At 43.3% G+C, this 144,179-nt stretch overlaps 1 protein-coding gene across 1 annotated transcript; it reads left to right on the top strand.

Annotated features, from left to right (window-relative positions):
• Window positions 1-26,144: 26,144 nt before the first annotated feature.
• On the top strand, window positions 26,145-142,124 carry fat4 (FAT atypical cadherin 4; the record flags this gene model as incomplete). Its single annotated transcript, XM_034093057.1, is given in 40 exon segments — window positions 26,145-26,378; window positions 26,380-26,517; window positions 26,520-26,651; window positions 26,654-26,725; window positions 26,727-26,798; window positions 26,800-26,943; window positions 26,945-27,320; window positions 27,323-27,586; window positions 27,589-28,043; window positions 28,046-28,291; window positions 28,294-29,121; window positions 29,123-29,605; window positions 29,607-29,777; window positions 29,779-29,884; window positions 29,887-29,931; window positions 29,934-30,037; window positions 30,039-30,128; window positions 30,130-30,198; window positions 30,200-30,297; window positions 30,299-30,404; window positions 30,406-30,505; window positions 30,508-30,599; window positions 30,601-30,750; window positions 30,752-31,222; window positions 82,060-82,191; window positions 90,355-90,616; window positions 91,243-91,593; window positions 94,239-95,161; window positions 96,754-96,928; window positions 111,301-111,481; window positions 113,805-114,055; window positions 115,237-119,586; window positions 121,603-121,707; window positions 122,100-122,407; window positions 126,288-126,373; window positions 127,301-127,480; window positions 127,921-128,045; window positions 130,411-130,628; window positions 137,184-137,445; window positions 139,093-142,124. Coding segments are annotated over 40 exon segments (14,862 nt in total), but the record flags the coding sequence as incomplete, so codon positions are not given.
• Window positions 142,125-144,179: the final 2,055 nt, after the last annotated feature.

Here is a 144,179-nt window from a genome sequence, read left to right as displayed (position 1 = left end):
GGGGAATGCAGCAGAACCTGTAATAACACCATTATGAGACTTTCAAATACCTTGGCTCTGAGAAAGACACGTGTTAGGGAAATATATGTAAATTACGCCTGAAAAACTATGCTAATGTCCTCTATTTGTTTCATATTTCTTAAATAAAACACATAAAAGTCTATATAACCTTCATTTCAAGATGAAAAAAGAGGTATTAAACATGCTTTTTACTACAGTTTGTGCATTTCCATGGCTCTGAGACAGTCACAGATCATTGGCTGGGTTGACAACACAAACCCAAGTCCATCATAACAACTGTGATAAATGTCCTGATCTTGTGTACAGAGAAAACAGCGTCAGCTTTGTGACACGCAGCAGGCATCGGGGCAGATGATAAACATCGCATTTCCCTCCGACTGGTTTTCCTTTGTCGAAACTCCAATCTCCACGGCAGCTGAGTGGAACCACAGCGCATTATCCAGTTGGAGGAAAGTGGGGATATGGTTTGAGCTTGGGCAGTTGGGCAAATGTATTCCACTTCCTTGCACATATACTGCCATATTTATGCTGAAGTGAGGCACGCGTAGGACCTGAAATATGATCATGGAAAAGCTGTCAAAAGCACAATATCGCAACCAGTTCTCATTTTTCACTCTGATGGAAATTAAGATACACTTCTTTATGTTCAAGCGTTGGCAAATGTGCATTCAAGACAGTAATTTGTGCTCGGGGAAACACAATAGCTTACCGTGGTTATCCCCGCTTCATGGAACTGCTGACAAAAGAATTGTGGGGAGAATCAGAAGCTGGCTTGTGTTAGGAAACGACAGATGAAATATGAGATAAACACCCCTCAGCCTCCGATCACAAAGATACTGTATGAGCAATGCGTGTGATGGAGGAGATAGCCTGGCTTTGTGTTTGCACAGCGATACCTAATACTGCTTTATAGAGCATCTATCTGCAGGAATGCAGCTGCGATAAAAATGGATTTATGGCCCGTTATGTATGCTGGGGCACTGTAAGGCACCCATTGTTGAAACGTAATTTACTTCCATTGTTAAATCATGTAACGCAAGGACAGCCTTTCACATATTGTCCCACATTTGTGGACAAATGGTCTAAATTGATCATAATCACCATAAAGAGGGTATTATGGGAGCTATTCTGAGGATTGGTTTCTCTGCTAAAGTGGACACATCATGCTCATTTTCAGGTTCATATAGTATTTAGCTCCTCTACTGGGACATGTCTCCATGCTTTAATGTTCAAAATGCGCTGTACCTCTTTTCACCCTCTGTCTGAAACCAGAGCTATAATGTAAGGCAAGGCAAGGCAAGTTTATTTATATAGCACTTTTCAACGCAAGGCAATTCAAAGTGATTTACAAAAAATGAAAGACATTAAGAAAATGGCATTTAAAAAGTCATTAAAAAGAAAAGCTAATAAAATAAACATTAAAAGAAAAAATACATGGATAAAAGTTACAGTGCAGTTTAAGATGTGAATAGTTAAATTAAAAGCAGCGGCAAAAAGAAAAGTCTTCAGCCTGGATTTAAAAGTAGTCAGAGTTGCAGCGGACCTGCAGGTTTCTGGGAGTTTGTTCCAGATGTTTGGAGCATAATAACTGAACGCTGCTTCTCCATGTTTAGTTCTGACTCTGGGGACAGAAAGCTGACCAGTCCCTGAAGACCTGAGAGATCTGGATGGTTCATCATTTAGCAGGAGGTCAGAAATGTATTTTGGGCCTAAACCATTCAGTGCTTTATAAACCAGCAGCAGTATTTTGAAATCTATTCTTTGACACACAGGAAGCCAGTGTAAATACTTCAGAACAGGAGTGATGTGATCCACTTTCTTAGTGTTAGTGAGGACTCGAGCAGCGGCGTTCTGAATCGGCTGCAGCTTCCTAATAGATTTTGTAGTGAGACCTGTGAAGACACCATTGCAGTAGTCGAGTCTACTGAAGATAAAAGCATGGACACGTTTTTCCAAATCCTGCTCTGACATTAGTCTTTTAATCCTAGATATGTTCTTTAGGTGATAGTAGGCTGATTTAGTAACTGTTTTAATGTGACTGTTGAAACTCAGGTCAGAGTCCATGACTACACCTAGATTTCTGGCTTTATCTGTTGTTTTGAACATTGCAGACTGAAGCTCAGCGCTAACTTTTAAATGTTCTGTAATGTACAATGTTGGAACGCTAGCTAATAGAAGTGTGAGGGTTTCATAGTGATGTCACTATGTTACAGAAACAACAAATGAGTCCAATAGAGGCGTTTCAGGGAGAGAAACTCCCTCTCGAGGGAAAACAACCGACAACCTATCTCACACACTACAGGAAATGGAAATGTTAAAAAGCATAATAGGGCCTCTTTAAATGAATAAAGCAGGGCCTTTTTATCGCTTCAAAAACTTTTAAACATGATGAAATGCAACAGTTGTGATGTCACAAAGGAAAAAGGAATCGCATTGAAGGGAAGTTATTTGAAAACCAAAAGACTTTTGGCAAACCTTAAATGTAAAAAAACTCTTGAAGACATAAAGTGCAGAGCTCCTCAAGATTTCCACATGTTCTTTAGCATTCTGAGTTGAATGAAAGAAGACGTCTGTTTGAGTCGTTTAGGTGAGATCAGACAAGATTGTTCAGCTGCATAAAAACTCATGCGGCTCGGTTTGAGTCGAAATAGTTCCTGGCAGATATAGAGATTAACTTTGCAGGCATTAAAATTCCATGTAAAGCGTGTCTGGGGGTTTGTCACTATGCCGACAAACACGACTAAAACAGCAGAAGAGAAGGAGTAGGCGGCAAGAGAGGGGGAGGCTCACAAAGCGGCCTTTTTATTACCCAGAACCACACTGTCTCCCAGGGAGCGCATATTTAATTACAGACGTGACAAGGAAGACATGAGGGAGTTCAAATGCAACGAATCTGTCAACCCTCGCCCCGATGGAAATCACACACTCACCACACAGCATGCTGGACAGATTAGCTCGAGGTCGGAAATTACAGAACATCTCCCGACCTCAGTGGAACTCTCTGCAGGAGTTTGCCAACTTTTGAACCAGCTTCCTGCAGCCTAATGAATCTCCTGTTTGCCTTTCTCCCTGGCTCAATAGACCTTTCTGTCCTGGGGTTGTTTCTAGCTTATCATACAGGGCAGGGACGTTTCCTTTCATGGTGAATGTGACGATATACATTTTACCCTATTTTTCTAGCAATAGCTAAAGGCGTAAGTCTCAATGTTCCTTTTATGCATATTGAAAAGCGTATCCCAAGGCTCCTCAGAGTGCATTTGATCCCGGTGCAACTCGAGAAAATGCCTACGATGTTAAACTTTGCTTCGTGGTGTGCCTCAGGGATCCATCTGCGCACTGCTTCTTTTCACCCACCATTCATGATATGTGATCGCTGAATCAAGAGACACAAATCAAGGGATCCCCCTCTCCCTGGTGGGAGGCGCTCGCCCACAGTCAGCACATTTTAACACAGCTTTTTCTTTGTCGAATTCTTCATGGATGACATAACACTTTCAAAGCTATATTTTCCGCCTTGACAAACATGAATCTATGGCCCCGGGTCATTCTGTGGGAGGCTATTTAAAGAGGCGGCTCGATGTACAGTAAGAGATTTACACACTTCTCCTCCCGACAGCTACAGGCTTTTATCTGCGTATGATACACACTCTCACATGTCCTCAGAGGATCACATACTGATTTACAGGGCTGCACCGCTTCACATCTGAGTAATAGATAAGTGCTCCGTTATTCTCTGCTGCATAAAGCGTTCACAATAATGCATGCTTAGTCAATATGTTTATTTCAAACAAAGGATCAAATAACTAGTTGTAATGTGATTGGGGGGTTTGTTGTGTCAAACCTCTAGAGAATGATCAGCTGTGCATGCCAACCCAGTCTCACGGCATTTCGTGTTCACCAACACGATTTCCCCCTTTTTTCGTGTTGCACAGCACGATTTTAAAAGCAATGTATTTCTACTGGTAACGTGTTTCGTGCCTGCAGGCTGCAGCACGTCTTTTTCTCCGGTCGGGTCGTGGAAGACCGAAAGCTGTGTGGTTCATAAAAACATGTTCTTACTCAATATCAAGCCACAATTATTGCTTTTATTTTAAATCGTATAATTTCGGACTTTTGTTGCCGTCTGTGAGGAGAAGAAATGAGGCTCAGACAATAAATGGGGCTCAGAGCCTCAGAATACGAAATCTGTATTTTTAAAATATTTTTCCTTCTAATTTGTTATTCTTTTCAAAATAACACACTGTTATTTACTCACCAATAACACACAATTATCCTTGCTTTTATTTATTGGTTTAATTCCATAATCTCGGGCTTTTTTGGCGTCCGTCAGGAACTGAATTTCAAAATAAAATAACCGGAAACAGACGTAGGCCTGTAAGGGACATTTCGAGCATCATTGCGATTGTCAACAGTTCTGAGTTTAGGATGGCCGAAGACACTACACTACCCATAATCCCCAACTATCGTTTAGGACTACAGTCCCCGTGATTAATCTTCAAACTTTGGGATTGGATGTTGGAGTGGCAGGGCGCCAAGGTTACGCCGAGCGTCAAACAGCTGTTTGAAATGGAACGAAACCACGCCAGACTATCCAAAACTGGAATTGAACGCCCCCCCCAGAACTACACATGCTGGCTATTGTGTTTCGCAAAATGTTCTATGGGACGTCTCTACTAAACGTTTTCGTTTTTCCCATAATTAGAAGTTGCCAGTATTAAATTGGTTTAATTCCATAATCTCTGGCTTTTTTGGCGTCCGTCAGGAACTGAATTTCAAAATAAATATAACCGGAAACAGACGTAGGCATTTTGAGCGATTACCAAAGATCCTCAGCAATGGTGTAAGCTCGTTTATTGTATGTTTAGCCGCAATGCATGCTGGGATTTAGTATTTATATGATATGAAATCCGGAAAACATTTTAAAAGAATAAAATAATACTTATTCCGAGTGTTCTTGCTTTCTCTTTGAAAGTCATCACATAACGGAATTGTAATACACGGTTCGGGGGCATTACATATTACAGATCTGCCGTAGTTCTTTATTTAGAGAGCCCTGATGAGAAGACCTTTGGAAAAACTGGAAGAAATGCCGCCGAAACTGAATACTTGACGTGGATCATAAATATATCAACAATTAAACAACATCTTCAATTTCTCTTCACACAATACGTCTCCTTGCAGTATCAACACTAATTCGGCTGACTTTTACATTTGATCTAATTCACAGATAGGTTATATTACACCATAACGGTGCACAGCTGAGAGAAAAGGACTGTAGTTTTCAAAGATATTACTGATTTTCTTTGAATATAAGAATGTAAATACTGAGTCTGAAATAGTATAGCAATATGCTGTAAAATTATGTGAAAACATGAATAAAACTACACATCTTCAGATGTTGTGTACATACATAAGTGTCCTACACTAATACTACAAGTTATTATGGCTGTGTGTACCTTGTGTGCACCGCCTAGTGGTTAAAGCACGTTATTGCTTGGGTTGGTTCCCTCCTACATTTGCACATATATGTGTCAAAGAGAAAGTCTATATGGCTTGCACTCCCAAGATTTTATTCAGATGCTGGTTCCTACAGTGAGACACAACTGGGCAAAACAGCTTTTAGATATGCTGCCCCCCACAGCTTGGAACAATGTACAGAAGGAGCTGAAACTCTCAGATGTAGTCACTATGGGGGAATTCAGGTCCATCTTAAAGGACAGAGAACACGATACCATTGGTAGATGAGAGTGCTCGTATATCCTAAGATCGTTTAAAATGTTGCCAGTTTTGAATGATTTTAATAGTTTGTTTTACTTCGCATATTGACTGGCTAATGTGCCATTTTATTTGTGTTTTACAGCTGAATTTGTCTGCCTGTCATGTCTGTGTTTTATCTGTTGTAACTTTGTACATGCTGCCCTTCTTGGCCAGGTCGCTCTTGGAAAAGAGATTTTAATCTCAATGAGTCTTTTACCTGGTTAAATAAAGGATATTGAATTATTGTTTTTATGTGTTATATTTGATTAAAAAAATATTAAGAGTACGTACTTTCATAGGGGGAAAGTAGAAGGTTTGTGATAGAAATATAGAATATAAAAAATCAAGAAGATACTGTAAGTGATCTATACAATAAAACAGTTTAGTGCAGGATGTACAAAGATATTAATAGGAGGAGGTGCAAAACAGACAAACTAATGAACCTTTATTTAAACATTAAATAATAATTTAGATTAAGGTCTTCTTTTAAATAAGAAAAAAACTTTGGGGGTATCTATCTACAGATAAATATTAAGCCTGACAAAGTACTTAACGTCTAATATATTGCTTTCCTGCAATGTTAACTATGTTGAAGCACTTATTTTAACTGATATTATAGACATTAATTATACTCTTATGTATGTAGATAGAATAAGAAATGTGCAGAATATGACAGTTTAATGGTGGAGGTACACACATATTGATAGATGTCTTGTAATGCACTGTTGAGGAACCTGTGACCCAAGTTTTTCATTCATTGCATAACTACACCGTAGTTGTGTGTATGATATGTCAATAAACCTTTGAAAATCTTGAAAGGGATGTGCAAAATAGCCATAATATACAGTCTTTAATTAACTATTAGTAGAGAATAACGAGTAATGAATATACTTTATTACTTGTTTCCATTCATGTCAATTGCAGATACATGTTTAGTCTTCTCAAGCTCCAACTATCAAATATCTCTCCTGATTGTTGGCACTTGACAATCACCTTACCTGAATTTTACTCAGGTGTAACTAAAGTCTGATTTAAGGGTTGTTTATATTTCACATCATTAATCAGAATCTGCAAAGTAACTCAAATAAATGCAGTGGAGTAAAAATACCAGGTTAACCTCTGAATTGTAGTGGAGTAGAATTACAAAGTAACAATGAGCTGTCATGTGGGTATGTATTAATGCTGCGCATTATGGACACAAGCGATTTTCACTCATTTATTAATTATATGTTTTACATTTGATAACACCAATGTGTTTAATACTGGCAACTTCTAATTGTGGGAAAAACGAAAACGTTCAGTCGAGACGTCCCATAGAACATTTTGCGAAACACAATAGCCAGCATGCAGTCCTGGGGGGGGGCGTTCGATTCCAGTTTTGGATAGTCTGGCGTGGTTTCGTTCCATTTCAAACAGCTGTTTGACGCTCGGCGTAACCTTGGCGCACTGCCACTCCAACATCCAATCCCAAAGTTTGAAGATTAATCACGGGGACTGTAGTCCTAAACGATAGCTGGGGATTATGGGTTTAGGATTCGGCCATCCTAAACTCAGAACTGTTGACAATCACAATGATGCTCGAAATGACGTCTGTTTCCGGTTATTTTTATTTTGAAATTCAGTTCCTGACGGACGCCAAAAAAGCCCGAGATTATGGAATTAAACCAATAAATAAAAGCAAGGATAATTGTGTGTTATTGGTGAGTAAATAACAGTGTGTTATTTTGAAAAGAATAACAAATTAGAAGGAAAAAAAGATTTTAAAAATACAGATTTCAGTATCCTGAGGCTCTGAGCCCCATTTATTTTCCTCACAGACGGCAACAAAAGTCCGAGATTATACGATTTAAAATAAAAGCAATAATTGTGGCTTGATATTGAGTAAGAACATGTTTTTATGAACCACACAGCTTCCGGTCTTCCACGACCCGACCGGAGAAAAAGACGTGCTGCAGCCTGCAGGCACGAAACACATTACCAGTAGAAATACATTGCTTTTAAAATCGTGCTGTGCAACACGAAAAAAAGGGGAAAATCGTGTTGGTGAACACGAAATGCCGTGAGACTGGGTTGGCACTGCAGCTCCCCTCTGCTCCACATGTTAGCCTCTTGCTAACACGGTTGCGTATAACATTTTGTAAATTGAATTGTGTCATTGTTGAGTTTACAGCTTGTTTCTACTGCCTCCAAGTGGATATAAATGGAATCTTTCAATACAGTAAAAGTAGAAATATAGGCTAATGCTATAGCATTTGGGCCAACCATCCATATGGGTGCCCCAATATTTTTTTTATATAGCCAAAAACAACATAATGATGTAGCCTATGAATGAGGGCCTATTTCCTGGTACTTGCAGCATCACTCCTTCTAGCTCTTAGTGTTATCAATCAATCAATGTTTATTTATATAGCCCAATATCACAAATGTTACATTTGTCTCAGTGGACTTCACAGTTTGTACAGAATATCAGTATGACAATAGGACACCCTCTGTCCTCAGACCCTCTGTCCTTAGACCCTCACATCGTACAAGGAAACACTTCCGGAGAAAACCCACAGTTTAAAGGGAACATGGGAGTAACCTCAGGGAGAGCAACAGAGGAGGGATCCCTCTCCCAGGACGGACAGACGTGCAATAGATGCCGTGTGTAAATTGAAAAGATAATACATTTGCAACATAACAACAACTTTAGATTACATAACACAACACTGCTTGTGTTAGACTTACCCGCGAGTAACTAAATGAAACTAACCATGAAAGTGATAGGATTAACATACCCTCAAATATGCACTTTGTATATTCAATATTTGAATCCCATATGCATATGCATCAGGCCAACTGCAGCACCTGCAAGCATTGTTGTTTTATGTAATCTAAAGTTGTTTTCTTCTTTTGTGTTTTTCTTGTCTTGACATAAAAATATGCAGCTTCTGTTGTGGTGTATGAACACAATGATTGGCGATAAAACCTCACGTAGGGCAATACATTGCAATACACAACAAGGTAAAAAAAAGAAAGTTAAATAAAAGAAAAAGTTTCCACGACTGTGTTTAAAACTCTACCGAGTAATATTCATAAATAAACAATTAGCTGTTGTATTGTATCAGTAGTGTATTCTTTTTGGCATAATGTGCTCTTAATTTGGGCCTCTCATGTTATTCTCTTTAATCTAATGCCACTTGAAAATCAATTGTTGGTACTTCAAGTAAGAATTTAAAAATGTATGAAGATGGTTGATGTACTTTACTTGCATAATGGCGCACTTCAGTGTTATAATGTTACACTTGAGAATAATTAGTGATGCATTCGTGTGTTGTCATAATCTTAATGTTGTCTCTGTGCAGCTGGTTTTAATTATCTGATACACTGTGGGATATTTCAATGCTCTTCATAACAACACATCTTATTGTAGATTCCTATTGGAGTTTCTGCAAATTGAAAATTAGAGAGTGTTAGTTCATATAAAAGTAGGGAAAGGTTGCTAAACCTATAAAACTATAATCCCAATAAGCCTTCCTAATGATGCCATATCAAGTCCAGTATTAACATCTAATGCAGAAATTGCTTTAAATCCTTCTAGGGAAGATTGTTTCATCAGTAAAGCACATCTGAAAGTGAAGGCCAAGTCCTGGAGGAAACGAGAAATCGAGTACATTAGGCGCTTTCACACCAAGTACTTTGCCGTACTTCTTTAGTTCTGATGAACTAAAGAGCAGATCGCAGTCCCTGGGGGAGGATTAGTCAAATGAGCCGCTGACGTCACTTATTCTTCTTCTGCTTTGGGTTTACTGGCAGGCCGCAAACAACTTCACGGCGTATACTGCCGCCCGAAGTCCCCGGCCGGAAGTCCCCGGAGTTGGGGACTCGATTTACTCGGAAGGCTTCAGTAGAAGCTGCCGGGACTCCCAGCAGCTTCTACTGAAGCCTTCCTAGTAAATCGCCAGAACGCCGACACCTCCTCATCTCCACCGCTCCCATGTTTTCTTTTGTGTTGTCATAAGTTAGTCTCTCTGCGTTTCTGCGCTGGGCTAATGCTAATGCTAATAATGCTAATGCGAGGAAAATGAAATGGCGGCTTCACAAAACTTTTTGGGAGTTTTAAGGGGCGCGGTTTGCAATCCGCCCAGCCAATCAGACATAGGAACCTTTTTCTCCCATGAAAGGGGGTGAAAAGGATGAACTAAATTCTAGTTCCAGATTTTTTTGGTGTGAACGCAAATTTTCGGAACTATATCGGAACTATAATGAGAAAAGTACTCCGTTGTGAAAGCACCTATTGATTCTTTACTCCACACGAGGCGGAGCAATAGTCCCTGGGATAGTTAAAAAATGATTTAATCTGAAAGGGCAATCAGGCCAAGTGATTACCTGCGCAAAGGATTCCAGTTCTTAACTCAAGATGCCATATCAGTCTGACACAAAGCCAGTGTGCTGTTCACATCTCCCATTAGCCTGCCATTAAACCAGCATCATAAACCCTCCTAAGTACCCTTTCCTGCAACTGGTATGTGATTTAGAAAATGGTGCCCCTGCTGATATGGTACATAATGCCTTCATTTCAGTTTTTGCCAAGTCATTACCTTTATTTGTGACGAGGGAGCTCGTTTGTGAAATGAGGTAGACTACATCTTTAACGGCTTAGAAAAAAGTACTGAAACAACCTCACAGTGAGAAAGGGTAGCTCTATCGTGTTTCACCATATAATACTTTAGTATCGGGAATTCCTTATTGAGAATAAATGGTAAATAACTGCATTTACGTTCCAGTTTCTGTGGTTTCAAACAACACAAGTCAGTATTCAAGTCAGCCGTACAAGCACCTCAGAGAATACTAACATTCACAGAGAAGAAATGTGGGGTTTCATTTAGGCTGGGGATCAAACCACCAACTTCCTGATTGGTGGACAACTGCTCTACCTAAAGCCACAGACAATAAGTAAATATAAACATGTTTATGATGTAAAATATAATGAAGGAGAGTGTTTTACATATTCTTAATGTATATATTATCACAGAGAAAAGAGAAGTTGTTCAAACTGAAATAGGTTTAGTTTGCCTAATTGAGTGTTAGTTTCTTATCGCCATGAAAGTTAGTATAACTTTTAATTAACTCTTAATTCCTCTACAATGACTAAAGCTGTGTTCAACCTAAACGTTAAGCACATGGGCTGAGGCAACTGCATATTTCAACCATCTGTGGTGCAAATATCAGTTAACCATGCAGGTTAATGAACCAACACCTCCTGGTAGGTCATTGCTCTGGAAGCCAATCAGTGTTGGGTTCACCGGAGGTCAACGGAGATTCAAGATGGAGGACAAACACATATCACCAGTTCACCACCTGCAGCAGCAGTTATACATCTCTGAGAAGGTTTCTCAATTCTTTAATTTCCCCTCCTCGACTCCTCGAATCCTCGGTCCTCCGGTAGTGACCCAGAAATGGATCTAATTTCTCTAAATGCACTTCGACGACCGAGGATCGAGCGTCGAGGAGGCGCTCTAACCGAGGATACACTGATGGTTCCTCCGGATATATTTTCGGCAACAGAGATGTTTAAAAGAGTCGTGACGCACGGCCGGACTTATCTCAGCCAATGAGAGCTCTGCATGCGTCCCCTGGATATTATTTTAGTTACTGCTTTCATCACGACGCAATGTTTACAGTGAGAACAGCTGTGAGGTCCGTGCAGAAAGCAGAGCAGTGTGTATAATATATATCACTCAGTATAACAGGCCTACATTACTCTCTGTATTTGTATACTTTAGTTTAGTAGATATCAAACAAAGAGTCGATGTTTAAAATGACCGCTCAGAGAGGAGAGGATTTCTCATTTCTCTAACCGCCTGCTGCTTCCTCTCCTCTCTCCTCGGTTCCCCTCCTCGACTCCTCCGCTCGCATCTCCTGTGGGAGGGACTAAGTCACGAGGATAGGAGTCGAGGAGGGGAATTAGAGAAATGAGAAACCTTCTCAGTGTAAGGAGAAGACTTGGAGGAACATATGTGGAAAATGTAGTTCTTGGTAAGCTGAAAAGAAAAAAGATATAATTTGAAACCTGTTATATTTGTCTAAATGCAGTGAGCTGGCTTTAAAAGTTGGCAATATCTTACTTTAACAAAGCTTCTCTTGCTAAAAGTGCGGTTCAGGCTTTTGAGTTCTGTTTCTGTTTTATCTGTATTTATCTCTGCATGTGGTTTTGTTTACCCGGTGTTGTACAACGACATTATAACCTTTTTTTTCATTATAGAAGCCCACCTGCCAGCTCATCAGAAGTTAGTAGTTTCTGTGTTTCCTTGTGTCAGCCCTCAGAGACAATCGTCTGCAATGCTTCTGTCATTTTCAAAGTTATTTAAAAGTACACCTCGAGTTAAAACATAGATAATAATTTGTGTATACACCTCTGAAACTAATAATCTGAAACTCTAATATTGTGTATGAAGGGCATAAAGGGCTGCTGATTTGATGTGTATCCTTTTTAAATGTATCCTCTGCATCCTGAGAAGGAACTCTCCGACCTCGGGATGTGTTTCGAAAGGGTATCGCTGCAACTTGTCCCTGTCCTTCTCACTCCTCCGCAGCCACAGTGTGGAGTTTCTTATTAGTTTCAAAGGACTCAAAGAGCACAGACTTCTTCATTTTCTTATCTTGAATCAACTGCATGAGCAAAGCAATTTTCAGTGTGTTGCTGCCCTGCTGAATATCCCCATCTGTATCCTTCGCAGGTCAGATTGTTATTGAAATGACTTCAGATACTTTCGTCTTTTCTTTGTGCTAGCTGCATCAGAGGATGAGCATCTCTTGGAGCATTTCCTTATAATGGTAGTGGAGTGAGAATTAATAATAAAGCTGCAAGAAAACTGATTCAACTGACATCACAAAGAGATGTAGATTCCCTTCAATGAAGACTGAAGACTTTTCTTTTTGTCGCTGCTTTTAATTGAACTATTCATATCTTAAACTGCACTGTAACTTTTATCCATGTATTTTTCCTTTTAATGTTTATTTTATTAGCTTTTCTTTTTAATGCTTAATGTCTTTCATTTTTTGTAAAGCACTTTGAATTGCCTTGTGTTGAAAAGTGCTATATAAATAAACTTGCCTTGTCTTCAATGAATCATGCAGATACTATCCATTGAAAACCTTGTTTAGATGTTATTTTTAATTGGTTTGTGTTCAAAACAACACATCGTTTAGGTTTTGATTGGTGTTTCATAATGATTATCATCTTCACATTTCCATCCATCACTCAATGTTTATTTATCTAGCCCAATATCACAAATGTTACATTTGTCAGAAGTAAGGAACATATTCTCCTGCCATCTTCAGTTTTAAATATGTATCTTTTTGAAGCAGTCCAATGGAAATATAAGGCTGTATGCCAATGCCAGATTGTGTCTCATTAGTCAAGGCACAGCAGTGACCATTTAAGCATTGAAAATGTGAAAATAAACAAAATGCATAATTTGCTAATTAGTTATGATAATTATTTATATGGCATATGCCATTTGATTGGGACTCAGTTACAGAAAAAAAAAATGTCTGTGTCTGTAGCGCAGTGGTTCTCAAACTTTTTCTGTCAGGCTTTGGAGTCAGGCTCAGTGGCGGCGCCAGAGATTTATTTTGGGGGTGCTGTGCGGTAGTGTTATGCTGTGTTCGTTATTCTCGCGTCCAGGTAAGAAGCTTAAAAAGGAGACTAAATGGAGTCTCTGAGAAGGTTCAAAATTGGTACTTTAATTAATAAAAAGCGCGGTAATGTTACAAGCAGGAGAGAAAGGCTGCAGCTTCCTCTCCCAGGTGCTGGCCGTGCAGAAGAGAGCTTACAAGCATTCGTCCTTCCCGCTTGCTGGCTGTTTGCTCCTCCTCTCTGGGAGCTGTAGTGACGTAGGGGACTTCCCCCCTCGTTCGTGTCCGATATCGCGTTAAACAGAGGATTTCGACATTTGACATTCATTGCTTACTTCCACATGCCTTTTCTCCTCCTTATCTCTTTCATAACTTTATATGTAATACATGTTAACGGCGTCAATAGCCACTTTAATGATACTAATGGACGGTAGTCCCGGATGTCGTCATGAAGGATTTTCAGAATGAAAGCTTGGTATTGAGAACTTCCGGGTTTTTCCAGAATAAAATAGCATTTAAACTGACGGTATGTTTAAGGTACATTATGCCATAAAACATTGATTTTAATTTCTAACAGTAGCTTGACGTTTCATAGAGGTTGCTCAAACATTTAGGGTTTCCCATTAAGGTACCGGGCGCTGCAGTGGAATTCTCTACTGCAACACTCCCCACGCACACGCACACACACAGTGTACCCGCGACTGTTACAATGAAGGCTCGATATCAGCTCACGGCATATAGGTGTATGCTGGGGTAAAGTGCTATTTTTATAGGTGGTGTGTGGACCTCACATAGGGGGGTCCGGGGGCAAGCTCCCCCGGGAAGATTTTAAATATTGAAGTTAAAAGCATCAATCTGGTGCACTTTGAGAGCAACATGAAGAGATCTATGGATACATCTCTCAACACCCATTTGAAACAGAACTGTAAACAGATTTGCTTTTTCTTTATTGATATTTTAAAAATCACTCCCCTTTTAAACTTATTCATTTTTACTTCATCTAGTATTTCATTCTTGTTTTTAATTTATTCTCTTATTTTTTTATAACTATAATGATCATATAAACGTGTGCCTCGGAAATAAATGTTTACATTAATGGTGACCCAAACGTTTGAGACCCACTGAGATAACACTGAGAGAGTCCTTTAGCTCACTGAGTCTCTCAGTCTGACTGGAGAGGACTCTCCTCCACCTTGTTGTTGAAAAAACTCCTTATATCCGTTAGCGTAGCTCGCTAGCATCAGAAGCTAACAACAACGATCTCCGGTGTTTGTTTTTTTCTCTCTCTCTCTCTCTCTCTCTCTCTCTCTCTCTCTCTCTCTCTGTCTCTCTGTCTCTCTCTCTCTCTCTCTCTCACAAAATGGCTCGTTCCACACACACACAGAGCCGAGCTTTAATGAAACACAGAGACCCAGACGTAATAGTACTGTATCTATCATATTATTTTCGAATCAATAATATTTCAAAATATGATTTTTTTTTATAACCATTTTTCCTACTGGTCTCTCGCCCCCCGCCCCCCACTTTGAGAACCACTGCTGTAGCGTCACTGTTTTGGCGTCACTGTTTTGGAAAGGTTTGTGAGATGAAGAGGCAGCTAGTCATTCCTCTCTGTGCTCATACACATATTTGGCCTCTTCCTCCTGCTTTCTAACGGAATGATTCTGCTTTAAACAGGACAGATTCCCAAGGAATAAACAATATGGGGAAAAAATAATGAAAAAAAGCTTTCTGCTTTTCAATGTTGGTGTGGAGTTCTGACCAGATTTAATGATACAACAGTGACACCTGGGGGTAAGGCAGGATACTGTACCAGCTTAGACATTTACTTTTATTTACAAATATACTTACCAAACACATTTCAACAACATAGCAATTCAAAATGCTATGCTAAAAATGTAATAGCATTAAGAGTGCAATAATGCATTTAAAAGCATTGATTAACAAGCCAAGAGAACACACAACAATCTAAAATTGAACAAGACAACTATAAAATGCAAGAATAAAAGTCAATGCTGTGTAAAATGAGAATATCACTTTAATTCCTGCATTTTACAGTTCTCTTTATTCTGTTTTAGTCTGTTTTGTTTATGAATGTTTTTAAATACAGGAGAAAGAAACGTGCCCCCATCCATAAAAAAAGTGTTTTGCTTTGCCTGTTTAATTTGTTCACGCATGTGTTTTGCCGTCTTTGTGCAGATGGATGCAGGTGCAGAGTTTGTCAGGACAGGAGAAGCTGTTTTCACATCCATCTGTGGAAGTGGTTGAGTCCCTGTTTAATTTAAATATGAGTTTAAGTAAGTGAGTACAAGCAGGACTTTGTAACTACTTTGACGACCATAATGAGATTAACTTAAAGGTCCCATGTCATGGCCATTTCTACTGATCATAATTCCATTGTTGAGGTCGACTACAATACATTTATATTGTGCAATTTTCCAAACTCACATTGGTTTCCCATACAGCAGCATCTCTGTATAGTAGGCCTATGTGTATTCCCTCTGTGTCCTAAACGGCTTGTTGGATATCCTGCCCCCCCCCCCCCCCTGTGAGCCAGCGGAGCGCAGCGGTACGCGCACGCACGCACAAACACACACACACACACACACACACACACCAAAACACACACACACCAAAACACACACACACACACACACCCCAAAACACACACACACCCCAAAACACACACACACCCCAAAACACACACACACACACACACACACACACACACAAACTCGCGCCTCGCCAAGTCCCGCTCTCGGCTGAGAAATCGCGGAGCTGTCGCTGAGAAAAGATTGAATCTGTGTGTGAGCAGAGATATTTTTAAACGTAACGGGCCGCGGACGTAACGTAACGAACGTCACTCTACCCAAATACGGTCACTATACACCCAAAGAAGTAAACAATGCAAAAGAGAAATGTCCAACGAGGCGTCTGGGACAGCATCAGACGGTATTCTGTTTTGAGTTCTCGCTCCAGGGTGCACTTTTGGGTTTGTGACCTTGCCGACGTTTCCTGCAGAAAAAGCTTCATACACACAAGGGGACGGGTAATAACTAGAAAAGCATGACATGGGACCTTTAAAGTAGGATGACACGGTGTCCTCTTAAATTACAAATATCAGCATATTTATATATTTTAGATGTTTTTGTTTTGTGGGAGTAATTATAATCATTCTTTTTGCTGACTCAAATTAGCATTCACAGAGTGTGGTAAAACAGGGCTCTTCCAGGCACCATCATAAAGTTGCTGATGAAAACAATTCATTAAATTAATTAGGCTTTCTCTCACCCCAAAACACAGCTTTCACTCTCCGTTCCTATTTCTTATTAATACATATTGAGTGGCAGATGTTAATTAATAAAAGAAGCCCTCAAACCCACCATAATTATCCATTATTTGGTTTTCACCCTTCACCTAAAGAATATGGACACAGTTTGAAAACTCACTAACTTGAATAATTTGTTTAAAATATTAAAGTTACGTTTATTTCAAAACTCGCTGCAGGGATTCGCTCTCATTCTCATGGGGTATTATTGGAAGTGGAACCAAGAATCTTTGATGAATTGATAAATGATCCTTACTTTTTTTCAATTTAGGGCCAACACTTTTGTTTCTAAAAGCTATAATGGCAAACAATTCCCTGCTCATCAAGCTACACACAGGTTCCACTAGCATTACAGGCTCAGTGTGTAGGATTTAGCATTGGGGTTGCAGATTACAGTCGACTAAATACCCCTGTTCACCCCTCCCTTTACGAGAACGAGCGCCTCACAAAACGTTGGTAACGCAAAGGAATCTCTATCATAACCCTACATTGTGAGCAACAGCATTCAGGCGGCTGGTGTTAATGCAGATGTACTAGTAGTGTGTAAGAGAACTAAAGTACAGTGGCCTTCAGATTAAGCAACAAAGCTTTGGGTTTTTTTTGTCCCTTCTGAGCTACCGTAGAAACATAGCCGTCTCTGATGTGGAGGGCTCAAGTCTTTATTTCAGGTGTTATGAATTCAATATTCCATTTGGACGAAGGGTGGACACTTATCCTGATTAATTCATCTTAAAAACCAAGATAAGCTTTGTTGCTTTTCTCCCTCTCTGGTTTAAGAAAGATTGCTTTAAAGACAGAGAAATGTGTCCTGGAGTTGTTCCGAGAACCTTTTAGTCATGAGAAGAGCAATAAAACACGTTGGACAGTGTTGAAGTCAGGACTCTGTCATGTTTGTCCACACCAACAGACTGAGGTGTCCACAGACATGTAGCTTTATGATATTTATATCCACCACAACTGTCACACAGTGCATAGTTACCAGACATTGGATCATACAGTACTGGCAGCTTCTGAAGTGAAAAGGCTCCGAAGTGCCAGGATGGGTTAAGCACTCCATCTTGTTTTCATCACCCTTTCCTCTCCTGACTCACTCCAGTGAGAAAACACCGTATGTTTCACCAAAAAGATTTGTATTCTGTAATTCTACATTTCATCATGGCCGCAGTATCTGGCTCTCCACCGCAGAAAAAGCGAATGACTGTTTGGTTTGTTAGCCAAATGGCGGCGCGAGCGATATCTCATGCAACGCCCATGTAAAGTACCCAGCAGTGAGATTACTGATTGATATTTATTTCCCCGCGCCGAGATTTGCTCAGCGTGAGCAGACGAAGGAGATGGAAACTGGGAGCAGGCGAGCACGCGAGGGAACAGCAGGCCCTCACATTAGACTCAACAAGAGGACGCTGGGAAAACTCTGCTGCCGAACCAGGACGACAATTTAAAACCCATGTTAAACAAATACAGACATGCAATAGATTCACGGTCGGCATTCGAGCGCGGTCGTTCACAAACTGGTTATTAGAAGCGAGGGCCGTGTTGTTTCGCTGGCTCTCACTTCCCCGAGGCATACAATAACCTTTTTGTAGCTCACTTTTTAAAAGCCCAACTCAACTCCTGTTGCCTGAGACTGAAACTCGCTTGTAAAAAAAAAAAAGGACCAATTTACCCTCCTCTTCAACATCGTTCCTGCACCACCCCTGACAAATGAGAAAGGACCCTTGTATCTACGCTCAAGTGCCACACTAATCAAATCCGATTATTATCGCTCCATATTTAATTAACTCAAGTTGGTACCTGATCTTCTCTGCTGCAGTTCATTAAGGTCAGGTTTATTTCCTGTGCACATCACAGGAAATAAACCTGGCTGCTTTGGATTACTGCAGCCCTTCATCTCCTCGTTGACTCCGGCATCTGATCTTTTACGGCCGAGCTTTGACTTTACAATATGTTGATAGGTTTTACGAGTAGGCACTGCGTTCTTGCACTGGGTTGTGAGGAAACAGACTTTGATGGTCTGATCTTATTGAGGGGATTTCACATTTCTATCTGACATCTGCCTGCCTGCCTGGCCCTCGCTCGGTTATCATTTAAAGCTTCAGCGCAGTGACTTCCAGGCAAAACTACTCAGTTGATGCACGATGGACACTTTTTCATATCAATCCAAACACATCATATATTTGATAAAGTCGTGGTAAAAATAACTCGCAACTTGCTTTCACTTTAGTTACTCGTTCTCTTTTGCAGTTTTGATAATGATATCTCTATAAGGAGAGCATTTCAAAGTACATGTACGGTAGTTAGAAACAAATACACCATTGGACTCCTTTGTTAACTTCAGGAACATAGTGACATCACTATGTAAAACTCACGCTTCAATTGGCTAGCAATCCAACACATTGTAAGTGATTGGGTTAAGGGGCAGGACATCTCTAAGCGGTTGACCAATCACAACAGAGTCGGCCAGCTAACCAATCGGAGCAGACTGAGCTCTGGTTTCAGACAGAGGGTGAAAAGAGGTGCTGCAGCACAGGCAGTATGAGATAAATAAAGAGCTTATTGAACATTAAAGCATGGAGACATGTCCCAGTAGAGACACTACATCAGCAGGAGAGGACTCTTTAAAGTAGAGACACTACATACAGGCCCGCCTTAACCTGCCTTCAGGCCCTGGGGCTGAATGGTTTTGTAGGCCCCCTATTTAAACAACAAATCAAAGTCATGTATAGCCTCGGCAGGCTCTGTGATCGCACTTCTCCACTCTGTTCTATGCGCGCCTGGTCCTCTCCTCCAGATGAGTGACGTATCAGGCCTCCCTCATGTATCTGTCCGGTTGCCGTTGGCTCCCCTCCACGTAGCAAGTCCTCGTCGTCCTCTCCATCTCCTCCCCTCCCTCCCTCCCTCCTGTCTGTTTTTCCTCTCCCGCTACTCCATCGCTATCAGAACCAGACGGCCTACTTGGCAGCCGGCACCGCTGTCGCTCGGTACAGAACTCATCTGTCCTTCCTCCTCATCCCGGCCTACAGCTTTAAAATAACCTGTAAGCTTCGACATGTTTTGTAATAGCTGCTTGTCTCGAAACTCCTTTTCCCTCAACAATTTCCTTTCCCGAGCGCCACTCTCACACTTTTTCTCCTAAACAACCTTCATCTGTCACTCAATCACTCACAATTTGAATAAGTCACATGTGACACATATTCTCTGATTGGCTGTTTCGGAGTCATCTCTGGAATCCATCGATCTGATTGATTAGCGGAGAAAATTATCAAAATACTACGGAGGGAAGATATTCTCGTTTGGATTACTGGTCTGGGGGAAGCTCATGAGTGTGTGTGTGTGTGTGTGTGTGTGTGTGTGTGTGTGTGTGTGTGTGTGTGTGTGTGTGTGTGTGTGTGTGTGGTGTGTGTGTGTGTGTGTGTGTGTGTGTGTGTGTGTGTGTGTGTGTGTGTGTGTGTGTGTGTTTGTGTTTTTGTATTTTTGCGTTTGTGTGTATTGTGTTTGTTTCCCGGGGAAACCACTCACGAGAAACACCGGCTGTTGTTATGCCTGCTGTGACGTCAAGTTACTCCGTTCTCCGCTTGTAATTACGCCGAAGCTTCAAAGCTTTATTTATCATCTGAATTTGCCGAAACACGTTTAATATTCTGAAAGCCAAGACTTTCTTTATTTGAAACCAGATAAAAACAAACTGTAACGGACCCTGCCGTGTTATCTATGATGACTATACTCTTACATTCATAATTTCAGCCGGAGGGAGGGGGAGTGAGAGTCATCTTCCCTTTACAAGCTTCAAAAATGTATTTATCGTGTCATTTTTTTTTTTTAAATGTATTGGCTAGGCCCCTGATCTCCGTAGGCCCCTGGGCTTCAGCCCAGGTCAGCCCGTGCATTAAGGCGGCCCTGACTACATACTGATATACACCTGAACATCAGCAGGAGAGGACTCTTTAAAGTAGAGACACTACATGATATACACCTGCACATCAGCAGGAGAGGACTCTTTAAAGTAGAGACACTACATACTGATATACACCTGAACTTCAGCAGGAGAGGACTCTTTAAAGTAGGGACACTACATACTGATATACACCTGAACAACAGCAGGAGAGGACTCTTTAAAGTAGAGACACTACATACTGATATACACCTGCACATCAGCAGGAGAGGACTCTTTAAAGTAGAGACACTACATACTGATATACACCTGAACATCAGCAGGAGAGGACTCTTGAAAGTAGAGACACTACATACTGATATACAGTACACCTGAACATCAGCAGGAGAGGACTCTTTAAAGTAGAGACACTACATACTGATATTCACCTGAACATCAGCAGGAGAGGACTCTTTAAAGTAGAGACACTACATACTGATATACAGCTGAACATCAGCAGGAGAGGACTCTTTAAAGTAGAGACACTACATACTGATATACAGCTGAACATCAGCAGGAGAGGACTCTTTAAAGCAGAGACACTACATACTGATATACACCTGAACTTCAGCAGGAGAGGACTCTTTAAAGTAGGGACACTACATACTGATATACACCTGAACAACAGCAGGAGAGGACTCTTTAAAGTAGAGACACTACATACTGATATACACCTGCACATCAGCAGGAGAGGACTCTTTAAAGTAGAGACACTACATACTGATATACACCTGAACATCAGCAGGAGAGGACTCTTGAAAGTAGAGACACTACATACTGATATACAGTACACCTGAACATCAGCAGGAGAGGACTCTTTAAAGTAGAGACACTACATACTGATATTCACCTGAACATCAGCAGGATAGGACTCTTTAAAGTAGAGACAACTACATACTGATATACAGCTGAACATCAGCAGGAGAGGACTCTTTAAAGTAGAGACACTACATACTGATATACAGCTGAACATCAGCAGGAGAGGGACTCTTTAAGTCAGAGGACACTACATACTGGATATACAAAACCTGAACATCAGCAGGAGAAGGACTCTTTAAAGTAGAGGGACTAAACCCACATACTGATTAGACAACACCTGGAACATCAGCAGGAGAGGGACTCTTTAAAGTAGAGACACTACAATAGGAATATAACACCTTGAACATCACATGGAGTGAGGACTCTTTAAAGTAGAGACACGAGCATACTGATAGTAACCATCCTGAACATTCAAGCAAGGAGAGGACGTCTTTAAAAGTAGAAGACGACTACATACTGATATACACCTGAAACAATCAGCATGGAGAGGACTCTTTAAAAACATAGAGGACAACTAGATACTGATAATACAGCCTGAACATCAGCAGGAGAAAGGACTCTTAAAAGCAGAAAACACTACATACTGATATACACCTGAACATCAGCAGGAGAGGACTCTTTAAAGTAGAGACACTACATACTGATATACACCTGAACATCAGCAGGAGAGGACTCTTTAAAGCAGAGACACTACATACTGATATACACCTGAACATCAGCAGGAGAGGACTCTTTAAAGTAGAGACACTACATACTGATATACAGTAGTTGACGTATCAGCCAGATGGGGAACCAAAGGGAAAGCTCATAGAAGAGAGATGGTATATCCTCTTGGGAGCATGAAACTGCACTTTCAAATATCACAAATTCATCGTGGTGGCATTTAAATGTTGTATTGTTAAAATACATCTGGCTCATTACTTCACACAAACCTATTTGATTACACCGCTTTCTTTTGGTATCGTATCCTCAAAACACTTCCTAAGCATACTTCAAAAGGCTCAAAATAACACAGGTGATATCAAATGATTCTGTTTTATTATGATCTCTGTAATCCAGCAATTGATGATACTTTCCTTTGTGGTGTCTCCAGCTGACAGAACACAAACCATTTCCCTTCTTGGATCTGGAACTAACATACAAGAGAAATGAAAGTATCTTGTAGCTGGATGGGATTTTACAAATAATGCTGGCATCGTTATTAATGGTAGCTGTGTTAATCATTAACCTGCAATTCTGTCAGATGAAAGTGCCTTATCTTCCTGCCTATGTTATCTGACCCAGACAAATCTGTGTCTTTTATAGAAAAGGTAGTTTCTAGTCCATACCCATCTTTCATCTCCATCTTATATTATTCAATGCAAACAATTCAAATTTAATTCAATAATTTCATTTTCTTTATTTAATGTCATTCCTTAAATTGAGTAATTCAAATTATAACTGAAATAATTAGATTTCAGTTTAATCTGACACTTAATTTGGCCCATAATCAGATCAACATCTCTCCCCCGTCAGAATTAGAGCTGGTATCAGTGACAGCACATGACAGCATCAGTCAGCATAAGGGAATTACCTCAAACATAACAACAACTGGATATTTATATCAAAAGCATCCTGAGAACTCGTGGTTTAGCCGGCGTAATCAGGTTAGCGAAGCGTCTCCTGTGGGGCAGTAATCTGCTCTGATGCCCTCTCTGCTTCCCAAACATTGAGTCTGCGTCAGGCTGCTCCGGTCCTGCCCGCTCTCTAATTCAATTACTTCAGTCGACTCATGTCCTACTTAACGTCCAGGCAGCCAACGGCCTGATTACGGAAGCCACAAATTGTCAAATAGCAAACCTGAATAAACATTTATGTCCCTCAAAACTGGCAGGGTTGTAATTATGCCTTGTAATGTTATTTCACAGCACGGACGGAGTTCACTTCCCAGATAATCTGCGTGGAAATTCAAACATTTCTTCGTTCTGCAATTCGACTCTTTTGACCAACGTTATCCCTTATGTTTGTGGAAATTGTTGATGCCTTGAATTCCACTTGATCAAGTCTTTCATCACATTGTAATCAATGAACACAGATTAAGACTCACATAATGCAGCTCAACATCTCTGCGCATGAGGCAGGAATGGATGATATTAATGTGTTTAGATAAGTAAAAACATTTACATTATGGAAGCTATTTCGAAGTAAATTCAAGAGTTTGCATGACTAGACTTGGTGTACAAAACTTACAGTGTAAATAAAAAAGATTTCTTACCAATTGGTATTTGTATCTTCCCAACACTTGATTTAGTTCCTGCAAATAACTGTGCTGTGTATTACAATTGTACTGAATGGATGAATTAGCTTTCATATTTAGATTACTTTTTTTCAGAACATTTAATCACTGGTTTCCATAGTAAAGTAAATATGGGAAGTCTTTGATGGAGGACAAGATATACAAAAATCGTATGCCCGAAGGTCCCCGCCGACGGGGACCCTGATTTTTTTTATACACACTCACACAAATATTTTTAATATTTTTTTAAGAATATATTTTTTTTATTTAAATATTTTACATTTTTTTTTTTTGAATGGAATGAATACCTATAGTGATTATTCAATGTAATACAATGATTTTTATAGTCTGGTATCTGAAAAAGGTCAAATGGCACTGATGGAACCAAATGTGCCCAAAGCTTATTCCGCCTGGACTTTATTTTCATAAACCTCTCTAAAAAGGGTCAAATGTCACTTGTTTTGCTCAATCTTGATACAGGGTACTATTATATGTTATAATTTGGATTCCTAAAGCTTTAGGCTACTAACCCCTCATTCAAGGTTGGTCTTCACTATAAGTAATGGGTTTTCTTTAGGCGGAGACAGGGAATTTACATTTTTTTGCTATGTTCCATCTGAATTTATTCTGACACAGAAACATCTATATTGATTCTGACACTTCTACATCCAACTCGCAGATGTAACCTTGCTTTGATACACAAAATTATTCATATAAACCTTTTTAGAAGTGAAGGTACAGTCATTTGTTCTGGGAATGTCATTTTCCGAGCCTGAACCTGAAAAACAGGCTCGGGGGTTTAACAGGTTTTAAGAGTGGTCATTTTATGTTATTCTGCCATGTTAACCAAATCAGGCTATAATGTTTTGTGCAGAGAAAACAGTGACACTCTCTTGGAGATAAAGGTAGATCTGGTTATATCTCAATTTATTATTTGCAGTATGATAATCTATGTTGTGAGGTTTAGTTTAGTTTGTCTGTAGAAACAATACTACCAGAAAGATCATAGGCTACTGTCATAAATACACAGTTAGTCTCATAACTTTGTTTTTACCACCCTTGTACATGTTTATATGGTCAAATGGCTCCTAAATAAGTTTAAATGTCTTGTGTCAGTGTATTATGGCTTGAAGTCCATCGTTTGGCCACTAGATGGAGCTACATACCCATACATACGAAGCTCACTGCCTCTTCCCTTATGCAATTATCTCTCTCTGGCTATTATGAACTCTGTACATAAAATTAAGCTTTATTAGACACCTAATTATTATTCAGAAATGTGTCTTATAACAGCATTTGGCTCCGAAATGACAAAAGAGACATACTTGTCTTAAACAGAAGACAATAAGCTTCAGCGTACAAAGAATGCATATCAAATAGATGACGCCCCAACATTAGACAATTTTAATTAAATAAAGGATTATTTCTACAGGAAATTGTAGCACAAATAATTAAGTACATATTTAATTAGTTTTTAGACTTAATCATAATGTATGATATTGTAAGGTTAACATGGTACTCAAACATTATTTTCAAAGCAACCTTTCACCGTTTATAACAAATTGATATCTTCATTTTATGCTTAGTATAATAATATATTCGTTGTAAGCATGCTTTCAGTCATACAATCTGCATTTACCTATTTTTTCTCAGAGAAACTTCCTTATCCTGAGCTCATTAACACAATTGTAACTCACATTATTATTATTATTATAGTAAAGGGATTATAAAGGCTCGGGCCTCGTTACCTGTCTGTTTTGATTGACACCCCTCTCCTACATAGGGGATAACGGGCTGCCTGCACAATGGCGGGGAAGGCAGTGAGGGGGCGGGAGGAGCTGCGCTATCCAATGGGATCAGGGGTGGGAGGGAGTTTGAGGAACTCCAGCTTTGTCCTAACTTACTGGGACTCCTGAGCACAATATGACTGAAGCGCCTGCACCGTTATTCCACGGACGGTGCGTAGGCTCAGCCGCTCACTTGCGCCCTAACTCTGGATAAACATTTTTTTCCACGCATTTCCAAGGAGCTAGGAACTTATGTTTTGTTTTGTCTTTCAAGGGAATAGTCAGATTCCGTTTTGAAAATGCTTTTTTTTGCGGAGTTGAATTGAAACTTCCCTGATCTGCAGGAATCATTCTCTCCCCATTCAGAGGTTTTGTTGCATTGGATAAAACAACACTTCTGGAGTACTTTGGAACACTGTGGAAGGAGTCGCTGCTGTGTTTCCCATTGAGTTTCTTTCACGTTTGCTGGAATATAAATGCCTTTGTGACTCCTCGGTAAAGTTGATGCATCATAGGCATGGACTCTGTCTGAGAAAGGTGGACTGCCTCTCTGACCATGGCGCTCACAGGTTAGGGGCTTTGGCCGGTTCCATTTGATTGTACTCCTGTTATGGACTCTCTCGCAGTACTCAGTATCCAGCCAAGTCCGGCAAGAGTTCCCAGGTCCTGGAGGAGCAGCCCATCGGCACCTACGTGGGCACGATAGAGACCAAGCCCAGCTTCACGGTACCGGCTTCAGCGAGAACCACAAACTTTTTGCAATTAACGGAACCACGGGGAGTCATCTACACCTCCTCGGTGATTGACAGGGAGATTTTGCAAAGTGATGTCATCAACGTCGGTGGTGCTGTCCAGCCAGCCCACCTACCCCACTGAGGTCAGGATAGTAGTTGTGGATATTAATGACAACTCCCCTGTGTTTCCAGACGAGTCTATCGTGGTGTCTTTTAAGGAGGACGCCAGCAGTGGCAGACAAGTGGATCCTGGGACACGGCGACAGACTCAGACATTGGAAGTAACGGGGTTGATCACACCACGTACAAAATAGTGAAAGGCAACGAGCAGAGGAAATTCCGCCTGGATATTACAGTCAATCCTAGTGGAGAGGGGGGCATTTCTTGCACCTGGTTTCCACTGGAGGCTTGGACAGGGAAGTTTCTCCCTTCTACCAGCTCCTGGTTGAAGTTGGAGGACAAAGGAGATCCAAAAAAGTTTGGTTACCTGCAAGTAAACGTCACTATTCAAGATATCAACGACAACCCCCCCTATTTTTGATCAGGATCAGTATCCAACCAGTGTCTACGAGGATGCAGCAGTCGGTTCTAGTGTCCTGCAGATTACAGCATCAGATCAGGATGAGGGAGCTAATTCTGAAATCAGGTACTTTTTAGATGAAGGGACACCGTTTTCAAATTGACCCAAAGCTGGTAACTATTATTATAAAAGAGAGTTTGAATTACGAGAGTAAGAAAGAGTACTCCCTCACTATCCATGCAGTTGACAACGGCGTGCCCTCTCTGTCAGGCAGGACAGAAGCCACTATTAAACTTGTAGACGTGAATGATAATGACCCAGTGGTGAAGTTTAGGTATTTCCCCACAACTTCTAAATTTGCCTCCGTTGATGAGAATGCACAGATTGGCACAGTCGTTGCTTTGCTCACTGTTTCCGATTCCGACTCCCCCACAGCGAATGGCAACATATCTGTTTCAATCTTAGGAGGCAACGAGCAGAGACACTTTGAAGTGCACACGTCCCCTGTGCCCAATTTAAGTCTGATCAAGTGGCCAGTGTGTTAGACAGAGAGAGAATTTCCTCGTACAACCTGACCGTGTCTGTGTCGGACAATGGCAGGCCTATTGCTCGCTCCTCTTTTGCAAGTCTGGTTATTTTTGTGAATGATATCAACGACCACCCCCCTATATTCCAGGAAACGCTGTACAGAGTAGATATCAGTGAAGACATACCGAAAGGGAGCTACATTAAAGGGGTTTCTGCAACAGATGGTGACTCTGGGCAGAATGCCAACCTGCGCTACTCCCTGGTGTCTGAAACGCTTTGGGCTGGTTCTCCATCAGTGAAAACAGTGGTCTGGTTACCAGTGCCGCTTTGTTGGATAGGGAAATAGCATCTGAAATTGTGCTCAACATTAGTGCCAAAGACCAGGGGCTACAGCCCAAAATGTCGTACACTAAACTCATAGTCAACATTACTGACGTGAATGACCAAGTGCCCACATTTACACAGAGCACCTATCACGTCTCCCTGGTGGAGCACGCTCCTGCCGGCACTGAGCTGGTGGTGCTGTCTGCATCCGATGACGACGTCGGGGCTAATGGAACTATCCGGTTCTCATTTGATGCAGAGACTCCCGCCAGTGTCCAGGAGCTGTTTCGCCTGGATGCCGTGTCAGGGCGATTAAGCACAGCCGCTGAGCTAGACAGGGAAGATAAGGCCTCGTACTTACTCCACATCCACGCAGCAGACGCGGGCAAGCCCTCCTCTGCACCTCGTTAGGAAGGGTCAATATCACGCTGAGGGATATCAACGACAATAGGCCCGTTTTCTACCCTGTGCAGTATTTTGCCAATGTGAAAGAGAAACGAGCCCTCGGGTTCTTTTGTGACCACCGTTCAGCCACAGATCCCGATTTGGGTCGAAATGGCACGCTCAAATATATCATTTCAGCTGGAGATGCTTCCAAATTCCGTATTAATAGCAACACAGGAAAAATTAGCACCCTTGTTGTCCCTGGATAGAGAGGGAGAAAACGGCATACCAGCTGCAGGTGACGGCTGCAGATGGTGGCGGCCTGCGCTCAGACACTCAGGCCATAGTCACTGTTACGGTCATCGACACACAGGATAACCCCCCAGTCTTTAGTCAGAACGTGTATAGTTTTTGTTATTTTGGAAAATGTTGGCATGGGACAGTAATAGGAACAGTGTCGGCCACCACTGTGGATTTAAACACAAACATTTCATATTTAATCACCTCGGGGGACCAGAGGGGGCTTTTTGCTGTAAACAGTGCAGGTCAGATCACAGCTTCGAGCCAGATAGACAGAGAGGAGCAGGGTTTCTATCAGCTTAAAGTCGTAGCCAGAGCTGGGGAGATCACAGGAGAGGCCTTTGTTAACATCACCGTGAAGGACTTAAATGATAATGCCCCTCGTTTTATTCACGCTGTGGAGCATGTGAGTGCGGTGGAAAACTGGAGCACAGGTCATGTCATATTCCAGGCCAAAGCTTCAGATCCTGACGAAGGCACGAACGGCGTGGTGGCGTACAGCCTCAAACAAAACCCCAAAGGCCTGTTTCATATTCACGAGAAGCACGGCCTCATCACGCTGACCGGGCCGCTGGAGGTCACCACAAGCTCTTACGAGGTCGAGGTCATCGCCTCAGACATAGGGATCCCCCAACACACCTCCAGCCTCATCCTCATCGTCAGTGTGTATGACGTCAACGACAACTCGCCTGTGTTTGACCAGCTTTCATATGAGGTCATCATCCTGGAGTCTGAGCCTGTCAACAGCCGCTTTTTCAAAGTGGAGGCCACCGACAAAGACTCTGGACTAAATGGGGGAGATTATGTATGACATCGCCGGTGGCAACACAGGTGATGTGTTTGGCATTTTTCCAGACGGGCAGCTGTACATCAAAGCCGAGCTGGACAGAGAGATACAGGACAGATATAACTTAGTGGTGTTGGCCAAAGACCGGGCTGTGGAGCCGCTAAGTGCTACTGTGAATGTCAGCATCATTCTCGATGATGTAAACGATAACCGTCCGCTTTTTAATAGCACTAATTATGTGTTTCATTTTGAGGAAGAGCAGAGGAGGGGGTCGCTCGCTGGGGCATGTGTTCGCCGAGGATAAAGACTATTGGCCCCGAACAGTGAAGTCAGATATACATTTGAGACTCCGCAGCCCAACTTTGAGCTGAACGCCATCACAGGGGAGTTGACCAGCACTTTGCAGTTTGATCGTGAGTTGCTCATGAGACAAAGAGGCGCTGCAGTTTTCAGCTTTGTGGTCGTCTCATCAGACCAGGGTCTCCCAAAGCCCCCTCAGAGACCAGGCCAAAGTGCAAGTGTACATTCAAGACATCAACGACAACCCGCCTAAATTCACCAAAGACATTTACCAGGCCTCCATCTCAGAGTCAGCTCTGAACACGACACAACTGCTGCGGGTCTCGGCCTCCGATGTAGATGAGAACAAGAATGGACTGGTTTCATTATTACATCTCCGAAGGCAACGAGGAAGGACAGTTTACTATTGATAGCGGCACTGGACAGGTCACTTTAATAGGGAAGCTGGACTATGAATCTACTTTTTCCTATCATTGAAAATTATGGCTGTTGACGATGGAGCTGTGCCTCTGTCCTCTTCTGTATGCTCAGTATCAGCATCCTGGATGAGAATGACAACTCCCCCTCCTTCCCTAAATCCTCCGTGTCTGTGGACGTCCTGGAGAACATGAGAATTGGGGAAGCTGGTGGCCTCAGTGACCGCCACTGATGCAGATTCTGGTCAAAATGCAGACATAACGTACACCCTCACAGCCACAAACAACCACGGCACTTTTCAGCATCAGCCCCAACACTGGCAGCATCTTTTTAGTTAAAAAGCTGGACTTTGAAACTCAGTCCCTTTTACAAACTCAACATCACTGCAAAGGACAATGGCAGACCTCCCCGCTCTTCATCCATTCCTGTGGTCATTCAAGTAAGGGATTTTAACGACAACCCTCCCATATTACCCCGGTGACATTTTCAAATCGATCGCTGAAAATCTTCCGCTCTCAGCCTCAGTCATGACAATAGCAGCTCATGACACAGACGCGGACATAAACGGCGAGGCTGGAATACTCCATTGTTCGGCAGATTCCCCGAGGAGGCCACTTCAGGATTGATTCAAACACCGGGCTCATATACACCGGCCGAGAAATCGACAGGGAGTTTCAAATCTGTTTGAGCTCACCATCAAAGCCACCGACAAAGCAGTTCCAGTTGAATTCCGCCGCTGCGCCCTGAAAAATGTCACCATATGGGTCCACGGACTTAAATGATAACATTCCAACTTTTATAATCGCAGAATGCTCTTGTGGCAAGAGCCCAATATCGTTTACCGGATCCATCCTTACAACAGTTTTTGGCCTTTGACCCCGATGAGGGTCAAACGGAGAGGTGGAGTACGAGCTCTTGGGAAGGGGACTCTGACACTTTCATCATGGACAGGTACAGTGGAGATATTCGTCTGGCCTCCCAGCTGGTACAGTCCCGACTCATGTACATCCTCACCGTGTCGGCCACCGACCATGGCAGCAGCCGCAAGACCTCCAGAACTGAACTGACCATCATCCTTCAGGGGCTGGATGGGCCTGTTTTCTCCCAGCCGAAATACATCACTATCCTGAAAGAGGGCCAGCCGCCGGGCACCAACGTCATCTCCCTGGGCGCCTCAAGTCCTCGTGGATCAGCGACCAAAGTGGAGTATTTCATAGTGGCAGTTCGTAGTGAAGGAAAAGCAGTGGGACGCCTTTTCACCATCGGCCGCCACACTGGAGTGATACAGACGGCTGCAGAGCTGGACCGAGAACAAGGCTCCGACCTCTACATGGTGGATGTGTACGCCATCGAGACCGACGCCAGCCAGCCCAGAACACAGCGTGCTGAGGTTAGTACACGGATAACTTTTCTATTCTCTACAGGTACTGGAAAGCCACCTTTATGTTGCTATATTGGTCTATTTGATCTGTTTGGCAGCGAGAGGGCATGGACTCACTTACTGGCGTTTGTTATAGCAATTTGGATGGAATAAGTGAAATGAGATCAAGTGGAAAAAATTGGGAGGGAGACTGTCCAAGTCACACATAAAACCGAGCCACCTATTGCACGTGTCTCCTCACTAATTAAATTCCTTGCATGTCTCTGCATTATATTAAATCGTAATTTTCTTGGACGTGAGTAAGAAGGCCTTGTTCTTTGGCACGATACATGTGTTGTCCCTTTTCCAAAAAACATACGCCTTTACAATTCATCTTGAGTGTGTCTCTTCTAATATCTGAGAAGTCTTGGAGAGGAAAAGGAGTGTTGCATGTCTTCTCCACAAGCGCCTCTCTCGCTCTCATGAACTGACATGTTCTTATCAGCGGATTTGAACTGCTCAAATCAAAGAAAGGACCATTATTTCATTTCCCCACTGCAGACATCAATCATTCAGATCTGCTGTTTCAGGTTCAAGGCCCACGATGGGCTCCCCAGTGTCTGAAATGGAAATGAAAAGAAGAGTAATTCATAAGGTCTGTGAGTGCAGGTATGCCTCAGCGGTGCCAATATTACTTTGAGCCCTTGAGCCTGGGGCTGTTGTGGCACTCGGGTGGTCTTGGGGTACCTTTATACCACCGGGAACTGCTCCACAGGCTATAAGTGACCATTACAATTGGGTGACCTCTTAAGACTCTGTGAAAAGACGCTGAGGGCAGAGAGAGTGAAACTTAAGCTGTCCACTGAGTCTGTATTATGCGATGCACTTTTTTCAGGCTTTCCTTGAGTTAAATTCTCTGAAGTGTAATGCAGGAACCCTAGATCCAGTTGTGGGTGCCTAAGGCCTAGCCGCCAGTCAAATGAAAAACAAATGTGAGATATATTATGTCTTGGAAATATTAGCCAGGAATTTAAATGTGTTTAAAACAAACTTTATGACACACACAATGCATGTACATTGGACTTTTTATGAATGAAAACAATAGATTCTAGATGTTTGTCCTTATCTGAAATGTGTTTCTGTTACAGCATCTCGTTTTTAAAAGTTTAAGATATCTTTGGCGGTTGTTATTGAGGCCTTTTTTTTTCAAACTTAAATGTAATATGGCAATCAGTCATTTTGAGACATCTCACACATTATTGGAATGGATGATTACTTGGCAGAATCGTGTTAGCGAAGTTAACTTAAGGTTTGCTTGGGGCAAATGGGAATATCAATGTTCTCTCTCTCTGCCTGCAGCGAAGATGGCAATCTGCTTTCCTGCAGACTCTACTGTTGGGCTAATGAGAGAATACAGTGCTTCGGTGCTCCGTTCCCAAACCTTAAATGTAAGATTGGTTTCGTGCTAAGCTTGAACTTTCTCACCCCTCGGAGAGATGACTTTACCACACCACCTGGCCGAGTATTCAGTCTCTCCAGTTGAGAAGCGTGAGATCTAATAACTTGGAGGAATTCAAATGACCTTCCACGTTTGGAAGTGTGGGCTGTTTTTTTTATGCTGAAATGTTTTTTGATATAGTTTCTATTTTAGTTTTCAATGTAGTGGCTGTTGTTTTAGGAGTAGTAAATGAGCAAATTATATTCATAGTATTTGTATGTCCTCTGTCAATGAGATCTCAAAGGACTGTGTGGAAGAATAGTGTAAACCTTCAGACTTAGACTAATGTTTTTCCAGTGCAGTGTTTACACACCAGATACCCGGTAGCAACTGGGGGATTATTTTCACCCCTGGGGTTGTGACCCTTTCACATTCTCCATTTCCCATTCTCCCCATTGATTGGATGTATGAGGGGAAAGTTGGCATTTTTTCTTCTTCTATCCGCCATGTGTGATGTTTTGGAAACACTAAAACAAAGAGAATTTGGTCGGACATGGTTTATCGACAGTCCTGATCTTAAACAATTCAAGACCCCGAGCGAGCTGGGCCTGCAGTGGAAATAGTGGAAAGAGTTTTTTTTCCTGAGCCTGGCTTCTCAGAAAGTTTTATTGTCAGTGATTGTTTATTAGATCTGTCATTGCGGTGCTGTAAAGCAGGGGTTCCCAACCCCCGGGCCGCGGAGGTGTTACTGCCGGGCCGCGAAATAGCTGTGAGTTTATCGTAATATTTGCAGAATTCTAGATATATATAAAATTGGCAAAATAGGAGAGGTAAACCAGTCTGCCTTGATCTATGCATTAACGTCCGGGACTCTCACGGTATCTGCTGCCCACAGCTGTTTTATAGAAGGAAAGCCTCCTTCACTTCATGAAATGGCTGCAGCATCAGGAGACAGCGGGACGTGTAACTCCGCCTCTGAGAAGTGCAGCACCAGCGCGCCGAGAGCTGTGCCTTTTCACCGCCTTCACTGTGAAGGACGTTTGCCTCACATCTGGGTCATACAGCAAGATGTGCAATTCTTTTAGCAAACCAGTGGTCCTGCTTAGCCTTACAGAAGTTTACATAATCATATTTGGCTGTTCACTTCAAGTTTCAGTTTGGTATGTCGTGCAAATGACGTCATTACCCAGAAATCTGTGTTTCTTCCTCTTAATAGCTGATACAGACAAAGATGCTTATACAACAATTCTCTTGGCAGCAAATGCATCCATTGTCGGGGAATCCAGATTCCATTCATTGTGTTCAGGAGGATGTTTTTTTTATTTCACCCCAAGTTTTGAAGCAGCACATCTTCCAATGTCGACGTTTAGAGGTGGGGGAAGCATTGCCCGCCGTATATCACACCGAATAAATCCACACTGAATCACCTACGACAGGAGTCCCTCCGTGAGCTGACATTTTCAGTATCAGTTACTTTTTTCTGGCCCCAGCTTCATCAGCGATGTGAAGGCAGGTTTTTCCAATCAGCTGTTTAAGGACAAACACCTGCACAGCAGTGATTATGAACAGAAGGCCAATGTGCTAGAAAAGCTATTAGCCTACTATAGAGTTGCATTGATTTCCATGAGGAATGGTCTTTAGTTGCCAATGTTACGAGAAAAGCATTTTCAAAGCTTAAAGCCAGACAGATTTTGTATGATATGGAAGTCCTAGAAGCAAGAAGAACTGTTTGAGAACAAAACCGAAACATGGTGACTCGAGGAACGATTTTAACAGTTTAGGCATACAAAAAAGTACCAATATTTATACCAATAGTTTTCATAGAAAATATTTTTGCCAACATATACGTAAAGACATTTCTTTTTATGTTTGGTTTCTTGAGATCTAAAGAGCAGCACCATTTAGATGTCAGTATATGTGTATGGCTTGTGTTTTAATCTATGTACAAAAGTGAAAGTAACTGCTGCTAAATGTTTAAATGCCACATTTCAAAACCTGTTTTCTATATATATAATATATAGATGAACTCAGACGATTGCTAAAAAACATCAGGTAGGATTTTCTGTGAAATGGCAAGATGGGTGGGAAGAGGGGGGGCGGGGTGGCATGGGAAAGGGATTCCCTATATATATATTTATTTTTTTCTTTCTTTTTTTTTTTCTTTTTCTTTTTGTATTGCCTATATCATTTGTATATGCATTTTTTTGTGAGGGCAAAAAAAAATAAAAAAATAAATAAAAAGTTGGTCACAAAAAAAAAAAAAACCTGTTTTCTATCCAAAAGATGGTTCATAGCGGAAAGAACGAGACAAATAAATAAATACAACCCTGTGATAAGGAATACATCACGGAGGACACGAAGAAGAAAGAAGCTTGCCTTTCTTGTCCTCTTGATCTGCCGCCTCACATTCAAACCCCGCGGCCCCTATGGACTGCTACCACTGTTTTCTTACACTCACTGTGAATCAAAATGAAGTGCTGTTATTTTGCGGAGAGGCCCTCAAGTGCCACATCAGTCCTTGCCCCCTCCTCTTAAAGGCATTGTCCGCCCGCTAGAAAGTAAACACAGTCGGAGTGTTCAACAGGCCTTCCTTTGTTTTGCCTTCGCAGATAAAGTGTTGCGCTGCCCCGGCCGTGGATCGGGGGGCTTTTTGTTATTTTTTTGTCTGTGCCAGCGTCTTGCCTTGGCAGATTTAGGAGTGTGTATGGATGCCCCTGTCAGCCAGCTTTCCTCCCCTCTCGTCACCCGAGAGGAACGTACGGCAGAAGTATTTGGAGTTGTTAGATTGAGGAAAGAAATGGCTGGGGAGGGTTCTGGACACGTCAGACGGTGTTATGGGGAGTTGTGGGAATGAAGGAAGAGAAGGGGTGGAGGGAATCTCTTTCAGGAGGGCCAGACACAGCCGGAGAGTTGCAAGGAACTATGGGAAGCAAGAGGCGAGTGCAGGGCTCTTGATCATGTCCTAAGCAGGTAGCAAGGGCGCTCATTCTTCCTGTCAGAGCTTTGGGAGATCACAGAGATTGCAGATGGTTGAGGCATATAGGGTTGATTTCTGTTGCAATGACTGTCTTGATCTCTGTTATGCTCCTCGTCCTCTTTGTTAACTTGTATATCTCTGTGTCTTCGCGTCTCTTTTATGTCTGCTTTGTGTCTCTGGGAATCTGTTTGTGTCCCTCTCTGTGTTGTGGATCTGATTCATACATCTCGCTGGCAAGCAACTTCAAAGTTTGCTTTCCTTTCTGCCTCTCTTTCATTCCCTCTTTCTGCTTTCTCTCTGTTTGTCTGCTGCTGAAACCTCCTCCACCACGAAGGGTAATGTGATTAGGACATCAGAGGCGGCATTGAAATCGTTGAGAAGATAGAAGATGAGATACAAACCGTAAAAGCCAGACAGGTCAACAAGGCAGGGAGAAGAAGGTCTAGTGCAATTGAATACAGATGATACTTTTGTGTGTACTTGTGTGAGAGTATTAACACAAAGTGAAATATTGATGAGTACAGTTCCCTAGAAAGGTTGAACAGTGATACTGATATCCCCCCGAGCGCCGCATTTAATGTTCTTTTTCAAATCAAACTGAAAAGAAGAGTCATGCACAAGCTCAGTATTTCAATTTCATGTTCCTCATAAGAGACGTTTTACAACAACTGGAAGAGGAATGATGCAGAACAAAGTACCTCTTGTGTATTGTATTTCATGCTCTAATTGTGTTTTTCTTAGTGTGTCTCAGTGTGCATTCACATGTGCTTGGGAACGGGCTATAGTCCGGCCGTAACCACGGTAATAATTCACTCGGTAATCTGTCTGGACACGCACTTTTAGAAATGGTCATCGAGGAGGTGAGCATCTGCCGGGCGTCCTGGTAGGTGGTCGCTCCGGGTGAACCTGTGGGTGCGCTGGTGCCGAGGAGCGCAGGTCGTCCCCGAGCGCCTGTCCGCTTTTACGAGACAATCGCCGTAAAAGTTGCATAAACATTCACTCGAGCATCGATGCATGCAAGCGAAGGCTGCCAGAAAGACACACACGCACACACTGACCACGAGCTCAACTCCCCCTCAAGTGCAGGACAACTTTGAATGGTAGCCCGAGGCAAAATAGTTCAGTGTCCTTTAGATTATTGGGATTGTGTCCTGTCCAATCAGATCGTTGGGATACTTTTCAACGGCAGATTCCAACTGAGCCTTCGTGAAAGCAGCCGTTTTTATCCTCGTTTATTGCGAGACTGTTTGTTAGTGTTTGTCATGTTCCATTTATTTTGTGGCACAGTGTTTGGAAGTGCAATGAGTGAAGGCTGCTTTCCAGCCCATTAGACCGTGTCAGATGGATGTTAAAGTGATGGTGTTTCTCTTTAACGCTCTTTCTTAAGCCTTCCCTTACATTTGAACTGTAGTCGTACAACAAGCCGTCTCACATTTCATTCTTTCTCGTCAGAAATCAGCGACTGGCACAGCTCACGGTACACGTTTGTCAACTCGGGTCTGAAAGGTCAGGAGCGGGGTCGTGTAGCTGTGCCGTGCCAGGTTCTTTAAAGTTGAGCCAAGTGTCACGAAGGTAATGAAATAGAAACTTAAATCCAACAATTCACCAGTCAGCTTCGGATTAAAACGAAAAAGGCAGATTTTCAGAAGAGATTAACTTCTTTGTACATGGCTGGTTACCTGTCCAAGTGACCGAGGAGACGTCTTCATTATCCATGGCAGTGTTTCTCACCAGTATGAGGTCACTTTAGGCTGCTTGCTTGTCAGGTTCATCAATTGTTTTAACTTGCTAAAAATCCAACATTTTAAAGTGTATGACTTCATTTCTTGCAGAGCGATGTCAAATGCAGTCAAACAATGAAATACATTAACAGAGTTTATACATGAACTGCACGATGCCTCGAAAAAAAACGATAAAAGACAAAGGGGAATTTATTTTTGAAAGATGTTTCGTTAAGTGACAAAGCCTTAAACTTGCAATATTTATAATGGCCAACAGGGGTCGACTCCACTGATGGCAAAATAAGTCTTGTTGTATTGAAGTCTATGAAAAAATGACTACCCCTAACTTCAATTTGTACCTCTGTAAACGTCTTCCTTTTTTTTTGCCCTCACAAAAGGGACTTATACAGATACAAATGATATAGAAAATACAAAAAGAAAAAAAAAAGAAAGAAAAAAAAAATATATATATATAGGGAATCCCTTTCTCATGCCACCCCGCCCCCCCCCCTCTTCCCACCCATCTTGCCATTTCACAGAAAATCCTACCTGATGTTTTTTAGCAATCGTCTGAGTTCATCTATATATTATATATATATTATAGCATAACCATTTATAGCATAACAATTTATCCGCATAAAATACATTCATTCCTTTTTTCTTTTTTTTTCCACATAACATTTCATCTGTTTAAGCTGAATTGCGATTAACTCCTAATAAACCACAATTGCACCAAGGTGCGCGTATATGTACAATCATCATTTACATGAATAATATTACCCGATCAGCAGCTCTTTGAACAGCCTCTAAAGTTTCCCCCTTAGCCTTATGAGCAGAAGCGATTGACAGCTCTGAAATGAGTAGGTCATGGAAGGATGATATCCATTGCTTAATAAATAAAGTATGTGGGGGTTTCCATCGTATTACTATTATGTTTTTGGCTGCTGTTAGACCAGCGAAAAGCACGTCTTCCTGTGGAGTTTATAACCTCACTCAGTATTTATCAGTCTTCTTCAATAATGTACAACAATATGTTCATTTTGTATATTATATTCCCGATCTACAGTCAAATAGTATATGTTCTATATGTTCACTTTGTGATTAATGCAAACATGTGTTGTCTGGATTGGGTGTTGTCCATGTTATGGTCTTAGTACTTTAAGCTTCTAAGTGGTTTTTAAGGTTATGAAAGGAAATTAGTTGACTACAAATGTATTTTTTACTTAGCTCCGCCCACATATTATCACTGCTGTACCAAAATAAACGATATAGCTACAATCATAAATACTGACATGTGTTGATTTCTAACATGAACAAACCTTTTCGTTTGTGACCACTTCAACCAAATAGCATGGGCGTTAGTAAAATAGTATAACATCGTAAACATGTGTTTCAAATCAGGAACTATCGGATCAAAAGTGTAAATAAGAACCTCTGACCATATCATCCCAGGTGTTGGTACTTGGCAGGTTGTCATGCTGCTGTGGACGCATTCCTGTCCACGTTTAACACCCAGCCCCTGATCTGGGGTCAGCTGAATCTCAAGATAGTGTTTAGTTGGGTCTAGTGAAGTAAACTACAGTCAAAGTACACCAAATTACCTTTGAGCTTTCACCCACACGTCTTGACTTTGTAGAACTCGTTGTATTGTCCTCTGTGGCCAACTGAATTGTCCTGGTGTGGTGACTCCACCCTGCTGCTTCTCTAAACACGTTCAAGCAACAAAATATTTACACACTCTACTTTTAAACTTGGTTTGCCACTAGATTATGTTTATAAAAGGAATGTGTATTAAAAGAAAAGTCGTTGAGTCGTGTGGTTGACTGTCCACAGGCAGCATTCATTTGTCACCCCCTGTTTTCGGCCTCATGCAAAGTCGATGCGAGACCTTGGGTTAGAATAATAAATTAATGTGGGAGGGGTCATTCGTCCGTCTTTAAGCGCACATGCTTGGACCAAGTGTGCCTTTCGCCTGTGGTGCGCAGAACCAGGCGTGATCAAAAGGGAGAGACGTTTCCCGTTGTTTCCCGTCATGTCAACGAGGGGTTTCTTTAAGTGCAATCAGACAGGTTCATCAGAAGCCGATCTAAAGTTTCCAAGCTTTAAACTCGCTCAACCGCGGCAAGGTTGATTGGGAATTGTTCGAGTGGATGATCAGGTATAGCTTTGATTTGGGTTGGTCATTTCTCCCCGAGCAACAGCGACACAGGGAAATACATCGTTGACTGAGTATGACTACATGCCAGCCATTTCTTCATCACTTCTCTTTGTGCTGCTCTGACGGTGAGGGGACGATACAAAATGCCCAAGTCTGCCCAGCTTTGAGAAAAAATTTTTTCCACTACTTTCTCTTGTACAACGAAGGGAGGTAGAAAGAACGAAAGTGGAGGGTTGATTTTGGCACATGTGGTAATAATGGATCCCAGCTACAGAATGATTTCTTCTCACACGTGACTTACCGAGCTCTCGAGCATCAACAAACACTCCAACACATCCACATGCAGGCATACACACGGCACATTTCCGTTGTTTTCAGAGATCAAACCTCACGATGCTGCCTCTTTGACCCGTCTCTCTGCTTGCTTTCTAAAAAACAAAATGAAAAAGAGCTCCTGCCTTTTTACACATCTCACTTCCTGCCGACCGTCCATCAGCGGCACCTCCAACGTGACATTTAGTGCGGTCACCTCCTTCACAGATGCTCCCGCCTCCAGAGACATCAAACAAGAAGCAGAGAGGATGTGTGTTTCTGCATGTGAGGAACTAGTCACACACACACACACACACACACACACACACACACACACACACACCACACACACACACACACACACACACACACACACACACACACACACACACACACACACACCCTTACCCTTACCCTTACCCTTACCCTTACCCTAACCCTAACCAAGTCTTCACCCTAAAATTAATGATCCCCCTTGTGGGGACCTCCAATTTGTCCCCATAAGGGAAGCCAGTCCCCACACGTGACTATGTAAACAGATGTAGGTCCCCACAAGTATAGTAATGCTAGAACACACACACACACACACACACACACACACACACCACACACACACACACACACACACACACACACACACACACACACACACACACACACACACACACACACACACACACACACACACACACACACACACACACACACACCATATCATCACAGCTTGGGGTATAGGACGAGCGACCCCCGCCAGGAAGGGGTATCTCCCACAGCATGGACGGATAATTTAGGAGCAAGATGGGAGGAAAAAGAGGGAGGGAGGGAGGGAGGGAGGGAGGTGAGGGTTGAGCAGGGAGCAGGGAGCAGGGAGCAGGGGAGAGAGGCTGGAGTAAGGCTTTAGTGTCGGAGGCAGAAGACAAGCAAAGATAGACTGGCACCAGAGAGCGAGAGGCCGTGTTATTGTTATCTCCCGTCTTATTTGATGAGTTTTCCATCAGGAGCTCCCGCCCCGTGTGCGGCTCGCTCCCACTTCACGAAGAGGCAAACCATATTGTGATTTAGCATTTGTATGAAGCTTATTTTTTATGTTGTCTCATTGAGTTGTTGTGATTGCTACTTTTCAAGCTTTCAAAAAAAAATCTTTCCTCGCTTTCTCGCGCCGTTCTGAACTCTAAACATAAGCCACAGTCGATCTGCAGCTGCTTTCACTTTTGGAATTGAAATATTTCAGCTTTCGAAATCACCCTGCAGCATTCACATCTATGCAAGTTGTTCGATTTCTAAAATGAATTCCTTTTTGTTAATCATTTGGCAGCGTGTTGATATTGTCTTGGTCCTTGGAAAGGCATGCGGTGAGATCTAATGGAGCTTTATGGGTTTGTTTTAACCATTTGTTTTAACCTCAAACTTCTTTTGTAAAACGGTAGAAACGGTGTCTTTGTATTCACCTCTATTGGTCAAATCCACGATTGAAGGAAAACGTGTGTAAAAGGATGTCCTCATCACCTCGAACATTCCCATGTCTTTAATGCAGCCGTTACTCTTGGGTTTGACTGTCACTCAGTGTAAACATCATGCATCTCGTTTTACAGACTATACGTGATACCGTCTAAAGTTATTTAAGTGCGAATACAAATGGAAACCTAAGGTTAAATGGTCAGTTTACTTAAATCAAACAAAAAACTATTGTCATTAACTTTACTATATTTAAGCAAATAGTTCTGTCTTTTATATTTCTCTATTCAATTCCTTTTCAAGGGAGGCAAATCTCTCTTGAACAACTGGCCAATGAATGCAGCGCTATTTCACGATGCAGATTAGGGGTGGGCGATATGACGATATATATCGTCGTGACGATATTAGGTCTCCACGATATGCTTTTTCAGAGATATCGTATCTATCGTGATAAAAAAAAAAAAGAAAACTATAAAAAAATAAACGTTTCCCTTCCGTTATGCTAAAGTCTTTTATTGCACTTCAAGTCTAAAGTTTACATTTTAATTGTTTGGCACTGACTTTTCCTCATTGATGTTTTATGTTTTACTTAGTTATGTTTTACCCTCCTTTTCATGTTTATTGATGTTCACTGCTAGTGCTACCTCAGAAAGTTCATTGTTATCCTGAGAAACTGTGCCTTGAAGCCATATCAAAATGTTGAATTGTTCATTCAGGGATTCCTTTCAGAAATAAAACCAGCTTGAAATGCTATTTTGGTCTGTTACTCCTTTTTGTTTTAGTTTCTGTTACCTTGTAGGTGCTTGTACTGTTAAAGGTGGGGTAGGTAAGTTTCAGAAACCGGCTCGAGATACATTTTTTGTTATATTCCATGGAATGCTCTTAACATCCCGATAGCAATGAATATCTGAAGTGCTTTGACAAAAAATCCATAAAAAAAATGTCATCTGTAGAAGCCGTGATACTGTAAAAAGTACAACCAGCCTACCTGCCTGTCAGCCTTCCATCGGGGCACAAACTGATCTCGTGCCCTCATTGGTCATGTGCGCGTTCGTGTGTGTTGGAGGAGGGGCTCTGTGAGGAAGTGGCAGATTTTCTCCGGTTGTGTATTTTCAAATTCTAGCGATCTCGAGCCGGTTTCTCAAACTTACCTACCCCACCTTTAAGTAACTTGAAAAATAACCATAATAACCGACATAAAAAAATATCGTGATATATATCGTCTATCGTGATACTGCATGAAAAATATCGTGATAATATATTTTTCAATATCGCCCACCCCTAATGCAGATTATAAGATTAGATTATATGTGTTTGTGCCATTTCGGTGAACTGACCCGTTAAGCTTTGATTGAACTAACAGGTGCTTCTTCTGTGCAGCACTATTGTCCTATAGACCTCGTAGCTTCCCTCCTCGTTAAGCTGCGCGTACACATCGGCCTCCCATGGGTCTTTTTGCAGAGAAAGGCTGCGGGCTTTTGAGCACGTAGCCGAGTGGAACGTCTCTGAAAAAGAAATAGCTTGTGGTCACCGAGACAATAACTGTAGAGCGTGAGCCTCACTTCGGATCTCATCCAAGGAGATGCTTGGATCAGAGGTGGCTCGGCCTCCAAAGCAATAATCCTAAAGCATCTTTTTTCAGTCAAATATGAAAACGTTTTCATCAAGCACGGCATACTGTTTGGCCCTAGCATGGCATAGCAAGAGCTGGCCCTCGATGGCAAACAAAACTGTGTTTACACGAATTGCGAACAACTGATCTGCTGTCAGAGCAGAAAGAACTCCTGGCCTGAAATAGCTAGCCATGTTGGTGGATGCGGCCTTCCTCTCTCCTTTAAGTGAAACCAGGTGGGGAGGGATCTGGGCAGCGGTGTGCGCGTCCAGTCATGACTCAGACTCTCGCTCGCAATCGGGGTACCTGAGCCCCCCCCCCCCCCCCCCGGCGCTGTTGTCAGACAAGTTATGTTTGTATTGATGATATCTCAAGCTGCTTCCAAAAGGAAAGTGTGACTGTTTCGAGCGTTCTGCTGCAGCCCTGGTTTCGATTACAGGCACGGACAATGTGCTATTTTTACTCGTCTTTCCTACACTATGATTTTCCTATGAAAGTGGATGAAGTGGCCTAATTTCAGCAGGCGCTATTGTGTGTGGATGTCGAGGTGTAATTTAACAAAGTGCCGTTCTGAAAGTTGATGTTACGGTATTTTCTTCCAAACACTGTTCTATTCTGACGATGCTTGTGTTTGTGTGTGCGCCTGTTATAGCAGTGCATGCTTGCAGACTTAAACAGTGCTGTTCTTGCATACTTTTTGCACAATCTACCAAATGTTGGCGCCCTCTCCTTATTGTCTGCAGTTATCAGGCTTTGCGTCTCTGGCACTGACACGTAGCTCCCCGGGATGGAGAAGGGAAAAAAAAACAACCCACCGAAAAACGAATCTTCCAAAACGTTGTCTAAACTTGGCCGGGCCTGCTGCTGACGGACAGGTCGTAATGAAGTCTGCCTCCCAGGACATTGTGTTCTTCTTATAGTATTACACGGAGGGTGATCAGATATTACATTGCGTCTCGGGGTCCTACACGGGGGCTGCTGCTTGTGGGGCTTTCTTGCAGTAAAGTCCGCTGACTGAGTGCAAAAGCCTGTCGGTGTGTGTGGGAGAGAGGGCGGTGTGCACAACAACATGAAACTTATACTGTGTGTTATACTTAACACTTCACATGATGAATGATACATGAAGTTATCTTTGTAATGGAAGATCCTCCAATGCGTTAGGAATATTGAGGCCGTTCTCCAATCTGAATGACCTTTTTATGGAAGTGATCAGTCTCGACAGCTTGACGAAGTAGCTGAAATGTCTAAACTGGCTGATTCCTCTCTCTCTCCGAAAAAGATGTTTTAAAGAAAACCTATAAAAACAGTCGAGTTGGATGTCATTCTGTTTTTTCTGTGGCTCTCGAGTAGCTTTCTTAAGTCTGGAAAAAAAAGAGTGATGTAATCAAGATTATCACGGCTTGTGTTTGGAATTTTTTTTTCAACTGACGCATTGCAGAAAGATGCAGTAGCCGAGGAGACATCCCAGACGTGTGCATTAGCGAGACAGCAGCCATGTGCTTGGGAATACTGTGACAGTGTTTGCATCTCTCTCTAAGACCTCTGCAGACAGCCATCGCCCAGCTGCCTCCTCGGCGGCGCTAATCCCTCCTGCTAGACAGTTACACATGATCCTGCCGAGGCGTCGTGCCATTTGACGCAGTTATTTAATAATGAGGGGATCCGACAGGAAAGAAAGACTCTCAGCCACTTCCCAGTGAATCATGTGACCTCTGACCTGAGCTGGCAGGACTTGAGCGGAAGCACTGCCTGTCGTATTGGCAGCTAAACAACCAGCTGTGTCTGTGTGTGTGTGTGTGTGTGTGTGTGTGTGTGTGTGTGTGTGTGTGTGTGTGTGTGTGTGAATACACTCTCTGAGGAAGCGTTTCATCAGGCCAATAAATGTTAGTGTATATGTGAGCGTGAGCATACGTGAGTGACAGGGTCCGACAGTGCTGCAGACTGGCAGCTCGAGTGTGAACTCCGCATGCTTCCTTTCTTCCTCTGATGTCTGACAAGGCTTAGGCGCTGTTGGTAATGATGTGGTTATTACTTCCCATCATGCCTCGCTGCAGGCCGGGCCGTAAAACAGTGCGGTGTATTCTCTTTGTCCCTCGACGGCGGCCTATTGAGACCACTTTGCTGGTTTTTCATGAAGCGTATTGACTCTGTTGAGGAACATACCGACACACTCACGGGACGTCATTCATAAAAAACGTTCTCCGGCTTGATGTGTGATTTATCCCGTCAATGATGGAAACACCCTGTTTTATTTCTTGCGACAGTGGTATTGTTTTTCACTCCACGTTTTGATTGAAGAGTATTTTACAGTAAGATGTTTTTCCTTTTGAATCCTGAGTACCCTCTTTGGGAATTCGAACCCTCTCCACGTGGAAATCAATCAGTAATAGGGCATCATATTTCCAATCGTCTTTGAAACCCAAGATTTATTCTCAGGCTTTATGCTGCGGCCCCCGCTGTTGGGTTTGCACGGTGCCTCTTCTCGGGCTGTAAGGAAGTCGTGGTTGCCCCAGGCCTGGAGTGATGCCAGCTGTGGTCATGTGGAACCGGTTTGATCCTGAATGCCCCTTCTGCCCTCTGCGTTCAGCTTCATACGGAGGCTGCGTGGACATGGTGCTGTTTGGTATTAACACAACAACGGCTCCAGTCTCTCTGAAGAGTCGGGATTGTATGTCTGCCTCTTTATTCCCCACAGTGGGGTAGGATGACTACGAGGCCAAATGTTGAAATATGAAGTGGGTTTGACACTGACGCCAGGTTTATGTTCTGAAGTCAAACCTCTGGAATTCACTGGAGAAGACTTCTGCTGCTTGGTTTTGTCAACCGAGCGGGAATGACTAGGGAAACACTTTTTTCTTTTAAGATGAGAGGTTTTAAGATGAGAGCTGCAAGAATTGTGCATCGGTGTTAGGCAGCATGTTCATACAAATACAATACATTTAGATATGTGTTGTCCTTTATTGATCTAATTCAGGGGTGTCAAACTCAAGGCCCGGGGGCCAAATCCAGCCCGCAACTTCATTTTATGTGGCCCCGCAAGAGCTTGCAAAGAATATAATATGTTTATTATACGGTTACATGCCGATTTACAGAACCACGTTGCCCATAAACTACATGTCCCACAATGCATCTCGTTTTGTGACATGGGCAATGAAGAGACTTGCAATTTGCCCTGGACTTCTGCTTTCAGACGTAGTTAATTACTAAGTTATTATCCTATCCGATAATAATCCAATTCAGAGGCAATAATGTCATATAATACATTATTTTATATATATATTATATATTTATATAGTTACAACCGGCCCTTCTCGTGCAACCTTTATGCGAAGGTGGCCCGCGACGAAATTGAGTTGGACACACCTGATCTAATTTAAACGCCGTGTGAGCTAAAGACAGTTAAGCTAGCTGTTTCTCTTGTTCATTGTCATCAAGTAATCTCTGGGAAATGCCGTGTTTAACGGTAATGCTAAGGGCGGGGTCTTTGGAAATGAGGATGCTAGTGGTACAATAATGTCACTTTTGGTGCCCTTCTGTGTGAAGTACTAATATAAGAACAGTCCCACTGGTTTGGTATCTTTATCTAATTTGCTACAAATCATAACTCATCATAGCTCATCATTTCAGGGAACCATTGGTTTCCATTCAGATGACACGTAAATATATCAGTGGATTTGAAAAAGAGTTAATCCATTACAGAAAAACATCAAGTTCGCATAGTTCTTTTGTCAAAGTGACAGTCACGGCAACCAATCAGCATAAACGGCATTATAGGGTTAGGGTTAGGGTCATGTAAGAACTGTTGAGGGTTGATTAGATTAGATTTGTCTGCTAATTACATGTTATACTGTACAGAAGTAACTGACATAGTACGACAGGTCAATCAAAATAACAAAACATTACAGGGTATTTGAGATATAAAGCATACCGAAGATCTATCGTGAAAGTCGTAATATGGGTCGTCAGAGTCGGGGTTCCCGGTATCAACATGCTGAATTCTTGCACCTCTTGCGCAATCTTGAGCACACTATTCAGGATGTATGCCAAGCAGAAGAAAGGAGTACAGACCCCTCTTCCACACCACGTGAAAAGCTCTCATCTTAAAAATGTTTTCCCCTCATTATTCCTGTTCAGTTCACGAAATCAAATACATATCATTATGACACAAATTAGCCCTCTGCAATCAGTACCCCATTGTTGGTGTTGTTTACATTGTTGTTGTTCTGCTGCTCTGCATACATCAACTCGCTCTCGTGTTAATTAATTCTCGCACTGAAATTACCTTGGGAGAGGTCCCGGGATGGTTCATTTGGAGCGTATATGATTAGGACCAGCCTGGAAGATCAGAGGCTGTTTTTAATCTGGAGCACCAATGCTAATTCATCTACCACCCCCCCCCCACCCCCTTCCCTCTTTCTCTCAATCCTGTCTTGTTGCGGTTTTATTCTTTCCGATCACAAGACCCCCAACGCCTTCGCACAGCTGGTGCCGAATGGAAATTAGGTCTAGCATTTCTTTAGGGATGGGATGGATAGATCAATGGATGTATGGTTAGAGGGGATAGAGACCCTGGCGCCGAGGCCCGCTCTCCAGGTCTCCATTGAGGGGAGATTACATCGCCGGTCGGTGGCTGTAAAATGCCACCGAACAGGACTCACAGGACTCTTTTCAAACCTCCCCATTCTTAGCGAGGGATTATTCGTCGGGTTGTTATCCCATTACGCTATAATGGTTGCAATTTTCTGCTTAGGAATTTGTCTTTTTCTGCAGGGAAATACATGCCAGAATGTTTTTCAATCAAGCATTAATCTTCAGTAATTTGTAAAGATATTTCATGTCCACGACTCGTGACTCTTTAGATGACCCTCAATTGTCGTCTGGAACCAAATATAATTGTTTAAATTGAGGATATCATGTATTTAAATGTGAAAGCATGTTGAGCGTAATGTACTTGATTGAGTCAAAAGGACACAAGAAGCAGGTATTAACGGGAATATGTTTGCCTGATTTCATCATTTCTCAGACTGCTTACTGTAAGTCAAATTCTTTGAATATTTGAGGTATTAATTTTTCCTGACATGAGCCATTGTCCTTCTTTATTATGAAATGGGACATCAACAAGGCTTTTCAAAGTAATGCTCTTAACAGGTCATTAAGCTTTTTTTGTTTTTCTGTAAGTTTGCCCAAACACTAAAACCTTGTGTCTTTCACGTCTGATTAGTGACACTTTAATAAAGTCGTTTAAAGTTCAGCGGACTGAATTTTCCACCTTTTCTAGTGTTTCTATGGTCACGGGGAAAAACGACCCTCATTCAAGCCTCGACGCAATCTTTTAAATGCAAATCCTTTAAAAGTAACTGTGTAATTCCGTCTATGGGGACTCTCCCGACTTGGCTGCGAGAGAAAGTGTTTTTTATATAAGGCAACCACGGCTGTTTTCCTTTCTGTCTTCTTGATCTGACAGCAATTGACTAAGCCAGTCCTTAAGGCGTGACAAAAGCTTGGCACAATCTTTACATTTCTTTTCCTCCTTCCTCCCCCCCCCCCCCCCTTTGGCTAACTTCTCTTGGATGGGCCAAGGTGGACAAAGCCTGCCTTCTCTTCCACTTGATTGGGTCAGAAGGCTGAAGTTAAATGTTTGGTTGGAAATTGTCTTAGCATTCCCAGCATCATGTTTTCTCTTTCTATTTTTATGGCGCTCGGGGAAGCTCGAAAAAACTATGTCGAATCGCTCACAATCAAATCATTTACGGTGAGCTAACAGCGAAGGAATTAATGCATTTTATATGCGGATGCCGAGAATGAGGCAAAGTCCCCTCAGCAACATGTGAGAAAACTCTCTCTCCATTACTCTCTCCCGGCTCTCTCACTCTCTTTCTCCTTCTGTTTTACTTATTGAAATTATAGCTGTCACCCACTTCACAAGAAGGAGAGCCAGGGGAAGCAGGTCATTGACTTGATTTTCATGGGAAGGCTGATTCGGCCATTCAGGGTCTGATAGGTCCAGTATTGACAGCCTTTTGCGGGAGGGGAGGGGAGCATGCCGCCTTCATTGTACCCACGGTTTGCTGAGGAAAAACAAGAGAGCGCCTTGGAGACAAAGGGCTCAATGGGAACAGTAGCCCCTGTGTCCCCTTGCTTCTGACTGCTGCTGCTGGGAGGCTTGTGTCTTCCATTCTGGCCTCAAGTGCTACTCCCACCCTCTCTCAAACACCCCGCCACCCCCCCCCGGCTCCCGCTCTTTTTTCATGCTGTCAAGTGGCTGCAGAGGTGTTGCCGTTTCCTCCTCTGACTCCTGACACCCTCCCTCTGAGTCCCATCGCCTCCGAGTGCAGAGGTTGTTTGGCATCTGTATTTGGAGAGAGAGACGCTGCTCTTCACTTGTATCTGTCGTGGGCCTCGCTGGCGTTCTCAAGTCACGACTTTTACTGTGATAAAACATGTGATTTATGTAGCACAAAGGATACACTAATACTGATACTGGTTATTTATGCTACTAAAATGTATCACTTGTGTCTATTTGAAATAGTCAATGTCAACATTTTAAATAATGGCTGATAATACTTTTGTGTAGCAGCCGGTATTCCAAAAATAATTTGCATTAAACACAGATCAATACCGGTCAGTTCTCAAGTACTTGCTTTGTTAGAGTTCATGTCCCACTTGTGAGAGTGTGGAGTACACTAGTCTAGGTTGAAGGTTATCGGGTCAGTCTTATCAGAGCGTCTGTTTGAAGTAAGCCCAGGCTCTGTTTCCTTCCTGATAAATACTGTATGTGGGCTTACTCTGGGCGGACGTCCAAGAAGTGAAGCATGGAACCATTTCTGGTAGAGTGTTTTCCAATGTGGTCCAAATCATCGATAATAAATTGCCGAATATTGCCAGAAACCGTTTTGACCTGAGGCGGTGGAATGCAGCGCCGTGTTGTTGGTCCAATTTGGTAAATCGTTTGAGCGACATCACGTTGCTGTTTTACAACCCAACAGATACATAACTCCGACTTATTTTATTTTGTTCTTCAGCATGACGTAATCCTGAGGTCTGACATTGGACATGAGGCCTATTTATCTCATCCCCTTTCAAGGTTGAGTCTTTAGGCCTTGCAAACAGATTAAAAGAAAAGCGATCCCTAGTTTGTTCTGTTAGTGTTTTTAGCAGAACGGGGGGGTTGACCCGGTGGGTTTAGGACCAGGAACAAGAAATACAACTGCACAGGCTGAACTCTAACCCCTCATGACTTGGCTTACAACCTTTCCGAACACTTTTTGACCTCTAACCTTAAGGTTTTTTTGCTAACCCAGAAAATCACCCCGGCCCCTTTTGACAGCAATTCACCGCTGCCTTTAGTACCATCTCTCTGACATGTGGTGAAAGAGCCATAACACGAACATAATGGAGAGTCCAAACGTAAGATATCATAACGTGTTGACAGGAGGAGATCGTCTATGCATTTTTGTTTCAAGACCTCAGAATGACAATAAGCCAACTGGAAACCATTAGGTTTTTTTTTTAAACTCAGGCCCATATCCTTCAAAGAAGTTCATGAACACACACATTAACATCTTGGTTCCCTTCACATTTTTTCCTTTCTTTCTTTTCTCTTGGTGACCACAGTGGATCGGCATGGCAGACTTAGTAGAGGGACTCTATCCTCCTTACGTCCCACACACCCAATCCCCCACCCCCCTTACCCTCCTCTAATACTCCCTCCTTTTGAAGTGTGGATTTTCTGCAGAAGTGCTTCGCCCCTCCCCGCCGCCCCACACCCAAATCTGCCTATTGATGTATCAGGGACCCTCGATTTTTGGTCGTGAGCTCTTTATCGTAATTTACTGTATCAGGGAGTGCTCCTCTCCTGGTATGTGGGGATTGAAAAGAATGGTCATGTGCTGAACTGATTAAGAAGTCGGCGGTGACCCGGGGTTAAACCCTTGGAGAGGAGGGGTGGGGGTAGGAATACAAAAGCAGTCGGAGCGAGCCCAGTGGCCTGATAGAGGTGGTAAAGTGGGTCACACAAAAGATGGAAAAACTTTCCACTTGAAAAGAAGTGAAACTTTGCAGACACGGACGTCAAGGACTCATCTCACCCACTGCTGTCAGGGCCTCCACCTTTCAAAAAAGAAGTTGCGATAACTCCATTAAACTCAGCCTTGCAATTGTCATCTTGACTTGTTTTGGTAAAGACACTTTTTCCTTATCATATTCCATGAAGTTGAGATGACCTCACCCCTGTCTCTCCCCTCTCCCCTCTCCGTACCATAACTCCAGACTGTTTTCGTAGCTGGCTTGTCTCTTAGCAGGACTGGAGCAAACTGAATGGTGACAGCTTTGCCTGCCAGGCGAGTTGTGTGGTGCAGTGTCTGTATTGAGTCTAGGCTTGACTTTTTGTCTCCCCCAGGGTCTCTCCCCCCTCGGTGTTTGATGAGAATCAGACAGATTTAGCCGACTTGTGCAAGTCAGAGGCCGGCCGGCTCTCTGCGCACCGCTGCTGCCACGCTAACAGTGGCACAGCCTGGGACCGCGGAGATTACGTGTTACCAGGCCGAGATGTCACACGCCCGGGGGGCTTTTGTTGCCTTCAAAGGGACGCCTGGTCAGTCTTTTCCACCATTAGTTATCGCAGTGACTCAGATGAAACAATACAGCGTTAGTGTATGCAGCCATGAACTGTGACACATGAGTTCAGCCAAATGGTTCTTCTTTTCTTTTTCCATTCAACTTTACAGCCCAATGACAGAGCTGTCCTAGAAACTCAGGATGTCCTGTTTCCCTTTGACAATTAATTGAGCTCTGCTGTTCTTCCTGGCCACACAGTTACATTAAAAAGCAGTGAACCGTTCGAATGGTAAACTAAACCCAGCCGAGCGAATCCCACACCAGCAATCAGATGTAATGCCATATTGCCTTTAATTTGGAGAAAGCGTGTTAAAGAGTCTTTTCTTCGAGCCTTCGTTGTTATGAGGGGAGGCGGATCGGAAACGTTCTCGCTGCCAAATCGGTGGTCAAAGTGTCAGTTTCTCTGCTTCAGCAGCGTGACAGTAGTCTTATCAAACTTTAACGATTCCCACCACAGACGTGGAGATGTCTCAATGCTGTCTTTGTAGGAAACTGTCCGTCAGCGCTCAGTGAAAACCGTGCAGAATTGAGCTAAGTGGAATTAATGAGCGAGTTTTGCCCTCGAGACCTGAGCTGCCCCTGTCTTTGTTTGTTAACGTGAGTGTTTTCACTGCGGCCCTCCTGCCCTGGCGTGGGGTGTGCAAAGATCTCTCGGTCCAACAGGTAATTCCCAGGCATTTCCCCTTGTTTGGCTAAGGGGGAAACAGAAGCGTCGTCCCGTTCTACCCATCTGCGTGTGTTAAAGTCATCAGCCAGTTGGAAAAAACACTCAAAATAAACCCCTGAAAATTGAGGTCAGTTTGAGTAAGAGCCTCTTTAATGTTCATTCAGAAAAGATGTGTCCCGTGCATTCTGGGAAATGTCCTAAAAAACGGAGACATTGCGAAAAACGCTTGAGAGAAGAGTCTTTCCATCTAAATTCTTTTTTACATCTGTCACAATGCCTTTAACTCCTACTTATGGGAATAACGTTTACTCAAGGACGATACGTGTATTAATTGTGAACATTTCCATTTGGTTGTGTGTACACGTGGAGAATAAACAGCACTTTGGATTCTGCTCAGATCTTTTTCAGCTAAGAGACGAACACTCAATGACATTGCGCCATTCATTTCAGCTGTCTCCTTCAAAGACGTACTAACGTTTTAGTTTGGATGAAGCTTTGATAGTTTGTTATTTTAGAAAGTTCTGGATGTCTGACGCAATTATGTTCAACCATCCCTATCCTATGGCAGATTCAGAGAGAGGTTGTATTGAAGTAGAATATACTATCTTAAGCGTCTTTGGGTACTATAAAAGCGCTATATAAATCCAATATATTATTATTATTATCTTATTGTATGGAGTATGTACTATTACCTGATTTTCATAGTATTTTCTGACATCTTAATGTATACTTAATTGTGTCTTTATTTCACCAGTGAATATACTGCAATGGACTACTAAGATTCATTTTCATTATTGTTTTATCAGTTAGTTTAATTATTACTTTGGTCTAATACAATTGAATATTTTTGAATCGCATTTTAACAAAGCCCAGTGTAATTACTGACAACACATATATCCAGTTTAAAATAGAAAGAAAAGATAATAGAAAAGAAGTAGAAAAAGATGTACGACTTTGTTTGACAATTTACTAAAGGAATAAACAGCTATTGGTTAGTCTTCCTTTCAAATTCTAAATGAATCAGCTAAGCATTGTATCTCTTAACAAACTACATATTCAAAAGCTTTGTGTGGATAAATGTAAGACGTTGGGAGACAGAGAAAGATATTGCTGCTAGTGTTTCCTGTTACAAAGCAATCACCATATCTCGTATGTGGATTATTCTGTGTGTGCGTTTGTGTGTGTGTGTGTGCGTGCGTGCGTGTGTGTGTGTGTGTGTGAGGTTGGTGTGGCGCTTTGTAGGTCTTAGTGGGGATCCTCCTGGGCCCCAGTGGGACTACGATAAAAGCCTTGTGTGACACTGCATCGCCGGCCTTTAGAGGATTTCCACGGCCCTGAAAGGCAACTGTGATCATTCAGGGACAATCCCACCCTGGTGGTCTCCCCACCGGCATCCCGTAATAACTGTATTAGCAATTAAGAGACGAGGCCGAAGCTGCAATCTGAGCCTGCAGCCGCCCTCGCAAATCGACCCGTCTTCTTCATCTCATTGGCTTGTGGCCGGGCGTAATGGGCTGTGAGAAGACATCATCCATGTTCTCCTTATCCCTCCTTCATTACGGTCTCACCATAATAGATAACAGACTCAAGATAATGCCATTTGACAATATAACACCATGCGCACTGTTTATTTTCAGTCTCCGTCCCCTTGACGGTTGCGTAAGATAATAAACGAGCAGATCACGGAACAGCTGAGGCCTACGGACATTTCGAGGTTAAGGTTACAGATATGGGAATTTAACCCTCGATTTCAACACCTTCAGGCACTGTGAGTGATGTGGGACCCAGGCGGGGTCTCCTGAAGGATTCTGGGTAACATACTTTTAAATAGGCATTGACATAGTTTAATTTTGAATAATTCACAGAGAGGATAACCCAGCTTTTACTCCATAATCATAGGAAAGCACACATGGAGGGTTCTTCGGGGTAAATTACAAGCCTCCCCGAGCGACCGCGGTGATATTTTAGCTAACGTCTCTCGAAAGCTTCCCTGGGGGTTTCAGCATGTTTGCATGAAGCTGTTGATGGATCAAACCCACATGTACAGCGTATTATGGGCACTGTTATTTCAGAGTGTGTATGCAGTACATATTTAGATAATTTAAAATAAGGCACTCTCTACTTTAAAATAAAATACTTTAAATCTGTGTTTTTGGAGATGTGAACTTTTCCACCATGGCATTCCTTTAATACCTTATTAGACATTTTACCTTTTGTTTGTCGATAAGCTTGCTCTCCAAATGTTCAATTGTAAGTGGCACCATAATATCTTTAAAAACATATGCCTATAGTTAATCATTTTAACTTTAATCATTTCATATACTGGACTTTTTAACGCTGGTGCACATCTCCAGTTCGGTTCACTTTATTTACATGCATGTTTTTTTACGTTAAAGGAGGGGTAGGTAAGTTTGAGAAACCGGCTCGAGATCGCTAGAATTTGAAAATACACAACCGGAGAAAATCTGCCACTTCCTCACAGAGCCCCTCCTCCAACACACACGAACGCGCACATGACCAATGAGGGCACGAGATAAGTTTGTGCCCCGATGGAAGACTGACAGGCAGGTCGGCCATCCAATCGATTGGTTGTACTTTTTCCAGTATTACGGCTTCTACAGATGACATTTTTTTATGGATTTTTTGTCAAAGCACTTCAGATATTCATTGCTATCGGGATGTTAAGAGCATTCCATGGAATATAACAAAAAGTGTATCTCGAGCCGGTTTCTCAAACTTACCTACCCCACCTTTAACTATTTGGCATCATTTGAAAGGCTTCATTGTCGGCTTTAATTTAAGCCCAATGGCTAATCCGTCTGTTAATGGAATAAGTCACTTGATCTTCCATAAATCTGAGTGACATTTAATTTTGTGCAATTTTTATTCATAACTTTGGCAATACAGCCTTCATCTTGAGGCACTTGAATATAAACTACAGCTTGAAAGATAGTATTTAAGACTAAAAAAGAGGTTACAGAAAGTATATCATTTTGCCGGACAATTCAGTTTTTTCCTATTAATAGATTTTTGACTCAAAATTAAGTCTGCGACCCCTTGGAGGGTCCCTACCCTTAGCTCAGAACGGCTCAGGCTGTTGCATCTCTGTGAACATATTCACAACCTTAAATTAAGTCAAGTTCAGTAGCCAATATTGCATTGTTTCTCAGATAAATGCCTCGGCCCTGTCTGTGGAGAATTGTCTAACTGTGCTGGTGCATTTCTCCCACTGTACATTTCCTTTGAACAGAGATCTGGTTGTTTCATGTCTCCTGGAAGACAGAAAACACCCCGTGAATCATTTACCCACAAAAGCTAAATGAGCCACACAAGTTTGGAGGATTTTCATTTTTTTATTTGTTGGCACTTGCCTCCTCCTCGTCTCACAAACCCTGCAGTCCAACGTTAAGAAGTTATGGATGAGCATACTGATTCCTCTGATGAGCGAGTCCCCCCCCCCCACCCTTGCTCTATTCTGTCCTAATAGGAAACAGGGGAGATTCATCCTCCAATCGGCCGTCCACCCCCGGAGGCCCGTGATTGGGGATGTGTATGGTGAGCAGAAACCAGGGATGACAAATAAAAGCTGAACTCTTGAATGGCAAGGTTCTGCTTCCCGTGGCTCTGTTTGCAGCGCGGACCCCGGAGGCCATAGCCCCTCCGCCCGGGGGGTTGTCAGTTACTGATGGCACTGTTGTTGGTTTCAGTGTGAAGGGGGCCGAAGAAGCCCCACCACAATCCCGCTTGTTAAATAGCATGAATTAATGAAGTGGCGGAGCTGGGAACTTCCTACCCCTGAGCGACTTGTGGGGGAAAAAAGAGGGCCACTTCCTTAGCATTTCTATGGGCCCCCAACTTCTTTTCATCCTGTCGGCTTCTTCCCCCTCCCTCCGAAACCCCCATTTTTTTTTTCACCCACCCTCAAAAACGTCCTTTTTTGAAGTCCTTTAATCCTCTGGATGTGTGCCGGGTTGGGAACAGCGACTGATAAGCGCTAAGTTAAAAAATAAAATAGCTTCTGCACAGCTGTATGTGTTAATGCAGAACGGTGGCTAACGGCAAGGGAAGTTAAGATAGAAAAAAAGAAAGTTGTTTTTGGACTTTTTCGTCTGGTACTTAATTTTAACCTCACACTTATGAATCTAACAGAAATCTTTAGAAATACTGTTTCATAAAACTTCTCAAGGAATACAGAATTGCCTCAGAAGGAGGACAGCATTCCCATGGCGCACCCCTCTCCATTTTTATTGCCACCCTACCTTCTTAATAAACATTATATATGAAACTGCGTGGGATTTAGTTGCTGCTTTATTAGTCTTACGTTACGTATGACGTCAGTCGTCCACACACCTGATTTACAGATAGGCAAAGACACAGCAACACTTTAATAGAACAGTAAACTGCTCTGCTGATGCTGATGGATGGCAGCTGCAGTACAGTACGTCTAGTGTTGCACAGGACCACAGAGGGGTCAATTTAAAATCCCCTTCAGTCCCAAACCCAGGACAATATTTATCAACCGTTTAGTGAAACAGCTTAAAGAATGCCACCAGAGGGAAAGTCAGTGTTTCTAGGCATGTGTCTCGCTGCTTCATGAGAACTCGGCACTCGTTATGATCCACGAGGCTCATTCGTGTTGATTTAATGCTCACAAATAGCAAGTTTAGAATGGCTCTAGACAGAAGATACTCACGGATCCGAGCGCGCTGACACTCGTTGTACTTTCATTTCGAGTGAACGAGTTCATTTTATGGAGACGGATTGGCCTTTAGGCCGCGGCTTCACCTAGACCTGGCTCTTCTCAAATTCCTGTGAAGCAGTCCCTGCAGTGAATCACTCGGACGCAGACCGAGGCCGCTGTGCAGATAGCGCAGATCCCTTTGAGGTAAAGGCTGGTTGGCCGCCAGTTCTCTAATGGGAGCGTGTTTATACTTTGAGTTTTATCTGCCGGTGAATGGCCCTCCACGGTACAAAGGCTGGAATTCATCTCGTAAAAAGCTTGATACCGCGGCACAAAAATCACGTAAATAAACATATGAAAGGAATAATCAGCTAAGGTGGAAGGGACGGCAGCAACGCGGCAATCGCATGCAACTCAAAAACATTTGATCGTATCTCCTTCCTGGTCCGGACATCATCCAGGGTCTAAACACAGCCTCGGAGTCTCGGCCCGCTTGCTCGTTTTCAGGGCACTTTAAAGACCCTGATCCTGAGCTTTGATAGGAAGGGTTTCCATGATGCCTTTCTTCTGAAAGAGCAGCATCCTTCGGGCAGAGTAACTGATGTAGACGATTCGATGTCTGGCCGCACCAATTTTGAAGGCGGCAATTGAATGCCGGTATTATTGAGTGATTATAGTTGGCTGTTGTTGGTAATGCACAATTATGGTTCATTCATTTCATGTTATGTCAAACGAATCCAATCTATTTTCAGCCTCATGGAGAAGGAGCAACTTCCCTGGTCGTTGGCAAATAAACGCTCCAGCTTTTGTGCACGGCGCCAAATGAGTCCCTTTGCTTGAATGTAATGTCGTCGGGCCAACATTTAATTTGGACTTACTTTAAGTGAAAGAGACAGAACAATCATTTACTGTGGTGACAGTTGTGTGAACACATCGTTAAAGCATATGAGGTTCAACCCATTTTGATTCAGCGATGTGAAACTAATACTTACGTAAGTAACTAGGCCATGTTGCGTTAAGACAAAATACGCATGAAACGAAATACACAGCGCGGCGTCCAAAAGCACCTCGTGAGGCTCCACGTCTGATTTGCTCAAGTCCCCGGCCAGCTTGTTAGCTATGATATCACGGCAGCACCCCAGAAGGAAATAACGAGCAGGTCATAGACTCTTCCCGTGGACAAAACACTGCGAAGTGTCCGGCTTCACGCAGAGAGCCCTCCTTGTCCGACGCGGCCATTATCTCCCGGGTGTATTTCCCTGCGAAGGAACCCCCGCGGTCACCGTCTGACTCTCACCCCCCCACTCTGCGACAAAGACCCGCGGAGCTGCAGGTAGCGATGCTAAAACCCAGTCCTGTTTTCCTCAATAAAAGGCACGACGGGCCTCAGTGAGCGCCCCTTTGAAAAGTTTATGAAATTAACCAATTAGGACCTGCAGGGCAGCGAGATAGAGACAAGAAAGGGGAAGAAAGACCCCTTCTATTTTTCTCTGGCTCTGTCTTTCACCAACACATACTCACACACATTGCACACTCTCCCAAAGCCCAGCATGGATTAATCACTCTGTCTGGGCGAATGAATGGTCGTTCACATCGCCGAGGCCTGTTATTTACAATTAAGTAGTTAGACAATAAAACTCACGCCGTGGAGTCTGCTCACTCCTCCACTGCCGGCTCTCACTGCCCTACTTTGTCCTTGTTTTTCTCGTCTTTCTTTTCACAGGTTTTCTTTGTCACTCTTGATATTATCTCGTACCGATTTCTATTCCATCATCTTCTCTTGCATTCTTCGGTTTTCTCTCCTTCGAGGCTTGTCTTCTCAATCTGTGTTTTCGATTGCTTACTTTCACTCTCCTTCTTTGCACTCCTTCCTACTGCTGTACTCAACTTCCCTCCCTGTACCTTTTCCAACTTGTTCTTATGTGACCGCTGCTAATTTATCTTACTCAATTTAAAGGGGGCCGATTATTAAGCAGTTAGCAGACGCAGGTAATGTAGCGAGGAAAGCTCCCGTTAGAGGAAGGCAGCTGCCTCGATAATGCTGTTAAATGAATCAGTCCGTTGGTAAGCATATTAGCATGCTGACAGAAATAATGCAATATAACCCGGCATACATTGTTGCCGCTTCGCCCTGTTCTTCTGCAGTGAACACTAGTATTAGAAAACAGATGCTTTCTGGACATATTCCAACCCAGAGGGATAATCGAGGACGTGTCATGCAACCATATTTACTCTGATCCGATATATTTGCTCTGTGGAATATGCTTTTTGCTTTTTAATGAATAATAAATAGCAGTACACGTTTGAAGGTGCACATGATGTACGTCTCAAACTGTGCTGTCTGTGAGATAAGATGGAAAGGAACACATTAAGACACCTTAGATCACAAGCATCAAATACAAATAACTTTGGAACTAATTAAATTCAGTATCAAGTCTTTGGGAACAACATCAAAGTTGAGTTTTTATTGTGAAAAACAGCACAAACAACTCAGAAACGTGAGATAAGTACAGACACGTGAAACATCTTAAACACTCACATTGGTACCCACGCATGCAGCAGCGGTCAGAGGACAGACTGCGACTTGTGTCCGGCAGCACGGCCACTCATATCCCCGAGAACCAGCATGTACTACAACACAAATAACAGGAAGCGAGGCTGGCTGCGCTGTGAGCATTCCAACAATCCCCACCCTTGTGTTTCGCTCCTTCCCTTATTCTCGCTGACTTAACTTTTCGACCTCCTTCAGCCTCGGTCACGTTTGGCCTGAAGAGGTTTGACACGAAGCAGCGCCACTGGGTATTGTTTCGATCACATTGTGACTCAGGGATTGGTTGTTTGTCCAGTCGTTGGCTTATTTAGAAGAAGAAGACTATTAGCGTTCAAGTATTTGAAGGGGTCAGTTGACGCACACGTTCTTATTAGAGCCGGGACTCGATTACAACAATTAATCTAATTAATTAGAGGCTTTGTAATTAATTAATCGAAATTAATCGCATTTTTAATCAAATATACATATTTGACCTGAGAACAGTGAGAAGCAATTTCCACATGGACTTTACTCCAAGTGGTCTACAGTCCAGTGAGCCAGGGAGCTGGTTATTCTCTCAGACGTGGACTTACTCATCCTGGCCCTGAAACCAGTCGTCTGGTTGAGTGTGGGTTGGGTCAGGGTGTGGTTCCTTGCACTCGGAGTCGGGCTAACGTCCACGCTAGCTGCTACATGCTTTGCATTTAGGTGATACTTTAGGCTTGATGTGCTGCGGTGATATGCAAATTATTTTTTGCATAATTTGCACACGTCTCTTATCGACGCTTCCATCCGTCCGTTTTTTAAAACAAAATGTCCCATCCACGGGGCCGACCAAAGCGGTCTCATCAGCTTGTTCGTTCATGTGTGACTATTGATCACCGTGGTTTGTTGTTGTTTGAAGTCCCATGCTGAAGTCATGAACGTTAGTTGGTGCTCCAGTATAATCGGTACGCCTGAAACTCATCCAGTGAGAAACGTTCCGCTGTGCAAAAATAAGTGCGATTAAAGGGCGATTAAAATGCGTTAATTTTTGTGTAATTAATTCATCTTAATTAACGCGTTAAAGTCCCGGCCCTAGTTCTTATAATATAAGAGGTAATGGAATACAGAGAAACCATATGTGTTCTGGACTAACGCGTATTGTTTCGTTTCTTCCCTTATTCTCGCTGAGTTAACTTTAAGGCCTTCTTTAGATTTGTGTTGCCTTGGTCAGGTCTGGACTAACATGGTTTGACTCGAAGCAGGGCACTTGAGTATTGTGTCAATCACTCAGGAATTGTTTGTCCAGAGTTTTCCATATTTCCACGGAAAGACCGTTAACGTAAAAGTATTGGAACGGGTCATTTGGCGAACGTTCACAAGCTCTTATTATATCAGAGGCAATGGAGTGGAGAGAAACCATATATGTGATCTGGACTGTTGCAGGGTTAATGGTTCATTGTCTTATTCTCTCCGACTTAAATGTACGACCTCCTTAAGCCTCGTGATGTCTTGGTCAGGTTTGGCCTGAAACGGTTTGACATGGAGCGTACTTTTCGCCAGTATCAAAGACCAATGGAGGACAAGTATTGCAAGAGTCCATGTACACAATTCTTATTATATAAGAGGCGATGGAGTGGAGAGAAACCATATATGTGATCTGGACTGTCGCAGGGTTAATGGTGCAGTGTGTTAGCCTCAGCTGCTCTGTGTCGGGGTTTTCCCCTGTGCTTTTTATCCCTGATGCAGAAGTATGACGGTAGAGTTTGGAAACTCTTGGTGCCCTCTCAGCTCTTCCTTTACTTGAGTTTTATTTTCCATGCAGACTCCTTCCAAGTCATTTGTACAAGTGGTCTGCTAAAAGCTTTCCCTTCTTTGAAGCATGTTGTTCTGAAATGGAGAAAACGGTCACGTTCCCTTTGTCTGAATCACTCTGGACACTGAGTGAACGGAGGAGTTAGGTTGCCGTTACAGACAGCCCTCGGATTCACAATGAAGCCGGCTGTTGTCTCCAAACGTGCCAAATAATATTTTCTTTAAAAAGCACGTCTGAAATCGGGGCATGAAACCTCGTATTCTCTGCTGTTAATCTTCACACATAAAGCATGGCTTATGTAGCGTCCAGTGGTGAGTAGCGTTGGTTTGGCAGTAAATCTCACACACAGGTTGTAAAAGCTGATTTACAGACATGATGGTCACAGTCAATTACAGTTTGAACTAAATCTGGCTCAGCTCTGTTTATCTTCTAAATCTGTATTTTGGAGAATGTTTAATTAGTGTCAATTTAATTACGCCATTAGTTTGCATGTCATAGGTTATGGGCGGCATTAAATACCCGTGTGCAATGTATGGAAACTGACCAAGACGAATTCCCCTTGACAGCGAATAGATCTTTATCATTTCTGAAAGGGAAAAGTCCTTTTTATTCTCAGTATTTATGCTGCTTAATATCTAACAAAAAGCAGGCCTGTTCTGACAGTTTCGAACCATAATACAGAAGCATAGATGTGGAGCCCCTGACGTTTCAGACGTAAGCTTGAACCAACTTTGGACAATGTCATGGAGATAGAAATAAACAGCCTGGCCGAGCGAAGGCGGAGAGGTTTGGAAAACTGATTACAGGCCTTCGATTGTAAGCCCACACTTGACCAAAGCATCAACATATATACCGTGTAACATCTCAAGAATAGATGAGAAGGGAGACTAAAAGAAAAATAAAGCATGTTTCACAGAAAGAAGCATTACTCTTTTCCACTGCCAGCTCCAGGGCGCTTGCCAGTAACAACAAAGAGAAGTGCACTCTTTCTTTGGATGGATTACATTTACGATCTTTGTTGAACTCCACCCAAGAAAAAACGGAATCTCTGTCACTCTGTCGGGAGCCATGGCAGCACGGTGCAAACACTATCTCATCTCCTAAAAGCAGAGCGAACCACATCAGGGTTAAAGGAGCACACACTGTACCGTGCCCTCCGTTTGACTTATGGAGGATAAATGGCATCTGTAATCTGTGTTTGTTTTCATACGTGTGTGTGAGTGTGTGTGAGAGTAGGTGAGATAATGCAGAATACGTCAGCCAGCGCTTAGATTAACTGTAGGCCACGTTGAGTGATTCACTCCTGGTTTATCTTAATTCTGGACGATAAGGTGGACAGTTCTCCGACTCCCACACTCGCACTATTTCACCGCGGTCACCGACTTGGATCCCACCTGAAAGCGAATACTGTTGGCGATGGGAATTTGGTATTAATGGAGATAATTGGGCTCTGAAGTGTTGTAAGCGCCCACACACACAGTAACCTGACCCATTGAGTGAGTACACTGGATTCATCGGGCCAGCATAACGTCCACATTTGAGTTAGAGTGCTTCGCTACAATGGCCTCAAATAGCTCAAGACGTCTGCCAACGATCTCGTCTCCACGGATAAATGGCATGACTGTACTCATTTTCGTAACCTTGCCAAAGTATAATGAACATCTGCAAATATTACATGTCTCAATGAGATTTTCCAAACGGTACTCAACGCACGGTTGCCTTGACGTCACTCGAGGCCCTGTCCCGGCCCCTTTTTGTCCCAGAATTCACATCGTGCCCTCAAGAAGCTGTCCTCGCTTCCCACCCAGGCGTCCCCACTCACGGTGACAGACACCATTCATTAGTGTGCCGTATTTGTCCGCGCTGCTCAGCCTTCTCTAAACAAAGGAGATGAAGCAAACACCCAGGAGTGTCTAATGGTCTCCCCAGCTGTTCGTGCACTAATTGCAGAGGCCTCGGAGCGCAGCAAATCTGTCTTTGAGGCCGTGATGGATCTCTGACAACTTTTGCAGACGAGACGTCGATTGCAGAATCGGGGTTAGCGCCGAAAGGCTAGCATATATCACTCCTCGTTTTTGATAAATAGTTTCCTTTCCCAAACACAGCTGCCGAGTCAGATTCGAGTCATTCCCCCCCCCCCCCCCCCCCCCCGCCCATCCTCACGGTTTCCTCCCAAGAAAAACGAAGACATTGTGGATACATGTTACAGTCCAGTCCCACCTGAAATCACTCAATGGCGTATGGAGAAGTGCTGTATGGGATACAGTGGGGGATGCATTATCCAGGTCCTCCGTCCTCAGCTGTAAATGATCAAGCAGTCGTACCATCTGTTGCGTTGAAGCCGTAAAACCTTATTTTGAGAGAGATGTGGAAACATGTCGAGGTCTGTCTGCTGAATAAATGATTTGATGCAAACGGTTACAGCTTTTATTTTAGGTCTTCTTATTAAATGATGTGTGGACCAGCACCACACCGTCCTATGTACGCTGACCTACATTCATATTCATATCTTAGACGGCACTGTAACTTTTATCCATGTATTTTTTCTTTTAATGTTTCTTTTATTCGCTTTTCTTTTTAATGACTGATTTTAAATGCCATTTGCTTAATGTTTTTCATTTTTTGTAAAGCACCTTGAATTGCCTTGTGTTGAAAAGTGCTATATAAATAAACTTGCCTTGCCTTGCCTTGCCTTGCCTTGCCTTGCCTTGCCTTGCCTTGCCTTGCCTTGCCTTGCCTTGCCTTGCCTTGCCTTGCCTTGCCTTGCCTTGCCTTGCCTTGCCTTGCCTTGCCTTGCCTTGAAATGTCCTTTTGCTATACAATCCCTCTATATTACGTTAATGCGGCTTTTCCTCCAAATATGTTACATTCCCGTGGTTATTACTGCATACCAGAACGGGCCAACTCGTAAACTAATTAGAGTACAGCACTTGACGACATTTGTCATTGTTCAACGGATTAATCCAAAGCGCCACGGGACATTTCTAAACCTGGCAGTGTGCATGATATGCCCTAATAACTGAACTACAATGGACCACTCAGATTGACATAATATGACTGTCTACTTGGTTGTGTATTAATAACAGTAGCATTAACTGCTTAAATATGCAGATTAAGGCAGCATAATATATAGTGTTGATAATTTTTGACACACACAATTATCACATTTTGTGGATTTCCTTTATTTTTTAAAGCCGATTATTTTCCTTTATGTTTTTTAAGCTGTGCTAATGCACTTAGGTATCCAGTGAGCGCTGTGGGAGCCTGGACCAAATGTCCCGCTGTTGCATCGATGTGTCGAATAGAAAAATGACATAATGTTGCAATTTTATCCTCCAATGGGATTGTCACCAGAGCAACAGAAAACGATTTGCGAATGTTGCCTGTCAACACTGCGTTCATAAAGAAACGCCGTTGGCCCGGCCATTTCGAGAAGATAAGAGTGTCGATGAAAGAAAGAGGGTTCCATGTAGATAACGTCTGGATGTGTGTGCGAGAGAAAGAGTATGTTTCTGTTTTTTAAATAGATAAGAGAGCGAAACCACTATCTGATATCAAATAACCCTACGTCTGCTCGGACTCTTGATGCCTCTCATGGATCGGTCCCTTCACACGTTTCTCATTCTGATCTCTTCCCGATTTGGATCTTCAGTAAAGCAGGAAACAAACAAACAAGCAGTCGTCGGTGTGGGATTATGTCAAAATCTTCTCACGCCGCGACAAAACCCCTTCAGTCCGTTGGGTGTTCGTGTCACGTGAGTACTGTATGTTTGGCTTTCTAGTAATGAGCCGATCTTTAAAAAGGTACCCAGCAGGCCGGCGAGGTTCTATTCAAAATGCCATTCCCCGTCTGACTGACCTTAATCTGGATTAGTTGATTTCCTTCCTTGGATTAACATCTTGTGGTTCGATTAAACTTCACGCAGCCCAATGACTGAATCACGGCATTACAAAGCACCGCGTGGAGCTTGTAGCAAAACAGGAAAAGCTCCAGCTTCTGTGTTTCCTCCACGGACCGCCTCTCCTGTCCAGCCAAACCATCTGGCCCGGAGAGATTTTTTTTGGCCTACCGAGTCTTAGGTCTACCGTGCTTTGAAAAGCATTCCTAGACAATGTGGAGACATACAGAGACGCGGTAGCTAAAGAGTCAGAGAGACTCTCTGAAAGGCAGTTTGAAGTCTTAACTATGAAAACATTCCTTATGACTTTTTTTTCTCCTCGAGTTTAAGGTTTATGGATTGAGACAAAGAACCGTTTTACACTGGATAAATCATGTTGTACTAGAGCTCTTTGAAAATATAGAGTGTAGTAGAGTGCAGAGATAGCACTGTCTTAAGCTAGTTTTCTTTAAGCTAATAAAAAAAAACTGGCAAGCTAAATACGTTTTCAAAAATCAAACAAGCCTTTCTAGCATGCAGCTGTCTTGATAAAGTTGGTAGTTATCTTGCTTGCAATATCATTAGATGGTTATGAGTGAGTTACAAAATACTTATATTAAGTGTATACACAAATGGACAGTTGCTAATGCTATGAGAGCAGTTCAAAAAGTTTCTTGTATAACTTAATAGAAAGTTCACAGCTTGAATCCCTAGACACGCTGGGGGGGAAAAAAACATGAGAACTTCAATAAGAAACACCTCTTCAATAAAATATATCCAGGTGCCCTTGAGAAAGGCACTTACCCACTTATTCAACCACAACGGCTCAAATAGAGCGCCTAGTTGCCAAGTGTAGATGGCTTTGCTTGCGCCGACAGAGCTCCCAGGTGTGGATGTGTGTAACTGTCTGAATGTGAAGCAGACTACTTGAATGTCTGCTCAGCAAAAGCGTTCCCTGGGTAGAAAGATGAGAATTCAATGGTCTACTGACAAACCCAATTTCGTGTCAGATGGAAATAATATCACCGTAATGGAAAATAAACCCCTCGCTGTGTGACAGTCTGGTGTGCCACATTTCACAGAATGGAGACATACAGTTGCATTTATTTAGTTAGAAATATATAATTATTTTTCTTCAACTATTGTTCAAACAGGTAATATCAAACGGTGCTGGACTTGAAATCTGAACTACAGGTCATATGAAAGGGGAGCTATGGTGGAAAAATAGAAACAGGGATTAAGACCCAAAGAATGACGTGAGGTCGGGACTGGATTGGACTAGGGCAGGGATGTCAAACTCAATTTCATCGCGGGCCACATCAGCATTAGGTTACATTCAAAGGGCCGGTTGTAACTTTTAAGACGATATAAAAATACATACAAAATAATGTATTATATTACATCATTGCCTCTGCATTGGATTATCATCGGATAGGGTAATAACTTCATAATTAACTACGTCTGAAAACGTCTTTTCAGTGCGTATGTCCCAAAATGATTTAAAAAGAAAAGCCACATTCTGGAGAAAAAAGAAATAGAAGTGACATTTTGAAATAAAAATCTAATTCTGAGAAAAAGGGATTCTATGAAAAAATGCATATTTTGAAGAAAAAAAGGCAAATTCTGAGAAAAAAAGGCAAATTCTGAGAAAAAGTCATATTTGAGATGCATTGTGGGACATGTAGTTTATGGGCAACGTGCTTCTGTAGCATGTAACCGTATAATAAACATATTATATTCTTTGCAAGCTCTTGTGGGGCCACATAAAATGAAGTCGCGGGCCGAATGTGGCCCCCGGGCCTTGAGTTTGACACCCCTGGACTAGGGCTTTTATTCTGACAGACAGTAGATATGAAGGGCTGATACTAGCAGGGATTCAAGCATTGAAAGTAAATAGTATTAGTCCCTAATGACATGTTTTCTTGTTTGGACGTAACGTGCCGACAGGACATAATACAATGAGGGATCTGTCTAATAAATCAACAAGCACATGCGATCAAAGGCAGGAAAGAGCCAACAACAACGTTGAGGTATGATAGATTGCCATTCCATTTGGTTCAGACGTGAGTAGGAGTCCTACAGAGAAATAATATCCATTATGTCAGCAACATCACAGCCAATATCTGTCCTATATCAGTCTACCACTTTGGGACACTGTTGAGAGGAAAGACAGCAGAGAGAGGGACTCAGAAAGAGTGTGGAGGAGGTGGGGGTTGAGGAGGAAAAGAGTGAAGGATAAGAGGAAGGAGGAGTAGAGAGAGAAAAGAAGCAGAGAGGAGACAAGAGGCCCAATTGACTTTAGGGCCTCACTTGTCTTTTTCTTGTCTCTCAATTGCTGCCCTCATTCCCCTTTTTCACTCTCCCACCCTCCCCTTCTCTCTGTGTCCCGTTGGTTGGTTTCATCCATGCATACCGTCCCGTTGTGGTGGGGGGGGTAGTGGAGGTAGAGGTGGTGATTGTTTCTGTCGGTGGCTGGATCATATGTGACACTGTAAGCCCTGTTACCCCTGCGCGGCCCTACTTAAATCCTCTTCTCCTCTGCACTGACTGACGGTGGCCAGACGTCCTCCGGTGCAGACATTCGAAGCTTTTGTTTCCCCTCTTGCCCTGGATGGCGTGCGACCGTCAAACCGATGTTTTGATTTCGCTCGGAGCGTCCACGAACGCCGTATGGTACTGATACTGACACGGTTTGTGGTCGTACCGAGGTTTTTCCCCCGGATCCGCAAAAAGTCCTGAAAATGGTTCTGATTAGTCGAGGACAAATATTCCGTTTGACATTTAAATCTGTCCCAAACTCTAACAGGGAAATAAAAGCCGATTTGATTTTACAACGTTGTCCACACTCAATGTTTCCCCTTAGCTTGTTGTCTTACAAGAAATGTGTGTATTTGTTTTGTTCAAACATATCTCATACAGATTTTAGTTCCCGAACACAATCCGCCTTTTCCTGGATGCATTGTTTAACATGTTGTGTAAATGTTGAATTAATATGTCACTTTGTGAGGGCTCTGTTTGTGTGTCAGCCCGGCTGTGGAGTGGCTTTGAGCTGCACTGTGTATCTTTTGTTTCATCTCCACAGATATTGATAATCAGGTTTTTTGTTGTTTCTTCTGCTGCAAGACTAAACAATGTCCTCGCTAGTACACTTTGTAGGACTTTGGTGTTCACCGTTTTAAGAAGCCCTTTGTTTGAGTGCTGATTGCTGGTTTCACTTCCCAAGGCAGGACAGCATTGCTCTTTTGTTGTCTGAGTATTTCTCTTTGTCGAACTCCCAAATGCCCACAAGTGTTTTTTGTCTTGGCAGCCTCTCTCCTTCTCTTGGGGTGAAGTCTGGTTGATTTATTCAAACAAGAAGTTATAAAAATGAAGCAGAGAAGTCGGCTCTTGTTTATGCTTTCCACAAAGTACATGTCAGATCTGTAGGAGAGGTCAACTAACAAATGACACCCTTGTGTTAAACTGGGGTTGTGACCTCAGAGTAACCAAGGACTCCCACAATGCAACTCCTCCTAGAAATGAATCATCACCTTCTGACCTCGCGCACTAAACCCTGGAGGAAAACCTAAAGGTGTTATGGATGATAGTCGAGGCTGTGAGGAAGGAGGAGGGGAGTGAGAAAAAAAAGTCTTCCTCTCTCATGCGGCGTCTATGGGGCCTTTATGAGTTGACAATTAATAGTCTCTGTGGGTTTCCTGAATAGGGAATTGAGACAAATTGTCTCTTGGCTATTCAGCTGCGTTCAAGCGTGCCGCCAAACAAAAAGAGAGAAAGAAAAGAAAAAAGTGAAGGCGAATTACCGATAATGCTGTTTTTGAAACATTTCCTTTATGTTTTGGAGATACAGGCCCTATGTGAAGACCCCCCCCCTACACTTCTGTGCACTCACACACACTCACACACACTCACACACACACACACACACACACTCCACATCATTTGAGGCACTCTCTTGGACGGCCTTAACGTCAATGCCTCACTGTCTGTAAAGCAGAAGCGACTGACGTATAGCTTCTCGTTCTGTGGCTACTGAAACCAGAATATCATTTAAAGAGGAAACAAACAAATATCGGCTGCAATACGATCCGTTGTCCAGTAGCAAAATAACTTTCAATTAAAAAAAAAAATGTTGCAATTGAATTTTTTTAGTGGGTCTATTTTGGCAGATTTCTGGTTGTCGAAATGGTCACTTCAGTGGATAGTGTGTGAGTTATTTTGCTACTGGACAACGGATCGTATTGAAGCCGATATTTGTTTGTTTCCTCTTTAAATGATATTCTGGTTTCAGTAGCCACGGAACGAGATGCTCAGTCGCTTCTGCTTTACAGACAGTGAGGCATTGACGTTAAGGCCGTCCAAGAGAGTGCCTCAAATGATGTGGAGCTCTAAAGCAGGGGTGTCAAACTCAAGGCCCGGGGGCCAAATCCGGCCCGCGACTTCATTTGATGTGGCCCCGCAAGAGCTAGCAAAGAATATAATACTTTTATTATACGGTTACACGCCACTTTACAGAAGCAGGTTGCCCATAAACTACATGTCCCACAATGCATCTCGTTTTGTGGCATGGCACTGAAGAGACTTGCAATGATTTTCCCTGGACTTCTGCTTTCAGACGGAGTTAATTACTAAGTTAATATCCTATCCGATACTAATCCAATTCAGAGGCAATCATGTCATATAATACATTATTTTATATATATTATATATTTATATAGTTACAACCGGCCCTTTGAGTGCAACCTTGATGCGAATGTGGCCCGCGATGAAATAGAGTTTGACACCCCTGCTCTAAAGGAATGGGAGAACATGTTGGATGCGTAAAGGAAGAAGCTGGGACTTGCCATGAACGGTGGGAGATAATAAAATGTTCAGGAAACATGGCCATTGAAGTTTTTTAATCCACTAACGACGTCTTAGAGCTCGAGCGTTGGTCTTCGGCCACAGGATTTCTTCCCATGCTATTTTCTCTTGCGGGCTGAAGTGCATACAAATGGCTTGTTAATTAAGATGGATGGTACTTCTAAAGGACCCATCTTCATGATAATAAGAGAGTTAAACATGTGAAGCCTTTTAAGAACTCGAGGAAGTGCGTGTGGAGGTATGTGTGGCGGGGGGGAGGCGTCGTCTCACCATCACACATGTATGAATGAACATGTCATATAGGCTACCGTGTGACTGGTTTGCATTTTCATCCATTTGTGTGTGAGAAAGAGAAAGGGGAGGCAGAGCTATCTCAGGGCCTTCAGTCTGTTTCCATGAATGGCCTCAGCAGGGGGAAACTGTCCCTCATTGTCAAGTCATTTGGCAGAAGTCTTTTTTACGCCACCTCATGTTAAATTCATCAACATTTCCCCTTCATTTTTTGCTTCTTCTGTTGCCCCTCAGAAAGTCTTCAGATCAGGTTCTCTTGCCAAGTTGGTTCCTGCTGAGGACTAAATGGCCGCCGCAGATGTACGGTGCGCCAAAAAGAGAATTAGCTTTCGTGGCGAAGAAGTACAAAGAAAAAAGAGAAGGTTGTTTCTTGGAACAGGAATAACCAAGCAGACGTATGTGATGTGTAGCAGCATTTGTAGGGGCTGATTAGGGCGTATTAATCAATTTGGTCACTAGGGATAGAAGAAATTAGACTTATAAAATAAATAACAAATGTTAGTGCTAATGAATTGGCCAACAAACATCGTCATTCTTTTGGAACGGTGTTGCACTTGATGAATGTGAGAGCAGTTCTTCATCTCTTCTAGTTCGGTTTACTCCATCTCCTGAGAAACATATCGTTAGCTAACTTTACTTATCTGCCGTTTTGCACTTGTAATCTAACATACGGGGATAAAAGCAGCTGCAGCAGTGGGATGTATCAACTGGTTTTGGTCAGAAGTAGTTTCACCACATAACTCTCCTGGAACCCACAATTGTTGTTTTCACATTTCTGTTTGTCTTTTCTGTTTCTATGCTAAACTAAGCGTACCGCTGCCCTGCTCGCACTCCACACGCAACAGACACAGCGTTCTATATTTCTTATCTAACTCTCAGCAAGAGCAACAACAAGCATATTTATCAAAATGGCAAACCAGCCCTCTGACCCTAAGCCCTAACCCTGATAAGTGCTTACAGAATTGTCCATTATCAAAATGTCCATTGTTCCAAACTATCATTCAAGCGACTATCTTATTTCCAGCCTAATCAGCAGGAGCTTTGGGTGGTTGTTGGGTTTCTTCTGGAGCGCAGGTCAGCCACAAGTTCAACTACTGCATTACCCTCCGTTCACACACACACACACACACACACACACACACACACACACCCTACCCACCCCCACCGTGTTGCTCCTCCCAACATTAATGTTTTCAGGGTTTTTTCACATCAACAGGGGCTACTGGGGGTGCCTGGAGCTGTTCACACAACAATCCCAGTCCTGTTTTAAATTAAAGCTGGCTTCCACATCGCTGGTCACACACACACACACACACACACACACACACACACACACACACACACACACACACACACACACACACACACACACACACACACACACACACACACACACACACACACACACACACACACACACACACACACACACACATACCATGTACACATCACTTCAGGGGACATTACATTGACTTACATGCATTTCCTGGAGACTTATCCTAACCTTAACCATAACCAACACATGCCTAACCCTAATCAAGTCTTCACCCTAAAATTAATGATTCCCTTATGGGGACCTCCATTTTGTCCCCATAAGGGAGGCGAGTCCCCACACGTGACTATGTAAACAGATTTAGGTCCCCACAAGTATAGTAATGCTACATGTAGACCACACACACACACACACACACACACACACACACACACACACACACACACACACACACACACACACACACACACACACGCGCACGCACACATATGCACTTACATTCCTGTTCCTGACTAGCTGTCTTCCACCCCTTCACTTGTTTAAATGAAGTACACAGCAGTTAAGTATCATCTTCTTTCTATGTATACTCACCTCAGCATTTTCTTTCATAAAGAACTCTGCCATCCTGTTCAGTTCAACTTAAGGTGAACAGTTTATTATAAAACAGAACTCTGTGACATAAAATCTGTCATTCTTCTTACAGCAGTCTTCTTTACTGGTTATATATTATCACTGGAAACCCTCAAGGACAAATGTTTGTATTTTGTCTTGCTGGAACTAAATGGGGACACATTTCCTCGATCAAAAGCCAGTCACAAACAAACAAGTAGACGGGAAATAGTCTGGGAACAACATTTCCTTTGATGCCGCCTGAACTCCCAACCAAAGGCTGGGCATAATGAAACCAGATCTAATGAATTGATAATCAAATCAGTCACAAACATCATTACAGTAACCTAGATCTCTCGGTTTAACAATTAGCTTACTGCAGAGGGGAAATGTCACCACGGACATGACTTGATGGTAATGAGGTTGAATCCAGACTGAAATGCTATGCTAATGCGTCTTTATCCCCCCCCCCAGCTCCTGTAAATCTCATGCATGTATCACTGGTCGACAGCAACTATGAAATGGATGCCATAATAGTCTTTAAAAGCTCTCGCAGATCTCCTAGGAGTCTTGGAAAGAAACGCTGGCTTCAGAGGAAGATGTCGGATTCAGCTTTTATCTGCTAAAACATCACTGATGTAAAAGCTAAGAGCAGAACATACATTATGTATATTTATTCTGGCTCCAGACAAATCTGATCACATTTGAATCATAAGACGACAATTATATTATTTTTTGGACTTCACTAGTGGTTCTAAAATCTCTCATTTAGAGACGTATCAACCACATTGGAAAATAATCCTTTGCAAGTGTAATGTATAAATACTCCCTTTTTTGTGTGCGAAATGATTGATATATTAACTTGTAAGCTATATTTTATAAGTGGTCCATGTCTTGCTGAGTCTGACAACTTCATTATACACCTGGAGAGTAAAAGCTGTAGCAATTCTTCATGTTTGGGCCGTCGGATGAAAGCTGTATCTGGGGATTTCCCTCCCTTGATATCAGTTAAAGGATTACATGGTCCTGCACTGGCTGGAAAACATTCTCTTAGCTCTTATCCTTTGTGAAAATGCATCGCCATCAAGTTTAGCACGGGGCGGCTACTTAAAATCTGACAGTGTTATCAGAAAACTGCAAATCAAATCAAGTTTTATTTATATAGCACATTTATAAACGATTTTTGGTCGAGCCAAAGTGCTGTACATAAAATACAAATAGCCTACAGTAGAGACACTTTACAGCAGTTGAATACATCGTTATGTTCAGCAAAGGGGCAATCAGAAGTACAACCATTTATACTCAAATATATAGTATCCAAACATGGTCATACCCATCACATCTGTATCAGATCTGGTAATCAGTTCCAGAAACGGTTAATATCAGAAAAACCTTTTTAATGTATTTTGAGATTTGTTTTCGACACTTCAAAGTGTTTTGTTTCTTATCTCCTTTGCGTGGTCCAAATGCCATAAGTGTAGGTACTAGTGGAGAAAGTGCATGTCGTACGAGCGTAGCCTCACGCAGAGTCACTGGCACCAACATGGACTCCAGTCATGGTCTCCTTCCATTTTTCAAGAAGTCCTTAAAACACAGATAACTGATAACAAAAAATACATTTCTTTCCTTACATCTTCAAAGCATACTTTTCACAAATAGGCTAATTATTTGAGTTGTTTTACCTTTCATCTCGCAAGAAGCAGAAAATGCTTCTTTTGATGTTCGTCTAACCTCTTAATCCACGGATACAGAACACGCCGCGTTTAATCGGCGATGGTAATTTCAGTGATGGCTTTGAATTGTTCTCCAGCTTCAAGGAAATCTTCAGCCGCCATTATCTCCACTCTGATCTCGCACACGGTCTAATTCAACTTTCCATCCAGCTCACTCAGGTAGCAAGGAGAGCGAGAGAGTTATGGATGTTTAGAGTAAAGAAAAAACCCAGTTTGCGCTACTCATGTCCGGATACGGCGCCATTATAATCGGCAATCAATCACGATTTGTTTCCACTCTCCTGTGTGCGGAGATGTCAGAGAGCCCGGCATCTCTGTGAAACAAAACCCTGGTCCCGATGACCTGCTGGGTCATGCGTTACTTTGGATAATATATCTCATCAGAAATGCTCAGAGGGAACCGCGCTTGGCAAGAATTCGCCGGGGGCTCGAAGAGGTTCGCTGTGGACAAACAACCGGTTAACAGTTGGTGAAGTGGTCCGCAGTAGGGTTGCCAGAAACTGACCATGATCAAAATCGATTATTCGGCAGCCCTGGCGAATAATAATCGATTATTCGACCGACCGACCCCCCCCTCAACGCATTGTTGAGGTTGAGCTGTGATAGACCAACGTCTTTTCGCAGAGCTTGCATTTAACTTCCTTTGGACTTGTAAGTTCGAAGTAGTTCCACGAGGAGGAACTCTTTTTACCTGCCGCTTTGTTCATCTTTAGTCGCACATGTGAGGGAGAGGGGGGGTGGGGGCGGGGTATTAAAAAAAAATACATAAATAAAAAAAATATATATATACATAAAATCGATTTTTAAAAATAATATTCGATTATAGAGACTGTAGCGAATATTCGAATAATCGCTGGCATCCCTAGTCCGCAGAGAGGACAGTGATCCCCTTTATTAAAACCACTTGTCCAACATTGTCTGTCCTCTCGCTCCCCTTGTTGGTTACGTGAGGCCAAGGTTCTTTGTGAGGGTTTGCAGGCCCTCCGGTTTTGTTTTGTCTGACTGTATCTCGCTTTTTTCTTTCCGTGGGACTGCATATGATTTTGGGGGGAATCGAGGGGGAAATGATCGTATCCTTACTGCTCTCTCGCACAGTGCATTGAGGTTTGGCTGGCGTCCAGCTTTGTCTGCTTTTACCCGGGCACATTCCCATCTCCGGCACGCTCAAATTCCTGTCTCCAGAGCGCATGCACTTTGCCGGGTCTGATGACTGCGGTTGGAAGATGAATTAGTCTGCAGGCGTTTGTTTGACAGACGGAGCCGGTTGCAATTGTACACGTGTTAAAATAACCTCACTGCTGAGTTCACTTTGACCTTTCCTTTTGTTGTGTAACGACTGAGCAGAGCTTGCATTGTCTTTGACCGGCTGAACCTATCAGTTCTTCAGCTCGCCATACATCTGGAACCTATGATGTTATAGATCTACACATTTGAAACAAGGAGAGGTCGAGAAGGAAGTTGGGATTAAGTTAAATAGCAACGGTCTTTGTCTGCATATCCTGAGAGTTGCAGGCAATTCCTTTTATTGAATGTGGCATTTTGTCACCCACTTTTCCTCTTCCGCAGATGTGTGCGAATCGAACCAAACGGTTGTCAGATTAAGCGAGGCGAACACAGTCATGGGTCTGGGCTGTTTCTAGACAGTCAGTAATCCATTTTCAAAGTTGAGAGGATGACAGATTTCTCGGTACAATACGGTACTTTTCCGCATAGTATGATTTTCCGATATGCGGGGATGTAGTCAGAAGCCGCTGGGAGTTTATTTCTTTGTCGAAGCAGTCCCAAGGGAATGAGTTTGGACTTCCTTTCTGATCTGCTAGGGTGCGGTTCTTCAAATGTCTTCGCGGTTGGACGATTAAACCTCTCCATCTGCGTCGAAGAAGGTCCGACGATGACTCCCCTGTTCCCTTCAGAGAAGCACAGCAGTGTGTTTTCCTGCTTCTGTTAGAATACTCTGCTGCCAGCCTTCAACTCGGTCAAGGTCCTCACGTTACACAAGGCCCCAGCTGAGCATTGCACCAATGTAACCTTAGATAGCCATCGTGTCTTTGGAAACAAACAGCACATCATACCTCTGATTGGATTAGATGTGGTTGTTTATTATTCATATGTTGAATCAGCACGTTTTAAAGGCTTTCAGTGTTGACTCTGTTTTATGGCATTGCAAAAATTCCTATGTGCCATTAGGTTGTTTATACGGTGCCAAAGCCTGAGTAACTCCTTTTAACAGCAGCCTTTGGCTTTATGGAAAGGTGTTATATTTGGACTAGGCTTCTGATCCCAGTTTTTGACACATTTGTTCCAACGGACTCATGTGCTCATCGGTGAAAAATGGATGAAGTGGAATCTCAGAGGCCGACCGTAACGAGAGCTGGAAGTCGGCGCTTCCCCCAACCCTTGACCCTAAGTCGTCAAGAGCATCTAATGAGACATTTAATAATTTCCGAAATGATTGTTTCCTGCAATGGGCGCACCCTGCCTGCTCCCCTTTTTACGAACAGATGAGCTCAACATTTTACAGGCCAACTGTGCATCGGTTGCACTCAGAGTTCACATGTATTTCTGCTTTGGAAGAAATGTTTAGAGCTAATGATGTGAGTTTCAGCCTTTGCCCTCAGACTGTAACTGTGTTCAATGGAGCAAGCAGGCACCGTATTACTGTAATGCAAACCATTCCTCTCTTCATTAATCCCGCTTTCTCCCGGTTATTAGAAAGAAGTGATTGGGTAACTGACGGAACATGGACACAGCCTACATGGGATTGTCCTCGAATAAAAGGTCTCTTGCTTCCATCTATCTGTCTGACTGCACGTCTGAGGTGTTGGCAGAACGTATGAGAAGCTTTATTGGGAAACATGAAAACCTGTGCTACTTCCACTTTTTAGATTTTTTTGGGGAAACATTTTTGTTCTCAGGGACGCAGGTAATGCTTTTACCTTCAGTTGTAACCAGAACTGTTTCTGCTTCTAACTCCAGATATTCAAATGTTGTGGGATGAAAGAATCATTTTTTGGTATATTCTGTTACTGTTGAGGTCTCTTTGATGTCTGCTTTGCTTCCACAAGCAAGTCTTTCTAAAGATGGAGATGGCTAAATGTAGCATGTTAGTAATACAACGTGGGAAGGATGCGGCAAGACTTAGTTACTTTGTAAAGGTCAGTTTACCCAAATTACAAAAACATACTGGGTTTTCATAACCAGCCCTCGCCGCACAGATACTTTTGGTGTCATCTGCCAATACTCCTGCTTCCACCCCCATTCTGTGGAGGTTAATGTGATGTCCTATGCCCCTCACAGCAATACAAATGACATTAAAGAAACTTAAAAGCAGCATTTCTTTTCAGAATCGAGGTTTTGGTTATCTTTTGGTCATAATCTTCTGCCTTAAAGGTGGGGTACGTTTGAGAAACCGGCTCGAGATACACTTTTTCTTATATTCCATTGAATGCTCTTAACATCCCGATAGCAATGAATATATGAAGTGCTTTGAAAAAAAAAAATACATTAAAAAAAGTCATCTGTGGAAGCCGTGGCGCTGTAAAAAGCACGACCAATCATCTGAGCCGGCCCGGCTAAAGTAACTGGATGGCCTACCTGCCTGTCAGCCTTCCATCTGGGCACAAGCTTATCTCGTGCCCTCATTGGTCATGTGCGCGTTCGTGTGTGTTGGAGGAGGGGCTTTGTGAGGAAGTCTGAAGGAAGGGGCAGATTTTTTCAAATTCTAGCGCACTCGAGCTGGTTTCTCCAAAATTACCTACCCCACCTTTAACAATTTTCAAAAGGACTATTTCTTAGTGGGAAGTAAAGTCAGGGAAAATCCCTTAAAACTGGGGCATTTCTACCAGAAGACAAGTGTATGCTTTGAGCACAACACAAATAAAAAACATTCTTCTCATTTACATTGGGGTCACAGCAGAAGTAGAAGATATCTCAAGACCTCGGAACATTAGTACAAAATGATGTGCGTGGCTAAATACTACGGAGGTTGTGAAAAATATATATGTTCTGTTATATGGCTGAAGCGGGTCTTTACATTTGAATTATATGAGTGAAATGCCTACACGATTGCATCAGATATCTAACAGTCCTGCGTCTATCATACATGCTCTGGGAATGTTGTGACGAGATGAATTATCGCTGCTGGGTTCGAGGTCCAGTCTCAACCTCTTGGACAAATACCGTCCATCACTTAAGGTCTCATAATCGCCAGCGCTCAGGAACCACTTGACGCGTGAATTATTCATACCTGCCCATAAATAATAAAACCCTGGCAGCCAGTTAGCAGCACCTGCAACTTGAAACAGTAGTTTGTGAAACACAATCTTTTACCTTGTAAACTAATGTGTTTCACCTGCCGGGGCATCTGGGTCGGCCACAGACAGGTGGAGCGAACGAAACCTCTCGTCCTTCTTCTCTCACCCCCCCCCCCTGACCTTGCTTCCTCTTCCTCCACTGAATGTTTTCCACCAACGCTCTTTGATATATTCGTGTCCCGCGGGAGCCTGAGTAATGCAAACTGGAAGCATGAGGCGTAATTATCTCTCAAAACTGCACTTCTTCCCTAATTAGTTCTCTCCTCAGAAGTGGGCCTTGCATTATTTACACATCAAGGGGACACACGGGGCGGGAGATAAATATTCATTGTTTGTTGACTTTGCCCCGGTCCCTCGGCTCGAGTTGAGTCGCGAGCCGCTGTCACTGTGGCTTGTTTATGAGCCTCTTGCATCGTTGGTGCGCGGGACATAATCCGGTTTGTTCTTCTGTAATTATCTCCGCTCATGCGGACACCAACTCGGAGTCACTTTAATAAGTGGGCAGCATCCTCGTCCTGGCACCAGCCGCACAGACGAGTGTTCTGTGATGATTTGTTGTAATTGCGGCCATACGGAAACGTGCCCGGCTGCCGTCGGTGTCGTAGCTGTACACAGCAAGGAGCGTCTTTTATTCAGCTGCGTCTCCCTCAAGCTTTGTGTTCCTGGTCATCTTTAATGAACTGAGCTTTTCGGAAAAAGGCGTCTGTGGCAGCTGTTACGAATAGTTTCCTGCTGCTGTTTGTGGAGACATGCAAAGTCTGCTTTTCCTGTCGATGGCCGGGTATGAATAGGCCGCTGTATCTGACCCCCCACCTCGGTGCTCGTACAGCCTTGAGGCCTATTGTCTGCTCTATAAATGCCTGCTGGGAAACTTCTGTTGCCTCCAAAAGCTGCACCCATTGTACACTGTTCTTTTCCCATTTCCTATCCCATGTCGCTGACACGTAGCTTCATCTGCGCGGGTTTCAGGGGTTTGCGAAAGAGAGGTTGAAGCATCTTGTGATGCCGACTCGAGAATCACCATAATCACTGTCAACATTAATGGAGATCTTATCGCTGGAGAATTCAAACACAGCTTTTCCATATTTATAGAGTCAATAAACAGAGAACGCACAGCGACATGTCTGTTATGATTCAAAAGTGAGCCATGTTTACTGGCTTTGAAATGCATATGTGGGTCAGCGGATGAGGTGGAGGGGACTGCAGTTTAAGATGCGGGATATGATTGGGAATGAAATATTGCCACACTAGACGGAGAACATCTGAAACGGTAAATGTCTCACTCTCACTGTCTCCAGGGTTTCCACTTTCCGTCAGACATTTGCTTAGCTGAGCTTGTGTTACTGATTAACTGTCCTCCTTTACTGTAGGTGGATGATTGTGGTCGAGTCCATTTGAGACCGTAAAAGAATATATTTAATGTACAAATGATTTCACTTTGTTTAAAGCTAATGCTCTTCTAGTAAGAGGGGATCAAGCCAGTCACACTTCTCATAAAGACCTTGCTTTGCTGCATCCTTGTCCCGGTGAAATGGCCTTCCCCGAGTTGGTCCCACACGGCTGGAAACTCTATTGTCTAAACAAGTGATGCTGTAGTATTAACATTTCCTTCAATTGAACTATAACAACAGAAAAGGCTTTCCAAATACTTTGTAGTATTCCCCTGAAGCTATGCTGGTGATGAACGAGTCTCCAAGCGTTGTGGGAAACCCGTCGGGGATCCTTGAGGTGGCTCACATGGTCTTTTTGTGAAAACGAGGAAAAGTTAAATGTCACTTTGATTTACTGAAATGACATAATTTATATAAACAATGTATCTAATCATAGGTTGGACTGACCGCTCGTGCGTCTCTCTTACATTTAGGTTATCAGAACAAGTCTCACTGTATGGCACAACGTGTATCCACATGGGGGGTCTGCGGCCGACGGTAACGTGTGTTTATGTTTCCCTCGAAGACATGAAAGTGAAAATCCCTGAGCTGCAGTCGGTTTGCTCTACGGTTACGCTTACTGTAAATCTCTACGGAGAGGAGCCGCGAGTGAATCTGTAAATTGTAAATTCTCCATGAGCTCCAGTGACGAGGGTACATGGGTTCCACCATAGACCCGTTATGCATTTGTCTAGATATGTTAGTTTATGTTGGCTTTGTATATGGAGCGGTACGAATGCTCCTTTTATTCTACAGTACTTTCAACAAGCAAAAGATCCTGTTTCTCAGCTTTCTTCTCTTTTATCTTAAACTAAAGGAGTTTAGATATGTGTTTAAAGGCAGCGTATCACCTCCAGGCACATGCATGCATAGAGTTTGGACAGAGATAACAGTGACTGCTTATCTTTAAGATTGTTTCTTTTACTCCATTTTTATTACATTTAGCTACTTCGTGATTTCGGTAGTTAAACAAACATCAACACTGATTATTCAATTCTAAGAAAACAGGTAGGAAGAAGTGGATACATTAGCTTCCTGACTAGCTAGCATAGCCGGCGAGCAGTCAGGGGCTGTTCCTCCATGCTGCTGCTCCAGAGCCACTATTTCAAGCATACTACATTATACACACATGCATTTCCAAACATCTGGACTACCTATGTTGTAGAATTATTATCTCTTCGATTTCCACACGGCATCTATTGCACGTCTGTCCGTCCTGGGAGAGGGATCCCTCCTCTGCTGCTCTCCCTGAGGTTTCTCCCATGTTCCCTTTAAACTGTGGGTTTTCTCCGGAAGTGTTTCCTTGTACGATGTGAGGGTCTAAGGACAGAGGGTCTAAGGACAGAGGGTCCAAGGACAGAGGGTCCAAGGACAGAGGGTCTAAGGACAGAGACCCTGACGACAGAGGGTCTGAGGACAGAGGGTTTAAGGACAGAGGGTCTAAGGACAGAGGGTCTGAGGACAGAGGGTCTAAGGACAGAGGGTCTGAGGACAGAGGGTCTAAGGACAGAGGGTGTCGTATTGTCATACTGATATTCTGTACACACTGTGAAGACCACTGAGACAAATGTACCATGTGTGATATTGGGCTATATACATAAACATTGATTGATTGACTACGTCATCGAGTGCCGCCAACGTACTGTTCCAATGTCCAGCATACTTGGAAATCTACCCAGCCCTGCGTACTTCGTAGCGAGAAATTTCGAGGTTGCACACGTGTCGACTCCGCGGTCTTAAAATCCCCACAATGCTTTGCGCACAGACCAATTTCCCCAACTCTGTGGCGGACAATGTAAGGCGGGGCCTCTCATATGACGCACACTCGCTCGCCTGTTCCACTCTTCGTTTTCCGAATGCCAGGAAGTGTTCTTGCCTCGCTTCTGAAGCAAGTGACTCGGAAGGTCATGTGCTACCAAGCAAGCGTCCTCGACATTGAGAAACACCCAGAGGCTGCAATGACAACATTAGCATTGTTAACTTTAGCGAAATTACTTTGACTTGTAGCTGCAGCTTTTATGGTGTAACCGACTCAATGGCTACGGTTTTAAGGCAGCTACATTTATGTTTGCAATGACAGGAAACTGGAAAATAGGGTAATTAGCTTTGGCTAATCACTGCAGTTTAGTTTCTCCCTCTCTTTTCTTGTAATTTCTATTTTGACTTTGACCAAAATGATATAGCAGAAAACATAGACATCAATCAAAAGATACATGTACTGTGTTATAGCTTTGAAGTGCAGACTACTAGCCTTTTGAATCCAAATCAATGAACTTAGGGAAAAGTAATGTTTCAGTCCCTTCAAGTCAATATACCACACTTCATTATGTCACAGCTTTCCCTCTCCAGCCTCCCTGGAGTCTGAGGAGGATAACTTCTTGTGCAGCTTCTTCTTCTTCATCCTCCGAAATCCAAGAAGATGGACACGTGTTTTTGTTTTTCTTTGCAGCGACCTTAGCAGCTGTAGCAGGCCGAGCTCTAACGGAAACTGTGGTCGTTTGTTCTTGCTCTGCAGGTGGAGATCACGCTCCAGGACGTCAACGACAACCCTCCCGTTTTCCCTAACGACATCCTCGATGTGACCATTGAGGAGAACGTCGGAGATGGCTTCAAGATAATGCAGCTAACAGCCACGGATGCAGACAAGGTAATGGCTTTCTTTTCCGTCTCAGTGTTTTTATACTTCGCTGTGCCCGTTTTCCACTCCACTCTGAATAGATATCCTGGGAGTGATTCAAATAGAAAATAAGCTCGACGTTTTTGTTCTGCCAGTGTCGAAACCGCTGTAGATTCGAATGGAATTTTACGGCCAACGCGGCTGCCAATAATGGAATTACGCTTGGTCAACATTTAATACCTTTACGTTGGACCACATTGATGCCAAAGGAGTTGTAGCTACAGATTGAAACTTCTAGGGATAATGGGAATTTAGCGCATATGAACATTAGATTCAAGATGCAAGGCTTTATTGTCATGTGTACATAGCTTCAGTGTAGAGATGGCAATGAAAACTTAAGTCACAGGCTGCAACAGTGCAACATGAATATATATAGGACAAATTAAAGCTATACAAATGGTGAAATAGAATGAAATTTACAAGCGGTGCATTGTGGGTCTTTCATTAAGAGGTGTTTAGAAGTGCTAAGACAAACATATTGCGAAACACACATACAGAGTAGGAGTGAAATAATAGTTTAATTCATGACTTAATTGATGGTGGGAATATAATCAACAGTTTTGATAATCCATTAGAGTCTATTCGTCGAAGCGAACACACCTACTGTTTTTTGCCAATGCTCTTTGCAATTAAAGACGTCGCCTTGCACTCTGGGAAATGTCCACGCATCGCACTTTTCAGACTTAACAGTTCATCAATTATTCAGAAAACACTACTTCACTTCTCCTTCCAACACCGTGACACAGAGTGGCCGCGGCAGCCTCACAGAGCAACACAAACAGAAAGACCGCTTCGAAGCAATCTGTCGTCATACATTTTTCTTTTATGAACTCACTCACACACTCAGAAATGTCCTTTTCTGTCTCGTGTTGACGTTATCTGAGACACGTCGAGGCCACTGGTGTCACACAGCCTGGAGGAGAGCGGACAGCGATTGATTTTGCGTCCAGCCGCTCGGATAGTCCCTCCGCGGCCTCCGTAGTTCATATTACATCACCGGGATCACTCTCGATTAGTTAAAGGCTCCATCTTCAGCTGCATTGGGCAGGATGTGGACATTAAATCCTGCAGTGAGTCAAACGCGGGCCCAGTCGGCATCTCCGAGGTCTGCGGTGCCTCTCCCAAGCCAAAGGACACAGTGGAAGAGAATGGAAAAAGTCAGGTCATAGAGGGGAGAGAGATTACAAAGAGTGAGAATGAACTCAAATGTGATGTTTAACTTATGAGGCCGCACGTCTTTTATTGCACAGCTGCTACCCTCACCCCCGCCGCTCAGCTCGGATTGTGAGAATAGTTTTACAAAGTCTCACTTCTGGTCACTTTTCTTTCGTCGGAATACTATTTGGACCGTAAATCTAAGGACGTTATTTGATTATTTTCTTTTTTTAGCGCCGACTATCCACAGTGTCGATCTTAAAGGTGGGGTCGGTAAGTTTCAGAAACCGGCTCGAGATACACTTTTTGTTATATTCCATGGAATGCTCTTAACATCCCGATAGCAATGAATATCTGAAGTGCTTTGACAAAAAATCCATAACAAAAAAATTTCATCTGTAGAAGCCGTGGTACTGTAAAAAGTACAACCAACCAATCGGATGGCCTACCTGCCTGTCAGCCTTCCATCTGGGCACACACTTATCTCGTGCCCTCATTGGTCATGTGCGCGTTCGTGTGTGTTGGAGGAGGGGCTCTGTGAGGAAGTGGCAGATTTTCTCCGGTTGTGTATTTTCAAATTCTAGCGATCTCGAGCCGGTTTCTCAAACGTACCTACCCCACCTTTAACTGCAGATGGTCTTGAAATAAAATGCACTGTTGTTCCATTGTTCGTGTTAGCCTGAGCTGTGATCCGTAACATAAGCTTTTTGTAATTTGTATTTTTTTCAATCGCACGCATATATTCACAAAGGACCAAGTTAAAGATCTTCTAGAGAATCCGCATGTTGCTTACAAGGCAGAGATTCAAAAGAAAAAGACACTTGCAGAGGAGCCTTTTTAGGCTTACAGAGTCTAGAGATGTTTACTCCAAACTTCAGGTCTGCATGAATAGGCTGTACTTCCTTCCAGCTCTCACTGGGAGCCAGATACGAGGCCAGCCAAGTCTTTGCCCACATCCTAACGCAGGAAACTTAAGTTGCGCTGACACTAAGCGCACAGAACGCACTGGAGCCCTCGTTGAGAAAGCCACATGTGTGAGCCTGTGCAGAGCAGCCAAGAGTGCAAGCTGTTGGCCAGCTGACGGCTGCATTCAGACATCATAATGATCCCTCCCAATTTAACAGTGCTACATGTGGGATTCATGTGTGAGGGTATTAAAATGCTGTTTCTTACGCATCCGTTTCTTCCCGCTCTGCCCGTTCCCACCCCGAAAAGAACAAAGAGAGTTCAGTAGGGTTGGAAGAAAATCGATAAAAAGCGTTTGTCTGATGCAGCGAGGCCTCTCTGCAAATGTTTCTCACCTCGTTTGAGGAGAAAAATCTGCCTTTGGAAAGACTTTGTTGTTTTATTAGAATTCTGACCTAATGTGGAAAATATGTCACAGGTACAAAAAAAAAACCTTCTTCATAAAGAAAAGTGCAACAATGGTTGTTTTAGGAGTGGTCTCTAAAAGGCAGCTTATCCTCGATGAACAGTAATGTGTTCCAGAGGCGGACACAACCACTGCGAGTATGTTTTAAAGTTTTTAACGCGTTGAAAACAGATTTCAAAGCAGCAGTGCGTCCGGTCGGTCCATCTAACCCGTTTAAAGGCTTTCTGCTCTCGGTGACAACACGCGGCTTGTTTTCCAGCTTGTCTGTGTTGTGATTGGCCGACTTACAGGAAGCGCCCTCTCCCCGCCGGCGCTGTCTGCTTCGCACCTCTCACTTCTCACTGCTTGCTCCCAAAAACCACTCATCTGCTAAATGAGTTTCCTCCTGCGCCCGTCTGGTACGATGCTCCCCGGGACGCTGCTGTTTAATTGGTCAGCCCCCCCTCCCCAAACAACCAAAGCTGCAAAGTAGCCAAACCCTTCAGTCAAGGTCAAGAGGGCAACCAAGTGTGCTAGTGTATGAGTTTGAGAGATCTTAAAGGTCCCCTATTATTCTGTTTTCATCAATATATTACGGGTCTCAGATAAATACAGAACATGTGGCTGAAACACCAACAGATCACTGCAGCATTACCCATAATCCCCTCTGTTTCCAAAGTGCTGATTCTCTGTCTGTTACTGTAGATGAAAATAAGGAGCCCCTCCCCACGCCTCTCTGAGAGACATTTAGTTACAAAGAACTCAATGGAGCTCTAGAGGAGATTCAGGTGATAAGGTGGGGGGGGGGGGGGGGTTACCTTGGTTGCTGATTGGCTAATGGCTACACAAGACAACACATCGTTATGACATCATAACGTGGCCAAAATCTGATCAGCTCATTTTCAGACAGGTTTTTATAGAAATGGATCAAAAAGAGAGAGAATCTTTGTTCCTGAAACTTTCAGAGTCTCTTTCCACAGAGGGGACACATGTTGATGTAGAAGAGACATGAAGAAGAGGGGACACATGTTGATGTAGAAGAGACATGAAGAAGAGGGGACACATGTTGATGTAGAAGAGACATGGAGAAGAGGGGACACATGTTGATGTAGAAGAGACATGAAGAAGAGGGGACACATGTTGATGTAGAAGAGATATGGAGAAGAGGGGACACATGTTGATGTAGAAGAGACATGAAGAAGAGGGGACACATGTTGATGTAGAAGAGACATGAAGAAGAGGGGACACATGTTGATGTAGAAGAGACATGAAGAAGAGGGGACACATGTTGATGTAGAAGAGACATGAAGAAGAGGGGACACATGTTGATGTAGGAGGGACATGAAGAAGAGGGGACACATGTTGATGTAGAAGAGACATGGAGAAGAGGGGACACATGTTGATGTAGAAGAGACATGAAGAAGAGGGGACACATGTTGATGTAGAAGAGACATGAAGAAGAGGGGACACATGTTGATGTAGAAGAGACATGGAGAAGAGGGGACACATGTTGATGTAGAAGAGACATGAAGAAGAGGGGACACATGTTGATGTAGAAGAGACATGAAGAAGAGGGGACACATGTTGATGTAGGAGGGACATGAAGAAGAGGGGACACATGTTGATGTAGAAGAGACATGAAGAAGAGGGGACACATGTTGATGTGGAAGAGACATGGAGAAGAGGGGACACATGTTGATGTAGAAGAGACATGAAGAAGAGGGGACACATGTTGATGTAGAAGAGACATGAAGAAGAGGGGACACATGTTGATGTAGGAGGGACATGAAGAAGAGGGGACACATGTTGATGTAGAAGAGACATGAAGAAGAGGATTTTGCATAATAGGTGACCTTTAATGCAGGTACAAGTGTGTGTGTGTGTGTGTGTGTGTGTGTGTGTGTGTGTGTGTGTGTGTGTGTGTGTGTGTGTGTGTGTGTGTGTGTGTGTGTGTGTGTGTGTGTGTGTGTGTGTGTGTGTGTGTGTGTGTGTGTGTGTGTGTGTGTGTGTGTGTGTGTGTGTGTGTGTGTTGGACTGTGGCCGAGCTGGACCTCCTGCCCTCCCACCCCCCTTTGCTCTGCCTTTGAACCCTATCAGAAAATTAATTGGCAAACTGCGGGTGTTGGGTTCCGGACTTCGGCCCAGGTGGCTGATGGGATTGCCAGATCTGGAGCCACTGATTGATGACAGCAGGGTCTTTAGATGAGCGGTGCCTCGCTCCGTCCTCCTCGTCCTTTTTTTTTTTTTTTACTGGGCCCGGATGTCTGACCGGTCTCTGGAATGAGAGGCCGGGTCGAGGATACGGAGGTTTTATCCGTCATAAAAACAAGCCTCGGGAAAGAGATAAGAGCAAGCATGAACTGAGCCTTTCGATATTGACTTCTACTAACGCTTTTGGCGGGCGACCTCCGTGTCTAGACATGTTGGCGCATTGACAGTTACAGTATGCACCCGGTCTGTTGAACATGGAGGAGGAAGAACAGGTAGCTTTGTGACAGACAGAATTGAACTTGATTCCGGTTTGTTCCATCAACAAATCAAGTCAAATAATGAAATATCTACCGCTACATTTATTATTTTTCTAACTTTTTTGTCACCTTTTATCTAGCCGCATGTCGAACGTTCACTGATTGTTAATGCAATCAAAAGTTATATGAACCGACGATACCGGTGTCCTTCAATAAGACAACATTTCTGCTTTGGTATATTTGGGGACATGTTTCGTAGCTCAGTCCAGGGACTTGACTTGGCAACCAAAGGGGTCGCCGGTTCAAGTCCCAGTCAGACTAAATACAGACTGAGGGTGTTTCTCAATGTCCAGGACGCTTGCTTGGTAGCACATGTCTTCCGAGTCACTTCCTTCAGAAACGAGGCAAGAATCCTTCCTAGCCTTGGAAAACAAAGAATTGTGGAACAGGCTAACAGGTGTGCGTCATATGCGAGGTCAATTGGTCGGTGCGCAAAGCATTGTGGATTTTAAGACCGCGGACTCTACACAAATCGAAATTTCCCGCTACGAAGTACGCCGGCCTCGTTAGAATTCCAAGTATGCTGGACATTGGAACAGTCCTTTTTGCGGGACTCGATGACATACAGTAGTATGCTTGAAATAGTGGCTCTGGAGCAGCCTTCCTCGACATTGAGAAACACAGAGTTCACCTTCTGGGCACGACCAAGCATTGGTTCATGTGTGTATTTTGACCTATGTGTGTATGAAATAAATACACTGAGTGAAAGATTGATTGATAAAAGTACATATTCCTTTCTGTCTATAACCATCTAGATGTCTTAGTGTACATCATAAAAATAAGCTGACAGATTTAATTGAAGCACTTTACACGAGGAGGCGCGAGCGTCAGAAGTGCAAAGAGGCTAATGAGTGACTAGCAGCGCAGCGACAGGGACTTTAATACAGCATGAGCACGACAAACTTGAAGTTCATGCTGATATGCTCAACACAGTGTATTTCCATAGAAAACTGTGCAATTGTTCACGAGAGGTTGATGGTGTAAATTGCATGTGAGTAGGGCTGTGCAATTAATCGTATTTTAATCGCAATTACGATGTTGGCCTGCCACAATTACGAAAACAACATAATCGAAAAAAATTATTATTTAGCTTTGCTTGGTTGTGACAGCATATTTGATCTAATTTATTTTTATTTATCATATTTATATATGTTTAGTAGCTTGTGGAAGTGCGCTCCAAAATATTTGTTGATCTTGTTTATTGGTATTTATTATTTTGATATTATTTATTTAAATGTATCATTTATTTTTGTATTGTTTTTTCAGTTGAATTATACGTTCAGGGTAATCAACAGTTGAAAAGATACTGTTCAAATTATTATTTGTATTTGTTTTAAAGTTCAATAAATGGATGTTTTCAAAGTCAACGAATAATCGTATTTACATGTAATAATCGTGATATCAATTATTGACCAAAATAATCGTAATTATGATTTTTGCCATAATCGCACAGCCCTACATGTGAGTGTTACCACGTCATGCCTTCGAGCTAGAGATTAAATTGAGTGACAGCTCGTCCAACATTGCATCCAGTTAATGTAAAATATAGCTTGTTACGTCACCACCGTTGTCTACGAGGCAGTAAATGTGTCAAGATGTAGATAAAGCATTAGCTTAATGCAGCGCCTCCCGTATAAGCTTCCCATTGTCCTGGCGGGATCAAAAAGCATCCCACAAACACCAGGCATGGCTGAAAGCGTCTCTGTTAGCGTAGCCAGCTGTAACCAGAGCTCCATCGCGCTGAATAGCAGTATCTTTTTGATGTTGCTTTTTCTTTTTGGCAGAAGACACAGAGTGAGACAGTTGTCTGATCTCTTATTGTCCCTGGCACAAATATAAATGTCAAGCGCTGTCGTCAGACTCATTCAGTTGTCATATCCCATTCAGTCCCGCTCTCCTATTCCAAAGCCTCCCGCTATAGCCATCACATGTGTCACAGCGCTTGTAGTTGTCTGAGGGAACAGGGGATCTATTAGTTGCATTTATAGAGGAACACTATAGCTCACAGAAGTTCAAAGACCGGGAGCGAGACTCACCAGAACGTCGCCATTCAGCCGCTGCTTTTATTTCTCTGGCTGGTGCGACCCGGCCTCTTTCTGATTTGGATGAAGCATGTTATTACAGATTATGTGCTTCAAGTGAAAGCACGGTGGCTGCTCTGCTAACATCTCCATTATATCAAGAATGTGGTGCCTCACAGACTGCAGAAGTCACATTTTACGAAAACAAGACACACTCTCAGCCTCTGTCCCGTGCAAACACAACGATTTTAAGAATACTGTGACATCCAATATCTATTTTTCTATATATGATGTTCTATCAAAAATATATTGACACAAGTATTTGTATTCAATTTTTATGTGGACATTTTATTTTTTCAATTTCAATTCATAATTGAAGTTGACTCTTTTCTGTGTAACAATATTCAGAAAATAGTAGGTGATGGTTTGAATATCCCACGTAAATGTTCAACATGTTACAAACTACTGTAGACATGTATTTTTCAAAGAAGAAACAACCAGTTGCATCCCACCTTCACATCAAAAACCCGGAAGAAAGCGGAAATAAATTACAATTCGAGTGTTTTCTTTTCAATATTAGACAATCATAAAGTTGTGAGTTGGTTTCATGTTTGTTCACATCAGCAGTATAACTCCTTTACATCCGTTTTCTCTTTCCGCTTGTATGTGTGTAGTGTCTCCTTGACGAAGGGTTCCATTCATGCTAGAGGAGTACAGAAGGTGGCCTGATCTGAAGACATGCCACGCCAACATCTGTGCTAAAGTGATTTCCTTCCAGATAGAGGTCCTTTGATACCTATAATCACTATGCTCGTCCTCTCTGGAGCCAGGGTTCAGAAGAGTGCAACAAACCTACTGGCCCCTTTTTTCACTCGAAACCCTGGGAAAAAGTTCAGCAAATATTCGCCTAACATTTGGTCTCGGTTTTCGATTGCGATGAGCTAATCCATTTGAAACAATGACCGCGTAAACACAAATGTTGATTCCAAAATGTGAGGTTTGGTGCAGAATAAATATACTTGAATCGACTTTATTTGCAGTTTCAAACTACAATCTTACTTTGTCTTCCTAACCTCAGGGTCCCAATGCTCTTGTGACGTACACCATCATCAGCGGGGCGGACGACAGCTTTCGCATTGACCCTGAGTCCGGAGACCTGATCGCCACAAAGAAGCTGGATCGGGAACGCCGCTCGAAGTATTCCCTTCTGGTCCGCGCTGACGATGGGAAACAGTCGTCCGACATGAGGCTGAACATCACGGTGAAGGACCTCAACGACCACACGCCCAAGTTCTCCCGCGCAACGTATTCTTTTGATATCCCAGAAGACATGGCGTCAGGTGAGTGTCATTCAAAGTCCTGTTAGTAAGTCGAACAAACCAGAATCGAATAATGTAGACGGGCAATGCTTCGTCTTCTGCAAAAGTCCTTAGAGTGAACTTAGATAGCTCTGTTAAGGTCATCAAGAACTCAAATTATCTGAGCAGCTTCTGAGTAGAAGTTTATAAGAAACATGTTTTATAGGAATATTTTATATGACAGTGGTAGCTCTCCCAAATCCCCTTTATCTTCCGTGAGGGTAAAATTAAGAGTTTATTAGGTCAAAGGGACAGTAACTGATATTTGATTTATATGGAAACCAGCGACCAGCAGGATTTACAATAATACTGACAACTTCCTGGCACCGCTTAAATCACAAGAAAGAGGAAAATATGTTTGGAAAATCCAACAGGAGTTCAAGTGAGGACTTAATTACGATATATGTACCAGTAATATTAAAAAACACCTAATCATGGCTGTTAGTGCATCATGTTTAAAGGTCATCAGTTTAATAACAATCAATGGAAGGGTTTCGGTTCAGTGAAAAAGCAATACTGGTGGAAACAGTTGCAATAATAAAGTCCTCTGTGAGTGTGAGTGATATATTAAAGTGTAACTTCTCGCCTCTGTGGTACAACTCCCGCAGGCTCCATTGTGGCGGCTATTCTGGCCAGCGACTCCGACTCAGGGGTGAACGGGGAGGTCACCTACTCGCTGGAAGATGACGACGAAGACGAGACTTTCCGCCTGAACCCGGTGACCGGAGTCTTCAACGTGACGCGTCCGCTGGACTACGAGACCCAGCGGTTCTATATCCTGACGGCAAAGGCTCGGGACGGCGGCGGGCAGGCCAGCACGGTCAGGGTGTATTTCAACGTCCTGGATGTGAACGACAACCCGCCCGTCTTCAACACGAGCTCTTACAGCTCGTCTGTCTCCGAGAGTCTGCCGCCCGGATCCAGCATCGTCACTGTGGGGGCCAGTGATGATGATGATGGTGAGTACATTACATTTGACTTTATTATTTGCCCCTTTTGTTTGTTTGTTTGTTTGTTTGTTTGTTTGTTTGTTCACCATGTAAAGCAGCCTTGGGTCGCTTGAAATGCGCTATACAAATGTAATCTATTATTATTATTATTAAATAAGGCGATTAGTTATTTTGTAACTTCTTTTCAATTCAAAGATCAATACTGGAGTGAAAACAATACTTTGTAACTTTACGATTACTTACTTACTTATTCCTCTGAAATCAGAAGTCCTTTTGTTCGTGCCACAGCGGGGGGACATTTCGAGTGTTACAGCAAAGGGGACAGTGCAGATAGAAGGCAACATAAAAATAAGTAGAATAATATATTAATAAAACGGGTAAGCACACAATTAAAAAGTAAAATAATAATTACAGATCCAGGGTAAAAGAGTTAATATATCAAAGATAAATACGCATTAAAGTGTTGCTATGAGAATATTTCAAGGTAAGGGATTTCAAGAAAGCTGATTTTTTTCAAATACTACAAAAAACTATATTCTTGGAAAATGCATTCTTTGTAAAAAAAATTGTAAATTATACGTAAAATAATCTCATAAAAGAAATAGAAGATGGAATTTTCCACTTTTGATTTTCTCATGGCTTATTTTCTTATTTTTCTTATTTTGTCTCAGGAAAGTAAAAATGCAACTTAAAGTTTATAATAAATATGTTTCTGTTTTATTTCCTAATTTGACAACTTGACAATGGGTACGCATGAAACTCTAAAACAAACCACCACATGTTGGCACTGATTTGACTCCATACAGTTTTCAGATGACTTTTTCTTCTGATTGAACCACCAATAACAAATGTTTTTTTAAATATAAACTAGGACCAGAAACAGTTGGCAACAAATACTGTAATGTGTACTTAGATCCCAGATAAATCAAGTCTCGTCAAGTATCCTGGAGACGTCCTGATATTTAAAGAAAACAGTTCTTCGAGGATGTTTGGAGCAGTAATGTACTCCCAAACTGTATAAATCAATGGTTAGTGAGCCTTTGCGCCTGTCGTTTTTTTTATGACAGTCGGTTACACAAACCTACATTTTATTTTTCGTTTTTATTTTGCTCCCTGCATGAGTGACTTGATGAAATACATCTTCACCGTGTGATTAAGTGGCCCGAGTTATTCCTGCGTCTCAGGTGGTGGGGTTTTTGTGTTTGTGAAGTGCCGTGTGGTATTCGAACGGTCACCGCTACTCTCCTCCGCTGTAATTACCGCTTCACCCAAACCTAATGTGGTTATTGTGACCTACATTCCTGGGAAATACGCTGCCTCGCTCTCCACCAGAGTCTGGCTTCTTTCTCCACTGTCCACATAATCGGACCACATCATCCTGTCAGATACATACTTGCCGCTTTCCACTGTCAGAATAAAACGCCGCCATTGTTAGCACTTCCTAAAGCCCTGACCCCCGACCCCCAGACTTTTGCATAGCCTCGACTCGGATTGGAAGCAGCACTCGAGCTTTTGATAACGGATTACTTGTATACTGTAAATACAGTGTGGGAAAATGCCGGCGCTTTCCACATGAATACCCTGTTGAGTTGAATTACAGACGCTCATGTTAACCCCCACTTCCAAGGGGGAGGGCTGCGGATTACGCCTGATTTCAAGGATAGATATATTACTGCACCCATGTACTCGGTCACATTGTAACTTTACGATTTAAATACATGTTTCCAAAACGTCCCAACCACACTATCAGTTTAGGAAGTGGTTAGCCGTGGTGTTTCTCTATTGATAGCCATCTGTCATGCTCCATGAATGGATTGTGTACTTGGAGGACAAGAGTAGTAGCAGCCAGAGCTCTCGCTACCGCATGCACAATATGTGGCAATGCATGTTTGATAACGCATATAAGTGCCTTATTCATACGCATAGAGAATATCACATCTCGAACAATGGATGGCTATATCAACATTCAACCTTTACTACTTCCTCCTGTCTATTTGTTATCTGGCTATTATTTTATTCAAGGTCATACTCGTGGAGATTAATTTGTTGTTGGCACTGTGTGTGACAAGACAAGGTTTGTAGTAAATAATACATCCGAACTCTCAGCCTGAAAAGACTCCACATCTTATCTGCCAAAATAAAATGTTGTTTCCAGGTTTTATTTATTCTCCAGCCAGGGAGAGTAATGTGTTTAACCTTTGGAGACACATACAAATGTAATTTAAAATCACAGAGTAGATGTGTTGTCCGTGTTGTTTGTGTTTCGGTATCCTCTGGTATGAAGCACTTGGGACTGACGGTGGTGAATTTGCTGTGTTTAGTTTACTACAGACAAACAGAAAATGAATCTGTTTTTATAATCAAATGATTAACTCTTCTGGATCAAGCTTCTCCAATAAATACATTTGACAATTTGTACATACATGAATACAAATTGACCTGTTTTTGACCTTTAAAGTCTTTTTTTTGCTATTTCCTAAAATGTCATCGACAACATTATCAATCGATTAATCAATAAAACTATTAGGGACTTTGTCAACAATGAAAAAAATAAGTATCTTACCTACCAAAATGTGTGGCTGCTGTTATTGACTTTAAAGATGTTTATGTGTCTCTATGATCGTCTTGTAATTCCCTTTCTGCTTCTTTTCCAGGCCCTAATGCTCAGCTCCTGTACAGCATAGCTTCTGGTGATCCCCAGAGCCACTTCGTCATCACCAAGGAAGGAGTCCTCCAAACCAAGAAGGCCTTGGACCGAGAAACCCAATCCTTCTACAACCTGGTGGTCACAGTCAACGACCTGGCCCCTCCCCCGATGACCCGCTTCACAAGCACCGCCCAGGTGTCCATCATCCTACTGGACATCAACGACTGCCCGCCCGCCTTCACCTCTCAGAGGAAGACTTACATCCAGGAGAACACGCCGGTGGATACGGTGGTGTTCACTGCCAAGGCCACGGACGCTGACAGTGGACCCAACAGCTACGTCGAGTACTCCATGAAAGGACCTTTCGGGAACAAGTTCAGCATCGGCACGATCGACGGAGACGTCAGGTTGGTTGGCGAACTGGACCGCGAGGAGCTTTCTAACTACACCCTCACAGTTGTAGCTACAGATAAAGGCGAACCTGCTCTGTCTTCAACAATGGATGTCACTATGATGGTTCTGGACGTCAACGACAACACGCCGAGCTTCTCGCAGAATATCTACGACATCGAGATTGAGGAGAACACCTTGACTGGGACTGATGTCATCCAGGTGTTCGCCAGCGACGCAGACGAGGGAACCAACGGGCAGATCCGATTTTCCATCTCAGGAGGCAACACCAACTCTGACTTCAGGATTGATTCGGTTACCGGGGTGATTTCCGTTGCCAAGCAGCTGGACCGCGAGGCGCGTTCATCGTATTCGCTGGTGGTCCAGGCCGCCGATCGAGGCAGCAGCCCGAGGGTGGACCGAACGACCGTCAACATCGTTCTGTTGGACGTCAACGACTGCTCCCCCGTGTTTGAGCTCTCTCCTTACACCGTCAATGTTCTGGAGAACTCTGAGAACTTACCCCAGAAAATTCTGCAGGTCAGTTTGTTTGTTTTTTTAACAAAGATTAATTTAAATTAAAGCAGTTCGGATGTCAATAACATTCACAGACACCGGACTGCTTGAGTGAAAAGACGGCAGTGTTTTGAATGACAGTTCTAAAACTCAAATAAGCGAATGCCTTAACTACATTTGTAGTAATACTAACTTAATAAGTGCAGGTATGTGAGCGGTACCAGTGCTCTAAACCACTTACTGTAGCATGGTGGTCTGTGTTTTTCTAAATGCCCTGACAAATATGTGACTAGATTTATATAGAAATGATATATGACTGCAATTTGCTCTGCACAATTAGGGAGTTATAGTATTTCACCGAAATATGAAACGGGCTAAATTGCGTGACAGGGCCATTAACGTCTCAGCCACCCTGATGACTAAATGAGCCATATATGAAAACATTTAGGGTAAAGGCAGATTTCCAGTGATGGCACAATTCCATTTTATTATCCCGTGTGTACCCTGTGAGGAAATTGGGGTACACTTATGTGGTGGGAAGGGGTGCAGACGTGGTGGGCTTTTGCCACATCAGAACACATCTGTACGCTAACCTGGCTATATGGCTGTCTGCGGCAGAGAGGGCTGAGGCTTTTGGGCACACCAGTAAAACGCGGTAGGGGAAAAGTCAGACTGACATATGGATCTGTACTCCCTGTTTTTACGGATTCCATGGAAGTCTGATTAGACAAAGTGAATAAGTAACGGTCTTCCTTCCCTTAACAATTACCTTCATGGTGCCGTCCAGCACCGTGATGGTAATTAACTGTAAAGTGCTTCAATGGAAAGACTTAGGATGGCGGTTGTAGTGGCTTACTACCAGCTACTGTATATATGGTTGTGAGAATTGAGAAACATATTTTCTAGCAAGGAAAGTCAAACAAATGGCGTGGAAGAAAAACAACAACAAAACTGCTGGAAATGTTAAAAATGTGATTGTTTTGAGTTGGATGAAATTGTGCCAACGCCATTGCTCTGGTTTCCAAGCAGCTCTTTCCAAAGATCATTGTCAACTAATCCACTGACATATCAAGTCAAGACTTTATAAAGCCCAAAAGCACAAGTGTTGTATCCAGTGATGGAAAGAAACTACGTGTATTGATGCAAAACCTGTACTTAAATATAATGTTGAGGTACTTTACGTCAAGTGGGACTACGGAGCCTTTCTTGGATAGTTTAATAATCATACAGTCACCAACCTGACTTGCACGGCGAAATTGTTTGCCAATATTAGCCAATGCTAGCCAACATAAACCGCTGGTCATGTGTGTTGAGTGTTTTAGTGCTATTTGAGACAACTTCTTGTTCTTCTCTCAAACTAAGGCTACATAGCTTTGGTCTGAGAAAGGGTTACTTTTTGTTTTGTACTTGGAACAGAGAAGTAAAGTACGTCAAACTGTACTAAACTAGTATGCATGTTTCTTCTGCCGCTGCTGCCATGCTTTGACTTTCCAACTCTTCGATTAAAGAGGCCATTTAATGTTTTTGGAGTTTTCCCAATCTGTCCTCTTTATTTACCAAAGTCTGTTCTTCGAGGACTCAAGCATCTCTAAAGAACCTGTTTTGGGGTTTTCCAGGTTGTTGCCAGAGACGACGACCAAAGTGCCAATGGCCAGCTAAGCTACATGCTGAGTGGTGGGAATGACGAGGGCGCGTTCAGTCTGTCGTCCAGCGGTCAGCTGAGACTCACCCAGACGCTGGACCGCGAGGCTCAGGGGAAATACATGCTGCTGATCACAGCCGCTGACTCAGGTAAGACCACAGTGATACCATCTCCACATGTTTGACGTTTTTCCGGCAAAGATTCGTTTTAGTTCGCTGTGCAGTATTATCTTTCAGTTCTGTAATGTTTCAAAGTCAGTTTGAGCTTGGTTTTTTTAAACCTATGAGGACGATCTGATGTAAGCACTGTGTAATATGTCCTGACATCGACATTGTTTATTTTTTCAAGCAAAGCGAGATACATATTTTTGTAATCATTCAACAAAACCGAGCTGAAAAACAATGTTTTCATAAACTAACAGCAATGTCAACAAACAGCATTTTGATTTCATATTGTGTGCAGTCCCCTTTTCGTGTGGTACAATAAGCTAAACAACCCTGGAGTTTTTAGCTGAACAAAACAGTGTTTTTTTTGTTGACCCATTCTCTCGAAGTCCTTTCAGCGGGTTCGATTGAACAGCATCCTCTGTTTATTTGGACATGGCGGCAGAGCTTGTTAGAGCCAGATAAAAGGTTAACTTGTTATTGCATGGAGGCCAGTTAATGTGCAGTTAAAGCAGTACGTGCGTATCCCTGCTGCAGCCAAATCACATGGTTCACAGTTAAGTATATGTTTCTCCGAGCTGCTCTGGCATGGCCGTCATGGTCTGAGGGTGGTTCTGTTTCATTCCTGGACTGACCATGTGACCATTCATAACGCTGTGTATTTTTGCCACTGCTCAGGCTTTGGTGAGAATTGGGACAATGTTGCATGAACAATGTTAGATACTCCTACAGTATGTAAACACACGTCTGAGTGAGTTTCCACTGCATTTCTAGGGGAGGAAGTTACATTATTTTGGTTACTTTTAAGTATATTAATCAAACCTTTTGTATTCTCTTCATGTTTTGTTGATATGTCCTTGCTTCATACAGAGGTTTGTGCCACATGGACAAAGTTTCCCAACATACTAATTAGGATTCGATCCCTTTTAGTACGCTTCAAGAGGAGTCCATATTTAGAGCCCTGACAACAATTCCAAAATATTTTGACTGCGCTTTTCAGTACAATGTTGGTACGAGGCAGAAAGAAGGATTTGGGGTAGAATATCAACATATCAAAAAGCCCATAATCATAGTACAGGCCAAATTACTCGGCAGCATTTTCTCACATTTTTTCGGCCTGGGCTGAGGCGGTGGGGGCAAATGCTTCTCCCATGCAGCCGCTATCTGGCAGGGAGTGTTGAAGGTGGACGGTTGCAGACATGTTTCCAAGTCTGCTTTCTACCATAGCCCATTTTCCACCACAGACATTCATCTTAGCAACCCGACGCCTGCCTTTATCTTCCCGTACCACCATGTTAGACGAGTTCGGCTACAAAATGCTGTGTAATCGAGAGAGAAAAACGGATTTATTACCCTTGAACTTCAGACTTCAAAAGTATTATTCTGTCAGACGAGGTCCTAAACTATCTGCTGCTCAGGAAATAGATTGTGTTGTCAACGTTGTAACAGCCAAGGACGAGTAGTAATAGCCTCTATGCCCTGCAAACACTTCATCACGAACAGAAGAGATAATTTTACCCAAGACAACAGGCAACAAGATTTACGATCAGTTTGCAGCATTTCTTTAAAACCTGTTCTGTGAATGAATCATAGAGGTCCACGTAGCCGGAGCTATGTGCCTGGGTATCGTGCTAACAGTGCTCCATCCTCCTGGGATGTGTCCAGTCCTCTCATTGAAGGTAAAGTCATTGAGCAGAGCGTCTCAGCCTGCTGTGCCGACTGAAATCTGTCATGACATGGATGGAAACAAAAGAGCTCACCGCGTGCTCGTTCCCATAATAGGTTCTGGCTCAGTAAAGCAGACAAATTTGGCCAACGTTTGCCATCATTTGAAAATCTGTGCACGGCCCCGAAATGTGGCATCCACACAAGCTGCTTAAAGGTGTTTTACAAGGCGTCTTGTTGAGAGGATATTCTGTTGTTCTCCCTCTCTCTTCCTTGTTTATGGAAAGTTGTTTGCAGCGTTTCTGAGTTACAAGTTGTGCAGATACATCGGGGGGGTCCGGGGTGGATCCTAACGCCGGGCCGACATCTGGGATCAGCTGCAGGAAGATCAGATTAGTAAGCCACTGTTTAGCATTGCTAGTTCCGCCCCTGGGGAAGAATGTGAAACAAAGCGATTTGCATTCGGAGCCACACGGTAACATACTTTGCGTGTGCTGAATTTATTTAAACGGGCATCTGAGGTTGAAGAAAATATGTTTTTGATGTATCTGGCAGCTGCTAAAGTGTGTGTTTTTACAGCCGATTAGCATTTATGAGTCCCAGAAAGAAATTAGAAAGCATTCTTTTCATTCTCTAAACAATTATCTTCTTTTCATTTTTAATACTTTTAATGAATTTCCACCATATGGAGGTACTTGCTTCACTTGACTGATCTCACAATAAGTAAATAAAGTTGCCAGCCGCTTTTGTATGAGCTTTCTCAAATGGAACAGTCTTGGAAAGCAAAAGGGACTTTAGGGTAACTTTATCAAAAACCTATTTAACACACTACTGGAAAGGGGCATAATAGGGCCCCTTTAGGAGAACTTGTGTGTGTGTCTTCACAGTAATGCTTGTCTTCCCTGCTTTTCATGTCACTAAACACATTTGTATTTCCTGTCTGTTGCCTCAGCGCCTGTGTGTGGTGGTGAGAGCGTCCTCGGCCTGCATTGACACGCACGATGTTTGGTCACATGTATTAAAGGGAAGGCATACTAAATCCCTTGGCCTATGTCTATTATGGCGGACGTGGCCTCATAGAAATCCCATGTCTTTCACATCCCTCCAGCACATCGCCCCGTACTGCCACGCTGTTTGTATATGGCCTTTTAGCTGCTGGGTGAGGGGCAGTGTTGGGGGGGGCTAAACGACCGCTTAGCAGATAAAGAATTGTAATGACCATTCCTACCCAAAACAGGATCTTTTATGCTGTTAAATGGCTCCCATGCATCTGGTGTATACACCCTTCAGTCTTCTTGACTTTTTTTCTCATTGACTTCATTCTTTGAATAATGATCTGTCAATCTCCTGTCATCAAGTGTTGAACAAGAACAACAAAGAAAACTTAACCTGGGCCTTAAAGCAGCCCTATTCTTCTTTTTCGGGTCTTTTCCTGTCGTGTGCAATATAGGTTTGTGTGCATGTCAATGGTCTGCAAAGGCTACAATTCCAAAGTTCCCTCCAGAGTGAGTTTCTCTTTCGCAAATAATAACATTAAAGCATGAAGACGTGTCACAGTAGAGGAACAAATCCAAATATGAACCTGAACATGAGCAGAAGTGGGCCCTTTTTAATAGGGTTCGTTTATGGAGGTTTCACTCGGTCTGCAGTCTTGTGGCAAAACAAGACTTTGCCAAATAAAATATCAGGTTCCTCAAATGAACTTTTACACCGCAGTTAAATTGTGGATTAGCTCTCACAATGTGGTGTGGCTTTTTCAATGTGAGTTTTTCCTATCGCCTGTTTTCCACTCGCTGGTAAACGTCCACAATAAGTCGATCTGAGTGTCTGTTAACAGCTTCGGTGAGTAGTTTATTTGTTAAAGGGGTTTTGGTCGGATGATTAGCCTGGCAGAATGCGCTTTGTAATGATGTTTATTTGCTGTGTTGTTGTGAGGTTAGCACACCAAGTTCTCTCAAAGCTGCTTTCATTAAAACTCGTTGTTGCCGTTCATGGCTTGCTTTCCTTTTGAAATACATTGCAGCGTTGGATGTGTGTGTGTGTGTGTGTGTGTGTGTGTGTGTGTGTGTGTGTGTGTGTGTGTGTGTGTGTGTGTGTGTGTGTGTGTGTGTGTGTGTGTGTGTGTGTGTGTGTGTGTGTGTGTGTGTGTGTGTGTGTGTGTGTGTGTGTGTGTGTGTGTGTGTGTGTGTGTGTGAATACGTTTCATTTTTTACCCTTTTTTCCAAAGCCATATTTCAGTTTTTATGTCGCCCACGTATGAACATTATAGACTTGTATTATGAGGAGTTATACTGCCAGTATGTTCCCCACACTGGTCATGATCTGCTGGTGTAGCCGTGTCACCGTAACATAGAGAATGTTCCACTGATGCTAAATTGAGATTTCCAAATATTCAACAACAGAGCAAATAAAAGCACCATTGTAATAAAACAAAAAACAAAAGGCAACTCACTTCATAAAATGTCACCACAGGCCCTAAAATATGAGAAATGGCAGCACTTCTTGTCTGCCGATATGCTTTCTTTGCCTGCGTGCAAACCGCTAAACCCCTATCCGTAACATATGGGGAAGAAATTATGCAAAAGCAGTCAGACGCGGCACTCCATAAATAACAGGCGAGCTGTGTAACATTAGGTTTAATTTGACGAATGCCTCAGAGATTGGCGTATTATTAGAAATATTCTCTCCCTCTGAAACCGAGTGGCTGCTTCGAGTGTTCGACTCAGATGTCCCTTTCACTCGCTTGCTGTTAAGTGTGAGAAAACCTCTGTTTACTCTGTTATGGTTGGCAAACGGAGCATTGGGACTGCTCACACCCTGCACACAGCTCCGCCGAGGCTATTCATGGGTGCTGGACGGGGTCGCATTAAAAGAAGCTTTGTTGCAAAGCAACAGCTTCTCAGAGGCAGAAAAATGTCAATTTTGCCTTGATGGCGGCCAATTCTCTCCCCCTGAGTAATGATGTGTTTTATTTACGCCGTCCCTTAAGAGCACAATCTAGCCGCAGTCCATAAACCGTAATTAACCGTTTAGCCTTAAGCTTCAGCCGAGATGGGCTGTCTCATACATTTACACATCCATCCGTCTTCCTTAAGTCAACCTGTCCTGGACTTTAATGAATCCGATTGTTTGGACATCCCAGCTTTATCCTTGTTTGTCAGATTTTTCGATAAAACATCAGTCATTCATATATTATATAGGAAGAGATTATCTCTTGTGCCCGCAGAGACACTCAAACCTGCTACTTAGCGCAGCTTAGACTGAGCAACTCGGGGCAACTCGCAGCCTTTCCCAGGAGGTGGGTGCTGCTGTTTCCTTCAGATCAGCCCCCCGCGAGGCTCTCTCAGCGCCGAGCGTCCTCGTAACAGCTGTGGCGGTCAAAAAACAGATCACTTAATCGTCATTAACGCATGTATTTGGACCCCCTGCGGTTCAGAAAGTATGGCCACGCCACCTTCTTGGAGGTTAATGTGATTTGTGCAGTGGTAATGTACACTAATAAGGTGCTTAGAGCCTGCCATATGTTTATGCTAGACAATACTTTCTGGGCTGAGAGGCTTACAGGGAACACTGTCTGTGGGTCTTTAGGATGCAACAGATGGTCAGATGCTCTAGTTCAGTCTCAGGGTCCTGAAAGCTTGTTATTTTGGACGCGAGTTCTTCTGGGGTTATTCTGGGTTCTCCTCTTTTCTCGCCGAAACAAACCTCTTAGATCTGAGCTCAGATTCAGCGGTGAAATATAAGCACACAGAAATTAAATGTCATTCCCACCGCCGGTTTAACAAGCACTTTGAGTTCTCTGGGATTATGCTGAAATATCAAACAGAGGGCTGTGTTTTGCTTGTCACTGGAATGTGCTGCGTTTGATTAAATGGTAATGGTGTTTCGAGATTCAATTAAAGCAGGGAGGAATCCTCATGCGGCTGCAGCGCGTTGAGCTCCCCGGCAGATTCAGTCGCTTTGTGTGAAGACGAGGTGCACTGACGCCAGCGTCTGTTTTACTTTATCCCGTAGAGCAGGGGCGTCAAACTGAAACACACAGTGGGCCAAAATAAAAAAAATGGGTATTAGTGGAGGGCCGGACTGGTTCAATGTTTATTGGAAAACGTATTGAAATGAACTTATTGCACATATTGAACCTGGAACTAACAAAGCTTAAATGATTGCCTATAAAAACAACATTAAACATTAAAAAATCAGTTGCATTCATTTCTTATGGCTCTATCTGCAGCTTCTCCAGAGTCATTTCTTATGAGTACATTTCTCCACAGGCCAACAACAGCTTCAACAAAACTATTTCCCTCAAAGAACAAACCAAACATGTCCTGTTGTCGTGAGAGAAAGTGCAGAAGGAAACATCCATTGAACTCAGGTTGCTGCTCTGATGCTAGCTCAAGCAGATACTTGGCATCTCATCTCGGGTGCAAGGTCATCAATGTTTGGGCTCAGGCTCTGAGCGGAGGAGACCCTCAGGATGGAGTGAAGGTGTGCGTGCAATATACCGGCGGGCCAGATCTAATAGTAATTAGAAATTATCCTGCGGGCCGAAATTAAATCCCCAAAGGGCCGGATTTGGCCCCCGGGCCATGAGTTTGACACATGTGCCGTAGTGTAATGGCTGCTCAAAGGATTACACATAAACTGTTATCTGAATACCATCGGTGTGATGTGTTTCCATCACCGTCCCCAGTGTTGGAGACAGGGTTATCATCAGGACTTAGCTCGGACTTAGCCTTTATGGTATCCATACCACTTCAGAGCTCAGTGACGGCATCGCAGCTCTCTAGGGCCAAGCCAACTCACGGAAACATTTTCTTTACTGATTGAGGGAGCATGCTTCATTGGATCCAAACCCCATTTTCCCCATGTGCAATAATAACCCAGATCATTTGGATCGAATATACACGAATGAGAGGAAGCGCCGAGTGGCATTTGCTTAATGTTCTAGTCAAAGCAACATTTCTAAAAGAACATAGTTCGTCTCGATGTTCAAGCGATGACGTTGATAAATTCTTGGCGTGAGGTAAATACCGATGAAGTGAGTCTGTAATAGAGAGGCGAAGTCCCTCCCTTTCCGGTGGACCTCCATGGGACCTTATTTCTGAAAAACTATGTATTGAAGTCAATGGAGAGAGAAAGATTATCTTTCGATCCCGTTTGAATTGTGCCACGAATTACACATATGATGTTTGTCAATTTAAAAGATAATTTTTCAAGTAAAACAAATTAAAATGTGTCGTAAAACTGTGAAGTAACACTTTTTTTGTGTGAAACCGCTCAATGAACTACATCTCCCATCTCGCACCACACACCAAGACGGTCGTCACGTTGGCACACTTCACTTCTTTCTTTCAGAATGAGGCGGAAAGTATTCAACGAGGTGAAAATCACTCCAAGTCTGGGCGCGTTGAGAGCTGCACATACACACAAGGGGAGTTAGTCGGTTCCGTAAGAGCCAGCAACTCTGGGATTTGTAGTCTTTCTAGTTGCGTATTTTCCATAGTCTTATATTTCAACAGTTTTACGACAAACTGTGACTTTTTTGACATGGAAATTATTTGTTAAGATTGACAAACATCATGTGTGTAATTCGTGGCACAATTCAAACGGGATCGAAAGATAATCTTTCTCTCCATTGACTTCATTACATACTTTTTCAGAAATAAGGTCCCATGGAGCGGAAGCAGATGGGCGGGACTTCGCCTCTCTGTCAACAGCAGAGCAGTGTCAGGTCATGGCGGTTTGCTTTCATAAGTAACCCAAGATTAACCCCTGAAATAAGATTATGCTCATGGCACAATCTTAACACAGACGAGAGGTCGTGCCTTGATTGCCTTATCTGTTTTGGCCGACATGTGATTTACAAATTAAAGGTGTTTAACATAATGGTAGTTAGAATGCAAACAAGTTTCAAATGGTCAATCATGCAGAAGCAGTGACCTGGATATCTAGTTTTAATCTCCTTCAGAGGTCTCTTTAATGAACTGTGTAGCTTTGAATTAACATGTATTTGCATTTATTGTATGTCCTCCTTCGTGCTGCACCTTAGAGCGGCCCTGCCCTGCTTCTTGTGTTGTGTCCTTTCCTGTCGTGTGTTGTATAGGTTTGCGTGCATGTAAATGGTCTGCAAAGGCTCAAATCCCCCAAAGAAGTGCATGCCAGATGGAGTTTCTCCCACACACTACCTCAAACGCCTCTATTGGACGGCTGTGGATAGAGTGCTCGACTTCCAATCAGGGGGTAGCAAGTTCGAGTCCCACTGCAGTCAGCATGTCGTTGTGTCCATGAGACACTTCACCCCAAAGCACTGTATGACCATTATAGCATGTGTATCAGAGTAGAGACACACAGTACAAATATGAACTTTAAGATGAGCTCAAAATGTCCTCTTTAACATGTCAGAAAATACAGCTAGCTCCATTTGGAGGCAACCTTTTGAAAGAAGACAAAGAATTCAGGGGACAGGATTTGCCAATGGAAAAATTCATTTTTTGACCACAGCGCTTGGCAGCCATTGGTTGGCAGCTGACTTCCCTCTGCAAATTTCCACCAGCTCTTTTTCCATGGCAAAATGAAATCACTTGTCACATTAAGCATATTTCCTCGCCATATCCACCACCGATGCCCCTGAACCCCTGTTGCGCCACGAAGCACCACGACGCTGAATCATCGACCCTGACACGGTTGCAGGGGCTTTGCCAGATTCCAGTAAAGACTGTTTGGAAAAGATGCTGGCATTTCTCAGCACTCTGGGAGAGCATTCTTCCCCTATTGAGTCACTGCCTCCTCAGAAAAGAATAAAGGGATAGAAGTTATTTCCTACATAATAAAAACTATTCTGGGTTTGCTTCTCTTACTATTTCGGTATTCGGTGAAAATGTAAGAAGCGGAAACGGTGGGCATACTCAGCTGCGGTGTTGACGCGGTTATTAAGCAGCCGCCGACTTATGATTCTGAAGAATGTCTCACCTTTCCATAAGTATTTGAAACAACTGTCATTTACATACATTTGCATACCTGGCAAGATATAGTGTTCCCTTGATGACTAAATCCGTCAGCCCACGCGATGTAACATGATCGATCTGAACTATTTACACTTTGGACAGCAGGTTTTGGGGGAAACAGCTGCCAGGGGTTATGTGATATCAGTGAGCCCCGGGAGGCTGAGAAGGCACGTCCTGAGGCTGCACATGATGCTGTTCGGAGTGAGATACTAAAGAAAGACACCGAAAATAACCCCAGTTTGAACGAACGCCTGACGACGTCGCCGGGGTCAGCGCCGGTTCAGGGTCGGAGAGAGGAGCGTCAGGGGGCTTTTGAACGCGATCTAGGTCTTCACTAAAGGGGGGGTTGGAAGTGTTTTGCTCTATGCTTACTAAGGATTAGCTGGGGCGACTGGGTCCTGTGCCTCGGAGTCCCTGATGCGCTCGGTGACAGAACGATCGGGTCAAAGGTCAAGCAAGTGGTGGCGGCGGCGGCGGAGCAGGTTGTTCATTCTTCCAAGGCAGTAAACAGGTTGTGACATCACATCCTGTGCAAAAGTGAAACGCCTGGAAGGAGGGCAGTGTACTCAGCAAAAACACACACACACACACACTGAAATAACCTAGCTTGGCCTGCTTCCGCTCTTAGTGAGGAAACAATGCTATTGAAATGCAACAACCACACAGTCTGTATAACAGGAGGCAATCCTTCTCAGGTTCATACATGTAGGTCGTGTCTCTACTGGGACATGTCTCCACGCTTTAATGTTCAACAAGCTCTTTATTTGTCTCGTACTGCCTGTGCTGCAGCACCTCTTTTCACCCTCTGTCTGAAACCAGAGCCCAGTCTGCTCTGATTGGTTAGCTCTGTTGTGATTGGTCAACCATTTAGAGATGTCCCGCCCCTTAGCCTATCACGTACAATGTGTTGGATTGCTATCCAATAGAAGCGCCAGAGTTACATATTGATGTCACTATGTTCCAGAAGTAAACAAAGGAGTCCAATGGAGGCATTTCAGGCAGGGGGGCAGTGACCTTTAATAACTCTAATCAGTTCATCCTTGAGTGCGTGGGAGAGAAACTCCCTGGAGGGGTCTTTGGGATGTTAGCCTTTGCAGACCACTTGCATGCAACACCCTCTATAACCCACGACAGCAAAGGGAAAACCCAAAGAAGCATTCAAGGGCCTTTAAGTTTAGAGAAATATGCGTAGCAGTTGGCTTGATGTTCAAAACCAAATATGTTTCTTCAGTCTCTCGTTTGGAGCCGATGGTTTTTGTAAATCCATTTTGCTCCCTGAGCCACTTACCAACCGGCAGCTTTACCCGAACGTCTTTGATCAACAACAGCCTCAGTGAGTCGCTGACAGTCAAACCCACGTTGCCTCTCAGAAACGTCCCCGCAGCGGCGGACTTAAAGAGATACAGACATCTTGCACCTCTTCAATTAAGAGGATCGAGTGAAGAGGATCTGCCTTAATCTGTTGCCATGACAACCTGCTGAATCATGACTCGGGTCGATCCAATCACGGTGAACGTGTGACACCGCGGGCGCGGGAGGATTAGACAGCCGCATGGAGTACGCTGTTGATTGAGTAACCCTGCTGACTGCGTGCGTGTGGGCACTCAGCTGCACGTTGTGGCGCTTTGATTACACAACAGCTCCGTGTTTATGCAGTATGGACTCCATGCTACCTCAATTGCATACCACAATTTACATGTTCCACTTGGATTGTGTTTCCTCGGCCGTTAGTTCTTTGCGTTTGACACCAACCACTTCGTCGGCCGTCTTCTGTATATACTGCCGATGATTCCGGAGTATTTTATTTACAAGCAGGATTCTCTTCATCGCATATATTTGTAACGGTGGAAATGCAGAAGCACCTCAAAAGTCAACACTGCCTATATTTGGTCATAATTCTTACAAACTGAAAGAATGAGCTGCAGAGGACACGACTCATGTTGGGAGCGATTCAGAAATGATTGCCGTTGGTTTCCGGGCCTCTTCGGGGATAGCAACTGTTTACTGTTACTTCTGTTTGTGTCTTTCATTTTGCTCCAGCTCTGCTTATTCTAAACGCGCATGTTGGCCACTTCTGTTCTGACCAGGAACACCTGGTCCATGATGAGCCTTAGGTCGGATGTCTGTTTATCATCTCAAAGCCGGGCAGTGAAGTGATGTTACAGTAAACCATCTCAAATCTCATTTTGCGAAGGAATCCCCTGCCCTCCCGAAAGACGCCGCGGTGGTCTCCAAACCCCACAACAATGTTCACATCTTCTTAAGGAAAAGCTGGTCTCTGCCCGCAGGGAGGTCACGGTTCAGTGTCAGCCATTCACCAGCAGCCGCAGAGCTCAAAGGGAATTTCAATTATTACCCAAGGACACTATTCGTCTCTGTGTGGAGGCTGTGGCTCAGTGGTAGTGTGCTGGACTTCAAATCAGGGGGTAGCAAGTTCGAGCCCCACTGCAGTCAGCATGTCGTTGTTTCCCTGAGACACTTCACCCCAAATTGAAACATGTACTTGGTTTTGGACACAAGTCTAAGCATCACCACATAATAGGATGCATCCTCTGGGGAGATAGATAGTTGTTCTAAAGTTTGCAGCAATCCATTTAATAGTGAGTCATTTTTGTCTGAAGCAAAATGTTGGATTAGCCGTTTCCATCCATAGAGCTATGACGTTAGCTTTGCTAAAATACCCAGAGGTAGACACATCACTCTAAGTTAGCACTAAGTAAAGTTAAAATACTATGTTCTTAAAATTACTTGAATTTACAATTTTACTTTAGAAAAAGTACAAAAGTATTATCAGTGAAATGCAGAGGTGGAAGAAGTACTCAGAAGTAGAAAGTAGTAATACCACAGTGTATAAATACTCTGATACAACTAAAAGTCCTGTATTAACAATTGACGTAAGTTAAAGTACAAAAGTGTTAGCATCAACATGTACTTAAAGTACCAAAACTATAAGTATCTATTACTCAGAATGTCCCTTTTCCTAATAGTGTGTATGTGTGTATATCCCTGGATTATGATTAGACCCATTCATGTGGACATTATTTTAATAACTTGCATAATGATTTAAAGGACAATCATTGATCAAGTAAGGGGTGGGAATTAATAAGCATTTGCTTCCTCCTGCTCCCTTTCGGACACATATGATTTATTATTATTATTAATATGAAGACATTTTTTTTTTTTTTTTGTTAAATATACAAATGATTACCATGAATGTGGATAAATACTGTATTATAACAATACGGTGTTCTGTTTTTTCACATTTGTTATTTGTTATTTTTTAATCTGTTCGAAATATAGACTGAAAGAAAGAAAGAAAGAATGTAGGGAAGTAAAAAGTATAATATTTGCCTCCAAAATGTAGTTGTGTGGAAATACTCCTCGGTTCCTCAAAATAGTATTTAAGTACAGTAATTGAGTAAATGTACTGATAATTGAAAATACCTAATATACAAAGCGTACAGTCTGAACTATAAGTCACAATGTGTTTATGAAAAAAGCCTTCCTGTGTCTCCACATCTTTTAGTGACGTACGCTACGACGGAAAGGAGTCATTTTATCAGCAGTATCATCTCAGGAGGAAGCGGCAGGGAAAATAACTCATCTGACCAAAACAAGAACAACTGGCTCAAATGTGAAACTCGTAATGCATAGGGTCATCCGTGCTGGCTGAGAAACAGAGCCAGTGTCCCGTCGGCTTTTCTTCTGACCCTCAACGCGCTCTTTTCTCACAGTCCTTATGTTTTGATTTCGCACTGCTCCGCATTAATAGAGAACCGTGGTGGCCGTCGTCCAAGTGTTTTTTATGATCTGTTATTAATCCAGGCCCCTACGGTACGCAAGTTCAAGCATCTGATGTTTTCCACAGCTGAGTACACACAGGCACAGGAGACGCAAGCTCGGGAGTGTACTTGTTTTGATTTGGGTGTATTATAGTTTACACATTCGCATGGGTTCCTGAAGAGAGCTGCAGGAGGGAACAACTACAAATTAGAGGTGGGAGAAGTGCCTCCTCCAGCCAGCCTGCACATCTCAGCTTGTCTCAATCCTCTGGTGCTCTCATTCCCTATAAACAACTTATGCAAATCATTAGCAGTTTAAAATAACTTCAAGCCTTTAAAGATGTCCCCAAATCCCGAACTGTGACTTTCAGTAATAACGCTGAACTTGTGCAGCGGGCTATTTAAGGATGGATTATGAAGGCCAGCTCAGGCAAGGCAGATGTCTGATCCTTTTTTTTTGTTCAGGTGTTTCTGCAATGCAGCTCATTTTCATCTGCTATCGATTTAAATCCAGCCCCGGGGGAAAGCGAGCCCGTTTCGTCACCCGCTCTGCGAGAAAACGGTTAGATTTTTGCTGAAAATAGCACTTCTCCTTCTCTCGAATTCCACAGACGAACTCGCTCAGTGCCATGCACCTTAAAATAGATACCTCGCTGTGGAAATGAAATTGTGCACTGTCCAAGACCCCAGGAAGGACGCCTGAACGATTTGGTTTCAGAGACATTGAGTCCTTTTGATGTGTTCTGCGCGGTGTTGATGTGGCGGTGCTGCTGATGGAAACCCACAACTGCAGCCAGAGGAATTTGCTTGCATTAAATGCGGCAGGAATATTGTGGCTGAACCCTCACAGGAGTAGGAATTGGCTCAGTGTGGATCTAGCTGCAAATGACAAGTCATGTACAATAAATGTGTCTCGAGTCAGAGTGTCCTAATGACGCCCTTATTCTGTGGGTTAGAAAACGCTCCGTGTTGAGGTCCATCGTGTGAATGGGGAGAGTAATGAGCTGCTTCTGTCCCTGACGCTTTTCTTCGTCTTAAAGGTCACATGTCACGGCCATTTCCACTGATCATAATTCCATTGTTGAGGTCTACTAGAATAGATTTATACTGTGCAATTTTCCAAACTCACATTGGTTTCGCATCTCTGTAAAGTATGTGTATTCACTCTCTCCACTAAACGGCTCGTTGCAGTTCTTGCCCCCCTCCCCCTGTGAGCCCAGTGTGCTCCGATTGGTCGGGACCAGTCGGGACGTTGTGAATCGCGCTGAGCTCCGTGGAGGTGTGATTTCCTTGTTTAGCGATACACAGCGAAACACAGCCAAACTCACCCTGAGCACACACAAAGTCACAGCCGAAGTAACAACAATAAGTGTGGCTTGATATCGAGTAAGAAAAAGGTTGATAAACACCGTGAGAATGGGTCTGCGGAGAGAATTTCGCCGCGATGCCAACTGTCTGTTATCAGCCTGCAGCCAGGGAGGAGAGATCAGCAGAGCTGCCTGCACTGAGTGTGTGAGGAAGTCCGTGGATTGGTCAATTTGGACCAATCAGCGGGGGCTTAACGTAACGGCTCCGCGGACGTAACGTAACGGCTCCACGGATTGGTCCATTTCGTTCCGGGGACGACATGACATCATGAGGACCCCGGAAGAATCAAATGGACAGTGACGTATCTCCAACGAGGCGTTTTGGGGAGGTATTTTCTGTGTTAGAGTTTTACTCGCTACAGGGTGCACTTTGAGGGTTTTGACTCTGCAGACCGTTCACATGCATAAAAACCTTCATAACAACAAGGGGACGGGTACTAACCGGAAAAGCATGACATGTCACCTTTAACGTTTCCACTGAAAGAAAATCAAACTGCTGTTGTCTCTAACAGTATTTTCTTTTCCCTGTTTGTCTCCAGGTAATCCGTCTCTGAGCGGGACGGGGACGGTGACAGTTCTGGTGGACGACGTGAACGATAACGTCCCTGTTTTCACCGCCTCCGCCTTCCACACCACCATCATGGAGAACGCTCCCACAGGGGCCGATGTGCTATTGGTCAACAGCTCCGATGCAGATGTGGGCGTCAACGGTGTTATAAGGTTGGTCTTATGTCTTATAACCTTCCACTTATGTTCTGTTTTTATATTTTTTAGGGGATTCTTTTTTGTGCTTTACTTTTGAAATCCAACAGCTGAAATGTTTTTAGTTTGGAGGATTTTCCTTCATACTATTTTACCCTTTGACCCCCTGAAGACCTTTTGGGATCTAAAGTTTTCCTTTTCCCGGTTGCAATGTCTTTGTAAATTGATGCTTTTATCGTAAAGTTAAATCCAAAGCATATTTCGGGCCAAGCTCAAACTGGAACATTAGGGTTCATGACCCTTGAGATCTCGTCTGCGCTGTCGAGCACTTTTAATCCAATGTATACAGAAAAGTAGTTCTGACTGATCTCGGGACTTCAGTCCTTTTTTAAAAGGGGTTTCAAAATAAAGATAAGAAAATATGCAATTTACTGGATAGACAAAGCAAGAGTAAATGTTTTTACTAGAATTGCATTTAATCTTGTTATTTCATTAAGAAAAACAATTAACATATTATAGAAATAACCTTAAACCGTAGTTTGGTGAGTGATTTTCCCGGGGACACCTTAAGGAAACAGACATTAAATATGTTGTGTGCATGAGACAAATACAACTTTTTCTTTTTTTACATCGAGAGGAGATCTATGCAGTTCCTGAAATCCTGTGCACTATCAAGTCGCTGTACTCCTCTTTGATTCCCTGGGGGGAGAATACCCTCTCAGCTCCACACAGGGCTGGGTGTGGCTTTCCTCTCGCCTTCAGAGAATCACTTTACTTCATCGCCATCTTTGTGACATTCCAGGCCAATGCTGCAGTTGTTGACAGGAGTTTAGTTGAGTGTAGAGTTGTAGTCATCACTCAAATCATTGTTCGGGCCGCCATTCTCAAGCTGGACGACAGCTTTTCCACACTCACAGCCCCTCTCCACGGGGGGGGCTTGTTAAAGCTTCTGGCCCGTCTCTCTCAGCCGGACACTGACTCGAGTCCAGCCCCTCCTCTCTCCTCGGTAACCCCACTGGGTGCATATTGGGGGGTACCGCAGTGCGCTCCAGTTTCCCAAAACATGGTAATGAGGATGTTAATTGTCCATGACAGCATGAGTTGTGCCCATCGGGGGTCCTGGGGGGTTAGAGGCCCCTTAATGGAGCCCAAAACGGCTTACCTTCAGTTATTAGTTTTGATTCTCAAAGCAAATTAAAGTCCCAAACTTGGCTTTGTGTCCGTTCAGATCTGTTTATATGGTTGACGATGTCCAAATAAGCTTTGCATCCAGTCTGCTTTCACACGTGTTTCTGTAATTTGTCGTCCCATCTCTGGAGGGGGATTTTTTCAAAAGGCCTTTTCACAATATGCACTGGTGTGTACATGTATGTGTCAGTTTACATTTACGTCTGGGTCCTTCTGGTGAAACATGATATCAGTTTGAAAGCCCCCAGACTTGTATGTTATGTGGTGTTCTGCATGCATGTACTTTGTACTTTTTTTAAATGTAAATATCATCTTCCTCATAGAAAAGCGAAACCCTTTGAATGATTCTGGATGTGTGTAACCTGCCTGAACTGTAGGGGCTCTGTGTGAGCAGTGTAGCAGGACACAGTGGCTGTGTTTGATGTAATCAGTTTCTGGATGCTCAATCAGTTCACCGCTCTGATGTCAAGCCAGGACAATGTGGGGACCATTAAAGGGCATTTCTTCAGTTAAATGTGCTTTTAATGAAGCTTGAAACAGTGCCCTCTATAGACGGACACTTCAAGCCATATTGAAGCATTCAGTCGGTCGCAGTGCAGCAAACAAGTTGTCGAAGCTGTATCCAGAGAAGGGCGTATGTAACACCTGGCGGTCAGTTTTAATGTTAGAAACATCTGTAATAACACACTTACCTCACTGTAACGTAAGATGAGCTCATGATACAGAAATTGAAGTAGCTCAAGAGCAAGTGAGAAGTCATTATGGAAGTTGGAAAAGCTGTGGAATTGTATACTTTTTAGTGTCCATTCAAAATGTAATTATTTGGAACATATAAAACATTTAACTATTTGCAGGTGCTTGACTTTCTTTATTTTCTGTTTCTAGAAGTAGTTCTCTGCCTCTTTAATCAAAATGTCAAAACAGAGAAGATTGATGTGCACTCAACACAGGGAATCAGACAGGACTGATGATAGTGAGGAGGACAAGCAGTCAAATGGAAATCTGTTACTTCTAATCACCATGTTTTGGCAGGTTCAGGACATTTATCAGCATTTACTGTCAGACTGTATTCCTGTTATCGCAAATAGTCCAACGTAATCTCGCCTTCACAGAGTTCTCACTGAAACGTCTTCCTACCTTATCTGTCCTACAGCTACAGCCTGACCGGAGGACACGGCCAGTTCTCCATCAACCCGGCTACAGGACAGATTATCACCAGCTCCCTGCTGGATCGAGAGGACAGAGCCAATTACCAGCTGCTGGTGGTGGCAACAGATGGAGGGCAGCCTGAGGGCTTGTCCAGCTCTGCCACCGTGTCTGTGACGGTGTCGGACATCAACGATAACCCTCCTCGCTTCCACCACCACCCCTACGTCACCCACATCCCCGCCTCCACTGCAGCAGGTCAGTGCACGTCTTTAACGGCACCTGTTCATACTGTAACTGTGCTCTCAGAACAGGGTCGCGTTATGTGTCCTTTGACTATTGGAAAATACAGGAATTTAGCTTTTTTTCAAACAGTGCAGCAACAGTCTTTTTTAGATATATATTATACTTAAATGAGGTTTTATAATTAAAGTAAATTAATGTTAAAGGTGGGGTAGGTAATTCACTTCAGAAACACTTTTAGTTATAATAATAATAATATATTTTACTTATAAGCGCACTTTTCATTTGCGTAAACAAAACTCAAAGTGCTACAAAATTAAAAATTAAAAAGGGTGAAACAAAACAACAAATACAATAAAAAAACAATTAAAACAACATAATAAAAGCTGTGACATTCATGCCCGCATGGCGTAATGTGGGGGATTTAAAAATCTAGTTAAAGGCTATTCTAAAAAGATGCATTTTTTAGGCCTTTTTTGAAAGCCTCCACTAAGACTCCTCCCTAAGAGAGTGTATACTTATTGTCCTATCACTTCCTCTCTACATATTGATGTCATGGATATAGTCGACTGAAGACTTAACAATTAAGATAAAGCATGTTTGTTAATGTATGGATATGGACATGAAACAGATTGGAATAGTGTTTTGTTGGTTTGGTGTTTAGTTGAAAAATGGTATGCATATTATCAGTGATTTAAAGTAACTAAGTACATTTACTCAAGTCAGAAACACGTGTTGTTATATTCCATGGAATGCTCCTAACATCCCGATAGCAATGAATATATTAAATGCTTTGACAATAAATGCATACAAAAATATCATCTGTGGAAGCTGTAGCGCTGTAAAAAGCACGACCAATCATCTGAGCCGGCCCGGCTAAAGTAACTGGATGGCCTACCTGCCTGTCAGCCTTCCATCTGGGCACACAAACCACTCATTGGTCATGTTTGTGTGTGTTGGAGGAGGGGCTCTGTGAGGAAGTCTGAAGGAAGGGGCAGATTTTTTTCCGGTTGTGTACTTTCAGATTCTAGCGCACTCGAGCTGGTTTCTCCATTCTTACCTACCCTACCTTTAAGCTATTTTTTTCCCTTTTTTTCACTTTCAATGATTTGTTCTCCCAGTATATACATTATTTAAATATGTCCATGTTTATGCATCAAATGCTTTCTTTAAATACATGTCCTTTGTGTCTTCAGGGTCTCTGGTCTTCGCTGTTACTGTCACTGACGAGGACTCTAGTTCCAACGCCCAGCTGCACTACTCCCTCATCGGACGAAACTCTGAGAAGTTCAAGATCGACCCCGTCCGAGGTGCCATCACTGCCATTGAAAAGCTGACTGGAAACACGGAAGTTACCCTCACAGTCCGAGTAAAAGATGGAGGAACTAACCCCAAAACGGACACGACCACCGTGACTGTCCGCTTTGTTACCGGAGGAAACTTCCCCGTCATCAAACTGAAGGAGCGTGCCTTCACGTTCCCTGAGAGCCAGGCGACCAATCACGTTGTCACAACAGTCACTGGGTCATCTATGAGGGGTGGTCCTTTGTCGTATTACATCTCAAGTGGAAACCTGGACAATGCCTTCCATATTGATCAGCAATCAGGCGAGGTGTCCATCAGACATCCGCTCGATTATGAACACATTCAGAAGTACGTGCTCTGGATTGAGGCCAGAGATCAAGGCTTCCCACCGTATTCCACGTATGAGAAAGTGGAAATAACAGTGCTGGACGTGAATGACAATCACCCAGTGTTTGATAAGGATCCCTTCCATGCTGAGATACTGGAGAGCCTTTCGCCTCAGAGGGTGTTAATCGTGTCTGCCGTTGATCTGGACAGCGGGCCCAATGGACAGCTTGAATACGCCATTATTGACGGCAACAAGGAGAACAGTTTCAACATAAATAGAGCAACCGGTGAAATACGATCCACGAGGCCTTTGGACCGGGAGAAAGCGGCTCAGTACGCTTTGAAAGTGAAAGCCACCGACCGCGGGTTGCCATCGAAAAACTCAGCGGTCAAAGTGATTATTAACGTCCTGGATGTAAATGATAATGCTCCACGTTTTTCCAAGATCTTCAGTGCTACGGTGGCGGAAAATGCCCCGGTGGGTTACACGGTCACCCGAGTCACCACCACAGATGAGGACGCTGGTTCAAATGCCATTAGCAAATATTCAATTACAGATAGCAGTCTTCCGTTCAATATAAATCCAAACACAGGAGACATAACAATAAGTCGACCGCTCAATAGAGAAGACACAGATCATTATATTGTCAAAGTGTCGGCCCATGACTCGGGCTGGACAGTTAGCACAGATGTAACCGTATTTATAACGGATATTAATGATAACGCCCCCCGGTTTAGTCGTCCCTCTTACTATCTGGACCACCCGGAGCTCACTGAAGTGGGCTCCCTGGTCACACGGGTGTCCGCAACGGATCCTGACGAAGGTTTTAACGGCAAAATCTTCTATTTCATTCGGTCTCAGTCGGAGTTCTTCAGAATTAACTCCAGCACCGGAGAGATATTTGTGAAGCAGCAGTTAAGATATCAGAACTCGACAGGTGCCAGTAGTATAAATATAAATCGCCACAGCTTCATTGTCACGGCTTCAGACCGGGCAGTGAAACCTCTGATGAGTGAGACGACGGTGATTGTAAACATTGTAGACAGCAATGATAATCCCCCCGAGTTTGATTTACCCAGCTATTTTACTCCCGTCACGAAAAGTGTCAAGGTCGGCACCAGACTGATTAGGGTTGTCGCTCACGATGAAAAAGACTTTGGCCTTAATTCAGTTGTTGAGTACTTAATAACAGGAGGAAACAGCTCTAGTAAATTCAAACTAGATAAAACAGGTGGATGGATTACTGTCGCCTCCTCCCTGACATCGGATATGAATAAAGTTTTCCTCATTGACATCACAGCGAGCGACAGAGGAAATCCTCCATTGTCGGCGCGCACTACAGTACGCATTGCCGTCACGGAGGAAAACCACCACACCCCTGAGTTCTCACAAAGCCAAATCTCAGCGTCTGTATCTGAAAGCCTTGTCGTGGGAACGGCAATAAGGACCCTGTCTGCCAGAGACAAAGACAAAGACACGAACGGCCTTATCGCATACAATATTACTTCAGGCAACGACGAGGGTCTGTTTTCACTTAATAGTAAAACTGGACTTTTATCCCTCGCTCTGCCTCTGGACTTCGAAGAGAAGCAACAACATGAGCTCAGGGTTTCAGCCACTGATGGTGGTTGGATCTCAAAAACAAGCTACGTCACGGTTACAGTGCATGTCACCGATGTGAACGATAACCCCCCCGTGTTTGATCCCGAGGAGTACTTCCCCATTGTTCAGGAGAATGTTCCCAGTGGCACCACCGTGGTCAAGCTGAATGCCACAGACCGTGATTCGGGAGCTAATGCAGTCATGGCGTATGTGATACAGTCATCAGACAGTGACCTCTTTGTTATCGACCCGAACACCGGGACCATCACCACCCAGGGCTTCTTGGATTACGAGGCTAAGCAGGTCTACCATTTAACAGTGAAAGCTTTCAATGTCCCAGACGAAGAGCGGTGCAGCTTCGCCAATGTCAACATTCAACTTAAGGGTGCCAATGAATACGTACCCCGCTTTGTTTCAAAACAGTACTACTTTGAAATCTCTGAAGCCGCTCCAAAAGGCACAGTGGTCGGGGAAGTGTTCGCCAGTGATCGAGACCAAGGAGATGATGGAGTGGTGTACTACCTCATTTTTGGGAGGAGCCGAAAGAAAGGCTTTGGCATTAACAAGAAAACAGGCCAGATTTATGTCACAGGTAGTCTAGACCGGGAGAAGGATGAAAAGATTTCACTGAAGGTGTTGGCAAAGAACGCGGGAAGCATCCGTGGGGCTGATATTGACGAGGTGTTGGTGAACATCACCATCCTTGATGCCAACGATCCTCCCGTCTTTACCCAAGAACTCTATGATGTGCAGATCAGCGAAGGTCTCTCACCTGGAGGTCTTGTGACCTTCGTGAGTGCTGAGGACTCAGACTCTGTCCCGAGTTGGAGCAGGTTTTCGTACTCCATTGCTCCTGAATTTGATAAAAACGTGTTCACGATAAACCCAAAGTCTGGCCAAGTGTCTGTGGCTGCAGAGCTCGACAGAGAAAAAACTCCCGTGTATAATCTAACAGTTCTTGCTGTGGATACTGGCACACCCCCCGCAACTGGAAGCACCACGGTGATTGTGAACCTGGAAGATATCAATGATAACGGGCCAACTTTGACCACTGCTTATGCCGAGGTGATGGAAAATCAGAGAGCAGGCGTTGAAGTTACGACGCTGTCAGCGACAGACGCAGATCTAGCGCCAAACCAAGGCCCTTTCCTGTACAGCCTGCTCAGTTCTGGTTCTTCCAAAAGCTACTTCAGCCTGAGTGCAGCTGGAGTGCTAACCACCAGTCGTGAGATCGACAGGGAGCAGATTAGCGACTTCTACCTCTCTGTCGTGATCAAGGACTCTGGTGTGCCTCAGATGTCCTCCACGGGAACAATTCACGTCAAAATAAACGATCAGAATGACAATCCGTCAGAGCCGAGGTCTGTAGAAATCTTTGTCCACTACTTCGGGAACATGTTTCCCGGTGGATCTTTGGGAGATGTCAAACCTCAAGACCCGGACATTCAGGATAGGTTCCACTGCTCCCTTATTCCCCCGTCCTCCGGTCTGTTTAACATCCCGACTGGAACGTGCAACCTCAACTCAAAATCTCGCTCAACAGATGGAACTTTTGAATTAACTGTCCGTAGCAGTGACGGCGTCCACGGGTCAGTCAGCAATACAGCTCGAGTCCTCTTCATGGGTTTCACGAATGCCACAGTGGACAATAGCATACTAATTCGACTCAACTCTCAAGGAGTCAAAAGCTTCCTGACCAACCACTACCTCAGCTTTCTACGTATTGCCAACTCTCAGCTTGCAGGCCTCGGCACCGGGGTGCTGCTTTATGGAGCATTTGAACTCAACAATCAGACTTTCCTCATGGCAGCTGTGAAACGAGGCCACGGACAATATGTCAACCCCAGTGGTGTGGCCACATTCTTCCAGAGTATCAAAGACATTTTATATAGACAGAGCGGGGTGCAAATAGATGCGGTGGACCATGATCCATGCACGCGTAACCCGTGCCAGAATGGAGGCAGCTGCAAGAGGCGTCTCAGTGTCGGGCCTGATATGAAGACAGAAGAAAGTGTCCCAGTGATCCTTGTTTCCAACCACCCGCTGCAGCCCTACGCTTGCAGCTGCAGGCCAGGATACGCCGGAGCTCTGTGTGAGACAGACATAAACGAGTGCCAGCCATCGCCCTGCCACAATGGCGGCACCTGCCACAATCTGGTGGGAGGTTTCTCCTGCACCTGTCCAGAGGGTTTCACCGGGATGGCCTGTGAGAGGGATGTCAACGAATGCCTTTCCAATCCCTGCAAGAACGGGGCGCTGTGCCAGAACTTCCCAGGCGGCTTCAACTGCCTCTGCAAATCCGGCTTTGCAGGTACTATACACGCAGGAGTCCCATTTTACATCTGCCTACACAGTCAATCATGTTAGGCTTGGAAAAAACACATGTGGACACACACACACACACGCACATCGACACTCACACAATAATTTACTCAAGCATATGCTTTGGGTCCAATGAAAATATTTGCTTCTGAATGTTTCCAAGCAGTGTTTTAGCCATAGCGGTCAATCATGTCTGCCAAAAACAGTTTGTTTTTTGGATTACTGGTTGGGGGGTATCAGCTGTGATGCGAATCAGCCTGCCATGTTTTCTTTAATAAAAAAGACGATGCGAAGCTGGCCCTAGTGAAGACTTGAGTTTAGTCTCCTTACACATTTCACCAGTATCACTTTTCATTGTGTGCCTTCGTGTGCTTGCAGCTATGAGCACACACAGATACTCCTGATCTAACTGTACACAGATGGATTTTATAATCAATATAAACATTTGACACATTTACCTCAGTTTGAGTTGTTTGATAAATGAGCAGCTTTATAACAGATCCAATCAGGCCTTTTGATTTGGAAACTTAATGAAAACACTGTATCATTACCCCTTGATAAGAGGGGAGTAGATTTTAAGTGGATTTACTTAGAAAAGCCATTTGAATCCTGCATGTTGTCCTGCCACTGACTGCATAGGAAAGACATTTCAAAGCAGGCTATTTACCTCAAGTCAAGTCATTACTGTCCCTTTTTATTATGACGATAAAATATCACCACAAATCTCTAACGTTTCATCAAGATAAATTACCCTTGGGAATAAATTTGACTTACAGTAGTTTGCATGCCCTCACAGTGAACTCTCAACTTCCTGTTTTCACCGCCTGGTTTTTGGCACTGGAATCAATCTCCATTAAGCAGCTTGTCTCGGGATTTACAGACTTAAATATATTTGCAGAATGTCTTTGTCAGTGTTTTTGTATTGTGCCATGTCTGGAGCATATATTGCCTTGCCCCTTTATGTGTATTATCCGTGTCACGTTTCTTATCATGATGTTGCACCAACTCATTTTCATGTTGACATATGTGACAGCAATGTATTATATACTATATATATATACTATACTATACTACTATACTATACTATACTATATACTCGATTTTTAGGGTAAATAAACACTAATTTGGGAAAAAAATATACGTGGGACAATTTGCCAACTTTTTAACATAGCTAATCGTTTTCTACACAATTTTTCCAATCTAGAAAAGCTGATTAGAAGTATATTTCAGGGGGGTGCATGATACCCCCTTCTACCCACCCAACTATATGTACATTGCAACTGTTTCTCTTTCTGCACTGCAAAAAAAAGCCTTATCCAAACGTAATTTGAAAATCTGATTATTCTTAGTGAGAATAATCTGCCAATTGAGTGAGATCATGTTTTTTTCTCCAAAGAAAGTTTCAAGATGTTTTGGATCAAGTGATGTCATCTTGGACAAGCAATGTCTATTCCTCAATAGCATCTCTGAAGTTTAGATAGAGTCACTAAACAGATGAAATCACAACTTCCTATTATGTATTTTATGGTTGTTCCGACAAACATTTGATAGTAGGCAAGGCAAGTTTATTTATATAGCACTTTTCAACGCAAGGCAATTCAAAGTGCTTTACAAAAAAAAAAAAAAAAAATGAAAGACATTAAGCATTAAAAAAGAAAAGCCAATAAAATAAACATTAAGGAAAAATACATGGATAAAAGTTACAGTGCAGTCTAAAATATGAATAGTTTAATTAAACATTACAAGAAAAAGTAAATGGATAAAAGTTACAGTGCCGTTTAAGATATGAATAGTTCAATTAAAAGCAGCGACAAAAAGACTGGTAAGACTCGCGACAACTCTAAATGAAGTGTTGGAGCCCAGATTTTCCCTTTTTTTTGCAGTGCATTTCTCATCTGTGATGTGCCTGCATGACTTGGCCTGTGGGGGAAAGTGAACTGAGTCCCCCTCCCCTGTGTTGTCTGCCACCCCATCCATTTTAATTTGTGTTGTTCTGTGAACCCAGGCAAAACGTGTGATTCCATCATCAATCACTGTGAGTGTAACCCGTGTTTTAATGGCGGGTCCTGTCAGAATCTGGTGGATGAATATTGCTGTCATTGTCCATTTGGTAAGTAATAGTAGGAAACTTTGTAGGGTATTAGCGAGCCTGGGTAAATTGAAAAGCAAGATGTTTAAGACATGCAATCTCCCGTGCTCCAAAAGTCATGCTATAATAATCCCATTACTTAAAAGGGGCTACTGTCGTTTCGTTTTGTGTCTCCATTTGTCATGATTATTATTTGTTCTGTCATCATAAGCCTCCGATATGGGCCACAAAAAAAATGATTTAAGGATGCAAGATTATGATCCAACATCAGTGATATCTGCTTTGGTACTACTAAATACAAACCTTAATATTATCGCTCGATAAAGATTCTGTTTTATGTGTAGATATTTTTATCTCATGGTAAATCATTCATTGGCTTCCTCTCTGATTCCTCTTTTGGTTTCTGTCCTCAGGGGTTTTCGGCAAACACTGCGAACTTAACAGCTACGGCTTTGAGGAGCTCTCCTACATGGAATTTCCGTCTCTGGATCCCAACAATAACTACATATATATCAAGTTTGCTACCCTGAAGAGCAACGCGCTGCTTATGTACAACCACGATAACCAGACCGGAGACAAGGCGGAGTTCCTGGCTCTGGAGATCTTCGAGGGACGGATGCGCTTCTCCTTCAACTTGGGAAGTGGAACTTATAAACTGATGACTATGATCAAAGTTTCGGATGGGCAGTTCCACACGGTCATCGCCAGGAGAGCTGGGATGGTAAGAACGTCTATTTTTATGGTAGATATTAGCTTACAGGTTTTTCATCGTGCGTTCTTGAAACATGTCCAACACCGCATGGTATGGACTGACAACGCGTGCTGCACCATATAGCATTTATGTCCTGTGTTTTATTGCTCAAACCTGCATCCGCATTTGGCCTTAAATTCTCTTTTATACCATCAGATGATAATTAAACTTCCCCCAAACCGTGGGTAGCTCAGCTTATGGTTTTCAAGGTTTGTACTTATATTTTATTGCTCGTTGTGATTTACAATTCGAGGATCCGAAATGGCTCTGAAGGTTGAAACTCTGTCTCCTGTGCTCTGAATGAGAGGCTCCGTCCTGCCAGCAAAGCAGTGGCAAGCAAAGAGGGGGAACCAATCCAAGCAGGCCCTGTCAAAGCTTCTATAATGTAACTCTCCTGCTGGACTTCAAATCTGTCAATTTCCCACCATGCACCGAGGCTTTCATAGGAAGCTGGTAAAATCGTTAAACGGTCAGCTTTGAGAAGGTGCAGAGTGACGGGATGGAAAGGAATACAGCAAACGTGGAGACTGTCTGCGTCTATTGGTGGGCATGTAAGGGCTCTTGAAGAGGGAGACAGAAATGTAGGTGTGTCGCGATTCAAGTGGCGAGTCCCTCAGGCGTTGTAAGTCAACCTGATCACTCTGTTTGCAGAAGGTGCTGTGGGTCATTTCGGTGGTCAGGCTTGAGGTCTGCTCTCAGTTCCTGACTCCTGAATTCTGAGCCAATGTGAAAAGCAGACAGAAACCACAGCATGCACTGCTTCACTGCGAAGGCTCCAAGAATCAGAGGGAGCAGAGAAGTTAACAGATACTGTTACAATTGGAATTATAATCAGCGTCCAAATCCGTTTAATTGTCAAATGCAATACATGACACACCATTTTCCTCGGCACAATGAGTTTCACAGCAGTAGGAATAATAAAGCAGTTTGCCAAAGTATCAACTAATGGATGGGTTCAATGTGTAGACTGATATGAATGCCAATGACCTTGTGACATCATTGCTGGTTTTAATGCAAACAATCAGTTTTCCATTTGAACCTGGATGGATTCAGGAGTACAGCAGCACCAGTGATGACATTAGAGAAGTTGATATGATGATTTTGTAAGCAAACCGTTGTCTATATTTCGCAGGTGGGGATATCATTTGTATCTTGAGATACTACATTAAGTATTATCTCAAGATACAAATGACTGAAATGGAAAATAAACTCTTTAAATAGCACTTTACGTTAGTCGGTGGTGGAGACCAAAACTGAGCTAAAACGATGGTGAATATTGGAATTTCATTGGTTCAACACGACTCAAAATAAATTCCAATTTCATCCCCATCTGCTAAATATATATATATATCACCATATTTTTAACCACTCAAAATAATGACAAAAATGCAAACCATGCCATCATGGATATGCTAGGAGAAGCCAAAGATTTTACTAAGTTGTGATGAGTTTTTTATATATATATATATATATATATATATTTTAGTTATGGCCACACATGGGAAGTGTTTTCTAGGATTGCCTATTCTCATTTTATTTTATATTCACAAGTTTACATTTTCAAAAACAAGACATGTGAAATGGGACACCCCAACAAGGTATAGGAAGCTTGAGATATATATATATATATACACATCATACATAATAAGGTATTATCTCAAGATACAAATACGTGCAGAATAAAGCAACAATGTAGTGAGGCGGTGGCAGAAGCCTCAAGATGTCTACTCTGCAAAACTGGAGAGGAGAGAAAGAGAGGAGTAAATTAAATTTGTGCGAAATTAGATTAACATCAATTGGTGGTCGAGTAACAACAAACATGTGACCGTAAGGGACTGGAAAGATCACAGATGAGAACTTCCAAGCTGCTTGTGGATTTTAAATTCGTGTTAAGGAGGAACAAACAACAACGTCTTCTACGAATGAAGTTCGTGAAATGTAGTTTGACAGATTAGGACTCGGCGTAGCTGATTAGCATTTGCAGCTAATCATCAACCGTTTTTATTCTTCTTCCCAGAAACAAGCTGAAAACGAATGCCTCAAAGTCGTTACTCACTGCCGGCACCACAACAGAGAGCGATGCTATGGTCTGTCCGTGATATTAGTCACGGTGAAACAATGATCTCCAGTGGCGCTTTCTTCATATTTCCTCAGATGTTAGCCAAGCACAAAAGCACGCTCATCATCGAGAGGAATCCTTGAGATGCATGTTTTCTCCACTGCAGCGAGACACTTGACAGCAAAGTGTGTGTAAGTCGTGGATGGAGTCCCTTTGATCACGGAAGAGACATTAATAAGATGTCCATGTGGATGTGACCTTCTTAATGTCTGGTTGTTCCTCGCCTTGCTTTTGTCGCTGTACAGTATGTGCTTCTTTTTCTGTATACGTGTCCATGTGTCTGATTCAAGTGTGACTCAAGTGTGAGGGCGAGTGTGTGTCTGCATGTGTGTGTGCTTGGTGGGGTCGTGCTCCCCTGGATGATTTGTATAGGAGATCCGGGCTGGTGTGGTCCGTGTTTACTTAAGATCCAGGAGAGGTTGAGCATGATTGCCCCGGTTTTTCAACACTTTCACACACTTTTCCGGACATTTTCCTCACCAGCCCATTTATTTTCCTCCTCGTAGGGTCGTTCCCTCTCAGAGCACAGAGGAGGCAAGAGAATCAGCCACATCTGGACAAAAGCTTTGTGCCATTAACGGGAAATGGGAAATGTTTTGCTGTAGTGTATGGCATTTTCTTATGCCATTCTCCCATCAACCCCTGTGATGAATTGATGAACAATAATTGGCCTACATGCCATTTGGAAGGCAAAGCTAAAGCTAACAACAGGGCTTAGTTACACACATTCTCAGGGAGGAATAATTGTCGCGGTTAAAGTAGCCCCTAGTGGGCTGAAGCAGAACCCTGGAGGGAGAGTTATGCTGCCGTGCATACGAAGATGTTCAGTCTGGAAAAAGGTTTTCAGTCATAAAAGATGTGCACACAAAAAACAAAACATTTTTCAAAGGATTTTTAAATCTAGTCTTGCTGTCACAACCTCAGCAAAATAAGCATTGACATGCACATGTGTGCAAATCCTGTGCCCGTCATTCATTGTGACATTTACAGAATGTGGCTAAACGCATGCTTTGTTGTCTTTTCCAGACCATTTTCAATGTTTATGGAACATTTCAATATTTTTTTAGCGATCCGCATTTGCTTTTCTGACAGAGTAACACTAGAAGATTGATATCACTCATGTTTTATGCTAAGTACGAAGCTGCAGCTAGCTTAGCTTGGCCCAAAGACTGGATGCAAGGGGGAACAGCTAGCATGGTTTCATACAAAGATAACAAACTCCAGCTACCATCACTGTTACCTGTTTGTTTTCCTTTGCTTTAATACCACTCTCATGTCTGTATGCTGAATACAGAGCTAGCAGTCACAGCTAACCTAGCTTAGCCCAAAGACTGGAAACAGGGGGAAACAGCTAGCATAGCTCCAACCAACGGTAACAAAACCCACCTACCAACACCGTTAAATGTGGGTGTTTTTCTTTGCTTTGATTGATGAGCATGTACTACATCATTCCTCAAAAGTATTGACTTTCCAGTTATACTATTTTCTAGGGAACATCTGGAATAGTACCATGACAATGTTTGAACTAAACCAGCACAAGTGACACACACACATACACACACATGAACCTGATTATAAAGATGGAGAAACAGAGAGAGTGTCAACCACAGTCTACCAGAAATAGTTGTTTTAAAAGGGAATCTGAAATGAGGAGTAATTGACTGAAGCATTGCGACTTCACAGGTGTTTTTCTGACATGTGGCATGCGTGTGTGTTTCTATCGTCATATAGGCTGCATCGCTGACTGTGAACCAGTGTGGTGATGACCAGGAACCAGGCTACTGTGCTGTGAGCAATGTGGCAGTGCACACGGACTGGTAAGAATTGAAACACACACACACACACACACACACACACACCACATGCATGACACAGATGTTCTGTTTCTAGGATCCTAATGTATACACTGAAAGAGCGTTGACAGTTTAAGGTCTTAGGCTTGGAAAACTCAATGCACAATGAAATTGTCCGTGTCTGGCAAAATAATGGAAAGTATGACAGAAACACTTGTTTTTCTGTTTAAGATGTGGTTTTAGTTTACCCCATGTTGGAGCATAAGACAATGTTAATGAAAGAGAAGTAAGGCAAGTAGAGCAGAAGATTAGAGGAGGAACAGTTGTTTCTATTTTGCATTTCGAGGATGAAATTGAAGTGTCAAGTACAAAGTTGAAATGTTGAGAAAAGAAGCTAAACATTTGAGCTAAATCACACAACGAGCATTATTGTTTAAAAGTTCGACGAGCTTTTATATGAACATGTTGGGGGCTTGCAAAGGTCAAACTATATAGTTCAATAAATGACTGGACGATCAATGCTTCTCCACTCTGAAGCGCTGTACATGTGTTGTGCGTGTGTAGGGGTGTGTGTGTGTGAGAGAAAGAGAGATTTGACGGATGAAGAAAGGGCACACTCTGAGGTCTGCAGACGGTGAAACTCGCTGACCCACAGTGTCTTTCTGTGGAAATGTGTGTGTCTGTTAGTGTGTGTGTGTGCATACTTGAATGCATTGGATTCTTGTGCATGTCTGCGTGCAATTAAGTCTCTGTGCCTCGGTTCATGTGTGTGTGTGTCTGTGTGTGTGTGTGTGTGTGTGTGTGTGTGTGTGTGTGTGTGTGTGTGTGTGTGTGTGTGTGTGTGTGTGTGTGTGTGTGTGTGTGTGTGTGTGTGTGTGTGTGTGTGTGTGTGTGTGTGTGTGTGTGTGTGTGTGTGTGTGTGTGTGTGTGTGTGTGTGTGTGTGTGTGCAGGATCCTGGACGTGCAGCCCAACCGGCTCTCTGTTGGAGGCGTCAGGTCAATAGAGCCCGTCCTTCATCGCCGCGGTCAAGTCGCCTCCCACGACTTTGTGGGCTGCATCATGGAGTTCAACGTCAACGGCCGCCCGCTGGAGCCCAGTCAGGCGCTGGCATCGCAGGGCATCCTTGACAGGTCGGCATAACCCCCCCCTTTACTCCCGTTCACCCCCCCCCATCATCTCCCTCTTCTTCCCATCTGTCCGTCTTCTCTAACCTTGTCGACTCTCGCTGTGGGACATCTGTTCACACCCCCAAACCCTCTCAAGAGTTTTTAAAACGTTTTTTTTCATAATACACATTTTTGACGGGGGAAACCAATTGCAGAATTCCGGAGATTTTTTTTTTCTTCTTTTCTGTCCCGCTGGTGAATACTGAGGCGAGAACGGATCTTTTAATATGCAAATGATCTCTTGGTTCTTTATGTGTTGCCGCACGGGGAGAGAAATCAAGGCTCATCTGCCCCGTTTCTCTTTCGGAGTCTCTTCTTTCAGCGGACCCCCCGGCTGCAGACTGAGCAGCTGACTTGTCAAACTGACGCTGTGTGTGTCGTTGTGTTTGTCGTTGTGTGTGCAGATGTCCGAGACTGGAAGGAGCCTGCACCGCCAGCCCCTGCAGACACGGGGGCACCTGCTTGGATCGCTGGTCCTGGCAGCAGTGCCAGTGCGTGGATGGCTTCAGCGGCAAATTCTGTGAGAAATGTAAGTACTGTACAGCCCTTTGAAGTTCTACTGCTGAGTCTGCACTTACTAAGGAATATTCTATCATGACTATTTATGCTCCTTCCCTCATGAGTCACCAAACTGCACCATTTAGCATAATGTAGACCACATCACTGCAGCTTTATTTCAAAGTATTTGTGTATTTCCTTTTGTAACCACGACAAATTGTTTTCTACTTTTTTATTTATTGAATTAGTTCACTGGACTATACATGTTCTTTGTTCAAAATACAAACGTTTTACATACAGTGTAAAAAACAAGACAAAGAAATATGCGTTATTGTATGCCTTTAATCCAAAAGCAAAAAAAAGAAATATATATACCGTACTTTTCGGACTATAAAGCGCACCTGCATATAAGCCGCAGCAGCTAAACTGTCCGTCTGTCTTGCTCTCGTTCTGTCTCTCGGTTCCACTTTTACTTTGGCGCGCTACCTGTCTCACTCTTTTCCGGCCTCCAGCTTTTCCTGCTGGAGCCCGCCGCTTAAAGGTGGCGGGCGCGGAGCGGTCATAGAGCCCATAGAGTTAAAGGTGGTTAATTTCACCTGTAAAATCCATAGATCTAGGAGGTTCCCTAGTGGCCGTTAGCTGTACAAAAAAAATGGGGAAGAAAGTCGCGGCTTATAGTCCGAAAAGTACGGTATTTAATAAATGTATAAATACTCCACATCAGAGAATTTACACTAATCTAATTACGCTACTGTAGGTGTTACATGAGGTTAAGCAACGTTGCATATCATCAATACCACACTTATTTTGAAACCTTATTATTACGGGTAAGTCGGGTTACCTCTGCACTTCATTTGTCTCTGTTCACCATTGGGTTTGAGCTTGTGGTAAATCGTTTGATTTGCCTCACGAAAGACGATCACAAAACCTTTCCTTGAACGAAACTGAAGCGTACTCTCTCAGTCTTGTGTTTCATCTCCAGAGAAGAAAAATATAAACATGCCAGGAAGAAGAGTGCAGGGAATGACAAGTAGGAACATCCTCTCCACAGAAGGAAGCAATGGGAGAAATGTAAAAAATGCTAAGCCAGTGCCGTGCCTCAGATCCTACCAGCCGTCTTCATGTTGTGGTTACAGGACATGTTGTAAATCTTACCCATCAGTCAGTGTCTTAGCTAAGCTTAGCCCTGCATTACAGCAAAACGAGTGCTGCTCGAAGCCATGGCAACTTGCTGGAGGGCTGGTTGGTTTAGTCCTAGCTCATTCAAACTACAACCAAAATGGATCTTCACCAGAAAGGTCCATTTTGTGAACTGCATATACTTACACAGTAGCGCTGTTTAAATGTGTTTTGTCCAAATATGAAGCTTATACTCGGCAGGACAAATGTGTGTGTCAATGTCCGCCAAAGTATTCCCACAGATGTAAAAACCCCCTGATTCACCAAACAGATTTTGCCACAGAACTTTGACATTTTCAAAGCTGGTGTGGCGTCATCTTGACTCCAGCCGCAAACTCAGTGACCGTACGATTTCGCTTTATACTGCTCTGCGCCGTTTATTCAAGAAGTTATAAGGGAGGGAGAAGGAGACTGGCATTAATTAACATCAAACAGTTAAATTCAATTGACCGTTTTACATTATTCCAAAAACAAAATACGTATATTTTCATTTTAATTGAGTATTTAAATCAACTTTGAAGCGGGAGTTGTTCTGCTCTTTTGATTGAGACGCTTCCCAGGTCTTCACATTTCAAAAATACATTTGTTTTATTTCTTCATTTATATTTGTAATGGCTGCCAATGTCATACTCGTTAGGGTTAATCATATGAAAGACACATTCTAAGGATAGTTTTCTGGATACACTATTTATAACAGTACTGTATAATATCTTAAATAACAACTTGTTATATGTTCTGGTATGAATATGAAGTTTAGGAAAAGGTGTTCTACCTGATGAGTAGTTCACTTCCTGTTTGCCATCAGGAGTTGTATATTGTGGTCATAGACACGCACCGCTCATAGTATATTTATCTAGAGCCTTTATTTCTATACAACCCTTTTCGTAGAGATATTGAATGTGACTTCCGAGATGTATACAACTAGCCCAAAGCACAACATAAATTCACACACTTTACTTTTCATCAAGCAATGACCAGAAATGTGTTGGATTATATTTCCACTTAAGCTATTAATATGAAGCTCTGACGCGAGTGTAGTTTCATTGTCTTTTCCACTTAGGGAAGACATTTGTAACCACTTGTGAGAATGTAAGGACCAGTTAGTGGTTATGGCACTCGGACTAGGAAAATAAATTGCGCCTTAAGAGGACAAATGTAAGTTTTACAATCGGCTTTGAAAAAGGATTACGTTTTCTCTCCATCTTTCTCTCCCGCAGACATGACGGCGGACACCGCCCTGTCCCTGGATGGCACCGGGCGCCTGGACTACTCCCTGAAGCAGGGCCCTAAACGGGATGTCCTCCTGAAGCAGGCCCTGCAGGGCGCGACCTCGGACCCCGCCGGGCCCAGCAGCCTGGAGGTCAAGTTCAGGACGCGGAGCAAGAGCGGCACCCTGCTGCACGTTCAGGGGAGCAGCAACTACACCACTGTGAAGGTGAGGGGGAGGGGGAGGGGGACATGTTCCAATGATTTAAACATTGCTGCCTGTTTGAATAGCAGTGGTGCTAGAAGTAATCAGATCCATTAATGCTGGACATTTTGTTTAGAACAGCGGTGTCAAACTCAATTTCATCGCGGGCCACATCAGCATTATGGTTGCACTCAAAGGGCCGGTTGTAACTTTCAGACTATATAAAAAAACATATATAAATATTTAATATATGTAAACGTATGTATTATATTACATTATTGCCTCTGCATTGGATTATTATCGGATAGGGTAATAACTTCATAATTAACTACATCTGAAAGCAGAAGTCTAGGGCAAATAATTGGAAGTCTCTTCAGTGAGAATGTCACAAAAGATTTTTTTTTTTTAAAAAGCCAAATTGAAATTTTGAACAAAAGTCAAATTTTGAGAAAAAAATCAAATTCTGAACAAAATTCATATTGGAGATGCATTGTGGGACATGTAGTTTATGGGCAACGTGCTTCTGTAAATTGGCATGTAACCGTATAATAAACGTATCATATTCTTTCAGAGCTCTTGTGGGGCCACATTAAATGAAGTCGCGGGCCGGATTTGGCCCCCGGGCCTTGAGTTTGACACCCCTGGTTTAGAAGAATAACTCACTATAATGTATCAAAACAGTGATGTAAATGCATAGTGAAAAGATGATAAGGTAACACAACTATGAGAGTTATACACTATGATCCTTGCAAAAACTAAATGTCAGCAAGTACAGTATGTAAAAGAAGCGATACTACGGTGTAAAAGTATCAAATTATACTTTTAGTACCAAAAGTTAAATTACTGGTCGTGATGAATGGCACAATAAGCACCATATAGTGTTCATAACTTAAATGTTGCACTTGGTAAAGCTATTTTATACACACACTGGCTAGTTTTACCTAACTTTTAGTAATGTATAGTGATGTATATTATATATATTCTGTATTATAATCTAATAATCTAAAATAAATATGTAAAATAAATGTGAAAAGTACAGCAATTGCCTACAAAATGTAGTGGAGTAAAAGTATAAATTATCTAAATTTGAAAATAATTAAGTAAAGTACAAGTACCTCCTTTTTTACTTAAGTGCAGTACTTGAGATGAACAGTACACAGAGCTTTAATGAGTCACATGGTTACTTCATCATTACTTTCCAATATTTCCATACCCTTCCTTTTTAACAGAAGCACATGCGAATACCTCTAAGTTATGAAAGGCATCACCCCAGGTAGTAGTTTCACAATACAAGCCTTTGAGGGAAGTAAACGTCGCTGAACTGTTGCAAGTGTTCATGGGAGGAAGTCTGGAGTTTGCATTATCAGCGCACAACAGCAAGTTAATATAGCCGACCGGAGCAGATGAACGAATGGGGAGTCTTCCTCCTGAAACATTAAAATACACTTAAACGATAAATAAAGGTTATTTCGGTTGAAGTCAATCCTGCCAACGACTGACAGTGTTCCTGCTGTTTGACCTCAATAGTTTTATTGTAGTATTTTTTATGTTGTGTGAAGCAAAAGACCATTTTCCAACAGAAGCTCCTAAAAACACTTCACATGCACATCCAACCGCCAACCGCAAGTCTCCCTTCAGCCACTTTCAACTATTTAATTTGGAGAATCAGCAGAAATTATGTGTGACCTGTTAAAGGCAAGGCAAGTTTATTTATATAGCACTTTCAAGGCAATTCAAAGTGCTTTACAAAAAATGAAAGACATTAAGCATTAAAAAAGAAAAGCTAATAAAATAAACATTCAAAGGAAAAATACATGGATAAAAGTTACAGTGCAGTTTAAGATGTGAATAGTTCAATTAAAAGCAGCGACAAAAAGAAAAGTCTTCAGCCTGGATTTAAAAGTAGTCAGAGTTGCAGCGGACCTGCAGGTTTCTGGGAGTTTGTTCCAGATATTTGGAGCATAATAACTGAACGCTGCTTCTCCATGTTTAGTTCTGACTCTGGGGACAGAAAGCTGACCAGTCCCTAAAGACCTGAGTAAAGTAATAGTTTGGACTTTTTAAAATGAGTTTGTATTAAACCAGAGTCACTGTGATGCCTACTGTACAGTATCGCCGCCATTTTGGAGAAAAGGTGTGAAAATAAAGGCTTATGGTCGGGGACAGCAGCAAAACCTTTAGACACCGGAAAAAGTGAATTTGTGTTAAAGTTCTCGCTTTATTTCGGATGTTTTCACGGCTTTACCTTACCGTGAGACAGCCTTTTCAATCGGGAAACTTACGCTGTTATCTCAGCCCTCTTCAAAATCACCAGACTCCATTGACTGGTTTACTTTTGCATCCATCAGTTGGTTTGTTTGTGTGACTTTGGTGAATCCAAAACGTTCACTTTAAAACACCAAAGTAACATTCCTCCGCAAACAGCCACACACGTCCCGATGTACAGATAGTGGCATTTCCCTAAATCAAAAACACCACGATTAAGATATCATCAGCTAATCGGCCGGCTAATTTAGCAGAGCATCAACTGTTGGTGTAAGCGTCCGCCAGCAGCCGTACTAGCAGAAATGCTCATTAGCGAATGTGTGAGTTATAATTAGTTCATGACCACGGCTAGCCTCTGGTGCCAGGACACAGATCATCTCTGGCTCGTCCATTTGTTTGAGAGGACACAGCAGAGGCTCTGCAATATGGCTGCCAGATGATTTGTTGTAACACCAAAGGCATTTAAAAGGGTGTTGTGTGCAAACATACAGTAAGCTGATACTGATAGAACGAATCCTTGCTTGAAGAAGACTCAACTTATTGTCATTACGTAGTACAGGCCGTAGCGTGGCGTGGGGAAAACATGAGGGGAAGCCAATAATACGTCCTTTCTTTTGGGTCGGGGGGGTGGTGGTCAATGTAATAACGTAACCATCAGATGCAGGACTTACACACGCCTGTTGTCTAACCGAGAGGTCCGCACGCACTCTCCAGCCCAAACTCTAATAAGCATTCATTCACAAACTAAATCAGGAGACCTTTAACGTCTTACGTCCGATTCGCTCCTTTTTCCTCGCTGTACACAGCTCATCAGATTGGGCACCGGCCTGTCATCAGATTGTATTTGTTGTTGCTGCTGTAGCGGAAGTTTAGTACAATTATTTTTGATGAAATACTCCAAATCTCCACCCTCCATAATTGCACTTGCTTCAGTTGCTTGCTACTTTGTGATAGTGGCGCTATCTATCTTCTATCGATTAGAGTTATGATTCAAAAATTATAAAAGTAGGGTAGACATGTGGATATTATCCGGCTGAACAAAACGTGCATTTATCTAACAGGTTGGTTTTCCACTGACCTTATTTCGAGCTATTTTCCAAAATTCTATGGAGAAATCCCACTGCTTTCTGTCGAGGGAACCCGAGCGCAGCTTACTTCCGGGTTTTAGGACGCGTCACTGCAACACTAAGTTGATGCAATTTGATTGGATCGTGAGGCAGCCGCCTCTGGCTTCCCTTGGCATGGCCCTGACTAATCACAGGTTGGCAGGGGCATGATGTGAGCCTCATCTGATTGGTCAATCCCTCGATTTTTTTTCACCAAGGGAAGCCAATTTCGGCTGGCCTCCTCTCGCAACAGAGAGTGCAATCTACTGTTTCACCATAACATCTAGAGGGGCGCTGTTTCACTCTTTGTAAAATACTCAATGAGTTTGGGGGAGAGACGCGCCGGCAGCAACACACAACAAAGAATTTCCGAAACTAAACAAAGTGTTTTTATTTATTTATTAAAATTATAACTACACGCCGAAAAAACAGGGGACGCCTGGCTTCCATTGGCCTCCAGGAGAAAACGCCACTGAGTACAGGTACTATATAACAAAACGGTTTCTCTGCATTTGACCCATCCTAGTGTTAGGAGCACGGGGCCGACATTATGTACGGCGCCCAGGGAGCAGTGTAGGGAACGGTGCCTTGCTCACGGACACTTCGGTAGCACTTGGTCTTTCCGGGACTTGAACTGGTGACCTTCCAGTTACCAAGCAAAGTCTCTATGGACTTCGCCTCCACCGCCCATGTGTCTGTGCATGATTCCAACTCTCCTTACTTTTAAAGGGGCCCTATAATGCTTTTTGGGGTTTCCTCTTTCCTGGAGTGTGTTATAGGTTTTTCTGCATTTGTTTACTTCTGGAACAAAGTGACATCAGTATGTAACACTGTCTAGCGCTCCAACACATTGTACGTGATAGGCTAAGGGGCGGGACATCTCTAAGCTTTTGACCAATCACAACAGAGCCGGCCAGCTAACCAATCAGAGCAGACTGGGCTCTGGTTTCAGACAGAGGGTGAACAGAGGTGCTGCAGCACAGGCAGTATGAGAAAAATAAAGAGCTTTTTCAACATTAAAGCGTGGAGACACGTCCCAGGAGAGACATGTCCCAGGAGAGACACTACATGCTGATATGAACTCCCCTTTTAGTCACAGCCGTTATCACCCACACTCTCTAACTATAGCCAAACTCTGTGGGGCTCTTTCTTCTTCTCTCATCCTGTTCACCCCCCTTCCCTCTCACCCATGTTGGGCAGCTGCCCAAAGAGGCCTAAGCGCTCATTCTTCTTCGACCCTCTCCGCCCTCATCACCAGCGACCCCTTCCCACTTTAGCATCAGCCTTTCTCTCTTATGAATTTGTTTTCCGGAGCCTGAATCTCCACCACAGCTTCCTAAACAATCTGAGGAAGTATTATAAGTACCATGACGCCTAAAAAAAAAGTGGGGACGCGGGGGGAAACGTACTCTCAATGTACGCTTGTCGAGAGTCTGGATTATATATACCGATATATTAAAAAACAACCGTGTTTAAATATGTTTAATAGATACACTGGATGATTGGTTTTCCAGGTTTTCTTTGACTTTGGGGACTTTCCGCTTTTCCATTTTAAATCAATTCTTCCGGAAGCTACTTATCATTGCTGATTTTTTGGGTCTTTGAAAAGGGAGTAGAGTGGGATTACTTTTCCATCGAATGAGGAGTACACATATGAGATTACCATACGCACGGTAAGCCGCACATTTGTTGACCGTGCCAAAGTGAGCTTGATTCATTTCTTTTAAAGGCGCTCTCTTGTCCACTCTTCAGGAAAGAGGCTTCACCCGTGGGCGTCTTGAATGCGCGTGTTTCCTCCGAATGTGTTGTCAGTGAGCTTCTGGTCATCATCTGGCTGAATAACGTTAGCTGCACACGAGTTGTGAGAACATGATTTAGTGCGGCGCGTCCCGCCGGGAGGAAGATTTATGAGCGTCAAGCTGCATTTTTGTTTTCGATCCCTGACCTCGGCATCAGATTGTGAACGCAGAGTGGTTGCAGTTCTGCAGGGAGAAGACTTCCTCTCGTCGCTCGTGATTCATGCCGACATAAGTCATTGCATTAAAACACTGCATTTTTAACCCTGTGTCTCTCAGAGAACATTATCTATCGAACGCTTGAAATTAATTATAAGAAACTGCAGATTCATCAACCGTCTTATCCAGGCTGTCTTCTCTAAGCCATGATGTGCAGTTTAAAGTGGATTTTAAAGGTCCCCTATCATTCTGTTCTCCATCAGTATATTATAGGTCTCTCAGATACCGAACATGTCTCTGATTGGCTGAAACACCAAACAGATCATTGCAGCATTACCCATAATCCTCTCTGTTCAGCCCTGTTTCCAAAGTGCTGATTCTCTGTCTGTTACTTTAGATAATAATAATAATAATAGCTTTGATTTATATAGCGCCTTTCAAGGGACCCAAGGTCGCTTCACAAGTAGTAGACCAAAAAAACAAACATAACAAAACAAAGGTCAGACAGACAAAACAACAGATCGATTAGGGGCCGAAAGCCTTGGCAAACAGATGGGACTTGAGGGCCCTTTGAAGGCGTCAAGTGTGGGGATGTTGCGAAGTACCGCAGGGAGAGTGTTCCAGAGGGTGGGGGCTGCCACACTGAAGGCTCTGTCCCCGAAGGTTCTCAGTTTGGTGCGGGGGGTGGTGAGCAGGCCAGAGTCTGAGGACCGCAGGTTCCGGGGTGGGGCATGTGGGTGGAGGATGTCCGATAGGTACTGGGGGGCAAGGGCATGGAGGGACTTGTAGGTCAGGAGGAGGACTTTGTAGGTGATGCGGGACTTGACCGGCAACCAGTGGAGGTGGATGAGGGTGGGAGTGAGGTGTTGCCACGGCTTTGTGTGCGTGAGGACCCTAGCAGCATAGTTTAGGATGAAAATAAGGAGCCCCTCCCCACGCCCCTCTGAGAGAGATTTGTTTTATTTTTGTTTATTGTTCATAACAGAATGGTGCTCTAGGAGGAGATTCAGGTGATAAGGTCTTTATTACGACAAAAAGCCCAAAAAATCGTTATGACATCACAAAGTGGCCAACATCTGATCAGCTCATTATCAGACAGGTTTTTATAGAACTGGATCAGGACAAAAAGCGAGCAAATCTTTTTTCCCTGAAACGTTCAGAATCTCTTTCCACAGAGGGGTTACATGTTTGTGAACAAGTGCATTTTGCATAATAGGAGACCTTTAACATGGATCTGTGTTTTCTTCTCCCAGCTGAGGAACGGGAACATCCACTACATCTCGGATGCGGGCGTCGGGGGAAAGGTGGAGCGGACGGTGGGCGACGCCGTGCTGTCGGACGGTCAGTGGCACACGCTCCAGCTGCTGAAGAACGGCTCGGCCACGCTGCTGCTGGTGGACGGAGCGCACCCCCGGGTCATCCAGCACCCCACGCAGGACTTCGGGGGCCTCGGCGTCCTGACCTTTTCCCTGGGAGGAATCCCACCCGGACCTGCGCAGCAGAAGACTGCAGCAGGTGAGGCAGCACTGAGGATTCATTATGTGTCTGGGTTAGGGAGTAGAAGGGTCGAAGGTCATGGGTTCAAGTCATTTCTTTCTATTATTGAGTGTTGAGACACTTTTTCCTGATTGCCAGTTTGATCCCAGAGAGGCAGTGGCTGCTAAAAAAAAATGTATGTGTTATTTTGCCCTAAAGATGTAATTGGACACACAGTAGGGCTATTTCCTTTTTTACAAACTATGAATTCTAACCTCTAAGGCTCATATTATAATGCATCAAAACAGTTAGTATAATGCATGATAAAAAGATTATAATGTATTACGACTATGAGAATTATCATACATTATGATCCTTGTGAAAAAAAATATTATGATGTTCCCTAAAAATAAAGTTTAGATATCCTTTAGATGGCCCTCTTCAAAACTATCCATGTAGTCAGACACTTGCACCGGCACATCTTATTTACATGTATGTGTGTGAAAGTACATGTGTATTTACGTGATATGTCAAAACAAATACCGAAGCTTACATAAAACTGGCGTTTGACCAAGTCACCCACCCCTTACCTTCTGTATAACTAATGCAGCAGCACATGGTATGGAAACCTCTTCAACATATCTTAAAGTGTGTACACATGCACTTACTGTACTAGTGTGTGACGGAGAAGCGTTTATAAATCCAGGACACACCGTATTTTTCCCCCAAATAAATTTATAGTGTGCTTCTCAAACTGCAGACCATATTTTGTCGGCGGTCCAACAAAAAACCTGGCCTGAAATCCGTTTCTCTCCACGCTCCACTGAGATTTACCTGCTATGCATTTACATTAGTTACATAAATGTTTCTTTATCAGAATATCATGGACAAAATGACCAAAATTGATTTAATTTGACTTTGTCTTGGAACACCCGCCCTTTTTTTGTCCCATTTCCACGGAGTTCTTATTTTAGTTTAGACCTAAATCACAGATCAGATGTCCTCGAGCCTGAGCTGGAAACAGTTTGGAAAAGGTGAAAGAGAGGCTTTCCAGAGGGAGGTAATGAAACACAGTCCACTTTAGAGATGTCACGGGAGGGAGAACTCAACTAATATTATGCTCAAATGTAATAAAAAAAGGTAATTTGTTTACCATAGAGACCTGGGCATACATTAAATACTGTGGTTCTGCAGATCTGTGGCGTTACGTCAGTGTGTCTTGTATACATTTTTCAAGAGATAATGAAAAGGCATTGAAAATTCAATAAAAAAATATATTTACATCAGTGAGGCAGTGCAGTTGGGCATCACACAGAGAAAAAGATTGAATTAGACACACAGACGTTCATCCGACCCAGATGTGTCTCGAAGCAACACAAAGCTCCGACGATGGATTCTCTGCACGAAAATATTTTGTATTATTTTCAAATTGGCCAGCTATCGATTGTTTGAATATGTATTTTTTTGTCCCAAGCTTGAACCAATTACCCGACTAAACAGAATTGCTTTAGCTCTGATTATAGCTCCCAGTTCCTATTTACGAGGAAGCCATTCAGCTCTGGCAGACATTTTGAAAATTAGCCTGGTGGCAATCGGAAATGACTTCCTCCAGGCCAATGTTATGTCCTTTTCAGCTGCTGATGTCTGCTTCGTGTTATCTGAACTTGTTCCCTCTTTCATTCGCAGGTTTCGACGGTTGCATGGCCTATGTGAAGTACAATGGGGAGAACCTGCCGTATACCGGAGATCACAACCTGGTGACCTTAACCAAGACCAGTTCTTCTGTTAAGATAGGCTGCAGGGGTCCCAACCTGTGTGAGAGCAGCCCATGCTGGGACGGCTTGATGTGCGTCAACCAATGGTACACCTACCAGTGTGTCCCGCCCGGCGACTGCAGCTCGAACCCCTGCCAGAACCAGGGCAGCTGTGTGCCGGACCCCCGTTCAGGATTCACCTGCGTCTGCTCCGAGTTCTACACGGGCAACATGTGTGAGACCCTGGTGGCGTGTCTGGGCGTCCAGTGCCCTCAGGGTAACGTCTGCAAGTCAGCCAACAACGGAGGGTATGTCTGCAGCGCTAACCCCACCGCGGAGACGATGGTCCTTCCCATCTGGGCGGTGCCTGCTATCGTTGGCAGCTGTGCCACCGTCCTCGCCATGGTGGTGCTCAGTCTGATCCTGTGCAACCACTGCCGGGGCCGCAACAAGACCAAAGTACCAAAGGAACCCAAGGAGAAGAAACCCAAGGAGAAGAAGAAGAAAAAGAAGAAGGGCAGCGAGAACGTAGCGTTCGATGACCCGGATAACATCCCACCATATGGTGACGACATGACGGTACGGAAACAACCAGAAGGGAACCCCAAACCGGACATCATTGAGAGGGAGAACCCCTATCTGATCTATGATGAAACAGACATTTCCCACAACAATGAGACCGTCCCCAGTGCTCCCTGCGCCCCCTGTAGCGGCCCAGAGGCAGATATTGAACACTACGACATAGACAACGCCAGCAGCATCGCCCCGTCGGACGCCGATATCATCCAGCACTACAAGCAGTTCCGCAGCCACACGCCCAAGTTCTCCATCCAGAGACACAGCCCGCTGGGCTTCGCCAGACAGTCTCCGTTACCCCTCGGAGCCACGAGCTACAACTACCAGCCTCAGTACACCCAAGCACTGAGGTCCACCCCGCTCAGCCACTCCCACTCAGCCTGCCCCACCCCCAACCCTCTCTCCAGGCACTCCCCAGCCCCGTTCAACAAGCCCTCCTCCTTTTACCGGAACACCCCGACCAGAGAGCTCAACCTGGCCCGGCGTGAGGGCAGTCCGATGGACATGCACAACGACATGTGCCAGCCCCCACCCATGTTCAACTACGCCACCCGGCTGGGGAGGCGCAGCAAGAGTCCGCAGACCATGGCCGGCCACGGCCACACCTCCAGGCCCGGCAGTCGGCTCAAGCAGCCGATTGAGCAGATCCCTCTGGAGACGGGGCCTCCTGTGGGGCTGTCCATCGAGGAAGTGGAGCGGCTGAACACGCCTCGCCCGCGTAACCCCAGCATCTGCAGCGCGGACCACGGGCGCTCCAGCTCGGAAGAGGACTGCCGTAGACCACTGTCGAGGGTCCGCAACCCCGCCGACGGCATCCCTGCCCCGGAGACGTCTTCAGAGAGCGACTCACACGACTCCTTCACCTGCTCGGAGATGGAGTACGACCGGGAGAAGCCGGTGATTTACAACTCCCGAGTTCCCAAGCTCTCGCAAGTCAACGAGTCCGACGCTGACGACGAGGACTACGGCGGGAGGCTGAAGCAGCGGCGGTACTCGAGTCGGAGGGCAGAAGGAGGGCCGGGGATTCCCCAGATGCCTCCGACGGAGCAGCATTACACACTGCCCCACAGACTGGGCCAGCAGCCAGGGGGCTTCAACTGGGACAATCTGTTGAACTGGGGTCCCGGCTTTGGACATTACGTCGACGTGTTCAAGGACTTAGCCTTGCTTCCCGAGAACGCGTCGGCGAGAGACATTGAGATGAACAGTGGGGACGGCTCGGTGATCATTCTAAACGAAGGAGAAGCTGAGCAATATGTATGAGACTATTTATTACGATGTTGTAGAATATGGTGATGTTCTCCATTCAAGAAAAAAAGAAAAAGGAAGACTGTATATTTCAAGAGAACATTGGACTACATGTTTTTTTTATTCACAATTACAAGACGACTTTCAATGCAGTAAGGCAGACAAATGGCACCTGTAACATGACAGATTTTGTCTTCGGCCACCTTGGTTTAGTTTACCAGTCTTTTCTAGGTCCAAAGTCAACTGTGCATTCGTGTCTCTGTGGCCTCTTTGCAGCGTATCCATTGACCCTGAATGGCTCAAAAGAAAAGAAACCCATGCCTGAATTCAATTTAGTGACTGCAAAGCTCCGTTCACATTATCTTGATCAAACATTTCTGTTTTTTATTACCGACATTGCCTCTCCTTTCCTAACATGTCTGTCACATTCGCACCTGAGAGATAAGACGGTAGATAATATTAACACTCACAGGAAGAAAATTCCAGCAGTCAATTTTTTAATTTACTTAAAAGGAAGCATGTGTGTTTGATCCGACTGCACCTGTGACAGGACCCGGCCCTCGGTGTGTGAGTTAGCTCGCACGGTATGGCAGACCCCTCCGTATATGATCCCTTTTCTCTTTGCCCTGGTGTGTTTTCTCACAGAGGACTGGCTAAACACTCCAAGAGTGAGGATTAATAAAGTCGCCTGCCTTACAGACATTTGAGGATTTCAGTTCAGACTTTTCCTCTTCTGTTTTTATGGCCTGAGTTCAGGAGAGGAGATGTTGGCGAGATAGTGTTTGTCATGTTCTGACCAGCCAAGCGTTTAAAGATGTATGAATCCTATAAACATGACCCCAACTAAAACACTATGAACTTGTGTACATTTTTCTTTTATTCGTGAGTAATCATGGAGTCATTTGTTGTTGTCCATTATTTTGACATGTATGGTTTCTACATTTTTGTACTGTTTATTAACTTAAATTACTTAAGCTGTGTTTTTATGGATATTTTCATATGCTGAAACGTATGTTCTTACTTTCGGGGAAAGTAAAATTGAAGACTTATTTTTTACATGTGTTACATATGTAACGTCAGTATTTTCCACTTTTGATAAAACTATAACATGCTGTATGCTTTGTACCTGTAAAAAGCCAATAACAGAATAAAAAAAGTATTTATTTAAAACCTGCTTTTAACTTTTTCCTTCCTGCAGTCGTATGAAACTGATTTAGATGCATGTCAGCGTTGGCAGTTTCTAAAAATGGTCCGCTCAGAATATATCCCATCCTTTATCTTTTGGGTGCTAAGGTATTTAATACTCAAGGCTCACTCTGTGCCGTCTTTAAATAAAACCGGGTCTGAGCAAAACAAGGCATTTCAGGACCCGAATGAAACTGAGACATCTCTGTCTCGGCCAAGCTAAACACCAAGCGGACTGCGAGACGCAGGGCCCTATATTGCTTTCAACAATTATTTACATCTGGCTTATTGAGCAGAACCTCTTTTTTGTCATAGCTCAGTGATTCGGTATGCAACATGCTTATCTTCTCTGTCATCGGGGGGAGAGGGGCCACGAGAGAAAACGCAGGGAGCCGTGAACCCGGCGCAGAGTGACAGCCCGAATCTGGTTAAATTAAGTCGGGACTCGCGGAGGGGCTCGCCCATGCAGAGAGCTCTGTTGACCGGAGCCTCTTTGGGAAGGCCGTACCACGCTGATGCTGGGATAATAATAACACGAGCAATGATAATGAGTGTGTGTGGGTGGTGGGGCGAGTAAATAGGAGATGGATTCAAATAAACCTCACAGCATCTCGTCTGCTGTGACTGAAAAGTATCAGTCAACTTCCCTATAGGTAAGAGACAGGAGAGGGTTGTGTACACAAAGAGGACATTGTGCTACGCCAGGGTAGGATGTAAAACACTCATGAGGACTGACATGAATCTGTCTTCCCGATTTTCATCTGGGCAAGGTTTCTTTTTTTCCCACAAGTGCTGTTTTTGGATGTTGTCCAGACGGCTGCTGGACTTCACCGAATGGCAGAGGAGCTTATGATGTGTTTAAGGATTAATGGCAGTGTTTAGCGTAAGTGCGAACGCTGCATGTTAAATTATAGGACATTGCCTTTAGACAAATACAACTTGTGTTATTCCTGTCGACGCAAATGGTGCTGTTTCAGTGAGCAGTGACAAAAGAAACTGCTAATGCTGCAGCAAAGTAATCATGTGTGTGCTTCAGAAAGTCACGGAGATGTTTGCAAAGTGATTTCCAAAAGTGAGGTGCCAATAAGTCAGCCATAATGTGTTCTGCAGATCTACACACTGAATGCATTCATCTCGAATGAAGGTGTCAAAAAAGCAGCGTTGGGTTTCCCATGGAGCTCCCACTGACGTGTTCCCCTCCGAGTCCACAAATGTCATCAAAACATAATTCCCATTAAGATGATTTCCCTGTTGACTTAAGAGTTTCCCCAGTATTTATAAAAGGATGTGGCACTGAGCTGTGAGTGACTTCCTTGAAACAGAGAGTTCCTCCCACAAAGATCCTCCCGAAAAGCTTGTTTATAGAGATTGATTATTCCGAGCCTCGGTGTCCTCACAGCTGCAGCGCCTCCCCGAGTCTCATTTAAATGACTCATAATTAAAAGCACATTCAACCCTGGAACAAAGATCATGTTTCACTCTTACTCTCATGTGTTGGTGTTAAAGGTGGGATGGGTACGTTTCAGAAACCGGCTCGAGATACACTTTTTGTTATATTCCATGGAATGCTCTTAACATCCCGATAGCAATGAATATCTGAAGTGCTGTGACAAAAAATCCATAACAAAATGTCATCTGTAGAAGCCGTGATACTGTAAAAACAAAAAAAGCCTATTACGGCCTACCTGCCTGTCAGCCTTCCATCGGGGCACAAACTTATCTCGTGCCCTCATTGGTCATGTGCGCGTTCGTGTGTGTTGGAGGAGGGGCTCTGTAAGGAAGTGGCAGATTTTCTCCGGTTGTGTATTTTCAAATTCTAGCGATCTCGAGCCGGTTTCTCAAATGTACCTACCGCACCTTTAAAGGGGCACATGACCAATGAGGGCACGAGATAAGTTTGTGCCCCGATGGAAGGCTGACAGGCAGGTAGGCCGTAATAGGCTGTACTTTTTACAGTATTACGGCTTCTACAGATGCATTATTTTTATGGATTTTTTGTCAAAGCACTTC

The sequence above is a fragment of the Pseudochaenichthys georgianus genome, chromosome 10, assembly GCF_902827115.2.
Source record: "Pseudochaenichthys georgianus chromosome 10, fPseGeo1.2, whole genome shotgun sequence".
In the NCBI taxonomy this organism is placed as follows: domain Eukaryota; kingdom Metazoa; phylum Chordata; class Actinopteri; order Perciformes; family Channichthyidae; genus Pseudochaenichthys; species Pseudochaenichthys georgianus.
Note: the sequence above shows the minus strand (reverse complement) of the source record. Positions and strands in the feature narration are given on the sequence as shown.